The following is a 105,998-nucleotide window of genomic DNA, read 5'->3' as shown; positions in this document are numbered from 1 at the left end:
ACAAAATGAGTTACAAGGAACCCAGGAATTAGCCCATGTGTTGGGCTTTCCTCTGTTTCCTTCTGAAGTACTTTTTGTTTGTCTCAAGACAGGCTTTCTCTGTGTAATAGCCCTACTTGTCCTGGAACTAGCTCTTGTAGACCAGGCTGGCCTTGAACTCACAGAGATCTACCTGCCTCTGCCTCCGCCTCCCAAGTGCTGGGATTAAAGGTGTGTGTTACCTGACCTAAAGTACTTATTTTGATCTCATATTATAATTTGCATAGAGGGAATTATGAATTGTAAAAACCCTTGACCAGCTTGTTCTTTTTTTATAATTTACCTGTTATTAAAAGCTATTTCATTTACAATGGACACAAACCAAAACACATCCAGGTTCTGTAGTATGAGACAGTCCTCAAAGATTTGTACTCTGGTCACATTTTGTTTTACAGAAAGACCGTTGCACACATTTGTTTGGCCTAGCACTGTAGTGATAATATAACACTGACAAAACCTAAACCTATCTTTCTTCCTTTTGTCTCTTTTAGTGAAGTCAATTTAGAAAAAAATTCACAATTTCATGCTTTGTCCTTTAATTGCCCAGTATGGCCTTTCACTCTAACGGGTAAACATTTTCAATCTTAACCCTCTTGAAATTATTTTAGCGTATGCTAGAGAACGCTGTACTTTGTTTTCACTAGTGTTCAAGAAAATTATCTCCAAATACAAACCAAATTACACTAAAAATCACAAAACAGGTATACAAACTTATCAACTGACCTAACGTGTGATACTTAAGAAATGGGTGTTGGTGCTGGCAGGCCAGTGGACAAACGACAACTGTGGTCAGGAGTCCTAGTGCCTGTTTAGTAGAGCAAGTATGTATCACTGACAGTAAGACATGCCCGTGAGCATCCCTGTCTAAACTTGCAGTTTGTAAATACCTGTCCATCAGTGGAGAGAAGGCTGGTGCTGCTCGTGGAGATATGGAGATGTCCGCAGACATGTGGATATTATTTAATTCAGGATCTACCATTATGCAAGTAGTATTTAAGGGCTGCTCTCTTGAAATTGCTTAAGGTAGGCTTTTTTTTTTTGTGCGCGTGCACACGCGCCAAGCTATTTGGCGGTCAGAGAGCCAAGCCTTCACAAGCCAGCCGGTTAGCGTTGCCGTAAAAAAAGCCCACACGCATACCTCGAGTTTTAAAAACCAAGGGCTGACAGATAGATAGTTGGTTAACGGGAACAGGGACGAAAACTTTCCTTACGCTCTGTAAAAACCTGATCTCCCAGGCAAGAGTTAAGACTTGAGGAGCCAGGCAGAAAACGGCGAACCGCCCTCCGACCACCTCAGCATCCTCATTGGGCCTCGTCATGTGACGTCATATCACCGGCGTCCTGGAGGCGGGACTTCCTCCCTGGGTCCAGCCAGTTTCTGCAGCGCCGGAAGTCCCTGCTGAGGGACTTACGAGTCTTCCCGTCAGAAGCTGTGCGAGACCCCGTGTTTCCTGGTTCGGGAGGAGGGCTTGTGTTTCCGCGAGCGCCGGGTCGGTCGGGGCGGTGAGGAGCAGGAGCTGGGGCATGGACAGCCGCCTGCAGGAGATCCGGGAGCGGCAGAAGTTACGGAGGCAGCTCCTCGCTCAGCAGGTGTGCGGCCGAGTGGGGTGGGAGGGCGGCTCAGTGCGCGTGCGCGGCCGCCTGTGTTTCCCGCCTGCCCTGGTCTGTGCACGGTGCACGGTCTTCTGCCAGGGTCAAGGTCCTTTGTCCCGAGACTTTGATTCCCTCGTCTCCCCACGTTTTTAGCTCCGGCAGGCGCAGTGCCCGTCGGAGTCGTCATGGAGAAGACCAGCCAGTGGCCCCTCTTGGGCTTCGCGGCCCCGTGGGTGGTGGGGATAGACGTGGTGATTGTTGACGAGGGCCGGTGGCTCGTTAGCCTCTGCGTTTCTCTCCACCGCTTCCGCGGTGTTTCATGTCTTGCCTTTCTTCCACTTCAGCCTCACTTTTTTTTTCTAAAGAGTTATTTTTATCTCAAAGTAAGGGTCTTTGTGTGGGTACAAGTGCCCACCGAGGTGACAGAGGGTCGGATCTGCCTGGACCTGGAGTTATGGGTGACTGTGAGCCTCCTGGTGTAGGTGCTGGGACTTGAACTCAGGTCCTTTGGAAGAGCAGTGCACGCTCTTGGTCGCTGAGCTATCTCCAGCCCAACTTCACATTCTTGAGATTGTTTTTGTTTATTTTTCGAGACGGCGTTTCTCTGTAGCTTTGGAGCCTGTCCTGGAACTAGCTTTTGTAGACCAAGCTGGCGTCGAACTCACAGAGATCCGCCTGCCTCTGCCTCCCGAGTGCTGGGATTAAAGGCGTGCGCCACCACCGCCCCGCTGAGGTTGATTTTGAAGGAAGTTTGTATTTTCATGAGCTCATGTCCAGAGACTCATTGGAAGCAAACAGAGTAAAATTTAGACTCTGCCCGAAAACACAATCTCCCGGAGACCAGTGTTTGAATCCTTACTTTGTAGGTATTAGAAATAGGAGGGAAGTGTTATAGTTAACTTAGCCAAACAAGGAATGGGTTTCCAAGATTCTTGCTTCCCCCGACCACTCCTCACTAGAGAATTAGCTGAGATTTGTCTCTCCAAAATTAACTTCCAAACTTTTCGCTTTCATTGAAGCTTGTGGATGAGTGTGTAAGTGCTTGCCAATTAGTACCAGACTACACGTTCAGAGGGTGCATATTACACGTTGTTTTTCCTGCAATCTGAGGCCTTTTTCATTGCACCGTACAGACCAATATAAGTGGAGGGAAATGTGCGACGCTTTAATGAGGCAGCTTGCTAAATCCATCACTGTATTGGTTCCTCAGAGAACTCGCAGAAGAAAAGGCTTGTATTCTGAAATGTGAGTTACAAATAGAGAGAAATTAATCACAGGGCGGAAATTAGAATACATTCCAACTGTAGAAAGCAGATGTTCTGGCCTCTGCCAAAAAGAATTAGAGATTTTATGAAGGATTTCAAATTGATGAGCATTTCATATAGTGGAAGAGATTTTTCATTGGAGAAATGAGGGCAGGCATATGAAGTGGTAGATTAAGCGAATATTTTGTTGTTTAAAGTCAAAGATGCTAATTTGCAGCATTGATGTTTTTGTATGCCTTTTTTCTCTGGAGCTAAAGGGACCACTAAATGCAGACTTTCTCATATGTCCTTATCCTTAATACCAAAGAGTTCCTCATGCTATTCTATGTCCTTGGTCTGACTTGGAAAGTTTTCCTGAATTGGTTCTCTTCAGCTTAGCCTTTGTTTACAGAATTTCCCCCATGGCCATCCAAGTTGACATTGCCATTTTTAAGCTATTAGTAAATTTTATTTAAAACTTTGCCTTAATAAAACTGAATAAATTTTTGTGAAAGCATGGGATAGTTTATGAATCAGTCCTTATGAAGTGCTTTGCCTTCTTTTGGTTATTGCTATTACTGCTAAATTTTGTTTTATTCACAATTGACTAATCATCTTAACTTCAAATATGACCAAATATGTAAAATATTTTCCAGCTGACAAAGTCTTTCTTAGTTAAAATGATCTTCTAGTTCACTTAGTTTGTTTTGTGAACTTATTGGTAGTGTTATGAGAGGTGCTGCTTTTATAAAATATTTGATATGTTAAAGTTAGCAACACATTTTGCAGTATATGAATGGTGCATCATGATCTAACATTGGGTTTTTGCTTCCTAGTTGGGAGCTGAAAGTGCAGATAGCATTGGTGCTGTGTTAAATAGCAAAGATGAGCAGAGGGAAATTGCTGAAACAAGAGAAACTTGCAGGTATGTGGAGCAGCTGCTTTTTTAGTGACATGTTTATGGTGTGAAAGGATTTTTTTTTATTGTGACTTATTCATGGGGGTTATTTGGGGTGGGGAGAGTGAGACACAGTTATGGTGTGTACCCCATCTTGACCTTGAAGCACTTCTGCCTGAACATCGTGAACCAGAATCACTTCATGAGGGTTTTTTTTTTTTAATGAACAATTAATTGTGGGTATGAATGTGTTGTTAGGAAAATTGTGAAAATGGAGATTTTGGAAACAGGTTTTTGTTTGTTTGGTTGGTTTTTGAGACCGGGTTCCTCTGTGTAGCTTTGGAGCCTGTCCTAGCAATAGCTCTGTAGACCAGGCTGGCCTCAAACTCACAGAGATCTGCCTGTCTCTGCCTCCCGAATGCTAAGATTAAAAGTGTGCGCCACCACCCAATGGAAACAGTTTTTAATATCAGTTTGAAATTATGAAATATTTACTTTCTAAAAACATTAAGTTCCCATTTATAAAGTAGGTTTAAGTGAAATTTTACACTAATAATTAGCTTATATACCATAAGTAATGTTAAATTATAAATCATAATTTTTATGAAATTATAAAAATATGATTAAAAGTGGTATTTATTTGATAATTTAAAAAACATTTTATAATTTTTAAAATTTTAGTTTATCAATTGTATAATTTTTGCTTACAGAAGATAATATAAAATATACATAAGCTAGTATGAAGGATACATAATTTAAAAGTTTCTTTTCAGAATACAGTTTTTATAGTAGCTTATTTTTTCATTTGGTTGTCTTCTTATAAAAATCAACTACAAATTATTGCCCCTGACTTTTCAGCAATAGTTTATAAGCTGAATAAATGTATATTTAACGAGGAAACATTTAGCTTTGTTTTTATAACTTGTTAGGTCTATAAGCAGATCCATATGCATCTTTTGTATTTTCTTGTGTGAAAGTCGCAGTTTACTTTTCAGGGCTTCCTATGATACAGCTGCTCCAAATTCAAAACGGAAGTGTCTGGATGAAGGAGACATAGATGAAGACAAAGTGGAAGAGTATAAGGCAAGTGGGAAATAAGATGGTTTTATGCATAGTTGAGAAAGAAATCCTTCTAATAGAGTCATCTCATTTGGAATGCTTAATTTTAAGATGTGCTAAAATCCTTATGAGTAACATTTATATTTTTAGTTGAAGACTTGTATCAGTTTGCTCATTTTATGTAAAAGTATGTGACTTATATACGATTATGTATATAAAACACTATATAGTTATTGGTAAGTACTGGCAATAATACTCTTTCAGAACAGCAAAGAGATAAATCTATCATAAACTTTAGGTGATAGAAATGCAGCAGATTTTGAGGGACTGCAGTCAGTTTTGAGTGACATTCCATATTCACAGCACAAGATAGTATAATTAAAGTATTTTCACAACTCATGGGCTTATGACCATTTCCAAAAGAACCCAAGCTAAACCTTACTTCTTTTGATTTAATATAATTCTTTATTAATTTTTGAGAATTTCATGAAGGTATACAGTGTATTTTGATCACATTAACCTTTAATTATTTTGCATCCATTCCACTTCCCACTCCTCCATCCCCCTCCCAACTATATAGCCACATTTAAAACCCAGAGTCTAGTTTGTGCTGCCCATAGACAGATGGGTGTGTAGCTATTCACTGGATCATGGTTAACCTACCAGGACCCATACCCCTAAAGAAAGGAGTCTTTCCCCTAAGCAGCACTCAACTCTTAATAGCTCCTTAGCTAGGGATGGGGACTCATCAACGCCTTCCAAGATGGAATGTTGACTAACTTGATCCGAGCTGCTGCAAGGTCATGAGTACAGCAGACACTGATTCATCTAGGTCCTCCACAGCCTCTGGCTCTTAGAATCTTTCTATTCCTTTTCCCCTTTTCTACTCTATTACCTGAGCCTTGGGGGCAGAGTGTAATATAATATGGATGTCCATTTATGCTGAGTATCCCACAGAGACTTGATACTTTGACCAGTTGAGTCTGTATTAACCATTATCCATTGCATAAAGAAACCTCTCTAATGAATAGTGAGAGCTACATTAATCTGTAAGTGTAGAACTAACCTATTTAGAGGGCAGTTTGGTTTTTTTGGTTTTTCGAGACAGGGTTTCTCTGTGGTTTTGGAGCCTGTCCTGGAACTAGCTCTTGTAGACCAGGCTGGTCTCGAACTCACAGAGATCCGCCTGCCTCTGCCTCCCAAGTGCTGGGATTAAAGGCGTGCACCACCACTGCCCGGCTTAGAGGGCAGTTTGATCCTGGGGCTCTCCAGACATTAAGTTAGGGTTAGAGTTACAGTATCAGGTTTGCATTTCCTGTGGTGGAGTGTACCTTAATTTCCATCAGAAATTGGTTGGTTACACTCATAACATTGATGCCATGATGGCACCATATACATACCTTGCCAGGCCAGTTGTTACTTTATCGTGAGGTTCACAGCGGGACAAAGCTGATGGCGAGTTTTCTTTCCCAGCAGTCTACACAGCATTTTCCAGCCTTATAAAACTTAGCAGCAGGGAAGAAGCTGTGTGGTTAGTACCACTTGGTTTCTCCATGTCTTGTGACTTGAGTATGTGTACCCTTAGCGATGGCACCTACCATCAGGTTCTGGTGGGTGACCAAGAACAATGGCAGTCTATTTTGGAGGGCCTTTTTGACACCTTTGTCTCAAGAGAAGGTATCCCACAGTGGTACTGGGAATTTTATTTGGCAGCCCATAGCTTCTAGAGGGCACATTATCCTCTGTGTAGGGTAACTTGAATTAGCTCCTTTTTCTATGTGTCAGTGTATTTATAAATCTTATAAAATAGATTTCCTTATGACTTTTTCAAACAACCTTAGTGCTAGCTAATTGGCCACACACACTCACATACATATACAGTCCCCTCTCAACCCCCTACACAGCAAAACCTGTGCACCTTCACTCGTGTATACATTCCAACACACAGGCACGCATACCTACACATGATTAAAAATAATAAAAACAGGGCTAAAGAGATGGCTCAGTGGTTAAGAGCACTTGCTGCTCTTGCAGAGGACCTAGATTCAGTTCCCAACACCCACGTGGTGGTTACAACCATCTGTAACTCCAGTTCCAGAGGATATGAGGCCCTCTTCTGACCTCCGAGGACAAAACATGTGTCCATAAAATAAATCAGCAAAAAATTTTTTAAGAAAAGTAAATCTAAAGACTTTAATGCAATGCTAGGATAAATATATCTGAAGCAAATAAATCACACTGAACCTTAAAATGCAATAATTAAATATAGGGCTGAAGAGATGGCTCAGTGGTTAAGAGCATTGCCTGTTCTTCCAAAGGTCCTGAGTTCAATTCCCAGCAACCATATGGTGGCCCATAACCATCTGTAATGAGGTCTGGCCTGCAGGCATACACACAGACAGAATATTGTATATATAATAAATAAATAATAAAAAGAATTACAGTTACAATATTTATATCTACTTTATTTTTAAAAAATAATTAAATATAGACCATATATAGGCATGCCTCTGCCTCCTAAGTGCTGGTATTAAAGGAGTATGCTACCACACCCAGCTAAGTGTATATATTGTAAATGTTTTCTTAATTTTCCCTTTTCAAGGATGAACTAGAATTGCAACAGGAGGAAGAAAATTTGCCATATGAAGAAGAGATTTACAAAGATTCCAGTACCTTTCTTAAGGTAAAATAAAGAATTTTTCAGTCTTAAAGCCATTTACAGTTAAGCTCTGTCCCTGAAAAGACCTAGCTTGCCTTGGAATGTTTTTAGTTTTTGAGATCTCAGTGTTAAAATAAAGATCTTAAATTACTCATGAAGTATTCTTCTGATATATATATATATATATATATATATATATATATATATATATATATATATATATGTTTAGTTGTGATAATGGTGTATTCATACCAATAACTGTTGATAAATAATGTTTTTAGTTGTGTTTTCAAATATTAGTGTTTTTTTCATTCTGGCATAATTTGTACAGCTTCATAATAAAAACACAAAGTTAGTGTATCTGCCATTGGAGTGCATACTGTGTATTTAATTTTGACCATTTCTTTAGGGAACGCAGAGCTTAAATCCTCATAATGATTACTGCCAGCATTTTGTAGACACTGGACATAGACCTCAGAATTTCATCAGGGATGTAGGTATGTCAAATTTATTTGGACTGTTGTGCTGTAAAGTATTGCTACATGCATGTGATTTATGCATTTTGTAGATTATTTCTAACAGAAGTTTTTTTCAGACTTTACGTCCTACTTCGGATCTCAAGGCTTCAGTTCTACCTTCCTCTCCTTTAAGCAATGCTATGTCTCTAAATTTTTTATGTAATTTGTATACCTTATAACTAATCCATTGGAATGATATAATTCAGTGTTCTTAGTGCATACAGAATCTTCTTGGCAACCATCACAGCAATCTGTAATAGAACATTTGTTTCTCTAAGGAAGCTCTGTACCCATTAGCAGTGGGACTACATTCCTTCCTGTAACCTGCCACTCGGGTTTAACCACTAATCTACTTTTTTCTTTGTAAGTTTGGCTTGTTATTTTCAATATTTCATATAATTAAACTTATGCAACATGGGGCCTTTTGTGATTGGCTTTTTTGACTTAGCATAGTGTTTTCGAAGGTTAGTAGTGCTGTAGCATATACCACTACATCTTTTTATTCCCCAATAATAGTCCATGTGATCAGTAAATGTTACATATACATAGGTTTTATTTATTCACTTAGTTTGCAGTAGATTATTATAGTATTCACGTAAAAAGTATTGTGCGGCATGCACTCATTTTTCTTTGACAAACACCTAGGAGTGAAATTGATGGGTCACATAATTCTTTTAATATTTTTAAGTGTATTTTGTGTTTGACTTTTTGAGGTATTACCCCCAAAGTTTTTCAAACCTGCCATGCCACTTCACATTCTTTACATTCTTCGTTACTGTCTGGGTTTTTTATTATAGCCATTCTAGTGGGTGTTGAATGTGCCATTGTGGATTTCTGTTTTGTTTGCTTTTGTTGTTTGCTGTTTTGATTTTTGGGTTTTTTGGTAAATTTTAATTTATTTTCTGTATATGAGTGTTTTGCCTGCATTTATGCCTCTCTATCTCTTGCATGCCTGGTGCCTTTGGAGGCCAGAAGGAGGGCTTCAGGTCCCCTGAACTGGAGTTACATTTCGTTGTAGTTTTGAGCCACTGTGTGGGTGCTAGCTCCTATAATCTTTCCACTCCCTCTTGCTTGATTTTTCCCTGAGCCTCAGGTGTAAGGGTTGTGCTGTGGATATCAGTTGGAGTTGGCCACCCATCGTTCCCTGTTCTCTGCCTTTTGGATCTAGTCTCCATTTGTTGCTTTAAATAGTTTCTTTAATGTGGGGGTGAGAGTCACTCTGACCTGTGGGCATCAAGATAAGTTTACAATACAGTCAGAAAGTATACTAGCCTAGGAGATGACAGCAGTAGGTTCTCAGGCCTGTGACCTCCAGTCACAGAGTTGACCAGGGTTACTGTGCTAGACTGTTGGTCACCCCAAAATGAAAGTGCCACTGTGGTACGACAGGATATTTCACTAGGCCAGTCATTGTTGTGGTCATAGGCTTTAAAGCTAGGTAGGACTACCATTTGTCCTCTCCCTCGGCAGCTTGAATAGCACCTTCCAGTGCTACCAGAGCAATCCTCGGGGAGGAGGCTTCCAGGTCAGGCCCAGCTCGATTCCTTCAAGTCCTGTGTCCAGAGTATGTGGGGCCAGCCGGGTCTTAACTTAAAGTTTAGAGTAGGGTGCTGTTTTGTGCGTCTTTGTTTGTTTAAAATGGAATCATTGTGTAGCCTAAGACAACCTAAACATTCTGTCTCCCAAGTGAGCATCCTTTTCCTTAGCCTCTGAGTAGCAGTGATCACAAGTCTCTGCCATCAGGCCCTCATTCTGCTGTGGTTTTATTTATAGTTTCTTGGAGACTAATGGTAACCTTAGCATTCCATAGGCATATTGACCCACTTAAATATCTTTTAAGGAATTGTCAAATATTTTACTTATACATTTTTTACCTTTGCCTTATTGAATTAATAATTCTTTGTATTTTGGGGCTGGAGAGATGGCTCAGCGGTTAAGAGCATTGCCTGCTCTTCCAAAGGTCCTGAGTTCAATTCCCAGCAACCACATGGTGGCTCACAACCATCTGTAAAGAGGTCTGGCGCCCTCTTCTGGTTTCCAGGCATACACACAGACAGAATATTGTATATATAATAAATAAATAAATATTTAAAAAAATTCTTTGTATTTCTATATATACACACATGATTTATAAGTATTTTCTCTCATTCTGCTAGTTGTCTTTTTAGTTTCTTGATAGTATCCTTGTAGTATCAAATTTAAATGTGATATAATTAAATTCTGTTAGCTGTAAGTTATGATTCGTCACTCCTGAAGAATTAATTTAGATGTGATTTTTATGTATTTTTTTTCTCAGTAGGGCTTGAACTCAGGGCCTTATATATGGTAAGCAAGTTTTATTTTATCATTTTGAGACAGGATCTGTGTAGGTTACTGGACTGACTGAACTTGATATGAGGCCCTGCCAAGCCTCCAATTTGTGGTGTTTTTGTTTCAGCCTATTCAGTGGCTGAGATTATAGAACTATACCAACACTCCACACTCTGATTTTAATATTATTGTAAGTAGAATTTAGGGAGAGCATTAAAAAGTTACAATCAGCCGGGCGGTGGTGGCGCACGCCTTTAATCCCAGCACTCGGGAGGCAGAGGCAGGCGGATCTCTGTGAGTTCGAGACCAGCCTGGTCTACAGAGCTAGTTCCAGGATAGGCTCCAAAACCACAGAGAAACCCTGTCTCAAAACAAAACAAAACAAAACAAAAAGTTACAATCAATTGTATACTCATATTTGAATATAGACTCATCTCTTAAGATACTTGATTTGCCAAGATAAAGAAATATATGTATCTCACTGTTACAAATTGAGAAGAGTTTGTTGTGTTGATATATTTTGAGTCAATTGGAGATTTGAATTAAAACTAAGAACTAAAATACCTTATGTTGAGGCAGCAAAACAAACAAACAAACCCAGTGGATATTTTTTTATGGTATAGAAGATACCTAATTTTCCCAAGATCTTAATGCCAAGAAACAAGGAAGAAGGCTGATTATAAATCTTCATGCACCAAGCAAGACACCTTAACCTTAAATCTGTTCATCAAATCATCCAGGAAGACAGGTTTCAGATTGCTTCAGGTTCTACCTTCTGTTTTTAAGATAAGGGGATGATTTATTCAAACCTGACAGCAGAACAATTTTCAAACTTTTTTATTTGAAATGTGACCCAAATCACTGACTGATGGAGCTTTACAAGCATTTTCACTTTTATTCTTCATGTTAAAGACTGTTTTACTTAGGTGTATGTATTTGTGTGTGGGTATGTTCGTGTGAGTACATGTGTCCCCAAAGGCTGGAAGAGGGTGTCAGATACCCTGGACCTGGACTTAGAGGCAGTTGTGAGCCATCTGATGTGGATGCTGAGAACCAAACTTGGGTCTTCTGCTCTTACTGCTGATCCATCTCTCCTGCCCCCAAACTTTTAGTTTAAGTTAAGATGTCTATGTAATTTATTTTCTTATCAGTGTTTCTTATGTATGGAAAACAATTTATTTCAATAATGAATTGCTAGTTTTAATTTAAAGTGATGGTCAAGGAAGACTCATGACTTTTGTATTCAACAGTGGTAATTTCAGTTGAACTGAAATTTAGGTTTACTAATTTTTTCTTCCTTAGGTTTAGCTGACAGATTTGAAGAATACCCTAAACTTAGGGAACTCATCAGACTAAAGGATGAGTTAATAGCTAAATCAAATACTCCTCCTATGTAAGTAATTTATTGCTTTTTCTTTCTTACTCTGATTTACAGTATTAGTATGTTTATTCTGTAACCTAGTCTTATTTTTAGTAAAATATATTATTTTGAAACGCTAGTGCTTCTTGTTTAATTCTCTAGGTAATTTGGGAGACTTGTGAATTCTGCCTTAGAGTTTCCATCTGTAAGGTGGAAATGCCTTGCTAGGGCTGGTAACATTTGAGACTGTCTTAAAAAGCCTGACTCATGATGCTTTGCCGTATATTCTTGCTTCTGAGTTGGGAATCACTGTATTACTCTCTACTCAGTAGAGCTTGTTGGGGGCAAGTTTGGTTCTCTACCTGTTGTCGCCTGAATGACAGGAAGAGATGGCGACGACTTCACTATAGCCTGTGATTTTTTTTTTTCAATCTAAGCATTAAAAGCCCAAGCCCTTAAAAATAAAAGAAAAAAAAATCCTATATTTAAAGTATTTTGAATTGGGGTGTGAGATGGCTCCATGAGTAAAGGTGCTTGTTGTCCAGTGATGCATGCCTGATGACCTGAAGGAGAGAACCTACTGCATGAGGTTTCCCTCTGACCACGACATGAACACATGGCCTGCCCCTCCGCAGTAATAATCAATAAAACGTTATCGTCAAAAGTATATTGAACTTAAAATATTTATATACTGTGTAAAAATAACTTTATTAAAGGCTAATAGTAATTTTCATTAATGTGACAACACTATTAGTATAAACATATTAATGAACAAGTTCATAAAAGGAAATCATATAATTATGTCCATATATAGACACTCCTAAAGGAGGACTTTGAAAATTAGATGTCAGTTTTCTAACCTAATTAAATAATGATATGCTAGTGTAAATAATAATAATATATAAAAATCAAAATAGATTAGAGATCACGTGTGAGTGTAGATTTCAGTGTAAAAATCAATGAAGACCATATTCTTGATATACATGGAGAGTAATATGCTTTTGACTTTGTTGTAAATATATCCATGTCCTAAGAAAGATGTTGATTGATGATATAAAGTCTGCAATAAAACAAAAGACCTGCTGAAGCTATTTAGTAATTATCTCATGGTTATCTTGTAAATAATGTTTAGCAATAATTATCCAATAATATTGGGTAAGGAATTTCTTTCATTACCCCTGGAGATATTTCAAAAGCTTTTCCCCCTCTGTTAGGTACTTACAAGCAGACATAGAAGCCTTTGACATCAGAGAATTGACACCCAAATTTGATGTCATTCTTCTGGAGCCTCCTTTGGAAGAATACTATAGAGAGACCGGCATCACTGCGAATGAGAAGTGCTGGACGTGGGATGACGTACGGTGAAACTTGATATGACGTACTGACCTTTCAGATAAATACCTGCTATTTGATCAGAGAGTGGAGTTATGAGTACACTGCACTGTGGCTTCTTAGTCTTCTGTTTGACAGGCATTGCGGTTTTCAAGGTTTTAGTGACGTTAGTGAGATTGTCTGATTAGCACGTGAGCTGGACTAGAGTGCAGTGTGAACACAGGGAAGGCAAGAGACTTTCATTACTTACCTGTAAGAAGATTCCTGCAGATACCTGGGCACAAGGGGGCCTTGTACTTCAAACACCCAAGCTGTCTGCGGCTCAAGCATATGCCACCACACCCAACTTTGCATTCTTTTAACCTCTGTTTCTTTTATAACCTCTGTATCAAAATTCCATCATTCTATAATTGCATTTTTCTGTCAACTCTTTCTCTTGAACACATATGCAAATAAGTATATGTATCTTTTTGCACTTGTGTGGTGCTCATATATGGAATAACAAAGCAGCAGCATATCTAAGTAACATCTGTCGAGATCCCAATAAGTCTCAATAGTTATTCTTTGGATTTATGATAAGTGGGAAACTTTGTGCTCTATTATTTTGGTTCCTTCTAGATTATGAAGTTAGAAATCGATGAGATTGCAGCCCCTCGGTCGTTTATATTCCTGTGGTGCGGTTCCGGGGAAGGACTGGACCTTGGGAGAGTAGTAAGTTGCTGTTTGTTGTCTTGTCCTCGGTTCCGTTTCAGGTGGCCTCTTACGTTCATTAGGGGGAAAATAATGTTTTCTAGGCTACAAGATTCATGTTCTTTGTCTTTGGTTTCTGAACTAGTTTAAAAATACTGAGAATTAAAAATGTAAGGGCCTTTATTTTGAGATATATCACGTTATGGAATTAAAAATGTAAGGACCTTTATTTTGAGATATATCACGTTATATTTAGTCAGTGACAAGAAAAGTAACTAATTCAATGTTTGAAAGACATTAACATGTATTATGTCTTTGCTGCTTCTTCTGTCTGCACTAGCTCAGAATTGTTGTGATGCTCTGAAATTCGGCATCCCTCTAGAAAATTTTTAAAGATTTAATTTTGAAATTATTTCTAGTGTTTACGAAAGTGGGGTTACAGAAGATGTGAAGACATTTGTTGGATTAAAACCAATAAGAACAATCCTGGGAAGACGAAGACTCTAGATCCAAAGGCGGTTTTTCAGAGAACAAAGGTATTCCTTTTTTACTTGTTTTTTTCTCATTCTCTCAGACTTTTCTAAATTACTATATATTATGAAACTAATGTCAGTGGTAAGGCTCTTCTTATGCTTGTAAAGTAGAATGAACATTACAACTTAAAAGTGTCTCCTTCATGATCTTGGACCAGTGTGCTGGAAAGTGGGTTCCTGTATATTGTAAGCTGATATGATTCCAATTAAGGTGTATGCTCTGATAGAGAAGTAGTTCTTCTCTAAGCTCAGGAAGAAGAAATGACTGTAGGTAGCGTCATGTTTGTCTAATCTTACCTTTTCCTGTACAAGAACCCTGAGACTTCTGCTGCAGATGACTCTGTCTTGCTAGTGTAAGCTGTAAGCTTCTGCATATTACACTTTGGAAGCCACCGGAGGGAGCACCTGTCTTACTAAGTCTTCCTTGAACTAGATCATGTACATGACAGGATTTAGAACATCTCCAGTTGGTGAACTATGGAATTGCTGAGAGGGAGGTGTGCCTGGAAGCAGCCTGGGATTCAGTTCCATCATCCCCATGCTGCTTCTTTAATGCTCATGCTACCTTACAAGCATAAGAAGAGCCTTACCACTGACATTAGTTTCATATGTGTCCTCCTGTCTGGCTAGTTGAGCTGTGCATCCTTGTATAATAAACATGCTGTAGTAAGTGAAGCACTTTTCTTAATTCCATGAGCCACCCAGGCAAACGTTTGAACCCAGAAGGATCATTGCAACCTCTAATTTATATTTATATTTTTAATTCATATAATTGGTCAGAAGCATATGACTTTGGATTCATACCTAAAGTTGGAGTGCCATCTTTGGGTCATATGCCTTTAACCATTGGGGTCTGTACCACTGAGGTAGGTTGTGTCATAATTGAGTTGACATGGAGCTACAGTGGGGAAAGTGGAGAACTACATGGTTTGGGAAACCGCAGCAAACCTGTGCTGGAAGTGAAGTAGGACTCTGAAGTTTTTTTTTTTTGGTTTTGTTTTTTTTTTGGTTTTTTTGTTGTTTTTTTTTTTTTTTTTTTTTGGTTTTTCGAGACAGGGTTTCTCTGTGGCTTTGGAGCCTGTCCTGGAACTAGCTATGTAGACCAGGCTGGTCTCGAACTCACAGAGATCCACCTGCCTTTGCCTCCCGAGTGCTGGGATTAAAGGCGTGCGCCACCATCGCCCGGCGGACTCTGAAGTTTTGAGAGAATATAGGAATGGGGAGAAAGGTTTTTCCCATTTACTTGACAGTTGCCTGACGGCCAAGGACTAGGCTTTCCTGTCATGATTTTTATCATAAAACTATATGTAGAAATGAACTTTGTTTCAGAATTGATTGGGGACATTGAAAACACTCAATGCCATGACATATGATTGTTGGTAACTAGAGTTATTTGCACTGCTCTGTTATAGGAACATTGCCTCATGGGGATCAAAGGAACCGTGAAGCGAAGCACGGATGGGGACTTCATTCATGCTAATGTTGACATTGACTTAATTATCACAGAAGAACCTGAAATTGGCAATATAGAAAAACCTGTAGAGATTTTTCATATAATAGAGCATTTTTGTCTTGGAAGAAGACGTCTTCATCTATTTGGAAGAGATAGTACTATCAGGCCAGGTAAGACCTCAGTTTTGAAAAAGATAGTTTTATCGTTCTTTGAGATGCAGTTTTAAGATAATAGGACATAGTGTTGTGTAAAATAAAAGTCTTACATGTTGATTCCTCTTCTCTATACATCATATGTGAGCATCTTTATCTTAACAAGACTGAGAAGTCAGAGATTTCCCTTATACTCCCTGCCCCCTACACATGCATTGCCTCGCACATTGTCAGTATTCCTTCCATAACTATACAAAGTCCATAATTTATAGTAGGTGGTGGTGGTAGTGTGTATTAACCACTGTAATATTACACTGAGAACTTCTACTGCCTAAAAACAGTCTTTGGTGTTCCACTTAGTTTTTTTGAAAGCATGTATTATACACATTTTTGGGTTACAGCAATGTTTCTGTCCATGTGTATATTAAGGTCAGGATAATTGTAGTATATATCACCTCAGTTTTGTTTTGTTTTGTTTTATTGGGAACATTTGAAGTCTTCTATGCTCTTTTAGTTATCACTAATAGTTAAACTACACATTACTATGCAATGGTTATGTACGCTTTACTGTCGGTTCTGTGTGCTTTCCATCCCTCACTCTTACCTGGCCTTTTGTAACCACTGTTCTAGTCTCTGCATCTTTTAGATGCCCGTTTGTCTTTACCAATGAGTGAGAATATGTGGTATTTGTTCTTTGCCTGAATTATTCCACTTAACATAATGCTCTCCTGTTCCATTACACTCAGTCACGGAGTTTGATTCTTTTTGTATATGTGGCAGTCACTTTATCCATTCATCCATCACTTCCATAGCCTGCTTGTGTGAACGGTGCTACAGTAAACAAAAGGACTTTCTGGTTTTAGTTCCTTTAGATATGTACCCCACGAGTGGGAGCTTTGGGTCATTCTGGTGTTTAGAGAAACCTCCATACTGTGTTCCATAATAGCTCTTCTCAGGTACATTTCCATCAGTAGCATGTGGGAGATCCCCTTTCTCTGCAGCCTCTCCAGCCATAGGAATTTCTTTTCTGACTGAGGTGAAATGATACCTCATTGTGGTTTTGTTTTCTTGATTATTAATGGTAGTGTACATTTTTTCATATCCTTGGCTGTGTGTGTATCTTTCAAGAAAAGTCATTGCTCATGCAAAGATGGCATGAGGAGCAGCATTGTTGTGCTTAAATTCCTGGGACCTAAGAACTGAGGATATTTTCTTTAAGAGAAAAGCAATTTTTTTTAAGACTTAATGAGAAAGCAGGAGCCCTATTTTCAGATAAGTAGGAAAGATATATTTATGTTCTTTATTAAATCTTAACCCAACCCAAACTTGTTATATCTTAAAATATTTCTCATTAGTGGTATTCTAACAATATAGTACATGTATGGGAACAATGAGGTGATATTTCACAAAAGCTATACTCTAGGATAAGAAGGATATGCATATGACCCCTGTTACCATGTGACCATGGCTGTTGTACATTCTGTTCCAGAGGGGATGGCTGTGTGGGTACTTGAGCCATCTTTTAAGAATGTGTTGACGATTTGGACTAGCCCCTACAGGGCCAATAAAAGAGAAAGGAGATGGAAAGTCTCATCTGCCTTTCTCTTTTGTTTCAGGCTGGCTCACAGTTGGACCAACGCTTACAAACAGTAACTACAATGCAGAAACATACGCGTCCTATTTCAGTGCCCCCAATTCATACTTGACTGGATGTACAGAGGAGATCGAGAGGCTTAGACCCAAGTCGCCTCCTCCCAAATCCAAGTCTGACCGCGGTGGTGGAGCTCCCAGAGGTGGAGGAAGAGGAGGAACATCTGCTGGCCGTGGTCGAGAAAGAAATCGATCCAATTTCCGAGGAGAAAGAGGTGGCTTTAGGGGTGGTCGTGGAGGCACACACAGAGGTGGCTTTCCACCTCGGTAACTAAAGGACACTTAACAATGTCCCCTATGACTTTTGTTGTGGAGACTTCTTTAGAACTGACTCCCAGCTTGCACTTGGCTTTAGGTTCTCATGCTGTCAGAAAGATCTTAGCTACCCCACCCCACCCCAGGTCCTTGCAATGTCACAGAGACTGCAGTTGTGCTCAGGGTAGGTGAGTCACGTGCACACACCAGGACAGAGTGGAACACTCAGATACTGATGTGACTGATTCCAGCCAATACTTTGGCTTCTTGGAAATAGGTAAGCAGGGGCTTCTGCATCTCAGGATCATGACAGGAGTCAGTGCTGTGTTTCCCTTGCCATGGCTTCCACAGCAATGGGAGACTGGGAACCTGGGTAGAACACATTGGGGGCAGGTGGTGAGCCTCTTTGGGGCCTTTAATAGTTTCTTGTTGAAACACTAAAAAGATGTAGAACATTTCCCTTTTTCTTTTAAACCCTAAAACATACCTTTAAATATCATTTGAGTACTGAAGACTCAGAGACATAAAACAAATCACTTTCTTCCAGATCAGGATCTGAGGTGTGATGGAGCCCTCAGGATAGGTAAAGGAAGAGGTAGAACTTAGTAGATTTAAAAACCAAACCAAAAGCTTATCATAACAGAAATTGTGCAGCCGCAGGTGACCCATAATCATGCTTCTTAAGAAGCAAAAGGAGGCATATACCCAGATTGGAGGGCTGAGGTGTAGACTTGATCTTGAGTGGACCTTCTAAGATGATTGATGTTTCTTAACAAAGGTGAAAACAGATTTTCTGGGGGGTTGATTTAAACATTTTACAGAATAAATGCTTGGTGATGAGGAAATGACATAAATCTTTAAAGTTGCTAATCAAAAAATGTTATGTAAAAGCAATTACAAAATAACCTCAAGAATATAGCTTGGGAAATGGAACTGCTGTTGCCTTTATTAAAACAGTGGTGCGTTTGTCTCCACGGGGCTGGATGTCACTGGCAGCTGTTGCCTTTCCACACCTTAACTCATGTGTGAGTGGATTTGGATATGCCAGATGAGATAATACATTATTGTTCTTGCTAACTCCTTTTTTTATTTTGCTATAACTTTTCTAATAAAACTTTAAAACTTTGAAATTTGAGTTTGTTTTCCTTAAATACAATTACTGTTGTTACCTAATGGAAAGAGCCTGACCTAAAGTGAAACTCTTCTTTTGGATTGCATTTGAGTTCTACTTGTCAACGTTAGGCATATATGACAGCCCTATGGAACACAGTTTGAAGGACTTAGACTTTAAATGCTTAATGAATTTGACTTTCTCAACCTGCTGCTTTCTAGTACAGACAACCTTTAGATATCACAGGTGGTTAGAATGTTTGCTGTGATGGTGTTTTTAATTAAAGTAATTATAGATTATCCAAAAGCAAAATGTATGCCTGATTTGACCTGTAAGGAGAAGGTAGGGCTTAATGGTGGGTTCCTTGGCGATCTGACTAAGGAATCCCTTCCCGCCATAGATGCTCCACCAGAATCTCATGTTCTGTGTTGTGGGCATAAAAACAGTGGCAATCTGGTGTTCACTTGGCCTAGGCTCCTATCAGATGCTAACAGTTCATCTCACAAAGAGACAGTAGTTTTTTGGTTTTGTTTTTTGTAGTTTGGAACTTAGACCCACAGCTCATCTTATGTAGAAAAACTGTAGGAGTAAAGTTGGTTGAGGAAAGAAGGTAACAATTAGAATTCATCCATTTACAGTACCAGCTTTAATCCTAGTACTTGAACGGCAGGGGCAGTGGATATTTGTGAGTTCATAGTATCACAAAGTTCTCTGAAAACAGTTTTAGTTGCTTCAGTTGTTCCTCGACTGTAAAAGTTGTGACACAGCTTTATGTTTTTCTATTTAAAGTTTCCAGAGCAGTGTGCCTGGCATGACAGCACTCAGCTCCAGGTGGTGTGGCCAAAGTAGTGCTCATTTACAGCAGGAGCTGTTCTTCCAGTCTTTTATTTCAAAAGATGAGGAGTAGGAGGCCCAAAGTGCTTAGGCTTTATGCTCTACAGTGAAGTAGTTGGATAGTGCCTACAGTTACAGAGTGGAGAGTGCTGTACCCAAGCAAAGCTGCTTCCTCTTCTGTTAGGGCAGCTTATGGAGATGGTGGTCAGGAGTAAAACAGCTTGGTTGTGAAGGGTAAAGCTGACAGCCTGGAAGTGTGAAGGAGGCAGTTCACATATTCAGAGTTAGGCAAGGTCCATACTGCAGTGGCTGTATGGACTCTGTAGCTCTGGTGAACAGGGGAGCTACCTTTTGAGCCTTGTGTGGATGGAGAAACTTAAACCACATAGGCCCATTCTGCTAAAGCTACATTAGGGCCACGAATTACTCACACTTAAGGTCACCTGTGGACAGAGGTGAGATTGTTAGAGCTGTCACTAGGAGCGAGTCTAGCTATGTTTTTATACCATCTTAATTGCTGATTTACACATCCTGATTAGTTATAGCAGCTTATTTTAAAGCATGCTGGAGGCCCAGAGTAGAGAAATGTTAAGGCCCTGGGCTCAGTCTTAAGTATACCAAACACACCACCAACAAAACAAAATACATAAAATGCTGTAAGATCAGGGTTCATGTAGACATTTATCACCTTCCTGTCCTTTACATTTATTGATTAGAGTCTGAAACTTAGCTTGAGTCTCAAGTCTACACAGTCAGTCTTGAAGCTATAAGTCTAGGACTTTCTATAACATTTCTTCAGCAAACTCACTCTCTGGATGACCATGCTGCTGCTGCATGTGATCTACTCAGGTATGAACGTGGTTGGTGATATTGCACAGAGAAAAAAACTTTGGTCAAAATAATTTGGACAACTTTTCCAATAAACATTTTCTCTAGAGCTAAGCAGAATGTTCAAGTGATCACCATATGTATGTGTTACAGATCTCCCTTCCAACTGAAGGTGCTTATCAACAGCAGAAATAAGATGAGGTAGATTCTCTCCCAACTTGAGATGGGCTCCGAGTCCTCAAAGTTTCACAGTGTAGAATGCACACAGACCCAAGTATACACCGCAGAACCGAAGCAGGTTAGGAGTTTGTTGCACGTTAGAATAATTGATCTTTTAGGCACATCTTATCTAAATTTTAAACACATAGAAGATTTGTTTTAACTCGCTTTTTCCCTTCATTGTTTTCTTCCGCTCCTAAGAAATTGGAGTAGCACAGAGTCCCTAATAAATGCCGTGGTCTCGAGTTTAGATTTTTGTCTACATAAATAGATGTGCGCCACTCATGGTGCCTGTGGAGGATCTCCTGGAACTGGAGTTATGGATGTCATAACCACCCTGGGGGTGCACGAGCAGCCAGAGCTCCTAACCCCTAAGCCATCTCTCCAGTCCCCCAGGATATTTCTAATAGCCTCTTTGAAGATCTCTTCTGCCCCACCGATGCTTTTTTCTGTCGTGAGAGTATTATCTCTGAGGTCGAGGGATCAAGTAGTTTTCACTGAATTGCCATCTTTCAGAGGACTTGGACAGAGACAAATTTGCTTGCTCTTTATTTAAATTTATAAAGAATAGTGGTTTAATCAAATGTCTATTTAATGATGGCCTAAATAAAAAGGGTAGCCTGCATTGTGAATAAAGGGACAGTAGAATGCCTGAGAAGGAAAGGAGAGGATGACAGGGGCTAGCAAATGAATAAGGAACTGAGATACAGAAAGGTTTCTTATTTACCTTGATGTCATAGCTATTGGAAGCAGTAAGTCCTTGTTAGTCCTTAGTCACCCTGCTGGGCTGCAGCATGGTCCTTAAGTCCCTCTGCTGCTTCTGCACAGAGTCCACATTTGCTTTCTTCATGACAAACTCCTTTAAGTTTCTTAACCTGCTTTTCATAAACATCTCCATTATTATTTTAGTTTTGGATCTTCAGCTCTTGTTAACTCACCAAAGTCAATCTGAACATCCCACTAGTCGGCTAGCATAGGGGCATTTTACTAGGTCCGCGTATGTATCCGTTATTCTCAGTTCATGGCATCCACCAACCTAGAAATGAGCTGCTGCAAAGCTGTCTTCATATGTAAAAGAAGCCATCAAGGTTCACTGCAGGGAGCGAGCATGGAAATGGTCAGAAGACAGCAGAGATCTGGGGAGGTATGTGTACCCCTCTGTGATGCAGCAATTATCACGTATCCTGTCTTTGATGGAGTTGAGGAAGGCACACATGAACAGTGCCATTCAAAGCCATTCTCCTAGGTGTAAGAGAACTATTTATTACTGTGTGCATTGAAGGAGACGTAACATAAGGAGCCAAGAGCAGAGGCCCCCGGGTACAAGCAGCTCTGCCAGACATGTCGTAGTTAAGAACTTGTAAATGCCTTTCTCAAGAAGTGTTTCTGACAGCTGAATACAATTGAACCTTTACAAAGATAATTTGTTATCCAGACTTATTCTCAGTAAACCATCCAGTTTGCGAGTTTTTGCCATTTTAAAAAGTAAAAGATTTTACTTTTAGTGCTACCCGTATTTCTTTTTAAATTTTCAAGACATGAAAAACAGCCAGAGTACATGAAGAAATTTATTGATATTGGTTAAGATCCATTATATACAGGTAGAAACCATCAAAATTGTACAAAGAACCATTAAGAATATAGATACCGTTTATAGACAAAACTGGAAAATATTTTAAACAGACAATATATAATTATGAAAAAAGGAGAACATGAATTGTTCTACCAGACAGATTACAGGGTTTTTTAAAGTCTGCTGTGCAGATCTTAAGTTGAAAAAAAAAATCTGTTCAATGTAGTCATGGAGTTTTAAAAACATTAAGTATAAAGTAAAAATGAAGTCCTTTTCCTCTCATGGCAAAAGAGAGAGGAACCAAGACCATTTTTTTAAACCATGAATCTATACAGTTTGAAAAATAATTTATATATCTAGCACAAAGAAAGGAAATTGAGACAGTGAATGGTTCTGTAAACTATGTATTCATGAAATGCAGACTGTCAGCTTTAGAAATGAGAAGCTCGACAGCCGGAAATAGACTGTTCCCTTTATGGTACCACACTCCACGGGCTTACTACCCGAGCACCAAAGCTGAAGGTCTGTGTGCTGTCTTGGCAAGCTATCCTGAAAATGATCAAGAAATTAAAACTAGCCTACTGTCATTGGGGAAATTAGGCACCAAGTCGGAGACCGTCTCCTCAGAAATGCAAACTCGGTGGGAGAGGAGGGCACTTAGTTCAGCAGCTGACAGATCTCCTTGTGGACACAGCAGAGGAAATCCACGTAAGATGAACCTCCATAGAGTCCTTTGTCTTCCACCAGGAACTGGCGGAAACCCATCTCCCGCTGCTCTCGCTGCTTCACGATGATGAGCTAGGAAAACCCAACAACAGCCGGTTAGATACACATTCTGCACATGGTCCAGCGATTGCCTTTGATTCAATTCTACCAAACACAGTAGGGGTGTGAGGCCTGGATGATGATGTCAGGTTTTTGAAAGGTGTGCATGTGTGTGCGTGTGTGTGTGTGTGTGTGTGTGTGTGTGTGTGTGTGTGTAAATGTACAAATCAGTGCAGGTTCCCAGAGAGTCCGGATCCCCCGGAGCCAGAGTTTCAGGCGTCATTGAGTCACCCAGTATGGGTGCTGGGAACGAAATTTGGGTCTTCTAGACAAGCAGTATGTGCCCCTCTCCAGCTCCAGTACTACACAGTTTCCCCACTGGACAGCTCCAAGTCCAGGAGACCCCAGCACATAGCTGGGTACAAGCAGCTTGGACTTGGCAACAAAGTCCGACCTTCTTGGGTTGAAGACATGATTTTATTCCAAAGAGGAAATAATAAAATGGCTGAGAGTAACTATAATTACAATTTTTCAGATACAGGAAAATGCACTTTACAAATGTTCTGAATGGTGTTTCTATGAGTATATAACATTAGGCACCAAGGAAAGCTTCTTCAAAGGCTGTTGTGACAGCAGTTGTTTGGACACCACAAGGAAGACATCATGACCACTAAGTTGCTATCTAGTAAGATAACCCGCGGTCAAAGTTGTCTATTTTTATGCTTGTGCCTATTAAGTATATAGACATATTCAGAGGTGGAAATTTCCTATCAAAGAAAAGATATAACTATAGAATATGCACTGAAAAGATTTTTGATGAAATAAACACTTAAAGGCAGAGATCTCCTTTTACCTTCATTGAGTATGGCTTCTTCTGCTGGATATTATTCATTATCATTCTGAGTTGTTGAGAGTGCGGACTTCCCACCTCAGGCAGCGATGTCTGCAGGTAAGAGCACAATTTCAGTATGACTTGAGACACTTAGAATAGCAAAAGCAATAGAGACCACCAGCCTGCTAAAGCCATCCTGCTAATGCTACAGAGACCTTCGAGATCACCAGCCTGCTAAAACCATCCCACTGATGCTACAGAGACCATTTAGTGGCTCAGTTCATTTACCTGAAAATGGGGGAAACTGAACTATAAACTACTCATTTTTATTAGCACACATTTCCACCAACGAACCAATTATCTCTTTCGGAAATACAGGTCTTCACTGCAATGCAGTAACAGGAGTGTTTCATGCAGAGGGTAGTTTTGGAACATCTCTCAGAAAGGTGATTAAACCCTTTCAAGACTATGGTGGGAGAGAAGAGGATGCCTGTATCCCTTTACCTTTTGGGGGAAATACTGCTAAGCTCCAACATTAAAGTAACCAGCAAGTGCTGAATCCCCAAGGAAATGCTACCTCTTAAACTTCCACGACTCTGTTTTGTAAGAACCTGCCCCTGGCTTTGCTAGCTCATCAGGAGCATAATGCTACAGCATCAACCTCACCCATGTGTCCCAGAATGAAACAGAACAGTGGGTTTTAAAGTCCATATAGCGAACAGCCACTGGTAGACAGCAGGAGTCTGGAAGTTTTGTCAGTGGATGATGTGTGTGTCTGTCTGCATATGGCACATTTTTGCGGGTGCCCATGGAGGCCAGAAGAGGATGTCAAATCCCCTAGAGCTGGAGTTGCGGGCAGCTATAAGATACCTGATGTGAGGGCTGGGAACTGAACCCGGGTGCTCTGCTGGAACAGCAAGCATCCTTAACCCCTGAGCCATCTCTCCAGCCCTCTGTATTATCAGTTTCTGTTGAAGCCATGTTTAGTTTAACACTTCAGTAAATTATTTTACAATTTCTAATTTTTATTCATCAGAATATGATTCACATATAGAATTGTATAAACACACACTGGTTTTCTTCAATGTACCATAAAGTTGCACATAAATTTTAAGAATTTACATCTCTATTTTATCACCAAAACTGAAAAATACCTACCAAATCTGTGTTGATATGTGCAAGCGATGGTACATTAAATATTCCTTGAATCAGCTCTGGTGGGCTACTCACTCCGAGCCATAAGAACATGTTCAGACCATTAGCCAGCAGGAATACTCCGTCTTCGGAGAGTCGGGCCTCGGAGCAGCGAACGGCGGCAGGCAGCACTGTGCTCTTTAAGTCCAATGTGTGCTGTTGGGGCAAAGTCAGGAGACTTGGGAACTCGGCTCTTGCCCTCTCCTCGTTTCCTTTCTCTTCCCCGTCCTCCCTTACAGCACACAGTTAATTGAAACCTACTTGGTGGAGACAAGAACCTCTGCCTTGTGCAGCTAATGGCCTTTGGAGGAAGACAAATGACATAAAATAAATAAAAATATACATAACTGCAGATGGTGTTAAAAGCTGGGTGAAAAGCAAACAGTCAGTCAGTAGCATAAGGGGTCATTGCTGAGGGCAAGGTAGCTAGGAAGGCTTCTCTGGCAGAGGTAAATTTTGAGTAAAGCTACCTGAGGAGGTGAGGAAGAGTGAGGAGCTGGGCCTGGAGAAACCTAAGGAAGAGCATTCCAGACACAGAGGGAAGCTTATGCAAAGGTCCTGAGACAGGATCCTGGCTAGGGTGTTTGAGGATTGGCAAAGAGATGTGCGCAGCTGGCGTGAAATGAGAGTCTCCTATAGAAAGGGGCAGAGAAGGGCCAGCACTGGGCCAGAGCTGTCCTGGACTGGCCTGATGAGAGAAGAGATGGGTGATGTCTCACTCTGCCCTGACCTCGGAGCTGCAAGCAGAATGGAGAGAAAATGGTGGGAACAAGGAAGGACAGTGATGGTTATGTTTGATAGCAAATAATGAACAAAAGGGGTCACACTGTGGATACCCTGGGAGAGCTGGCCTGTTTGCTGACAGTCGGTACAGTAGAGCAAACAGTGAGGATGGCCAGGACAGCATGAAGGCAGGAGCGGGAGGGTGGTGGGAGAAGCCTTCCAATGCCTGCTACATATCTGAAGACAGGGATGTGCGGCCATTAGAGAATAAATGGCGTCTACATCACAGAACACAAGGACCACTAAAGGAGGGAATGAAGGCAAGAGAGAAGCTTCCCAGAGGCTCTAGCTTCTAGTCTCTTTGGCCCACCCATTGCTGACAATCCAAGTTTATGTGAGAATCAATCATTTGAAATAATAATTCCTTACCCTCGCATCTAACACAATTAGTGCACCACCGCTAAGCCGCCGCTGTTTGTAGCCGCTAAGCCGCCGCTGTTTGTCGCCGCTAAGACTAAGGAGACGTTGCATACAACCTACCAGCCTTTTCCATATGAGGGAAAGAGTACAGGCAGAGTGTGGGGCATTCAAGATGATACCAACACCTCAACGAGATGGAATGCATTGCCATGTGAACCATCGAGGACAAGGGCAGCTGGGCTATTGCATGGCACAGGTGTCTTCAAGTGTGTGCCCATCTCAAGTCCCTGACTGCATTTGAGAAATGCCAGTCTGGATAAGTGTGGGCACTCTTAAACAGCCACACACTAGCTGAAAACAGATCATTCACGCCTTTGCGAGACTCCCCCAGCACATGTGTATGAGGGGCAGGCAAACTGTTTACAGACTCCTAAGAGTGCCTACGTAATTGATTATTACCAGTTTGAGGCTGTCACAGACAGGAAAGTGATCTGAGCAATCCGGACTCCTCACATCCTTCCCCAAGCACACTGAGCCCATGCAACCTCCTCAAAGGGCTTCTGCTATGAGCCCAGACTGCAAGTTTTGACTGAATTTCCCTCCCAAGCGGCTCTAGGGAACACACAGTCAGCGCACGCTTACTATTGGCAGGAGCTGTGGATAGAAGAAGAGCTGAGAGTCAGCCACGCCCATGGTCATGACCAGCTGCCGTTGGTATGCCCGCTCGTCAGTGGAGAGCTCCGGTCTACTGAGCAGCACGCAGTTTTTTAACAAACAGTTCATGTACACAGGCAATACTTTCATGGAGTCGGGCAGTATAAGCTGAAAAAGAAAACATTTGCTTCATGAGCCTGTCCTAGTTTTAGCTTTCTCTTTTTATACCTGTGTGTGCGTGTGTGTGTGTGTGTGTGCGTGCGTGTGTGTGTGTGTGTATGTGTGCGTGTGTGCAGGCCTGAAGACAACTCCAGGTATCTTATCAGGAAGAAAGGCCTTCTTCCAAAGTCTCACCAGTTAGGCAGACTGGCTAACTGGTGAGCCCTGGGAACCCTGCTGTCCTACATCTGCTTCTCCAGCACTGAGATCCGTCCCTCTACTGTGTCCAGGATTTTTATGTGGGCTCTGGAGACTGAAGGTAGGGTCTTTCATACTTCTGAGGCAAGCACTTTACTGACAGGAATCTTCCCAGACCTTTAGCTAGCTGTCTTATCATAATATACATTATCAGAATCCACAATGACAAGAAATTTTCCCTCGGGACGCTGAGGATATTTAGTCTCATCTTCCACCTCATACCCCTTCATATCAGAAGTGTCTTCACATGATCTTCTAGGTAAGGGGTGTAAAGGACAAACTCACTAACTGATTTAGGAAAGCGCATCCCAGAATGTTCTAGAATGTTCTACTTGGCCATTTAATTCAGCTCAACCTCTGATCTCTCTCTTGGTTTGGTTTTTGAGACAGGGTTTCACTGTGTAGCCCTGGCTGTCCTGCAACCCTCTCTGTAGACCAGGCTGGCCTTGAACTCACGGAAATCCACCTGCCTCTGCCTCCTGAGTGCTGGGATTAAAGGTGTGCTTTCTGATCTCATTTCAAGGCACCAGAGTCAAAGAATGTATGATTTTCCGCAAGGGACACTCTTCTCAGTATAGTTTGTCCCTCTAGTGGGAAGCCCTTCCCAGTGTCTACTTCAGATACTGGATTACTTTATCAGTCAAGGAAAATGGGTGGAAGATGAAGGAACTGGAATATGGTCAAGTCACAGAGCCAGTAACCCCAGCGCCATTTCTACACAGTTTATAGCACAGTATGAGAAGATCCTCACAAACAGAAGTGCACATGTACCTTTAAAAGATCTTGAAATATCGTTGATCGCTTCAAGTTTACCAGGAATAGTAAGGTAGCCTTATATATCCATCATTTTAAGTGCCACAAAGGAGTAAGCTTGGCATTTATGACAACTCTAAAGAGGCTGGGTTACATGGGACCCGGGGAAGAAACCAGAAGGAGCAAGAATGAAAGCCGATGGGGAGAAGTTGTTAGAATGAGGGAAAGCAGGAGGAAAGATTTACTCCATATGTTTGATGTCAAAAAGAAAATATATCCCAGGTCATTGCTGTAAAATCTCCACTAAAGTTCCCTGGCTCCTCCATAATTAAATTACCTTGAAGAGAAAAGGTACTGGTTAGGGTGAGCCAAAATTCATGAAGGTCTGGTTCGACCAAGTTTGGAAAATTCTTTGCACTTTCTAATGACAGAGCAGTAATAAACAAAAACACTGGAAATTTTGCAGTTAAAGCCTTTGCCTTGCCTTTTTTATTGTTTTAAAAAAGGACTTCAGCGGCATTTTAAGTAACAGATTTACTATTTTATGTGAGTGAATGTTTTGCTCAAATGTCTGTCTGTGCAGTACATGAATACCGAGTGCCCTCGGAGGTCAGAAGAGGGTGTAGGATCCCCTCGAACTGGAGTCACAGAGGTTGTGAGCCACCATGTGGGTGCTGGGGATCAAACTCAGTCCTCCACAAGAGTAACAAGCGTTCTTAACTGCTGAGTCATCTCTCCAGCCACAGCTCTGCCTTTTGAGGAGGATTTTACTCCCGAATAATATGAGTGGCTGATTCGATTTCAGAAAGATAACTAGCCCTACTTATACAAACCTGTACATTTACTAGAACATTCTTCTGAGTACTCTCATGGCTGAGCAACTGAGTCAGAGTGGTATCTCCCTAAATTTTGTCCCCCTAAGTGGTTTCTCTTGCCTTTGGTCATTGAGCAAAAGTAGTCCACTCAGGTCAATTATACAACCAAAGTACATCTCTTGATGGTCTAGCTTGGTGTTGGGCTCTGGATTTGCAAAGTATCCTGTAGACTCAGTACTGAAGGCTTGGTCCTCCGTGCACCTGTGCTCAGAGGTGGGGTGTGGAAGGTGATGGGAGCATTAGGGCCCTCCCTTCATTGGTGGTTGCAGGGTGCAAATGAAAGTTCAAGTGGAGAAAGAAAAATCTCATTTTAAGAGCAGATATCGTTTCTATTATCGCCCTGAATAAAACAAGAATCACCATAGCTTGTCCTACAATGTTTATGCCATGAAGAGTTGCTCTAGTGTAGACACGATTCTCCTTTTGCACCAGAAGCCTTACTTTTCCCCTTAAATAGGCAACAGATTGTTTCTTCACTTAGGGTCTTTAAAGGCAATCATTTTAATATTAGTGAATAACCTTGAGGAGAAGGCGCTGGCTATGCCAGCTGCACATCCACTGATCCTTCGAAAGCTGAGACACACCAGGGTGGAAAGAGAATCTTCCAGAAATCCCAGACAAGTAGAGAAGGTGGGTACAGAGTGCTCATAATTGACCTCCATTCAAGCTGAGTTCCACATGCACGTGGTGGGCTCACATGACTCAAATAAGCATACTTCCCAAATTTGCCTGCCTCTCTTCCCCCGACCACCTCCCTCCTTCCCTCTCTCTCTCTCTCACTCTCACTCTCCCTCCCTCCCTCCCTCCCTCCCTCCCTCCCTCCCTCCCTCCCTTCTGTTTTTTTGTTTTGTTTTGTTTTTGTTTTAGGAGACAGGGCCTCATAGAACTCACATAGGCTTCAACCTTCAACACCTGATCCTGTTTCCTCCCCCTCAGAGTGCAGGGATTACAGGCCTATGCCACTACACCTGGCTTCTGCAATAGTGTTGAAACTTGAGTCTACTAACGCAAAAATATCCTGAATAACAATGATAAATAAGCAGCCATATTGACTCAACAGTTCTTGGAACAACTGCCAACACAGAAGGTAAAAGAATATTTGACTAATCACTTCAAGCAGCACAAAGGGGAACTTTCCTGAAAAGGGCAGGGTAACAAATGCTTGTCTTGTTTTCCTTCCTTACTCAGTTGTGAATCTAGATGCAGGATTTGTGGGTGTTCTCTTCCTGCCTACAGCTTCCTCCAAGGTGAGTAGCCACTTCAACAATGAATGGATTAGAAAAATGCCCTACGAGTTGCTCACTGCGTTCTTTTTAAATCAGAATCCTATAGTTATATTCTATATAGCTATGAATATAGTATATTCAGTATATAGCCATGAAAACTGACATCTAACTTCATAGACACAGGGAGAATGTGAACCAGAAGACACAAGCCTTTCTAAGTAAGGTTTACCTTAAATTTCAAATTACTTAGATGATGGACAAAGACAATTGTTTTGAAGTGATTCTATTAATAATGTGTAAGCAGAGGCAGAAGGATTGCCACTCATTCAAGGAGAGCCTGATCTACACAGAGAGTTGCAGGCCAGTCAGGTCTACATAGTGAGACCATGTCTCAATATGCAACTTTTAAATGAAAATAATTCCATCATTTATGTTATAAATTATATTTAATTTTTAAAGAGCCATTGTTACTACTGTCATCAGTTCATGGCAACATTATTTATATTCCTAGTCTACTTAAGCACGTACATTTCATAATATAACATCTAGGTCTATGTACAAAAGAGAATCCTGCAATATTATGACATTCCTCTGTTATAAACAATGTAATCGTGACTGTCACATTTTTGGTTCAGGCACTTTGTTAAGCCCAGGTTTCTCTTTTGATGTTGGCTACAAAGGCACATACTCCCATTGTCATGGTCCCCTCCCACCCCAGCTGCATCCTCAGTTTCCTTGCTTGCATGCTCTCCTTCAGAGCATCTGGCTGCAGCAGCTGTGCACACTCGCTCTGCATGTGCTGGCTGCAGCAGCTGCACACACTCTCTCTGCACATGCTGGCTGCAGCAGCTGCACACACTCTCTCTGCACATGCTGGCTGCAGCAGCTGCACACACTCGCTCTGCACATGCTGGCTGCTCAGCCCAGCAAGGAACTCACCTGGCTTGCTGCAGACGGACTGGCACAGTGCTTCCGGTAACACGCCAGCATATGGGCAGTCTGATTAACTAGAATTTCCCGGATGACCTTCAGAGGCTGGTTCAAAACTGCTTTAAAAGCTAGGAGCACAAAACCACAAACAGAAAGGACGTGAAAGCTTTAGAAACTGATCTCTTCATAATAACAAAGAACAAGTTGCTGTTATCTTGAGACAACCAAACAAGGATGGTGTTCTTGCTAATGGCCCTCTTCTGAGTACATAGGATGATCCAGGCAACGGAAGACATTGGTCTAATTACAGCGAAGGGTTACATCGACCCAGATTTATCCTGAGACTACTAGAAATAGAGTTCTATACACAGAAAAGACAGGCCAGCCTGTTGTTTGTCTGCAGGCTGAAATGCTCTCCTCCATACCTTAAGTACAGACTTTCAGAAGGGAAGCCAGAGAAAGCATCCATCCTGCTTCTCTGTGATCACGGCACAGATAACCAACATTGGTGCAAGTCACTGGTGCTAGATGGCACATTCACACACTCCTAAATTTCACCTTATACCCTTTACTAGCAAGGAAACTCAAGGCAGATCTGTGGCCCTGGAGAGTCTTGTCTCACCCACTACAGCTGGTGGGCGCTGGCCATTCTTCAACCCTTGACTTAACTGGTTCTTCTGGTTTGTTTTTATTTTTCGAGAGAGGATTTCTCTGTAGCTTTGGGACCTGTCCTGGAACTAGTTCTGTAGACCAGGCTGGCCTCGAACTCATAGAGATCCACCTGCCTCTGCCTCCCGAGTGCTGGGATTAAAGGTGCGTGCCACTCCCCCGCAGCTGACTTTACTGGTTCTTGTACCACCATAGTACAAGAAGTGTTTTCCAGCTTCTGCCTGGTCACCCAGTGAGTCTCAACTGAATCACTGAATCACTGAGCTATGATGTTAGCAAGATGTTACCTGACTTGGCAAAGAAGTTGATAAGGGCATCTGTTTCGCAGCTCTTGTAAAGGTCTGCCAGCTGGGTGCTGCAGTTTAAGGCGAGATTGTGAATCCGGAGTCTTCGCTGACCGCCAATGGTCGTGTAGAGCACAGCACACTGCAGAAGCAACATTGAGGCATGGGCATTACTGGACCAGGTCCAGACAAGCTAACCTAATCCTATTTGCATGTGTAGGATAGAGGCTAAACTGCAGCACCTGTACGCTGAAGCTCTAACCCCCAGCACCTTAGAAAATGACTTCACTTGGAGGTAGGGCCTTTATTTTTTTTTTTATTTTTGAGATTAATAGAATTACAACATTTCTCCCTTACCTTTCCTCTCTCTTTTTTTTTTTTTTTTTTTTTTTTGGTTTTTCGAGACAGGGTTTCTCTGTGGCTTTGGAGCCTGTCCTGGAACTAGCTCTGTAGACCAGGCTGGTCTCAAACTCACAGAGATCCGCCTGCCTCTGCCTCCCGAGTTCTGGGATTAAAGGCGTGCGCCACCATCGCCCGGCTACCTTTCCTCTCTTAAAATCCTCCCATATATCCCTCCACACCTTCCTTCAAATTCACTAATGGCCTCTTATCTCACTAATGGTTATTGTATGTATATGTTCTTTTTTTGGGGGGGGGGTTTCTCTGTGGTTTTGGAGCCTGTCCTGGAACTAGCTCTTGTAGACCAGGCTGGTCTCGAACTCACAGAGATCCGCCTGCCTCTGCCTCCCGAGTGCTGGGATTAAAGGTGTGTGCCACCACCGCCCGGCGGTATATGTTCTTTATTCCTAAATACAACCTGTTCAGTCCATATAATGTTACATATGTATGTTTTCAGGGCTGACCATCTGGTACCGGATGCCAACAGATATGCTCTTCCTTAGGGAAGAGCGTGGAGGTAGCACCTGTAGAGGGTGAATTAACTAAAAGGAACTCATTAGGGTGGGGTCATATGACTGCAAGAACCTTGGACACAGACACTTCACGGGGACCAGTTTGCTGATGTCCGACGCTTCACATCGGTTTGCTGGGCTAATCACTGCCATGTCGCGTGAAGCAGAATATATATATATATATATATCAATCTATGGGTGAGTCACACAAGAGTGCATTAAGGACTCCTGCGTCGAGAAGGAGAGTCGATTTCTCTATGAAGAGAGTGGCACATTTGGCGGCACCTGGATCAAGGCTCCAGCGTCCTCACTGAGTTTGTCATCATGCTTGAACTCTACAGTCACGGCCTTATCACAGTCGATGGCTGCCATTTCTACATCCGTGGTGTTGTTCATAAATATGCCTCCAAAGAAATCGGTGGCTCTGAAACCTAAAGGACCGGAAGAAAGGAGCATTTGCTTATTTGAACTTCGCCGTTCTTTGTTTTGCGGTTACTTAGAGAGAAAATAATTCTGCAGTAGGGACGTGAAGTGATGTAAATGGTAGTTACCTGTGCTGGTACGAACCCTCATGATGGCATCGAAGCCTATTTTCTTTTCAATATCATTTCGGAGGTCATTCAGAAACTGCTGGCTATCCAAATTTACCTAAAACACAAAATGTGATCAGTGGCCACCAGGTGGCAGTAAAGGACTTCAAGTAACATTACTTTAAACTGACTTTAAAATAATTTTTATATTTTGACTTAGCACACTTATATGTATGTCTTATATACATACATGAAATTGAAATTTGTGCCCTGGCAATACTGAAGCATGCATGGGCAGCCCTATATGGTGGTTCTCTGAACCTGTCCATATTGGGTTTCACGGTCTAAATTGATGAGAATGATGTACATATATAATCTTATGAAATACATAACCTTTGGGCAGTGACTCAAAGTTAAGTTCCTAAATAAATAGATAAGTTCCTTATCTATTTTTTTCATCTCCATAACATTTGGGCGGGAAGATCACTTATTAATTTTATTTTGAAAGTGGAGAAATAGCATAAGCGATTCACTCAGGGGATTAGTGTTAGACATGGGAAGCGATTCAGTGTTTAACATATGAAGTCCCTTGGACTTCATAGCTACTCTTTTAAACTGTATTTATGAAAGTTGTTGACATCCCACACCTAAGCAGTATTAATGGAACACACAAGCATGCAGTAAGGAGCTGAGGCTCACCTAGAACACTACCTAGCTGAGAGGCAGCAGTCAATGATGTGTATCTGGCCAGGTAAGAAAAGTCTTTATGAGATTCTCATCATTGCTGCTTGAGAGGCAGTGGGGAGGCACACACACAGAGACACACACACAAGATTTCCATCCCCAATCCGCAGAACAAAGAGAAGAGAAGAGGAAAGGAAACAGGCACACCACAGACAGTCCTCATAAAAGACACTGCACACACACCAGGTGCCCGACTCTGGACACTGCACACACACCAGGTGCCCGACTATGGACACTGCACACACACCAGGTGCCCGACTCTGGACACTGCACACACACCAGGTGCCCGACTATGGACACTGCACACACACCAGGTGCCCGACTATGGACACTGCACACACACCAGGTGCCCGACTATGGACACTGCACACACACCAGGTGCCCGACTATGGACACTGCACATACACCAGGTGCCCGACTATGGACACTGCACACACACCAGGTGCCCGACTATGGACATTGCACACACACCAGGTGCCCGACTCTCTTCCTGGCCATCATTTTCACCTGGCAATATTATTTAATGGAAGACACTATTAAAATTTTTACTTTAAAGCTGAGAAGGAGATGCTAATATGATTCTGTCTTCAACAATGTACACAAAAGCTGACGCGAATTAACACTAACGCTGATTATAAAATGTTCTATCTTCTGACAGTGCAGACAGCTTCTATGGGATCTTGACACCACTTCTTTTTTAAAACCGTCAACGGAATCAATAATAAACTTTGGTGTACTGACAAACAACTTAGGACTTTTATCAAACACTACACAGAACTAGCGCACTACTAAGGGAATGGAATCAACAAGGTGAAGTCCGATGCCTCTTGCCAACACGACCCTTGGTCACAGTGCACCTAAGTCACTCTAATGAAGAGAGCCCCACCCATGTGGGACCCCAGGACCATCCGCCAGGACTTCGTTAGCAAGGAATGGAAGATGGAGGTTTCTGAGCAAATGTATTCCCTCACTAGAGAATGGCCTGAAACAGTCACAGCGGGCCTCAACTGTGACCAGAGGAGTGTCTGGATTTTACCATTATTAAGGGTTTATGTTCTAGGTTACCTGCAATGACATATGTTTATCCTGAAGTCTTCAAGGAGTCTTAAGCTTTTTAAAAAATGCATTTCATTTTCAGTTTTTGGCCTCCCTAAGTCTCTTACTTAACTTCCCATACAAATACGTAACTGGGTGCTGTTTATCCACCCCTAAGCTAAGCAGCGTGAGCATTTGTCTTCTGTTAGGAGAACAGCCCTCTGTGACCAGTTGCCCTGTGGAGCAAGAACATCAGTGGCCTGGCCTGGGCACTCCTGGGGCCACACCCATTCTCTGTGCCTAAATACAGTAAGACTTCGAGGCACCAAGAGAAGCCTGTCCTAAACTGGGGCGTATGCCTTTGCCTAATTCAGGGGAGGCACATTAGTCCAATGTGGAAGAGAAGAGGTGATGAACTGAACCTGCCTCATAGTTCAACAAATTAAAACAAGCATGCAGTTACATTTTCAAACATTATCTTAGTTGTCTATTATGTAAAGTATACTTTCCCCCACAGCAAAGCCCACATTAATATTCAACTCTGGGGCGGTATGAGTGCGATGTGTGAGCTAAAATCAGTAGGAGGCCAATCAAACACACACAGTTTTATGTCATTCGAATTTACTTTTGCTATGCTAGTTGTCCACAATGCAACTTTCTTTTTTTTTTTTTTTTTTTTTTGTTTTTCGAGACAGGGTTTCTCTGTGGTTTTGGAGCCTGTCCTGGAACTAGCTCTTGTAGACCAGGCTGGTCTCGAACTCACAGAGATCCACCTGCCTCTGCCTCCCAAGTGCTGGGATCAAAGGCGTGCGCCATCACCGCCCGGCTCACAATGCAACTTTCTTAAACCATCAAACTGAAACTGGGCTGGGGAGATGGCTCAAGCCTTAAGAACACTTGAAGTGGCCGGGCAGTGGTAACAGACACCTTTAATCCTAGCACTCCTGCGGCAGAGGCAGGCGGATCTCTGGGAGTTCAAGGTCAACCTGGTCTACAGAGCTAGTACCAAGACAGGCTCCAAAACTACAGAGAAACCCTGTCTCAAAGGACCCGAAAAACAAAACAAAACAACAAAACCACTTATTGTGTGAGTCTAATGACCTGAGTTTGGTCCTGACCACATGCAAAAACACAAACAAACAATCAATAGGTATTGGTAGCTCAAAGTTATAATCTCAGAACTCCTACGGCAACACAGGAGGCAGAGTAGAACTCCCAGAAAGCTCGCTGGGCAAGCTAGCCTAGGGCAGTGCACACTACACATGCAGAAACAAGGAAGACTCTACCCCAACTGGAAGGAGAACCAACTCCTCAAAGTCCTTCCTGACCATCAGAAACTCTCAGTGACACACACATGCCCCGCCCCCCATGCACACCAGAGGGGTCGGGGGAGAAGCACAGAGACAAAGTACATCTTAAGGAAATATTCAAAATTCAGTCAGGAGGAAACACGGACACACAGATAGCTCACCAGTTACCTGAAATCCATTGTACTTGTAAAGGGTTCCTCCCGTGAGCAGGGGGACCAGCCCCAAGGAAGCCACATCCGAATACTGACTGGGGAAGAGAAAGAGAGTCACCGAGCAGCTATTGGCCACACAGTCCTTGGCCAGAGATTCATAGACAGTTGTTTGGGGCTGGAAAAGCATCTGAGGAAAAAAGATGGAAGAAATGAAAAGCTATACAGTATTTTTTTTATTAAAATTTAAGTTTCTATTAATTTTTTTAATTGGACATTTTAAATGGGGAAAAATACGGAATTTCTACCTCCAGTTAAGTGGACCACGCTAATGAAATGAAATAGTTGGTTTCTTTTAGGTTATCTGATACTCTAACACCCCAATGGGGCTGTCCCTGCTCCCATCCTCAGCCTGTAGGCCTGGATGCAACTCTGTGGATTGGATGGTGCTGAGTGACTGAGGGGTGTGTACCTCAGCCACACCCATCTTCCATCACCAGAGATTGTTCCCGGCTGCCACACCATCTCGGACTTGAATGACGGCTTCTTTTCAGCATCTGACCTTGGCTTCACGACTGGTGTCTCTTTCTTAGGAGAATGAGGTCACAGAGCAACCGCCTTCCCTCCCCACTTTCTTCCTCCTGCAAGCCCTCCCTTCCGTTTCTCTAAAATTCTCATCTGACACAGGTTACACACGGAAGATGTTTCGGTGCAGACTCGCCAGCTGTCAGCCTCTCTGGCGATACGAAACCCCCTAGCAGTTTTCAGTTCCGAATACTCATGGAGGATGGGACCCCTTTTAATAACGCTTCAACAGACGCTTCAAAGAGTAACCGCTCCCAGGTACCTTCTCTTTGTCTGTGTTAACCAGCTTTTTGTCATCTCTGTTCTTGAGTTTTCCCGGCGCTTCTGCAGTAGGCAAGGAGGAATGGAAGATGAAAAGCTTCCCAGGGCACTCTGCTGCCTAAAAGCAACACACAAAATGTCTGGTTGTTGTGGCTTTATTTTTAAGAGAATCAGAAATGTATGAAAATCCTACCTCACTGCAGTCAGGAAGGTAAGGATGAAAATGAAGAACAAACTACAGTCGAGGCGGGGGACAAAAGGGACCTCTTGCAAGTCTCTAGAAAAGAGTCCACCAGCCAATCAGAATGGAAAACAGTGTGGAGGGCCCTCCAGTAACTGCAGAACCAGCAGACTGTGGGAAGGAGCTTTCCAAGCAATACTGTTAGTAGGTTGCTTCTGCAAACCAAACTTTCACCTAATCTGGAGCCAAGTTAATGATGTGCTTGTAGACCATTTATCATGGGGCATTCGTTCTGCTTATACACTGTATACTCAGTTAACTGACCTTTGGGAAAAAAACAATGTAACTGATTTTTCTACATTTTGAACTTCCTGATATAACATGTTCTCTGTTTCTCCCTAGTGACCCATTCATGCCCTAACTTAAAACAGTGTGTGGGGGGGGGGGCGGGTAAGATGTGGTGGCTACATCTAAGATCATTCACTGGAGGCAGAGAGGCATTGAAATCAACCTAAAGGGGTTTAAAAAAAGAATACATGAGTATAGATCAATAACATGTGGTTATGGTATTGTGTGCTCTTCAGGGTCTGTAGGGCCAAAAAGCAATATGCTCGCTTAGTCTATAGAAGACTAAGACTTAAGTTCCTATTTGCTGCGCTGTTCAATGCGTAAAGAGGATGGCCTTTCCCCATCAGGTCAGAACTCGTCTAATCCAACAGGCTCACTCTCAACGAAACAATACTAAGGGTTAGTTTCTTTCTTTTTTTTATGTGACATTGTCTCGCCCGATGACAAAGATACAGTACTTCTAGATATATATATATACAAAGATATACATATATATATATATATATATATATATATATATATACACAAAGATATATATATACAAAGTCCCCTGAGTCCACACAGCACAGTAAGACCTGCAAACCCATGTTTATGATAGCACTGTTCACAGCGGTCAAGTAATGGAATCTGTCTAGGTGTTCCTCAGAAGGTGACAAAGGGCATGTAGCACCTAGACACATGGAATTTTAGTCAGCTATTAAGTGGAATAAAATTATTTGCTGGGAAATAGATGCAAATGGGGATTATTATATTAAGTTAAATAAGCCAGACTCAAAAAAAAACAACAAGTTTTCTTTCATTTTTGGCTCCTGTGTTTCATATACACCGAAAGCCATACATGTATATGACATGCTAGCAGAACAGATACCGGAGATGGGGAAGAAGGGGTGCATGCAGAAGAGACAGGATGCATTCAGCACTCTCCACAGTGAGTGAAAGTCAACAAAGCATTTGCAAACTGCCTACTTATTTTCAGTAGGCTTAATTAAAATGTTCTTCAGCATTAAAACTGCCACAAAAAGCAATACCCTGCATTTGTGTCTGAATGGTCACCACCACCACATTTTCCCTCAAATTTAAATGACCCTCCCCTTCTGTTTCCTGCTTCCCAGACCACATCTTGTCTTTTACTATATAAAGGAAAGTGAAAATCACATCATATGGAGACTTCCTGTGTTAATTGAAGCAAACTAAAAATATTTCTCAGTCACACATCAGCTCTCAGAAATATAAAGTAAAATGTTTCTCGTCTGAGCCGCCCAGTTCCTAGAGAATTCACTATCAATGTTCTCTGTGCCCTTCTGGACGTGGTCTAGTCACAGGAGTGCTGAAACTTTTACTCCAAAGATCACAGGTCCTAGTTCCCACGGGGTTAGAGTCTTAGCCATTGTGTTAGCTCTGTGACTTTAGGATAAGCACTTAGCTCCTCTCAGCTTCATGCAAACCATACATGACAGAGTAAGCACAGAACACAAGAGCTAGAAGACTTCGATGGTTCGGTTAGTCATAATAAACATACTTAATTGTCTGGTTAAAGGAATGACAAGGCCCTACTCAGAGCCCACTAAGAAACTCAGCATTGTAAAAACATGAAGCGGCTGGGGCTGGGCGGATGGCTCAGAGCACAAAGTGCTCACCATTCAAGCGTGAGGACCTGAGTACACATCCCCAGCTTCCACATACAAAACTGGCAGGCATGTTGGGTGCCTGGAATCCCAGCATTCAACTGGGAGAAACAGAGAAGACTAGCCAGAATTGGCAAGCTTCAGGTTTAGGAGAAACCTTGTCCCAAGGAATAACCATTGACACCCATGCAAGTCTAGTTTTTTGCCCAACTCTTTTTTTTTTAAGATTTACTTATTTTTATCTTCTGTGTTTGAAAGTTTTGCCTGCATGTATTTAAGCACATCGTGTGTATACAGTATCCATAGAGGCCAGGAGAAGGCACACTGGAGTTACAGGCAATTGTGGGTCCTCTGCAAAAGCAGCAAGTTAACCACAGGACCGTCTCTCTAGCACCCCTTTAGTCCAATTCTCACACAGAAGTTTATGTATCAAGTTACTTAGATAAATGACTTTGTCAGCAATCGGCATGTAATTGGTTTGTGCGTGTGTCAGAGTCTGAAGGAAACACAGCTGTTACTACATAGGAGGAAACAAGAGGCTGAGATTGGGAAATGCTGTGGACACAGCACAACGGAAAAGCATAAGGTTTTTAGTCCAGTATTTCCAGGGAACATGAACAGGACTGCCACCAACATCCCCAAACTGTCACCGTTTGCCTTTGGGACAAATTTACATGGCTTTTTTTTTTCTAATTTAGGTCTGTTCTGTTTGCTTTAAGAAGTTTCTTAATAATAGTTCTATAATATGTGAATTACCTATACACATATACATACAATTGGCATATAATATATATTAGTGGTATATAATAATTATATAATTAGTAGCATATATAATTATATATATGTATATATACATATAAAGCTTTTATTTGGTATCTGGTAGAAAGAAAAGTTCTGAAAGGCTTCACAGTAAAACATGTCCCCCTTTTCTTCCTTTTTAAATAATTTATTTAAATTAACATTTTTTATTATTTTACAAACCACGGTTTCCCTCCCACCTCTCCTCCCAGTCCCTCCCCCACACCCTACCCTAACCACTTCTCATCCACCTGGCTTCCCATCCACTCCTCCTCCATCTCTATCAGAGAGGGGCAGGCCTCCCATGGGCTTGCACAAAGCATAGCACATCAAGCAGAAGCAGAACTGAGCTCCTCCCCCTGCATCAAGGATGGGCAAGGTAATTCAGCCCCCCTCCCCCACCCTGAAAGCCAGTTGAGTGCCAGGGACAGGTCCTGATCTCAATGTTAGGAGCCTGTTTCTGCTCCCTGTCCATAGTGCTGGGATTGCAACTCTGCCCTCTGTAGACAATATCCTGAGCTACTGACCAAACCACAGTCCTGTGGTGTAGGAGGGCCTTCTGTTTATGTGTTGCTTTCATTGGTTGAATAAAGAAACTGCCTTGGCCTTTTGATAGCACTTAGATAAGTGGAGTAGACAGAACTGAATGCTGGGAAGAAGGACAGACAGGCAGACGACATGAATCTCTGGCCTGAGACAGACGTAGGTTAGAATCTTGCCAGTAAGCCACAGTCACGTGGTGATACACAGATTTAATAGAAATGGGTTAATCAAGATGTGAGGGTTAGCAAATAAGAGGATAGAGCTAATGGGCCAGGCAGTGATTTAATTAATACAATTTCCGTGTGGTTATTTCAGGGTTAAGCTAGCCAGGTGGCTGGGAGGAAAAGCAGGCCCGCTCCTCCTGTAACAGTCCTGGACTTTCCCAAGTTACCCCTGGCCTCCCTACATCCTCTTTTGCTACCAGAAGAATTGTGTCTTATGATAGAGAATTAAATCTCCCCTGCAACACTTCAGAAAACCTAGGCATAGGACAGTCTAGACTGCTTGAAAAACACAAGCACTGAATGATTTTTCTTATTGGTTGAGAATAATGAATGAATGATTGAATGAATGAATGAATGAATGAAGAAGCCTCCTCAATGCTGTTTCTCCATTGTATATTCTCAAACGTGTTAGCTTGTGTCCCAGTAGGGAAGGCTACAGGTGAGAATTTTAGAGGCTTCTTGTGTAAACTATACACATTTAAGTCTCATTTTCAGCTACCCGGGACCTGACTCTGTATTCATGAAGTTCTTCTGAACTGCTATGCTTAGATAGTAGGGTTTTTTTTTTTTTAATCATTTTAAAACATCAACACTTTTGTGCTGGCTAGTTTACATCAACTTGATACAACCTAGAGTTATCTGAAAAGAGGGAACCTCAATTGAGAGGATGCCTCCATGAGATCAGGCTACAGGCATTTTCTTAATTAGTGACTGATAGGGGAGGGCCCAGCTCATTGTGGGTGGTGTCATCCCTGGGCAGGTGGTCCTGGGTTCTATAAGGAAGCTGGCTGAGCAAGCACGAAGAGCAAGCCAGTAAGTCGTGCCTCTCCATGGCTTCAGCACCAGCTCCTGCCTCTAGGTTCCTGCCCTGTTGGAGTCCCTACCCCGACTTCCTTTGAGGATAGACAGTGATACAGACATGTAGCCCAAATAAATCCTTTCCTTGCTAAGTTGCTTTGGTCGTCTGTTGCCTCACAGCAAAGATAAGCAACACTAAGACAGTTTTTGTAAACTTCAAGGATTAATATATTAATAAAAATATAACAATAAACTTGTAAACAAAAACATAATGCAAAAGCTATAAAGACATGAATGACAGGAATCAGACTGTCATGAATGAATGGCAGGGAAGGCTTCCTGCTACACCAAGCACCACAGAAGCAACGTCAAAGTATATTATTATTATTATTATTATTATTATTATTATTATTGACAATGATTTGTCACGATTGACATCAAATTTTAGACAAAGAATAGCTTGTCACCACTCACTCCTCATGCCCCTCAGATGTAAGCACATATTTAAAACATCACTTCCAGCCTTGGTTTAAAGCAGAACGACGCTTACAGTCCTTTACGACTTATGATGTGCAAGGAGATTTACTAACGGACTTCCCACTGGAGAACATCACTGACAATACAGCAAACCTTTTCAAAATGAAAAGGAGCAGTCAGGATTTTAGTTTCTTTGTGATATGGAATATCATAATTGCCAAGGCTTTCTGTTGATCAATGAGGGCTTTCAGTTGCGGGGGGGACTCTAATCATTTGGGATATGAAATCTATTGCTAGATTTATATTAAATGGCCCATTATTCTGACAGCTGAAGACATTGACAACACCATGAGCAAATGCTCCTGTACCACACCTGAACACTCAGACATCAGAAAACCTAGACCAGAATCAGCTGCTAGGGTCAGGCTACAGAAATAGATGAACCCATTCGTGTGGGTTCAGTTCCTAAGCTCAGCCCTATACCACCACTAACTGTTCACTTGGATCGTTCTTGTTGTAATTATTAGTCATTCTATTTTAGAAGTTGGTGTGGAGTTAATTTTAATAACACAATTTTAAAACTAGCTTCAGGAATGAGCTGTCAAAATCAACAGGTTCAACTACTGTGCTAAAGAAACAGCAACTGGGGACAGGGCCTTCTAGATCACATTGCCTTCTTCAGTCCTAGCAAGATGAAATGTCATTTGAGCTCAGGCTTCCCAATGGACACAAGGACAACATCACTCCACTTAGACAGTGAGTAAGCCATGAGCATCAGCCACTTCCCTGATACCAACTATCCCCAGGCCTCACCTCTGCGTGTTTGAAAACCCCAAGGAAGAAGACAACAGAACTGGAATTTTTCTCATCGTATCCGAAAGCTGTGATTTGCCTGAACTAACTCTGAAAATAGATCACAAAAAGTTCACCTAAAAGCCAAAGAGAGGGGCTAAGTTGAAATCGTAACCAGACAGCTGTTGTAATGCTCATGGCACTGGGGTGTTTGTGGCTTGGACCATTTTCTCCTGAAAACGGGGCCCATTTAGAAACCCTAAGAACCTAGGGATTTAATGAAAACTGTATTTCTTTTTGCACACAAGGTCTTCCTTGCTAATTTCTCTGCTACAAACTTCATCTACTATCAAGTAGAGGTGGCCATTGCTCACCTTGAGTGCTTCCATTCCAGCCTGGATGACAGGAACAAAGACTGTCTCGTTTTCATTAGAGTCTGCAAACATCTCCGGAATCTGGTCCAATAAACTGAGGGAAACAAACGGGGAAAGGATTTTAGGTGCTCAGCAAATCTGTCGTAAACTTCAGAAGATAAATCACCCATATCTCAAGCCCGAACAAATATGACATTTCTTTGAAGGACAGCATATGAGGGTAATTGTTGCCCACAGGGAACAGGCGACCTGACGCAGACACTCCTTAAGGGAGGATGTTTTAGCACAGTCTGGCACCAAACCCTATTCTTTGGATGGAACATTTACTAAATTACATTCTTTGTAGATGCTTTTGATTCAATATATACCTATTTATAATACCCAGGACTCTTTAAATAACACTCTATCTTAATATGTACAGTACACACAAGAAATGCATCCCTTTCATCCCCTCTCCATCAAGGAGAAAGAATTTAAAGGCTGAGACTGAATTTTTTTTTTATTGATTTTTATTGAGCTCTAAATTTTTCTCTGCTCCCCTCCCCTTCAACCTTTTCCCATGGTCCCCATGCTCCCAATTTGCTCAGGAGATCTTGTCTTTTTCTACTTTCCATGTAGATTAGATCTATGTATGTCTCTCTTAGGGTCCTCATTGTTGTCGAGGTTCTCTGGGATTGTGGTTTGTGGGCTGGTTTTCTTTATGTTTAAAAACCACTTATGAGTGAGTACATGTGATAATTGTCTTTCTGGGTCTGGGTCACCTCACTCAAAAGACTGAATATTTTTTAACTGGTCTACACCAGAAAGGGGTAAATCTAACATAAATTGTAAGAGTTGTATACCCTATGCCTTAAGCCTCCTGCTATCGACAACGCCAAACAACATTTGTAGTTGGCTGGGAACACAACATGACTTAAACCATGCGCCTGATTTGCATTTAATTAGAAGACACCTGATATTTACTTGTGAATCACAGATTGAGATTCTTGATAGTTGACAAGGAACCCATCCAACAAAGGAACAAAGACCTCAGCAACATCGGTCACCACCATCATCTGAGGTTGAGCCAAATTACTCTTGATGTTAAAGAAGTGCAGAACTTTGTTGTAGGTGATGAACCCAACCCGAATGGCAGACGTCTCTTCATGCTCCTCCCTAGGAGAAAAAAAACAGAGCCAAACTTCAGGCACAAGCTCTCATGAACACAGTCTGACTCTTTCTCAGAGGTGAAGATGCCGTAGACTTGGGACTTGGAGAACATTCTGCCTTCTTCAGTCTTTTGCCTGTGAGACGAGGCTTCTACCTAAGTTCAACAACTGTGTCCCCTATAGAACACAAGGAAGGCATAAAGTTCTGGTTTTAATTTCTAGTGCCCTTAGAAAGCAATAGTGAATCATGGCAGGAAGGGATAGGGATTACTTCAAAAATAAGCAGGCCGACATGGGAAAGCATTCTCCAAATTCTAGGTCAAGGGTTAGATATTATGAAAACACTTCATACATATTTGCTCGTGGGTTTCTTTTTCTTTCTTTTTAATTGTTCTTTTGGCAGGGGGGCGTCTTTTCAAGATGTGGTTTCTCTGTGTAGTCCTGGCTATCCAGGAACTCACTCTGTAGATCAGGCTGGCCTTGTACTCAGAGATCTGCCTGCTCTACCTTCCAAATGCTGAGATTAAAGGCAGTCTCCACTATGCCTGGCTTAAATACAATTCATAGAAGTTAGAAATTTTAGAATTTCCATGAACAATCTGGGCTTATTACATTCATATAAATAAAATGTTCTTACAAGTAACTGAAAGACCGAAGCAACGAGATATCTGAAGCGCGAGAGGGAGGGGACGCTTGACTTACTGATAGGAAAGGACTTTCGGCTCCTGCGGGATATTTTTGCTACACATCCTACAACATCTCAATGTAGCAATTGCTAAATTTTAACAACATGCCACAGGAACATATAATAGCAGTAAACTACACTCATAAATAAGATTTCTTGTGGTGGTCGTGACAGGAAATGAAACCTATGAAACTATACTAACCAGCATCTTTTCTTTCAGGAATTCCAAACAGTTTGCTAGTGTTCCAGAAAGTATAAGATGAACTCATTCACCTCAGTCCATAGCAAAGATATTAGAATTTAGCAACACAGGCTCCTGTTGCCTGCTTGATGACTGCATTTCTGCTCGCTCGCAATGGCCTTAAAATACCCACACCACAGGCACTCTAAGTCCCACCGGCAAATTCTACACGGTGCGCAGAGTCGCAGTGACAACCACGATAGAAAGGTACATGATGTTCTCCTTGACTCTTCCATGTCAGTGACATCTCCTGCTTAGGACACTTTTCTTCTGAAGAAGGGTGTACTTTTCTCATTCCTGAATTTTCTCCATAATATAAATGATATTGAGGCTGTTTTGGTGTTGTCTGTAACCCAAGCACTTAAGAGGATAGAGACAGGAATATCAGGAGTTTAGGACCAGCCTCAGCTACATCAGAGTGTCTCAAAAACCTCAAATAATCAATGAATGAGGTGTGTGTGTGTGTGTGTGTGTATTTATATACGAACAACTTGAACATGAGGGGCTAAAAAGGAAATGAAAGTGCCCACAAGAGATATCTCAAGTTGAAATGTCAGCTTTCACTGCAGACCGCTGAGGGCAGGCTGACATGAACTGGTTTTTACCTGTTTTACTTTTTTCCTCAATATGGTTTTGTAAATTGGTAACGTTTCAAAGGTTCTCATAACCTATTGCAAGAGCAGTGCGTAAATGCTTACATTTTTGGGCATTTACAATGCTTTCAGAAGTGGGAGTCCCCATCTACTGGGTTAAAACACACATAGGTGTCTCCTGTGCTGTCTGAGGTCACATGAGCAGCTTCCAGGCTTCTATCCTGCGCCGCCCCAGGTGACACCACAAACACGGCGCTGCTTCTGGGCTTTCTCCGCTTCCCTGATATTAAAAATCTGTTCGTGGAGACCAAGCATAAATCCTTCCTCCTATGAAATCTCCTGAGGGGACTCTGCACAGTTCTGTAGAGCACATGAATGACTGTATGACTCTGTAGGGTACACGAAGGGCTGTATATAACTTCTATGTGGGGTACATGAAGATGACAGGGGTTAACAGGCCTTCCTCTTCTGCATTTCAGCTACACTCTTTCCAACAGCAGCCAGATTGTTTAATATATGAATCCGGCAGAGCAATACCACAGACACTAGTAAGCAGATAAACCACAAAATTCCTAACTCATGAATTTCCATTATTTTTAGACAGTTGTCTTCTTTTGTACTGTTCGTGTGTATTTATGTGGATACAGGTACGTGTGGAGGCCAGCAGACAGCACTGGATATCATCCTCGGGACACCAGTCACCTCCTTTGAGACAAAGTTGCTCATTGGCCAGGAGTTCGCCAATTATGGCAGATTCGCTGCCAGCCACGGGCCCTGGCATTCTTATCATCTGTGTTCTCAAAATTGAACTCAGGCCCTTGCACTTGAAATAAAACAAAGGCAAGTGCTTATTAATTGAGTCATCCTGCCAGCCCCATGTCCAATATTTAATTCATCAACGTTGGAAAGAAGCAAAAGTCAAATTAACCCAATGATGAAGGATTGGAAAGTTTTTCCTCCTTGTTCCAAACAAGTCAGAAAATCTAAGAACTTTTCAAGGCCACATGCAAATTCAGAGTCAAACAGAAAAGAAAGGTTTTCTCTTTTTGGAAAATTCAGAACATTCTAGAGCACCAAGCACATGCAGACGTAAAACATGCCACCTGCTTTAGTACAAGGAGAGCAATCAACCTGATGGGGCAGTCTTACCATAAAAAAGAAAAAAAAAAGCTACATATACGCAGAGACCAAAACAAATTTCAGACAGAAAGCAACCAGGTGTTTTTTGTTTTTTCAAACGAAGACAGTTGGCTTGACAACACAGAGTTTAGACAGATTTGATAGCGTCAGAGAGTAACCAGCTGTAACCTTCGACTTTTCTCTCTTGTCTTCTGCCAGAGTCAGACATCTGCTTCAGGGGAAGCGGGGACAGTGAGAACGACAGAATGTGTGATTTCAGATCTGAGACCAAACGCTGCACGCTGCACGCCGCTGCTCCCGGGAAGGAACAAGGGGTTTGTGGGGTGACTTGGTGAAGACAGTTTAGCCTGACTCAGTGGGAGACAAGGAGAGGAGAACCTGTTTACAGAAACCGGAGTGGTTTCTTATAAACTAACCCTTTCCTATAGACTAACCGTCAAATCCAGATTTGAACTTAAGACGGCCCATGGGCGAGTTCCGTGTGAAGCTCATGGCATCTAGCAGAAAACCAGTCCTCCTCAAGGCTCTCTGACAGGAGACAAGGCAGTCTCAGGGCATCTGGGCCTTTGCTTACCACCTGCAGCTGGCTCCATCTCGTTTTTCACCTCGGGCCAGTCTGAAGTCACCTCGGTGTTTTCCAAACATCCCCACTGTTTTCCAAACCATCCCCACAATATTATGAGTGCCGCTTAACAGATACAAACAGAACTGCTCGTGGGAGGTCCAGAGTCTACTCATCTCAGTTGCTCACACACAAAGCATCAGTTGGCCGCGGGGGAGGGGTTACAGAGGAGTGGGCGTTCAAAGGCCACAAAGCACGGTGGCTGAGGAATCCCTCCTCACCCAAATGCCCCCATCCGGAACAGATGTTGCCCTGTGTGCTCAGCAAGGAGGTGAAAGGTATGGGGTGCACAGCATGTCCTGGCCTGCACAGCACGCCAGGGCCTCTCTATCCTCTATGCATGGCCTCATGGCAGATGACAACACCCCCTATGCTTGGCACCAGCTCCAGTTCCAAACAGCTAGCTTGCACAGAGAGACAACTGGAATTCAGCATGATTTTAGTCTCAGTGGAGCACAGAGAGAAATGAAAGGACATTAACCAACTACTGACTGCCGTTTCTTTCCAACCTCTCTTTAAGGGTTTTATTTACATAAAAATGCTTTTTGTGCACCCCTCTCTGACCTCTCAAAGCAAATCTGTTTCTAATTCTTCCAAATTTAATGTAAGGTATGCGTGTACACAATTATATTTCATGGGTAAAACTGCCATCAATTTTATTTCCTTTTCTCGTCTACAGCAGGTAGTGTGCCAGCTAGCCTTTTAAAGCAGTCTGCAGCAGCGAGGTCATCAGAACAGGGTCTAGTCACCTGCTGGGCCTGCAGGTCAATGAAGAGCTGCCTCCTTTCCTTCCAAGTGCTGCTTGCTAGAATGGCAGAGAGAGGCTGGCCTCACGCTGCTAAGCCAGGGCACACAGGAGGCAGGAAGGAGTTTGCAGGCATCACAAGGGCAGAAGGGACTTTGGCTAAAAAGATTCCGTCCCTTCCTATAACTGCTCCATTTTCTGGGACCCTTTGGGCTCTGCCACTCTCAGCAACCACCAGCTTTTATGAAATAGACTTGCAAAGTTTTCCCCAAATACCACTGGGTTTCTCCCGGCAATGTGTAAAGTATTTTGAGGCGTTTCATTTATCTATCATTGTTTTTCTTTATTCAGATATCCACTCTGACATTTTGAATATTCAGAAGCACGGTGACTAGCTACAATGTTCCCATTAGCAATGATATTAATGGGCCAGTCTGCACCAGCTCATCCACACAGCATCTCACAGAAGAAGAGCAGTTCTCTTACTTGGGCAGTCTCTGCAGCACGGTCTTCAGTTCCTCACATATGAGCTTGACCAGTCCATTCTTTATGTTACTGTACGAGACATCAATCATGAAGATAAAGGCTGGTGGGTTGGGAGGCTTATTCTTCTGTAGGAAGGCAAACAGCACACAAGTAGATACAAACTAAGTATATTTCACAAGCAAACTCTAAGGCCAATCAGATGCTTCAGTCAATACTGAGGATATAACCTCTATGGATCAATAACTTTCTAGGAAACTCAGTCCCCACTATAAAAATAAATAAAAGAAGCCACTTATTCTCCAGGTCATGACAGGAACTTTCCGCTATATTAACAGAGGGAGTACTGGGCCAGCCCTTTAAGCAGCAAGCTCTCTTATAGGAGGAAATGCATTTGGGGCCCTGAAAAGGAATGTTCAAGCCGGGCGGTGGTGGCGCACGCCTTTAATCCCAGCACTCGGGAGGCAGAGGCAGGCGGATCTCTGTGAGTTCGAGACCAGCCTGGTCTACAAGAGCTAGTTCCAGGACAGGCTCCAAAGCTACAGAGAAACCCTGTCTCGAAAAAAAAAAAAAAAAAAAAAAAGAGGGCTGGAGAGATGGCTCAGTGGTTAAGAGCATTGCCTGCTCTTCCAAAGGTCATGAGTTCAATTCCCGGCAACCACATGGTGGCTTACAACGATCTGTAATGAGGTCTGCTGCCCTCTTCTGGTCTACAAACACACACAGACCTAATATTGTATACATAATAAGTAAATAAATATAAAAAAAAAGAGATGTTCAAAAGGAGTACAATCAAAAAATTAACATTTTTGGAAACTGGAACCAAGTTTCATTAACTGGGATATCATGATTCAGGTCTCTCACCACTTCCTTTGGTTTTAGACATGTGGTTTTTTTGTTTTGTTTTGGAAGCAAGGTCTTGCTGTGTAGCTCAGGCTGGCCTCGAGCACAGTTCATTCTCTTGCTTAAGCCTCTCCACTGCTGGGATTACAAGAATATCCACACCACCACACTCAGCTACAGATATGAAAGTGTCTATTAAGATTAACTGCATACCTTAAAATATACATTATAAAATACTTTCCAAACTTCATGTTTGTGGTAAAGAAAAATGGCCCTTTTCCTATGTCTTTGCAACAGTTACTGTAACATAAAGCAGCTGTTATGAAAATGGGCTCTTGCTGTTTCCCAGTCTGGCTGGTGTCCAAATAGCTCATAAGGAAGTGATCCTTCAGCTGGGATTTATAAAATGTTTAGAAAAGAAAGCCACAAGCAAATATCATCAGTGACCTCCACTAGAGAATAAAGACCCAAGACCAACATTTTTTCAGCTTATGGTAAAGTGTAAAAGTGTTCTAAAATTAAAATATATTTCAATTATTAGATGATAAGAGTTATAAATGATCTCATCGATCTGGTCTGTATCTACTGTAATAGACATAATGCTGTTCTAATAAATACCCCATTTCAAATACATATAATAACTCAGTCTGAAAAGTCACTTTTCCATATCCAAAATCAGAACAGTCAAGGAATGAGGAAATTCTGCTGGTGTCTGTGAGGATTTCTTCTCAATTCCCAAGTCCCATCTCCTCTATTCCATAATACAGATTAGACCAGATAAAAATAGCAACCATTCTCATTAATAAAGCAACACCTCTCGGTGACAGTCCCAATTGTATCTTATTTTTTACCCTTATACTCTCTCATACACTCCCCCATAAGTCATTCCTCGCTGACCTGCTTGTCTCTCTAGGAACCCTTCACTCAGTCAGACTTGTTCTCACCGTGTGTATAGTTAATCTGCCGTTCCTCCACACCACACTGCCTTTGGGTGCTTTCAGTGACAGCACCACATGACAGCTCGAGGCTAAAGCTGTACTTGACCTGTTTCCCTCAGACATAAAAAAAAAAAAAAAAAAACATGGTTCTCTGGCCACTTGGTGTGGACCCAGGGCCCCTAGCTCTTTCAAACAGACCCTCTCAGTCTTCCATTCTAACTAGCGTGTGCGCAGGTGTGCGTGTGTGTGTGTGTGTGTGTGCGTGTGTGTGTATGGCAGCAGAAGTCAGTGGAAACCACTGCCTCCCCACTTTTTATTTTCCCCAGCCCTATTAAAGTAACATAAGCTCTCAACAGCTTGTCAACCCACACTTTCTATAAAACTTCCTTTACAATGTGTACAAAAATCTAAAACCCCAAAGACACAATGCTAATCAAGTAGGAAAAGGACAGATTTGTCTCAAAATACTTCTTCAATTTACTTCTCATTCCCAATATGCATTCTCTCAGTTTAAGTGGCTGCGGTTTCCAAAACACTTCCTACACAGAATCACACACACACACACACACACACACACACACACACACCCTCAGAACCTGAGCCAGGACAGTAGTAAATATGTTTTATTTGACATAGCGTTTTAAAAATACTTGAATTCTTATGAGGTTTTTTATATATATATATCTTTATTACATATACAGTGTTCTGCTTGTATGTATACTTGCAGGCCAGAAGAGGGCACTAGATATCATTACAGACGGTTGTGAGCCACCCTGTGGTTGCTGGGAATTGAACTCAGGACCTCTGGAAGAGCAGCCAGTGCTCTTAACCTCTGAGCCATCTCTCCAGCCCCTCTTATGAGGTTTTGACGAAAATGGAGTACACTCTCCAGCAATCTTGGTGCTTAGAACGGGTCCACATCAGTCCCCCGCAGTGTCTTCAGAGACCCCAAGCAGAAGTGACTGAGCTGTCCTTGTGACCCACTCCTGGTCACTCTGCAGTTTCTCCCTCCACGGGCCGTTCTCTGCTCATGCTGTATCCTGTCATCATTACTATTATTTACTTTGGTTTGTTTTCTGGGTTTTGTTTTGTTTTTACAGGGTCCCACTAGCTCTGGCTGTCCTGGAACTCACTATGTAGACAGGATGGCTATGAACTCACAGAGCTCCATCTGCTTCTGCCTCCCAGGTGCTGGGATTCGAGGTGAGTGTGAGCCCGGCTATCTGCTCCTGGCTGAACTCGCTCACGCTACTTCCAGATACACACCTTTCTGCCTGCACTCTCCTCCAGCTTTAACCATTCACAGTGTAGCATACTGTAACATAAAGCAGCTGTTATGAAAATTGGTTCTCGTTGTTTCATACTGTGACCAGACATGCTTCTTAGGCATGGAGTAAGGGAAATAATCTTGCATTGCTGGTGGGAGTGCAAACTTGTACAGTCACTTTAGATTTCAGCATGGCAATTTCTCAGAAAATTAGGAAACAACCTACAAGATCCAGCAACACCACTATTGGGTATATACCCAAAGGATGCTCAATCATACCACAAGGACATGTGCTCAACTATGTTCACAGCAGCATTATTTGTCATAGCCAGAATCTGGAAATAACCTAAATGTCCCTGAACTGAAGAATAAATAAGGAAAATGTGGTGTATTTACACAATGGAGTACTACACAGTGAAAAAAATGATGACATCTTGAAATATGAGAGCAAATGGATGGATCTAGAAAACACCATATTGAGTGAGGTAACCCAGACCCAGAAAGACAAACATAATATGTACTTACTCATAAGTGGCTTTTAGACATAAAGCAAGAAAAACCAGCCTACAATTCACAACCCCAGAAAACCTAGACAACAAAGAGGACCCTAAGAGAGACATACATGGATCTATGCTAAATAGGAAGTAGAAAAAGACAAGATCTTCTGAGTAAATTGGGAGCATGGGGATCACAGGAGAGGGTATAAGGGTAGAGGAAGGAAGAAGGGAAGAGAGCAGAGAAAGACATACAGCTCAATAAAAACAAAAGGAAAGAACCCAACGAAGTTTATGGGAGGTAGTCAAATGAGTCTCAGAGTTACATATTAAAGTAAGGAAGCCTGCAGTCCTCTAAGCATACTGGTTAAGTTTCTGCCTTGGTAGAGAAGTCACTAACAAACCAAAAGAGCCAGAGACCTATGTGGAATTAGATTACTGTATTAAGAAGCTGAACAACATCTGGGAGAGGCGCCACAGGCCATTCACCCCAGCATTCAGGAGTTCAAGGTCATCTTCAGCCACACAGCAGGGTCAAGGACCAAACTAAGGGAGACCCTGTCTCAGAAACCAAATCAAAACAAAGACAGGATCCTCTCTCTCAAACAGACAAAAAGGAATTGTTTCCTATTTCTATACCACACTTCTAAGCTTGGTTACCCTCAGGAGATATCTCAGCAACTGAATCATGCTAACGAGTTAGGTCGGATCTGTGTCTGAGGCATTTCTACACGCCCCCGAGATGCTTTGTCTGTGAACCATGTCATGTCTTTACATATGGAAGTTTTTCAGTTAAACTCAGCATAGATGTAGAAATGCTTACGTCTTGGCAACACTCACCCTGCAGTAATCCAACGTAGCCACATATTCATAGGATCCCAGCGACAGCTCCGGCTTCTCATAGTGGTCCACTCGCCTTCCAATGTGGTCCAGATGTTGGAAATAGAATGGAGGGACTAAGGAAAGCAAACCAGGGCAGAAAATCCTTTGTTTTCACAAGCACACAACCCAAGAAATTCTCAGATTTTATTATAGCAGAAAGGAGTTAGGATCAGGAACACAAGTTGTTCTCAGTATCATTGTGAGCACATGTCTTAGCGACATGTGAAAAATGAGTTTTCTCTTTTAAAGTCACTGACTTTTTGACTCTTGTATATGTTGTAAGTCTTTATAATTTTGTCTTTTAATTATGTTTATAACAGTTTTGCCACACATAAGCCTTGATTTTTTTATAGTCAAGTCAATCTGCCTGCAATGCTATCTATAGAACTACATAACTTTATACATACTTTTCATCAGTGTTGATTGCTTTATTACTATTTCTCAGCATAATGTATTACTACATTGTAATCAGGAAATATTTTATCTATATAGAAAACCACAGACCACAATATTTGCATTCATGTAACCGGAATAAGAGCTTTGTTAAAAACCTCTCGATCATAAACAAGCTATTGATAGCAAAGGACATTTATAATTTTGGGAATCCCAGAGAAAAGTGTCGCCATTTCCAAACTAACACACCCAAGTACCTGCCTCCACTAACTCACCTCTCCTCTATAAATTGTTTTCTATTTGGATTTTTAACATAGCTGACGGAGACTAATGCTGACTATCTGGATTATCGTATCCACTATGATCTTTATTACACCTTAATTAAGAAATGTCCTTAGCCCTAGGCTTTCACACGCTGATCTGCTAGCAGCCGGCCCTCCTCATGTAGAAGATTACTGTATTAGGGAAAGACTGCACCCGAAAGATCTCAGTGGAAGTCTAATTTGATTCAAATGTCTCGGGAGGTTACTTCTAGCGAAGTTCTGGAAGTCACCCAAAGGCAGAGCAAGAGTTATGACTCACGCGCTCCACACTTGGACAAATAAGGCTCGGAGTCTCTGCTCAAAAGAGCTCCTGTTGCCTGGTGATTCTGTTAGGAGTATGTGGGAAAGCTACCAATGCTTTAAAGTATTTTGCTAAGAACAGCATCCCCCTCTGTAAAAACCACAAAAGCAGTACCTTTTGGTTTGAAACCAACACTTAGGAGTCTTTATGTTCAGCTGTGAACATGCAAATTATAACAGGATTATTTTTCTAAAGTCAGATTTTCAAAAACCCAGAAGTTTCAGAGTCTATGTCCTTATCATCTCATGACTATTTCTTTTAGGAGTGAACTCTATAAAGTTTATATTTACATATTTGACCCTGAACTTGGCGAATTCAACATCTTGAAAAGATTACAGAAGGTGAAGATGACAGTCTCTGTCAGTAAAGTCAAATAAACCAGGAGCCATGATAGGGACTGGTTACGTGTGTCACGCAGATTTCTGGGCTGTCTGCCCTACAGTATGTGGAATGGTAATTTCTCTACAGCATAATGTAAAATTCATTTACACATCTACATATAATGGGATTTTTCAAATAAATTGTACATGCTCATTAACATTTAATATTATCCTGTCACCTATTCTCAATCAAACTCGAGTCACACCATAAATTATGTTCTGCCACAGAATCTGTTTCTCTCCTGGTTTTTGTGTGTGTGTGTGTGTGTGTGTGTGTGCGTCTGTGTGTGTGTGTTCACCTCAGGTGGTATTCCTCAGGAGCCGTCCACCTTGTTACTTGAGACAGATCTTTCACTGGGACTTGGAGCTTGACCATTTGGCTAGGCTGGCCAGCCAGGGAGCCATAGGGAGTCTCCCTTTCCAACCCCACAGCACCAGGCTCTGATTGTTTCTCATGTGGGTGCTGAGGACCAAACTCAGGCCCTCGTGTTTGTGGACAAGTGCTTTATCCATTGGCTCTCTGTGTAGTGGCCTCCCTCACAGTCTAACATCAACATTAGCGGATTTACAAGAGGATGAAACGAAAATCACACCCAAAAGGCATCATCACATGCCCCTTCCTCCTGAAAATTCAACATTTATATCAGAAGGGGAAAGCCCTTGGTTATATGAGCTTTTCCGAAATACCATGAATTCAAGAGCAACCCCAGGCCATGGGGCACTGTGGAAAGAGACACAACTCCACCATTACGTGCTTCAGTTTCATGCAGAGCGATAGCACAATTTCCATGTGGGGCTCCTGCAACTACGTACGGATAACAGGGACCTAGCTCCATTAGTAACGGCTTCTGTTTAGGGACTACAAGTAGTGCCACCCAGAAAAGAAAAAAGCTGTCTTCCTTAAGCTAAGGTGTCAAATATTTGTTTTTAAGTAAAAAGCGTCTACAAAGTGCTCTTTTTTTTTTTAAATAGTTTTTTTAATGTTTATTTATTTAGTATACAATACTCTGTCTGTGTGTATGCCTTCAGGCCAGAAGAAGGCACCAGACCCCATTACAGATGGTTGTGAGCCACCATGTGGTTGCTGGGAATTGAACTCAGGACCTTTGGAAGAGGAGGCAATGCTCTTAACCTCTGAGCCATCTCTCCAGCCCTACAAAGTGCTCTTAAGGGCACCATTTACCGTCATTCACACAGCTGCAAAATCCACACTGATAGCGCCTCCCGCCCTCAATGAACTGCATGAATGGGCACATGTAGGCTTTGCACCGGTTGCACCGCACTGGTCCGCTCTCGCCGTGGTTTACCAAGTACAAGGGGGTCTAGAAGAAGGAAGAAAATGAAATGAATTGGGAGCATGGAGATTCTGGGTGCTATCAAACCCTTCACTAGGACTCACTGAGAAACCCTGAGCATTTGCCAGGACCGTGAAGATTCCTCCCAGACCATCGCTGAATTCAAGGATTATGGCACAGCCCACCACACCCAGACAAAGATTCACTTAGATGTATATATCACTTACAAACATATCTCCTTTATAAGCACATATTAACACCTGCATATCGATGTCAATGTGTGTATGCAGCGTTACCTGTTCGTGTGTGTGAAAAGAGAATAAATTAAATATAGAAATGTAAATAGTTCACTAAGCTTGTGTGAAAATGTTCCCGATGCCCATGGCATGCACCCTGCTAATCTGTGCACACTCCAAACACAGTAAGATGGCTCTTGTAAGGGTCTAGTGTGTATGGCAGCATGTTGTTCGTGTAGCTTACAAATGACTTCTTCTAACATGAAACTATTTGGCCTGGAGAGACGACTCGGGGGTTAAGAGCACTTTGCTCTAGAGGACCCAGGTTTAGTTCCTAGTGCCACCATGGTTGTTCACAACCATCCATAACTCCAGTTCCAGGGGCTCTGATGCCCTCTTTTGAGCTCCATGGGCACCAAGCACACTTAGGGTACACATACATACATGTAGACAAAGCCCTCACACATAAAATAAAGTGAATCTGTTTAATAAAGCATTTGCAAAAACGAAACTATTTGAAAAATATGCAAGAATGGCCACTTATTTAAGGCTGGAGGCTGATTATACTTTTTGTTACTTCATTAAATGACAAAACTTCATAGTAGTACCCTTAGTGTGACTGGCCATGTTTGACAGACTGGGAAAAAAAAATACTTGATTCAGATGCATCTTTCTCATCAACACAACGTAGAAAGCCAAACTAGATTGAAAGCAAAGAGGCCCAGCATCAGGACTCTCCTTGTCTCTTAATGTCCCAGCTTCTGTAATAAAACCACAAAGACCCTTCTTGCTTTCATAAACCTGTTTAAAAGAAAACACCTTCAGAAATCCCTGAGAACTGATGAGTTGCTCATGTCAATTAAAGATTTTAAAGATAAAGTTATAAGTAAAGAAGATACTTTTTATGGAGGCCTGAAGAGCAGGGGACCATCAGGTGGGGTGAGGGACCATCAAGTGGGGTGAGGGAGCATCAGGTGGGGTGAGGGAGCATCAGGTGGGGGACCATCAGGTAGGGTGGGGGACCATCAGGTGGGGTAGGGGACCATCAGGTGGGGTGGGGGAGCATCAGGTGGGGTGGGGGACCATCAGGTGGGGTGGGGGAGCATCAGGTGGGGTGAGGGATCATCAGGCCAGTGTCTCCCAGAGGTTTAGCAAACCCAGTCCCGGGGTTTGCCTTTGTCAGATGTTCAGAGTGAAAGCTGAAAGGGGTTTCAGAAATGGGCTGTGAGGTCTCAGAACAGTGAAGAGGAGGAAAGGTGGGAGGGGAGGAGGAGTTGTTGAGACAAGGATTAATGTGAGCATGCAGAGACATGTTCTTGGCACAGACGGCTGGGGAAACGGAGCTGCCATTGTTTCTATCCAGAACAACTTTATCTCTCTAAAAAGCACTTAGCACATGAAAAACTGTCTTTAATGGGAGGGTTAGAGCTGGGTAGTATGAAATGTACTTGGGTTTCTGAAGGCCAACTTCTTAGTTACTGCAAAATGTTCTCATAAAAATGACCTAGAGGACAGAAAATCTACCTTCCGGGAGACTTTAATGTGGCTATGAACTAGTGGTTAAAAGCTGAGAGGCATTTTTAAGCATCTAGGGATTTGCTTCAAACTGCACATGGATGTACACAGTAGTGTTTTTATACATATGTCTAAAAGACATAAACTGGCCCGAGTTTGCTTTTTTTTTTAGCTAGTAGCAATAAAACATGATCTAGGGGCCCGCATGAGCGGGAAGATACAGTCACCAAACAAAAGGCCCAGGACAATAACTAGAGAGTCAGGAGAGCGAGAACTGGAGGCAGAGCAAATGGCATTGGCCAGGCCACTGCTTCTGGGGCCTGTGTTTACTCTCTGAGACCAGACAACACTTTCTGAAGCTAAACAAGGAAGGATTGTGTAATTTGCCTTGACCATGGCCAAATTCTACTTTTTTCAGCCTTTTGTTTCCAAAGACTTCAAAGACTACAATCAGTTCCCTGAAGTGCTTTAGAAACAAATACGATACAATTATTTGCCAGACAAATCAGTGGAAATGGAAGGTAGTTTGCCTTTATTTTCAGGATTATAATTTGCCCAAAGGCAGACCAGGCAGGCCTAAAACGTCTGGGAACTATCACCAATCACCACGTAGGCATTCCAGTCCTGGGAGACCGCTAACTCCCAGAATCAGCATGGATGTCTAGCAATAAGAGGCAGTCCAGTCAAGACTCTCACTTGGCTATTACAAACACTTACGTTTTCCTGTGTTCTCTCCTTGGGATGATAAGAAAGGTCTTCAGACAACCAGGGTGGCGGCAGCAAAGAATCTTAAAAGCTTTTTAACTGTTTATGTTTTATTCAGGGGCGATGGGGAAAGGTTTGAAAGTGACACTATCTTGTTTAATCTCTCAGGCTGTGTTGAAAACCGTCAGGGTTTATTCTCTTCCCGTGTGTCGCACCGATCGGCTCCACAGTCATGTGCATAAGCTCAGAAAGACCTAAGCTGCCTTTTCTTCTATGCTTAACTGTAGTGAATATGCACTTGTAAGTGAAACTCCTTCTTCTCCAAGACTGGCTAAAGCTGCTCACTTTCCTTACCAAGGGCGCTCACCGTGTCTCACCTGCCCCAGCTTCTAAGCGTGCTTTCATTTTTGACCTCTGTACACTCCTGTTCACGCTGTATTTTTTCTGACTATTGTTAGTTCTGTTACCATGTTGCGTGAATTTATCAATATGTAAGCAGGTGACAGGGACACGGAAGATGGAAAAGGACAAAGATGATTTTGGAATCTCCTATTTGGGGATTATCAGGGGTGTGGTAAATAGCATACTGATACTATTTGTCATTTAAATGTTTTAATTGAAAAAAATCTATTTTTATGTGTAAGTAAAATTATCAGTCAGAGTGGCCAAAGGGGTCCTATAGACCACGCAAACATCACAGGCTCCTGCCAAGTCCATTGGTTCCTCTCCACAGTCTAATGGGTGGCCCTATATCAAACATGTCGAGATCAAACTGGTGCCCAACTACACAGTCCATAGACTGGAGTTCATAAGACCAGAGTTCAAAAAGGAGATGTGAGACCAGCCACAGACTATATCTTCAAAACAAAATCAGATATTCAAGAGGATGAATCCCATCCACACCCTCTAAGATCTTTAGGCTGTGGGGTTTGTTACGAACACTGTACTTACAAAGCACAGAACAAGGGTACGAGCTTGTGATCCGGCAGGAGGAAGACCATGGGAAAAGGAGGCTACATCTAAGGCAAGCCTTGCTTACACAGGTCATGTCTCAACAAAATAAAACTCCAGACAGTTGAGTTTTGCTGTAGATTTTCTGTCCTAGGACAGCAAGGAGTAACCTACTAAGCCAAAACCGTAAAGTTGTTTTTATAGACTATATCCAGTAGGTGGCACTGTGGGACTACAATTGAAAACAACGTTCTCCTGGGTCGTGCCCAAGATAACAATTGCAACCACTTGTATAATTTTAGAAACAGCCAAACTTAGAGCAGCTAGTACCTCATAAAATTAATAAATATAAAGTTTACTAAAATTTGCTAACTATTCTAAAACAAATTCATAAAAGACAGGCATATATCTATACACACATATACATAAACACATTTTGTAGATATTAAAGCAATTACCAAATTTATTGAGGTAGTAGGAAAAGCTGTATTTTAAATGTTGTTAATATTCTGCCAACTTCTCCTTGACTCTACATAGGAAAGCAGAAATATTGCTGGGTCTGACGGGCAGCCACCAGCACAGCGGGCCACATCAAAGTGGCCTAAAAGCAAAAGGACTCAGGAAGCCAGCGCCCACTCCCACAGCGGCTCCCACCTCCTGCTCTGTACCCTGGCAATCAAGAGACAGAGCAGGCAGAGCCCAGTGCTGAGTCATGGCCCCGGGCAGCACTGTGATGGAGAGAAGATGCAGCCACGGCCAAGAGGGAAGTGCAGCAAGGATGCTGATGCTGGTCGAGGCCCAGCAGCCACGCCTAGGATTAGGCAAACCCTGCCTAATGGCATCCAGGACACGGTGGGTGAGTGCCCGCCTGTCTCTTCTCATCTTTTGCATTTGCCTCACTTAGACAGTTCCTTACTTTAAATTTTCAATGTAAACATATTACATCATATCTCCCCGTCTCTTTCCTCCCGCCAATCCCTCCTGTCTCCTACCTCCAATCTTCCCAAATCCCCCTTCATTCCATCTCAGATTTATGGCCTCTTTTTCTTTACTATCATTTGTATATGTGTGTGTTGTGTATACATATATATGATATGTATACATACACAATACATATATATTTGCATTGATATAACTATAAACTACTGAGATCATTTAGGTTTGTTTGTATGTATAAAAAAAATCTGACCCCTTGGTATTGAATAACCAAGTAGGAGGGAGGCTTAACTCTGGGAAAAAATAATTCTCTTTCAAAAGTGAGACGGAAATAACATCACAATACTGTTGGAACAACATGGCTGCCTAAACAAGACCTGAATGATGACAACACCAATAAATAAGCTAACACGGAAGGGGAAAACTGCACAAGGCCCACCCCTAGGGACCTGCCTTCCTTTACAGCACAATCGTGCTTGGGAAGAGTGTGTAAGCAGGAGACCAAATGTTAGTCTCCATCCCAGAGAACGGGTGGCACACTCCCTGGGTCCTCCAGCTCCCGCGCAGCTCAGTGAACGACTTTGCTGCATTTCTGCACCCATGTAGCCTGGCAACCTGGATGTCAGATATTTCATCTTCCCTCTGAACTACTGGCCTGCCAGCGACGTCATGAATCCCTGCCACTAGGAGGGTGAATTTGGCACTGGCTGGCACAATCTCTAAATTTTTCCAACGGAGCTTTCTGACTGGTCACTGAATCCTGATCACAGACAGGCTTGTTCAGGGTTTTGGCCTGTGCCAGTATCTTCAGAAACATCTCAGAGTAGGTGTTTCTGGCTCAAGATCTCCAGTTGGGACATCACAGAGCACATGGTCACATGATCTGAAGCCAATAGACCTTTCTCTGGATGCTGTTTTGTAACAACTTCCACATTGGCCTTGAGTTTCTCCCATAAGAAGCCGCCACTGGAGAGCAGCGTCCTGGGTGATCCCCTGGCACATGGCGCCCTTGCCACAGCTGAGTCTGAGGATGACAGTGTGTTGTAGTTTGGATCCTGGCCTTCATAAACAAGGGGCAGCCGACCAACAAGCTAGCCTGAAGTCCCAGAGGCAGTCCCAAACTTTGGCTCTCAGTCCCTGCCCCTTGCAGTCTCTAAACACACCATGACTTGCCTGCCTGAAGAATATATTTCCTGAGTGATATTAAATATCACACCATATATCACCTATGTACAATTCAAAGATAACATTTATATTTTAAGAGTTTTTTTTAGTTAGCTCAACTTCATCTTGTATTTCCAATAAATTATCTCTTTGCAAGTTTGGATGATTTTACAGCGTTTCCTACTATGGCATTGCTAGAGAAAAGCTGTCTTCCACACTGAGCGAAAAGAAGAAACAAAGGCAAGGACATGGCAGCTCTTGGGTATAGTGGAGGAGAGACTTTATCATAAATAAAAAGGAGGGCATAGCCAGAGGGCAGAAACATCTGACAGAGTCCCGAGTGGACATGACCCTGAGCCATGTGAGGAGAGGGGGAGGGGAAGGGAAAGGGGAGAACAAGTGTCCACCAAAAGGGACAGCCTGGGCCAAGAGAGTAGATGAAAAGGTCAGGGAACAAAAAAAGGTTGGGTTGTATAGGGAAGGCAGCTGGGGGAAGGGCACTCCAGTCCAAGAACTGGAGAAGTTTAGGATAGGGAGTGGGGTGTGCCAGTCAGGAAGGCTCTGTAGCAGGAAGAGACTGAAGGATGCAGGGAGAATCTGGCAGCTGGTGTCCACTCTGATAGGTTAAAGGCATCTCAGTTAGCCCTTGGTCCTAGCACAGATGACCCAGGGAAAGAGAAGAAAGAAAATGAAGAAACACAGATGTTTCCAAAGAGATGGAGAGGTCGCACCTACATACACACACACACACGCCATGCACATGCACACTACATGCACACACGCGTGTGAGCACACAAACACACACACAGTGACAGACAATCCAACAGTGTAGAGAGACAAGATGGCAAACTGCCACAAAGAAAACAGTCACGCCAAGCCCAGTTCCAGTCACTTGGATCTCTGGCAGTGAGCGAAACAGCTATCTTATCCAAAAGGTCAGGGGCCTGGGGATAAGAGGCAGTCCTACCCATGGGGTAATCCCACAGCTCGCACGGCCTCAACTCCAGTTGTGCGTCTTGCTGGGACAATGAACTCTGTAACGAGACAGGCCAGTTGTGAAGAAGAGTTCTCCAGCTCAGAGGGCCGTGCCCAGCTGCCATTTTGAAAGACAAGCCCTTGTTTAAAACTGAGCTATCCTGGGCCCTGGGAACAGAGAAACATCACAAGTGCCAGAATTCGACAGCCACAGACAGGATGCAGTCCCGGTGGGATGTGGTAGAAAGCAGAGGGCCTGTGCTGACAGGCCAAACAGCGCAGGTATCAGGAGGCTTGTCCCCGGCTGTGAAGCTTCCGAGGCCTGGCAGCAGACCCCATCAAGCAGGAAAAACCCCGAGCCTCAGGCTGGGCGATGGTGGCGCACGCCTTTAATCCCAGCACTTGGGAGGCAGAGGCAGGCGGATCTCTGTGAGTTCGAGACCAGCCTGGTCTACAAGAGCTAGTTCCAGGGCAGGCTCCAAAGCCACAGAGAAACCCTGTCTCGAAAAACCAAAAAAAAAAAAAAAAAAAAAAAAAAAAAAAAAACCCGAGCCTCAGATCTGTAGGAAGGGCCTGTTACGTGGAGTGGGGCTTTCTGCAGCAGATCAAGAACTCCGAAGCTCCAGCAGATCCTTTCATGCCCAGACAGAGCCTCCCTCCAGCGGGGCGATAGAGGTGGGCTTTCACAGCGTGGAAACAGGTTAGCCTACAGACCTCAGGGCTATATAAGCCTGAACATGCTAAGTTACTCCTCAGACAGGCATCAATAACCAAGCCATGTGACTCCGCTCCAGAATGGCCACATCTGCTTTAAAGTAAACACGGGCAGCACAATCCTATCTAGCCCTCAAATGTCAGGTGGGCCTTTCGGTAGGAAGGTCACATTGAATTAAGTCTAGGAAAGTAGCTGCCTCTGGTAAGTCAGCGACTATACCTTCAAAAGGGAAAGTAATTATCAGAACACATCTAGAGAGATGGCTCGGTGGCTAAGAAGCTGCAACGCAGCTCTACAGAGGAGCCGAGTTCAGTTCCCAACACCCACATCAGGCAGCTTACACACCATCACCTGTAACTTCAGCTCCAGGGATCCAATCTTCTGGATTCTGCATTCACATGTGCAAATCCATACACAGATACACACATATGCACATAACTAAAATCAACAGTTTTAGAAATGACTATCAGCACAATTGAGGCAGTACCAAGTTCCCTGAATGGCAGCACTGGTATGGGGCTGCACCATGTAAGATAAGATTCCTGAAACAAAAAGTGTTCTGTTTGGACCGGGTTAGGCAGACAGCAGAGCGCTACATTTGCAAAGATCCCCGTTGTTCTTCTTGCCGGTAGAGATGTTAGAAACTTCGGAGTAAGCACTGAGCAAGGATTGTGCAGTTCCATTCCCTTCCGCTTCTCATAAGTCTTGGCCCACTGTAGCTGCGGGTTTTATCTCTACAGGAGAACTGTATCTTAGAGTTCAAATGCAGGCCACTTGCAGAAGACATGCTTAATTGCTACAGCACACAATGCTCCAGGGACACCTGGAGCTGATCTTAGACTTAAGTCCCTTTGAATCCAATCTGTTTCTTCCCTAATAGGACACGTGGTAGCCTCCTCTTCCTCAAACAGAAGTTGGAAGGACTGAAATAATTCATTCGAAACTGAACTGCAAATAATCTGTCCGAAACTGAACTGCCTTTGCATCTGTCTGAATTAAAAGTTGGAGAGTTCCCTTCATTCGTCTCATTTCTGCTCCGGTCATGAAAACATCTCCAAACAGCTTCCATCTGGAAAGACTTGATGGCATTATGTCAGTCCGACGGATCTGAGCACCCATCTGGTTTACTCCAAACTCTGATGCAAGAAGCTGCCATGCCTCTCCCCTGCTCTGATTTCTCTTCCTCCGCGGTGCTGTATAATCTGAGCCTGATCTTACCTTTGTACATTAGAACAGAATCTCCTCTTTGTCTGCTCCTCACTAGCAGGCCCTCAGTGCCCAGAACACCATCCAGCCCACAATGCACAAGCAGCAGCTTCTTACGGAATCAAAGCAATGGCTGGTCTGAAATCCCATTTTGAAACAAGACGATAAGCAATCAATTACCCTTCACGAAACTGGGCGCTGCTTAGAAAACTACCAGTCACATTACAGTGTTTCCTGTGTGGGTCACGGTATTTACGATCATCGAAACATTGTTATAATTGAAGATGTGATCATATAATTATGAAATTTAGTCTATAAAGGGGCATAGCAAATCACCATCTTTTTCACAATTACATCTATGGAAAATAATACATTGGAAACTTTCTCAAACTTTTTGAAACTGTGACGGGAGGTGTAGAAGAGAATGAAGAACGGCACAGGGCCGGGGGTAGGGTAGGGGTGGGAAGTTCTACTGAGGAGGAAAGCAAACTAAAAGATGAATAGGGCTGCAGGCAAGGTGGCTCAGCAGGTAAGGATACTTAGCATCAAGCCTGAAGCCCTCTGTCAATCACTGTAACACATATAAACAGGAGAGCAACTTCCAGTTCCCAAGTTGTTGACATCTGACCAACACACCCCTCTACACCCTGCCTAAGTGGGGGTTTTGTGGTTGTTGCCTTTCTTTCTTTCTTTCTTTCTTTCTTTCTTTCTTTCTTTCTTTCTTTCTTTCTTCCTTCCTTCCTTCCTTCCTTCCTTCCTTCCTTCCTTTCCTCCTCCTCCTCCACCTCCTCTTCCTCTTCTTCTTGTTTTCTCTCCAGCACTAACTTGAATAGCAACCAGCAGGTGTTATGGAGCTCGCTTTAAGGTGGCTTGTCTTAGAACCCCAGTTCCCACCAGAGAAGCTGGCCTCTAGTCTAGCCTCAGGACGTAGACGCAGCAGCCCAAGCCCCCAGACTGTAAACTACAAATTTACTTCCCCTGTACATTAAAGTATAGCAAGATGTTTTCCTTAATTCTTATTTCCCGTGAGGTCATTCTTCATCTAACAAAAACGAACAACTAGCTTTGCAAAAGAGAAAATTAGCCTGCCGCGTGTTGCTTCTAAGCTATAACAAACAGAACAGCAACACACTTTGCGCTGACAAATGTGAACTCAGCACGCTAGCACAGCTCTCTAAAGGGTACGGCCGCATTCTTCAGCTGCCAGACTCATTCACAGCATCACAAGAGTGACCCAAACTACCCAGGGATTAAGATTTAGTTTCAAAGTAACTTTAGACAATAAAGGTACCCTAATGTTTTAGCCATTGCTCTGATTTCTATTTTAGTATGTGCACTTTACTCTCCAAGTTTTCCCTTTGGTTAATATATTCAAGATGTTATAGTCAAGCTTTGGACCATACCATAGTACACATCTTCGCAGTTAATTCTGGATTTTGAAACATCTGCTTGAAGATAATTTTAGTTTTAAGTCTCCTTTTAAATTATGCAAGGAGCTAGAGAGGCCACGATGTTTTGTAGTAGTTTAATTATGAAGCACAGATACATGTAAAAGGAGCTCCGTATTTGCTCACGTGAATATCTAATAATACACGAAGTATATAAACACAGCTGTGCACAGCGGATGCTGCTCAACAGAGACTGGAAAAGTGACAGTGGCACCTGCCTTCTGGTTCTGTCATCTGTAAGGGTCAGGCTGCTTCTGCCCAGGAATGGAGGCCACGATCTGTTTTTTTTTTTTTTAAGGTTTATTTATTTATTATGTATTCTGTGTTCCTCCTGTATGTATGCCTGTAGGTCAGAAGAGGGCACCAGATCTCACTACAGACGGTTGTGAGCCACCATGTGGTTGCTGGGAATTGAACTCAGGACCTCTGGAAGAGCAGCCAGTGCTCTTAACCTCTGAGCCATCTCTCCAGCCCAGACTAAGGTCTTAACAGCAAGGCCCCAGAAGAGGCCTGGGATCACCTCCTGGTTCCTTGCCTGGTTTTCTGTTATTTGGTTGCCATACACTACAATTTGAGGAATGGAGTCAATTTTCACTGGTTCCCTAAATATCTTAATAATAAATTCTTCAGAGCCGGGCGGTGGTGGCGCACGCCTTTAATCCCAGCACTCGGGAGGCAGAGGCAGGTGGATCGCTGTGAGTTCGAGACCAGCCTGGTCTACAAGAGCTAGTTCCAGGACAGGCTCCAAAACCACAGAGAAACCCTGTCTTGAAAAAAACAAAAATAAATAAATAAATAAATAAATAAATAAATAAATTCTTCATATTTGTCTTAATGTCTGTCCTTTCTGGGTACTCTGTCTTGTTAATAAAAGAGAACGAGCTAAGTTAGTGCTCACGAATGTGAATGAGCTTATTCAAACTACATCAGTGAACTCTAAAATGATTTTTTGTTAACCACAGAGTTTACGGAAAGATAAATAAAGCTATACATGACATCTATAGTCATTCACAAGTACAAACCAAAATGGCCAGTATTTGATTCAAACTTATACTTCATTAGCAATATTTATCAACACACCCAATTATGAGTGGCTATGCTGAAAACACTAATTTAGAAGCCTAAAGAACCATAAGCTAACCACATTCCTGTGACTTAGTTGATCTCTGTCTATACAAGCCCAAGGAGATCCTACTTATTCAAAAAGACTCTATGTATGCCATCTACTGATGACTCTGGGTGATCTTGGCCTTCCAGGGGTATGAAGGGCTGGCTTCACGTTGTAAGTTCAGTTCATTCATAAACTCAGAGGGAAAAAAGAGCCCATTGTTATTAGTAAGAAAAGGGAATGCCCTTCTATGTACTTAACCAAATAAGATCCTGGCCAGCTCCTCTGAGCCCAGTGGAGCCTGAAGAACTCCCGTTTCCAACCAGAGCTCCAGCAGGATCAGCTCCTAGCCCTGCGACCTTAAACAACCTGGACCTGCAGAGCTTCATCGTAAAAGAAAAAGGAGACAAGGAAGGGGAGGAGGGGACGAGGGTGACATGGACTTTACAAGCTGTAACTCTCCTGAAAGGAGGATGGATGCGCACGGTCATCTTGACATAAACTAGGCTCTAGGGAGACAGAGTGTTTTTCCTTTGGTATGTTAAACAGAGTAACTGCTCTGCCAAAATATGTCACCTCACGCACGAGCGAGTGGCTGAGAAGTCAAAGTCATGATGGTCAGTTCCCTTCATTCGGCTGTGAACCCTTCCCTGGCAGGATGCACTGGTCCTACACTCATTTTTGTTTTTTGTTAACATTATTTGCCAACTCTTAGGCATCCATTCTTCCTTTTCCTTGCCAATGGCATCTTCTTCATAAATACTGAGCTAAAAGAATAGGAAGTTGCCGGGCGGTGGTGGCGCATGCCTTTAATCCCAGCACTCGGGAGGCAGAGGCAGGCGGATCTCTGTGAGTTCGAGACCAGCCTGGTCTACAGAGCTAGTTCCAGGACAGGCTCCAAAGCTACAGAGAAACCCTGTCTCGAAAACCCAAAAAAAAAAAAAAAAAAAAAAAAGAATAGGAAAGTCATAGCCGGGCGGTGGTGGCGCACGCCTTTAATCCCAGCATTTGGGGGGCAGAGGCAGGCGGATCTCTGTGAGTTTGAGGCCACCCTGGTCTACAGAGCGAGTGCCAAGACAGGCTCCAAAACTACACAAAAACCCTGTCTTGAAAAAGAAGAAGGGGGGGAGGAGGGGGGAGGAGGAGGAGGAAGAAGAAGAAGAAGAAGAAGAAGAAGAAGAAGAAGAAGAAGAAGAAGAAGAAGAAGAAGAAGAAGAAGAAGAAGTCATTCAAAGAAAGGATTAAAGGAATAACAAACAGTAGGACAACCTTCTTTATTAAATCACATCTCGCTCGGGGCTGAAGAGATGGCTTATTGGTAAAGAAAACTGGCTGATCTTCCAAAGGTCCTGAGCTCAATCCGCAGCAACCACATGGTGGCTCACAGCTATCTATAATAGGATCCTTAGCTCTCTCTGGCATGCATGCAGATAGAGCACTCAGACCTTAAAAAAAAATTCACAAGTAAATCACATCTCAGGTAAAATGCTCCATAAATATGAACTCCACAGACAAGGTTAGATTTATAGACCCCTTTTCACACTGAACAAAAGAATCTGTATGTTTGCAAATTCTCCTTATGTCCTGGCCAAGAGTAAGTAGCTGGTGTTGTCTCCATAACTCGCATAAAGTAAGAAAGGTAACTTCAGAAAAGTGTAGAGCTACGGCCAAAGCTCAAGGCTGCTAATGCAAAAAGGAAGCAGGTGACATGATTATGTTCACTTGTGACAGAAGAGTATATACAAATAGTCACAGATGGAATCAAAGCTTCTGCCACTTGGTTTATAATGGATATCACTCATTGTATGTCTACAAATGCACAAAATGTAAAGATCTCATATTTCATTGAAAAAAAAGCCAAATGAAATGATTTACAATCTTGAGTCTGTCAGTACTTGAAATCAAGAGGATTTCTACCTCAGTTTTTAAAATCCTGGGAGTGGGGGGAGGGGGCAATATTTGGGAGGAGGGCAGGGAAATGGGAAACGGGGAGCAGGTGGAAATTTTAATTAAAAAAGAATAAAAAAAAATAAAAAAAATAAAAAAAAAATCCTGCACCAAAAGTAAATGACTTAACAAAATTTTTAACATGAATAGTAATTTGATGAAAAAATCCTTTGGGGTTAACTATGTTTCAACGTAGAACTGAGTCTGTCCCACTTAGAGCCTAGTTTAAAAGCACTATGATTTGTTCGACCATGGGGACACAGCCCTGCCCTTGGAAGCAGCAGGTATCTCCAAAGCAAATGCTGGTAGGAACAGATCCTGATAATAACTTCCTGGCAACGTTTGATTTTGCAGGCCGTTGCTACCACAACAGATACTTTTGAAGGTTTTGTCAAACAACAGAGCCAACTCTTAAAAACCTGTACTATGTAAATTGTTTTGAGAGATGCCAAACCAAGATGTTACTCTGAAAGCCTTTAGAGTGTGGTAGTGATGGTCATGTAAGCACACTACAAACAAAATCCCAAGATGTAGGTAATCTGCAAATAAATACAAGTCACCTGTAACAAAGGGCAATGATTTAAAATGCTATTCATATGGAAAACTGTACTTGTATAACCTACTTGCTCGGGGATAGTATTTTATTTGAATTTATTTATTTATTTTTATTTTATGGGTCTGAATGTTTTTGCCTGCATCTATTCCTGTGAACGAGTTACATGTCTTTGCCCACAAAAGCCAGAGGAGGGTGCTGGATCTCCTGGAGCTAGAGTTATAGATGCTTGTGAGTCACCATGTGGGTGCTGGGAACCAAACCTGGGCCCTCTGGAAGAGCAGCCAGTGCTCTTATCCACGGAGCCATCTTTCCATCCCCACGAAAGATATTTTAAAGCTTATTTCCTTGAGGGTTGAGCATGGTGGCACACATTTTTAATCCTAGCACTCAGGAGGCAGGTGGATCTCTGTATGGCCAACCTGGCATACACAGTGAGACCCTATCACAAAAAAACAAATAATAAAACACAAAAACCTAAAACAGCCTTGTCCTTCACATTCATTTACCTAACTGAGTTTTGATTTCAAACATGAACCATTAGGTAAATGGTGGTAACAATTATTAGTATTTAGAAGAATGAATGGGCATAGAGATGAGAAGTTCACTGTTGAATATGCTGAATCTGGGGTTTCTGCGAGAAGCATCTGAGTGTGTGGATATGGGGCCGGAGGGAAGGAGGGAGGATATGACTTTAAAGAACTCTGGTGCCTGGCATCGGGCCCACTTAATAGTTGCTGACTTTTTCAACACACCTAGCTCTGCCTTAGCTTCCTCATCCCTAAGATGGGGATAACTACCCAGGTTGGCTGGCACAGCTTTTCAACAGTGTTTCTCTCCTGTCAGTGGCTCTCCCCATTTCGGTCCAGCTAAATGCCCACAGAGTAGACACTTTCTCCAAGGATGCCCTCAAGAGCTACTCCCTGGAGCTTTAGCATCTTGTCCACACCCCCCTTTCTGTTCCTTCTATTTCAATAAGATAAAAATCAGGCATATCAAACCAGGAGATGGTGCCGCGTGCCTTTAACTCCACCAGTCAAAAGGTAGAGGCAGGTAGATTTCTGCGAGTTCAAGGTCAGCCTGGCCTACAGAATGAGTTACAGAGCAGCCAAGGCTACACAGAGAGACACTGTCTCAGAAAAAAAAAAAAAAAACAAAACCCAAAAATGAAAAAAAAAAATCAGACAACTTCATCACAATAAGCCCGGTATACCCAAAAATGACAGGCAGGGGCCTAAATCCCACATCCATGATTTTGATCTTCAACAGAACCTTCTGCCTAGAATGTTTTCTTACTTTATGTATTGGGGGGGGGGCGGTAGCTTTTAAGATATAAACTCATCTTCCCTTGATTATGAAAGTAGACGTCTCAGAGGCAAGGCAGAGAAAGTACACCTGCAACAACCCCACCCTGGGGAGGACTCATGCTACAGAAGCTCTGCGCTTCCAATATCTCACACCGACACACACACGGTGGTAACAATGCTTCTCTTACTACACGCATGCCTCCCCACCGTTAAGGATGACACTGCCCTCTAAACAGCGGCACGGGACGAGTGCAAGACACACTCACAGACAACAGCAAAGTGGAGGCCAGTGCACAGCTGGGCCAGCATTAGTATAGTAATTTACAAGCTGATTTGTTTTTACAGGATGAATACATGTAGGCTGGTATATGCATATTTTAATTGTAAAAAAAAAATCTCAAAGAATGGGTAAGGCTGTTTGAAAAAAAGGTGGTGGGCGAGAAGCAGGGGAAGGGACCGATTATCTACTGTGAATGTTCACATTTTATTTTTCAAATGCCATCAGCTCAGCCAAGTGAAGAAGAGTACTACCTATTGTCATAAGGTGAGAATAAACATTAAGTGAAGGCCGGGCGGTGGTGGCGCACGCCTTTAATCCCAGCACTTGGGAGGCAGAGGCAGGCGGATCTCTGTGAGTTCGAGACCAGCCTGGTCTACAAGAGCTAGTTCCAGGACAGGCTCCAAAACCACAGAGAAACCCTGTCTCGAAAAACAAAAAAACAAAAAAAAAAACAAAAAAAAAAAAAACAAAAAAAACATTAAGTGAAGAAGGGGGAAAGGGGAGTGGGTCTCAGTAAAGGAGAAATTACATATACCTAGGATGTGTTAATTCTCTGAAAAAAATCATAAGATCACAAATATTGACATTTACTCATGTGAATCATTTGTACATGAATGGCATACTAGTCAGTGTACCATTTTGAAATTAAATTTTGTTTAAATCACAAAATTGGAAATAAAAAAAAATGTCATAGATTCTACCACAAAACCAATCATGGTTTCTAAGATTAAAGTGAGGACATCACAGGATCCTGGGGACGATGCGGAGGAGCTGGCATGCTAGTGCAAAGTGAGTAAAATGAGGCAACCACGTCAGAAAACGGTCTGTGAGTTTCTTATAAAACCACTTAAAATCCTTAAGAGGATTCAAAGTATTTGTGGATATTAGCTTAAGAAAATGAGCGTATGCCCATGGGAGACTTGGACAGCACGTTCACAGCTGTTATATTAATGAGTTAGGAAAAGCCTGCGCATCTATGAAACACCGTGTAAGCAAACTGGCATGCCTGTACAATGAACTACCACTCATAAATGAAAAGAAAAGCTATTGATACACGAACCTCTATGGGGAGAGAAAAGGGAAGAGAGAGAGAGAGAGAGAGAGAGAGAGAGAGAGAGAGAGAGAGAGAGAGAGAGACTGACTTTCATGGGAGATTTTTCTATCCTCTGTAATTTTAGCCATATAAGGCACTAGGAAAGTAATACAAATCTGCCATAGAAAAAAATCAGAACAGTGGGCACCAAAGAAGGGAGGCTGTGTGAAGGGTGGGAATGGCTCAGGAGCATGGGCTAACTTCTCCAGAGTCACTGTGATAGTTTAGATTTTGATAGGCATCAGAGTTACACAAGTATATAGATTAGTTCAAATGTAATCAATAGCGACTTTAAGGCATGCATTTCTTAAATATGAGACCTTGGGTTTGACTGCCAGACCACAAAAGGATGTACATACTTATCATAAATGAATTCTGTAAGTAATTCTCAGTAAGCAGATATTGGGCAATAGTTACTAATGTGTGCACGAGAGAAGTATATTGATATTCACAACCAACCTTAAGATGCTTCCAAAAAAAGAAATAAAAATGTAGCTATGTGACAAAATGACAAACATTGATAGTGTTTAGATGATGACATAAAATTACTTTAAATTTTCTGTACATTCAGCATTTAAAATTTTTGGCATTATAATATAATACAAACATTTCTCCTTTCCCTTTTCTCTCTTCAATAAAACATTGGCAATAGTTACAGCACATATTATTTAAGGTACATATGTTATACACCACAGGATCTCTTTATCAATACATGTTGGCCTATCTTATCCTTCTTTAGTATTTTGATTTTTTAAAACAGAGTTTTGATGGGGCTGGGAAGATGACTCAGTGGTTAAGAGCACTGGCTGCCCTTGCAGTTTTCCAGCAAAGGGTTCCATTCCCAGCACTTTCAGTGGCACACAACCATCTCTAACTTTTATCCTGGGCTATCCAATGTCCTCTTCTGATCTCCATGAGTACTTACACCCAGGTCAAACACTCATGAACATAAAAGAATTTTTTTAAGCTTTAAAGCCTGTATAACATTTTTGAACCTGAACTAGAAGAGACTGTAATTGCCAAATGGGCTTCCTGAGCTGACATTAAACATGGATGTGTGTTTTCCAGGGTGCGAAGACCAGTTCCAGGCCTCCCTAACCCACTCCACCCAGCTTGGGTCTTTCTCAAGAGAAGAGACCCTGCAGCATAGAAAGACCACCATATGCATGGGTACCATCTTTCTTCTTTCCCTCCCCTCCTCCACATCCTTAGAAAGGCAACAAATCTGTTTTCTCCAACAGAGGACCATCCCCCTTTCCTTAGATGCGGCTACTTAGAGTAGATCAGCCTCCCTCTAAGAATCCCTAGACCTAAGACTGAGGGTCCTTGGAGAGGGGAGTGGGGACTCAGCACACGGGCTGTGACTGTTCATGACACAGCCTCACTGAGGACTTTCTCTGCTGTAGGCCAGCTCTCCCTGTACTATGAGGAGCCATCCCTAAGGACCATTCTAAAAAAAATGGCTGCAGTGAGGGATAGAATTACGTCAATCTGGATATCTTGCTCAAATACTTCAGCAACAGAATTCTTGATCAATATGAACAGCAACCTATAATCACAGATTTTAAATATGAACAACTTTTCTAATTGTTTTTACAACTTAGCTATATCTTGGGTATTTCTTTACAAACAAATACACATAGATTGATCTACCTTGTGTTTCTAATATTTAGTTCATGAACATTTTGGCACAATAATTATTAAAGCAGATATACTAAGGTCAAGGACTTCTCCTCCCAACAAAACACCTCAATGACAGGACTCCGAAATAAACATAAGGTCTCTCCGCTAGTCACACGGTTTCTCACTACACAACATTATCCTAGACAACACTTTTTGTGTGCCCTATTACAATGGGTCGCTCACACCACTGGGATTAGTACCCAGGGCACTAACTAATGAGGCTTATGAGATTGTGGTTTACAAACGAATTGAATGACTAGCTGTTTTTATTTTTTTATTTTATTTTTTTGGTTTTTCGAGGCAGGGTTTCTCTGTAGCTTTGGTGCCTGTCCCGGAACTAGCTCTTGTAGACCAGGCTGGCCTCGAACTCAGAGATCTGCCTGCCTCTGCCTCCCAAGTGCTGGGATTAAAGGCGTGCGCCACCACCGCCCGGTGACTAGCTGTTTTTAAATTGTATCTGTTTGCTCCAGTTTCCTGGAGTATGGAATAATGTACAGTGAGAAGCTGATGAGACAAGCTTGGAGTAGGTGAATTACCGAATCACTTTAAAAAGTCCTTCTTACCTCATTTGCTGGAATGTCAGCGAAAGGCTTGATGACGGCAGCTAGTGGGATCTGGGCCTGCTTAGCCATGTCTGCTGTGCACGGGAAGCAGTATGTGGTGCAGCGAATGTACCGGGGGCTCGAATGGCCTGAATCATCCAAAGTCACACACAGACAAAACTCGGTTAGAATAAAGAGCTGGTCCAAGATACCCAAACAAGAGTACATCCAAACAATTCATTCTTATCTATAAATTCTCCGTTTCTAAAAATGTGGAGTATTGCAGAATTCTGCCGTCTACATTCCGAGGACATACATGAGATCTCTGAATTTTCTAGAGAGATATGAAAGAAGTATTTTATTACTATTACTATTTTCAATGAGCTGGGCTTTAATGCAGGCCAAATATAGACTGGAGAGGATTTAGAGTTAACGGAAGATATGAAACAAAGAGACATAAGGCATGAGAGAATGAAGCTTTAGGCCCACAGCAGTTCTTTTTACTCAGATTTCAGTTGATTTATGGTAGTGTCTGCCTGATGGGGGAGTCTTAGGAGGTTGGGTGAGCACTTGTGCAGGTAGCCATGGAGGCCAGAAGAGGGCACTAGATCTCCAGGAGCGTGATTTACAGGCTGCTGTGAGCAGCCTAACATGGGTGCTAGGGACTGAACTTTGGACCTCTGGAAGAGCAACAAAACTGCTCTTAACTGCTGAGTCATCTCTCCAGCCCAACAATTACTTTTTTGTTCCCATGTCTACCAACATATCTGCCATGGGCACATGCATATCTGGACAATCTTTTATACTACCAAAGGAGACTTTGTCAAATATAGCTGCAACTGTCTACATTTTTTCCTAAGTTTGTAAATGGAATTTGTAGATTGAAATTCTACTTGTAATAGAAATGCTACTTTTAAAGTCATCCTAATCACTTTTTAATATACATTAGACTTCTTGACCACGTACTTTTATTGTACGGCACAGAGAAGAACTAAAATAACGCCCATGGCATGAAGAACAGTTTAATCATTAGAACAATTTAAGCTTTTTTCAAAAACATATCATCATTGACAAATTGTGTCAAGCAAACTGAATATCTGCATGTAGAAGGATCTGCTTTTTCACCTAAGTTCAAATCAATTTTCAATGGATCAAAGGTCTCAACATTAGGCCCAAAACTCTGGAACTCCAGAACAAAGAATGAGTGCACTTCGGGATTTAGGCTCGAGAGGAAGAGTAAGGAGTGCACTTCGGGATTTAGGTTTAGGTAAGGACTTTCTGAACAGAATGCCAGTCACCTAGGAAACAGGACTGTGATCAACAAGTGTGTCGTCATGGAATTAAAAAGTTCTGTAGAGTGAAGGAAGATGCTGGTCAACTGAAGAGGAAGCAGCCTACAGAATGGGAAAGAGCTTTGCAGCCTACAGAATGGGAAAGAGCTTTGCCGACTACACATCTGACAGAGGATTAGTGTCTATAATATACAAGAACTTCAAAAACTACACACTGAGAAAACGAACCACTGAATTTAAAAATGGGCTAAGGAACTGAATAGAGATTTCTCACAAGAAGAAATACAGACGTCTGAGAAATATTTTGACAAGTATTCATCAACTTTAGCCAACAGGAAAAATGCAAATTAAAACTAATTTGAGGCCTTATCTTAATTCGGTCACATTGGCTAAGATCGAGAAAACAAGCAACCACAAATTCCGCCGAGGATGTGGGGAGCCCTTGGGCACTGTTGGTGGGAGTTCAAGTTGGCACAGCTGCTCTGGATATCAGTGTGACTGTTCCTTGACCCAGCTATCCCACTCCTGGGTGGATACCCAAAGACTATATTGTCCTGCAAAGATCCATGTTCATATCTGCTCTCTTCACAAGAGCTAGACAAAGACACAGCTTAAAGGGCATCAACAGATGAATGGATAATGAAAATGTGATCCCTAGACAACGCAATTTCATTCAGCCATACAAAATTAAATTATGAAATTTGCAGACAAATGAATATAACACAACTGGAAAACATACTGAGCGAGGTAACCCAGAACCATGGAAACAAACGTCACATGTTCTCACTCATATATGGGTCCTAGTGTTGAATCTTTAGGTTATTTGCTTAACTCCGGGGTACCTGTTAGAATCCAGGGAACGAGAAAGTTATCACTGGTGGGGAGAGAGTGCCCTGGTCATTCTGTTGTTGTTCAGTTTGACTTAAATTAGAAGAACCTCAATTGAGAAATGCTTCCATCAGAGTGCCTATAGGCCAGGCTATAGGGCATTTTCTTGACTAATGATTAGTGTGGGCAGGTGGTCCTGACTGGTTGTACCACACTTGCAAACTGAGCAAGCATAAGGAGAAAGCCAGCTCCCCCACAGTCTCCACTTCAGTTCCTGCCTCTAGGTGCCGACTCTGCTTTGGATTCCCTCAATGATGGAGTGAATGGAAGTGTAAGCCAAACAAACTCCTTTAATCCCAACGGCTTGTGGGGAAGGGAGAGTCAGTTTTCTTTAAGGCTGTAGCCCCTGGTAGGTCTACCACACTCCAGGAAATGACCCTACCCATGACGGCAGCACAAACTGGACTAGGTCGTTTACTATTTTTTTTTTTTTTTGTTTTCCGAGACAGGGTTTCTCTGTGGTTTTGGAGCCTGTCCTGGAACTAGCTCTTGTAGACCAGGCTGGTCTCGAACTCACAGAGATCCGCCTGCCTCTGCCTCCCAAGTGCTGGGATTAAAGGCGTGCGCCACCACCGCCCGGCCACTATTTTTTTTTTTAAGGACGGGAATATGGGAGAGGTTGCAGAGGTAGGGATGGATCTAAGGAGAGAAGGGGGCAAACATGATTAAAATACATTGTATGCATGTATGAAGTTTTCAAAGGGTTAACAGAAATTAAAGATTTATTGACTGTCACTACATTTTGGGCACGATTCTAGGTTTTAATTTCCTTTCACTGGCACTGGAGATAGAATGTAGGGCCTCACATGCTAGGCAAGCATTCGATTGATGAGTTATATACACCCCAATCTTTTTTTTTTAATTTATTTATTATGTATACAATATTCTGTCTGTGTGTATGCCTGCAGGCCAGAAGAGGGCACCAGACCTCATTATAGATGGTTGTGAGCCACCATGTGGTTGCTGGGAATTGAACTCAAGATCTTTGGAAGAGCAGGCAATGCTCTTAACCTCTGAGCCATCTCTCCAGCCCCCACCCCAATCTTTTTTAGTTTTATTTTTGACACAGTCTTATGAAATTTCCCAGGCTGGCCTTGAATTTACTGTAGGCAAGATGAGTCTTGAACTTGAAATCCTCTTGTCCCATCCTCTCTGGGGAACTAGTATTACAAGACCTTAATTCACCCAAGCTCATGATCTAAAATATTTAGAAGTATAATCTATTAGGACCAGAGAAGATAATCAAATATGATGTTTATTGACTGTCCACTTCATTTTAGGCACTGTTCTAAGCCTTCCTGTGTATTACAGAGCTATTTTTTTTAACAGATCATAAATAATAGAAACACAAAGAATGAGTCTACTATCTAGGACATTAGAATGTGATTAGCAGCTATAAAAAATGAAGCCTCTTTGGTTAAGGAGTATCAGAGAGTAAGAGGCTGATTGAAAATTTAAATACTTGCAGGATCAGCCCCAATAAAAAGGTAACATTTGAGAAAAGATTTGATGGAGACAAGGAACTCACAGATAGACTTACACAGGAAGCCTACCAGAGAACAGGAGCTGTTTAGATTGGATCTTCTTGGGGCCCAGCAACTGAGGCTGAGCTCAGAGGAAGAACAGAGTCGGATCCTGTACACTCAAAGCTCAGAAGTCCTCAAGGTTATACAAATGAAATGGAGCATCTCTGCCGGGGTTGGGTAGAGGGGTGTCGTGACCTGACTTAGTCTCCTGGCTGTGAGGTGGAGGAAAAGGGCTGCAACAGGAGGAGCAGAGCCAGGAAAGCTCAGGAGGAGGCTGCTGCCAGGGCCGCGTGAGAAAAAGTAGTGGCTCAGACCAGCCCCCTAGCAACAGAACAAGGAGTGATAGAAAGATCCTGGGCATATATGTCAATCTAATGGCATGAACGTTTGCAGGAATAATGTATGCGGTATACAGATGTGAGTCTGAGGATCAACAAGAATTTGAAATTTCCATCACTGGAAACTGAGAGGCTGCAAGGAATAAGGAAGGGACCAGTTTTTACAGGATGAGTGGACAGATATCAGAAATGGGTTAGAACATGTCCAGTTTGGAAAATGGATTAAGCAGTCAGTCACAGAGCAAGTCTGAGAATGTGGTTAGTTGGGAGTTGGAGTCCAGACTAGCTGTGTCCCTTTAGGAGCTCTGAAGAGAGACAGTACATAGAAGTAGGCTAAATCACTATAGCAATAACCAGGGCCAAAGGGAAGATGATCAAAGACTAAGTCCAGGGTCCTGCAACATAAATATATGTATGCATAAACAATATACACACACACATGAACATATATACATACACATGTATATGCATACACAACATATGCATATACATATGCAAATACACATGATATGCATATGCACGCACATATTGAATGCATGCATATGCACACACATGCATATATACATTCATGAACAGGTGCAGAAAAGAGAGAGAGAGAGCAAAAAACATTTTTAAAAGACTGAGGAAGGATTAAAAAAGGAGAACCCAGGGCCCTAGCTCTGAAATGAGGAAGGTCCATCAAGAAAAGGGCGTATGGCCACCTCTACCTGATGTTGCTGCTACATCAATGTGACTACTCGGTTCAGTAATTCAGACAGAGACCCTAACGAGGTCTCAAAGGGGTTCCAATACCTCAATACTTAAACTATTAAATGAAACTGAAGAATATACAAAAAGTTCATGCAGAACTAAGAGTCTGGATTGAAACGGTCGCACCAGTCTATCCACGAGAGTAGAAAAAATTGTCACACAGTACATCCTAACGCTTTACAAACGTGAACTCACTGTGTACATCCGATGGTTATGGAAATAATAAGAACAAAGCAAATCGTTCAAGACTGATTATGACTCAGTTTCATATCAATGTCTAACGATAATATGAGAAGGTGACTGGGTTCTGGATGACTCCACAACTCTGAGCTAAGGGGTGACGTTATGCGTCCAGGAAACAGTACACAGAGCACACAGCCATTAAAGCGCGGCATTCTGACTTCACCGAGCCACTCTTGCTTTGATGTTGGTGCTGAGGATCAAAGCTGGGCACAGCTCTACCGCTGAACTGCAGCTCTAGTCACATTCTGACTTGCCAGGAACAACAGGAAAAGGATCTGCATGGAGCTTGACAGGCAGATTAACATGAGAGCAGGCACGGGCTGCATCGGGAGGGGCGGAGCTCACATTCCCCTTATTCTGGTGTAGAGGCAGGGAACCGAGAACCAGAGTGTTAAGAGACCAGCTGAAAACAGTATCCCCAGGCTACAGCAGGTGAGCTGACTCACAGAGCTTAGCCTCTCTGTTCTCCTCACAATGCCCAGCAGGGTGCGCAAATCCAACCCAAGTAGGGGATGGAGTACCTTAAACCATAAACCAAAATTTAAAATTTTCTTATACATCACTCAAAGTTCTGCAGACTGCTACATCAGAGAATATAACTGTTGGCAATACCTTTGGGGTTCTTGAGCAACTAATAGAAAATTGGTCTATTCTCAGCTATAAGAAGGTTATGCCCCCAATAATAGTATTGATGAGTGGAGTCAGGATATCTGTTTTGAAACCAGTGAGAAATTTTAAAACCACAGTAATAATAATAATAATAATAATAATAATTAATAATAAAGTCACTGAAAAGAAGTACCTTGGTCTTGAATCACACAGTCCGTGGTGACCAGCGGAGGCACCTGGCCTCTGGTGTTGGTAGTGTAGACCTGTCCGCCTCTGGTGGCCCTGTCACTCTCGATCACTTGAATCTGACAAACAAGATGTGAAGAGTGAATTACACTAAGTTACAAGTCTTCCTGACACTCATTTAAGGGGGACAGTGGTGGTTCCTGCTCCCTCTTCTTCCTCTCCTCTCCCTTTCCAGAGAAAGAGGAAAAAGAGCGAAAAAGAGGGTTGGAGACAGAGAGAGAAGGGGAAAGGGAAACAGGAAAAAGAGGGGCATCTTTTAAAAATCCTTTCATTTCTTTGCAGACAAATCAATCCACCATACCTTCATTTCTTCTTCATTTACTTTCACAATTTTATACCGTTATCAAATTTCCAAATCCTATTCTGTAATACTCTTAGCTCAGACCCTGACCTTTCAGAGACCCTTATTTTTATTTATTATAATTTATCTTATTTATTATAACCATAGATGAGCATTTGAAAAATTCTTTAGAAGAAAAAAAAAGAATCTTGAAACCTTGTTTAACAAAAATACTTTTGTATCAAAAGAAAACTCTAAAAATCATTAAATATGGCCAGGTGGTAGTGGCACACACCTTTAATCCCAGCACTCAGGAGGAAGAGACAGTCAGATCTCTGTGAGTTCAAGATCAGCCTGGTCTACAGAGCTAGTTCCAGGACAGGCTCTAAAGCTACACGGATAAACCCTATCTCAAATATGAGCAAAGAGGTCAAGACCATGATGGGGACACCCACCGAAACAGTCTGCCTGAGCTAATGGAAGCTCTCCAACTCCAGCTGGACTGGGAAGGAACAAGCATAGGACCAAACTAGTCACTCTGAATGTGGCTGACAGTTGTATGGCTGGGGCAGACTGAGGGGCCACTGGCAGTGGCACTGGGATTTATCTCTATTGCATGTACTGGCTTTTGGGGGGATCCTATTCTCTTTGTATGTATACGTTGCTCAGCCTAGATGAAGTAGGGAGGGCCTTGGACTTTACACAAAGCAAAGTGCCATACCCTGTTTTAGGATTAGAAGGAGGTGGGGTGGGAGGGTGTGTGGAGAGAATGGGAGGAGGGGAGGGAGTGGGAATTTAGATTGGTATTAAAAAAAAGAAAAAGAAAAAAAATACAAAAAAAAACCCTGTCTCAAAAAAAAAAATCATTGAATACAGAAGAAATGGTGTACACTATCTGAGCTAAAGCCACCTATGTTCTACTCAGAATCCATCTTCTTCCTCAGTTTCCCTACAGAAAATATTTTGGGGTGGGGATATCTTTTGTTTAAAAACCATAAGGTGTGAAGGCGCCCAAATGTTGCCATCTAACATAAAAACATATTTTTCTAATAATATTTATTGTTGAAGATTACAGAGCTTTAGTTGTTTTTTTTTTTGTTGATTTGTTTTGTTTTGTTTTCATTCTAACTGTCTCGAGTTAAATTGTAAGCAAAACTGAGTGGAATGAAGTTAGGGAAACAGGAAGAAAGTCTAGGCACTATCTTCCTCTGTTTCCTCCTTTTCCACTCCAGTCCCTCACAATCTACGAGGGGGAGTGGCTAAAGAAAGCAACAAACAGAGGCTAAAACCAAAGACAAGCGCAAGAAGAAAGCGACAGGAAGTGTCTAGGCTGGAAAAAATGATACAGTTTTCCACTGTTAGTGATAATGCTGACTGTGAACCAACTCTGAAGTGTTCTCTGGGGCTCCAGTCTCACCACTGCAGATGGTGCTGGCATCACAGGCTCCAAGAATATTGGCAACGAACCTAGCCTGAATTTGAACCTGCTTCTGTCTGCCTTCTGGCTCCCTCGGAGACTGAGTACTTATAAAGATGTAGGATGTGTTCCCAACACCACTACCACAGCAAGACACAGACAAGATGCTACGCTAGGAGGGGGAGGGCACAGAAGCATCAGAGCACTGTGATTGTACTCTGCATTTAACCACAAAGCTAATCGGGTTACTCAAAAGGGAAGTCACTTCTCCACTATTAAATGCTAACATTTAGCACAATCATTCCAACCAACACGGTCTAAGGTGAACACTGTCACGATGCAGCCATGTGCTGAGTACGCTGAACCTACACAGTCACCAATCAGGAGACCATATTTCCAGAAAAATCTCATTTAAATTGTCCATTTACAACTCTCAAAGCCCAATCCCCAAAGAAACAATGTTATAATTAGTCATTATTAATTAAAAATCCACATCTTGTCAGAACAAGACACAAAAAAGAGGAAGACAACATCAAGCAGTTCTAGCCATTGCTAAAAATAGCTTTTGATTTACCCAAACGCAGACTCTTAAGAAACAGCATCAGAAATGAAACAATAAGTAAAACCACCAACAGCGACAGGCAGCAACCAGCACCCATGCACCGAGACCTAACACAGTGGCGTGTAACCATGTCAGCGCTCTCCAAGAAGACATGAATCTCTTTCCCTTCAGAAGCGTCACTGGAATCATCGCCATGAATGTGTGGAATCATAAAACATCCCCAGGAAAAGATACAAAGGAGGCCCTGCTCTAGGGAGGAATGCACAGGAGGAGACGCGAGTGAAGGTGTGTGGCCACATTAGCAGCGATGCTCGAGGCAGCGATGTCTGATTGTGGGCAGTGGAAGGAGAAGAGGAAGGATACGCTTCTGAACAATCCTCCTCTGGATGCAAGAGAGGGCGAGGAAGAGCTTTGGTAACGCTGCTTCCATCCCTTCACAATGTGGCTAAGACCACCAGTCACAGGGTTGTATTAAGTACCTCACTCGGGACTGGAGGACGGACTCTTTCCTTCAGAAAGAAAGAGTTTATTTCATTAGAAAAATATGTCGTTTTGGTCAGAGGAAAACAAACAGACTCCAGCTTCATCACTATGTCATTACCTCAAGATAAACAACATGGGGCTGACTTGCACATAGACTCTTTCAAGATTCACAACGAGCCGTGGCATCTGCTGCTTCTTCTCATTAATGCTCATCCACCCCTTCACTCAGCATACTGAGCAGCAGGCTCTGTGTAGGTGCTAGAGACAGCAGCGTACAGACTAGATCCTTGCCCCATGGAGCAGACGTTCGCATCTAGAGAATGGTGGCAAATAAATCACTATACCAACAGTGTGCCCTCTGCCGGGCAGCTGGATGCTGTGGACATGCAGAGACACGGAAGGACGGCAAAGGCATGAAAAAAAGAGCATACAAGTTGGGCTGGCACACGCCTAGGAAAGGAGCCTAAATACGGGCAGTGGAAATGTCACGGTCAAGTTGAGGCACACAAGGCATGTTTGAAGAGCTGGAATAACTAAAGCGGAGGTGCGGGACAAGAAGAGATCAGGTGAGAGTCATCTAGCATTTAAAATGTATAGAGGGGAGCTGGAGTCAGGAGTAACCAACGGAGTGTCTGAATGGAGAAGGCCCTAGGACAAGAGTTCCTAGGATGCTCTCGGCTACTATCAGTCACACATGCTTGAGGGTGTACTTTGAATAATGCTAACCAAGAGACCATGAAGGAAAGTTCATTCCAAAGAGTAAGCCTTGGGGAACTTTAACACTGGGGCAATAACAAAAACCCACACCTACAAACACACACACACAAACCTACAAACATACCACACATTTCATATACACATACATATATGCACATACCACACACATAAATGCAGACACATACACATATATACAAACACACACAAACATATACACACCCACATTTAAATACATACACACATACATATGCACGCATACAAATACCACACGTACACACATACACATATGTATATATACACACCATACATACATACACACATACATACAACCCCCCATACACACAAACACAAAGTATATACAAACACAAATTGACACCTTCATGGAAAAAAACAAATACATTTATAAAGACACAAACATTTATACACACACATACATACACATAGGCCTGCAAGACCACTAACTCACATACATATTCAGCATGAACACACACATGTACAAACATAAACACATGCACACACAAAGATATACATATATACATAAACACCTGCATACAACACATATAAACACATGCACACAGAGACGTGCACATCCACAAACACACACAGGCATACAACACCCCAACACAAAGGCCCAAACACAAGGGTGCATACCCATTTACGTGCAAATGGAAACACAGGGTTAAGAGATGAAGGTGTAAGTCAAGGGGCACTGCCAGGTGTGAAAGCACTGGTGGGGAGAGTGGGCCCTGCAGCTTTCCAGGGAACAAGCTACAAAGGCAGGAAGCACTGGGTGGAAAGAAGGCTTTCACTGTTAGTCCAAAAGTCGGCAGTGTTTGCTGATGACAGGGTCAGCAGTGAGACCCAGACAACTAAGGGAAGGTAGGAAACAGGGAGGCTCATCCCCAAGGATACTACAGGCACCTGTGATTCTAACAGGAAGAGACCTGGTCAGAAGGAAAGTTGGGGGTCGGGTATCTAAAATTACATACAGAGTTAGAATAAGCTCACTATAAACACATTTTTAACCCAAATAACCAAATAATCTTGTTTTCGTTAAAGACATTTTGTCACTGGCATAAACAACGTAAAGGAGGAAAGATTTATTCGGCCCATGGCTGCTGGGCCCCACGTATTTGCGCAGAACCTCATGGTGGAGGAACCCGCGGCACGTATGTGCTGTTCATGTGTCTGTGTTTGCACACTTCATAGCAGACAGTGAGCAGAGAGCACGGCAGAGAGGGACCGCATACTAATTCCTTTTCTGTGCTGTAATAAAACATCACGGCCAAGGCAACTGATAGAACTATGAGTTTATTTTGGCTCACGATTCCAGAAGGTTAGATTTCCAAACATCAGGAAAATCTGGGCAGACTGTGGCCAGCACGGGGTGGATAGGAAGAGGAGGCTGAGCGCTCGCTCGCTCACACCCTGAACCACAAGCATGAAGCAGAGAAAGCAAACAGGCAGTGGGAAAGGACTCGAACTCACAAAGCCCACCCCCAGTGACACACTTCCCCCAGTAAGGCCACACCTTCTCACCTCCCCAAACAGTGCCAGCAGCCATGACTAAGCAGTCAAACACAAAATCATATAGGAGACATTTCCCTTCAAACTGCCACAGGCAAGGAACAAACTGCCCCCAAAGACTGACTTCCTCCAGGCAGGTCCCATCTCCTAAAGTTTCAGAACCTTCCAAAACTGCACCTGAGTAGGAGCAAAGCCTTTGTGCAGATCTTTCCTATTTAAGCCATAAGAAAAGTTATGTCATAAATGTAATAACAAAGGCACCGAGAGCAGCTGAAGTTAGACTCTGTGCATTTGGAGGTTTGTTATAGACACTGGACACTTTATCACACATCTTCAAATTTATAGGACTACAAAAATAGCCAAAGTCTTCACACCTCGCTGTATCTGTCCCCTTTTCAATGTGACTTACAGTGCCTGATCCAGAAGGCAGAGTCCTCCCTCTGAGCCCTCAACATGTTCCGAACTTGAGCATGCCTCCTCGTATGGCCAGTGTCCCAGACCTCTACAGGTCCTGGAGAACCCAGTGCTAATAAAGCTTCTGTTTGAGAAGGACATGTGCTCAACTATGCTCATAGCAGCTTTGTTTGTCATAGCCAGAACCTGGAAACAACCTAAATGCCCCTCGACCAAAGAATGGATAAGGAAAATGTGGTACATTTACACAATGGAGTACTACACAGCAGAAAAAAATAATGAAAGCTTGAATTTTGTAGGAAAATGGATGGAGCTAGAAAACATTATTTTGAGTGAGGTAACCCAGACACAGAAAGACAATTATCACATGTACTCACTCATAGGTGGTTTTTAAACGTAAAGCAAAGAAAGCCAGCCTATAAACCATAATCCCAGAGAACTTAGACAACAATGAGGACCTTAAGAGAGACTTACATAGATCTAATCTACATGGGAAGTAGAAAGTAGGAAAACACAAGATCTGAGTAAATTGGGAGCATGGGGACCTTGGGAGAGAGTTGAAGGGGGCAGGGGAGAGGCAGGGAGGGGGACAGAAAAAATGTAAAACTCAATAAATATCAATAAAAAATGTATGTGTGTGTGTATATATATATATATATAAAAATTTCTGTGTGGGAGAGGAAGGACCACTTACAGGACTGGGGATGGAGTCGGGATCCAGCTTCCTCTGGAGCTGTGCTGGTGGTCCTGCCATCTGTGCAGGACCTGCAGGGAAGGCCCCTGGGTAAGGCATCTGTGCACCTCCCATCTGTGGTCCATAGTTGGTTGCTTGAAAAAAAAAAAAGAAGTGACAATCTCCAAGCCCAGGTGTAAGACTCACTGACGATCTTATACTGTTGAATCAAGCATGCCACCAAGTTCATCTTGCTGGATGCAGCAGGAAATTAAAAGTGAGTTCTTAACTCCCTCTTTAACTTTCTCTTCTGTCACTATCCAGAGGCTACTGTCCCTTCACAGTTGACACAGAAACAAACCTGATCTCCAACTCAGGACACCCCCAGGTAACCCACACCTTGGCTTCCCCCTGCCCACCTTACCTTGCTGTGGAGGGTAGCCAGCACCACCGAGGGTCTGGCCTGCTGGAGGTGGCGGCTGGTACTGGGCATTCAGAGGAGTAGATCCAGGAAGTCCATCCTGCCTGTGAGTTGGTGGAGGCATAGGAGAGACCCCAGGGCCATTTAGAGCGGTGGGGGGCGGTGGTGGAACCTGAGGTCCTGGCTGCAAAATTGATGGCTGTGGGGGTTGTGGAGGCCCCTGGAAGGAGGCTGCTGGCTGAGGGCCAGGGGGACCCTGGCTCTGGGAAGTCATGCCCACACCTGTGGAAGAGAGAAGACCATGCCTCAGTGCCACGTTCCTCAGCTCTGATGCCCACAAAGCACATACTTGTTTTCCATACACTTATGCATTATATATTTAGGTATATATCATGGCAACGAATTAAAATCTTCCCTCAGAAAGTAATAAACATATTACTTGGGGGCATTTTTTAACAAATAAAAATTTTATAAGAATATAAAAGCAAAAAAAAAGAATATAAAAGCAACATCTCTAGTTTGGGTAAGAAATTTCTATTTTTAAAAAAATTAGCATTTGTGTGTGTGTGAGTATGCACACGTGCTTGTACGTGCACACATGGAAGCTAGAAGGAGCTAGAATAATAGGCAGTTATGAGCAGTCATGTGGGTGCTGGTATCTGAACTTGGGTTCACTGCAAGAGCAACAAGTGCTCTTAACCCCTAGCCATCTCTCCAGCCCCAGAAAGAGGCTTCTTGACAGCACAAATTTTAACTCCAGTTTATTAACGCCACACGATCCATGAACTACTTTAAAACATCTGTATCTCCTAGTGAGCCTTCAGAATAATTTGAAAGAAAAAATTGTCTAGAGCAAGCACCACTCACATAACTTACACCTTCAATACATTATGTGAATTCTGAGTTTGACTCGAGCGTCTGAGTTCAGAAACAGGTAGAAATAACTTGGGGGAGGTTTGGGCCACTCACAGGCTCGCCATTCACCCTGGAAACCCAAGCTGTCTCCTGGTCCAGGCTTATGTGAAGGTAAGCTGCTCCCTAGGCCATCCGTTTGGAAACTAGTAAGAAGGTCAAAGTATTCCAGGAGACTATTATCAATACTAACAACTAACCAGCAATAAGGGAGAATACTGGCTATTAATGTCAACTTGACACACTAGAGTCCCCTGAAAAGAGGGACCCTCAATTGAGAAAACTGCCCCACCTGACTGGCCTGTGGTGCATTTTCTTGACTGACGATTGATATGAAAGGGGCCAGCTCACTGTGGGTGGTGCCACGCCTAGGATTCTGTAAGAAAGTAGGCTGTGCAAACCATGAGGAGCCAGCCAGGAAACAGCACTCCTCCATGGCCTCTGCCCTAGGCCCGTGTCCAGGTTCTGCCTCAAGTTCCTGCTCTGACTTCTCTGAATGATTGACTACAAGCTGTAAGGGGAAAAAAAAAAAAAAAACTTAAAATCTCTTTCCTCCCCAAGTTGCTTTTGGCCACGGTGTTTTATTGCAGCAACAGAAACCCTGAGGCATAAACTGTTATCAGGTTGTGGAGCCTGGCTGTGACAGGCCTGATCACGTGTTTTTTAGAGGATTGCCATAGCATTTGAACTATGGGTTGAGAAAGCCTTTAAGTGCTCAGAGATCAGTGGATTGTTCTGTTGGGACTTAGAAGGCAAGGACATGAGCAGAGCAGATGATGGAGCCCTGACTTGTGACATTTCGGAGGAAAAAAAAAGACTCGACCAGGGCCATTTGTGTGATATTTTCAAGTAAAAATCTGGGGTGTCAATCAGGCAGTGGTGGAGCACGTCTTTAAAAAAGAATCTGGGAGCCGGGCGGTGGTGGCGCACGCCTTTAATCCCAGCACTCGGGAGGCAGAGGCAGGCGGATCTCTGTGAGTTCGAGACCAGCCTGGTCTACAAGAGCTAGTTCCAGGACAGGCTCCAAAACCACAGAGAAACCCTGTCTCGAAAAACCAAAAAAAAAAAAAAAAAAAAAAAAAAAAAAGAATCTGGGGTGTCAGCTGGGCAGTAGTGGCACATGCCTTTAATCCCAGCACTCAGGAGGCAGAGGCAGGCGGATCGCTGTGGTTTATACAAAAATGAACCAGTCAGCATTTTAAAGTCATGCCAGAGTTAGGTCTATCTTCAAGAAGAACTAACAACGATGGGAGCATAGCTCAGTGGTGGTCTAGCCGTGTGGTCTCTGGGGTCATCTTCCACACCACAAAGAGCACCGGATGGGCCCTGCAGGAACAGTGACAGTGCACATTTACCGTAGCTGTTGATCTGCATGGAGTTGAACTGGCTGCCCAGCTGGGCGACAGAGGAAGTGGACCCAGGACCTGGGTAAGACGACGGTGGCGGTGGCAGGGGCTGGCCTGCTGCGTAAGAGGGTGCTGCATTATTGACAGGGGGGAGTCCTGGAAATCTAAGAGACAAAAGGAATGGTTAGTGTCCCAGGGTTTCAGAAGCAAATGACAAACAAAATACTTAATATATTCTACAACAACAACAAAAAGACCTTCTCCATGAAGTAGGAAAAATTGACTGATATTGTGAGTTAAATATTTACTCTTGATCTGAGCTCAGAGCAACCCACAGCACAACCCCATGTCTCCACTCACGGTTCCTATGTCGAGGGAGAGAAAAGTCTAACACGAACACAAGGCCAGCTTTGGAAATCAATGAAAGGATGAGCCCAACGCAGCCACTTCACACTCACAAAACTTGACCAATGGAACAAAACAAAACAAAAACAAGAGCGCGTGCTCTGTGGTTGTGTGTCGGTGATCATCCTGCTTATCATCCCAACCCAATTTCTAAACAGAATCCGGCCTGTCTTACATTCTGAAGTCGGCGAGGCACACCCTACAAAATGGTGTCTGGCAGTCAACGTTGCAGTAAGTTTGGAGTAAGTGTTTTTCTGTTTTTTCTCATTGAAAAATCCCATCGTACTTTACCCACGATGTAGTCTGAAACTGTGTTTGTCTGTTGTGTGCTATTGTTACTGTTTTGGTCTAAGCAATGGCTATGGCCCGAGTGGTGGCCCCACCCGAGCAGTGATACAACACAGAAAGCTAATAAATACCGGGGATTCATTGTGAATCTTTTCCTGCTAACTTTCAATTGTGACTAAAAATTAAGGCTCCCTAGATTACACAGCCTGAGCTGCTGGAGAGATGGCTCAGTGGCTAAACATATCGGTTGCTCTTGCAGAGCACCCAAGTTTGAGTCTCAGCACCCACATGGCTAAAACAGCCACCCATACACATAAAAGAAAGAAAAAAAGACATTAAAGAAAGGATGGGGATAGAGCTCGGCAGAAGAATACTTTCCTAGCGTGTTCAAGGCCAAGGATTTAGGCCTCAGCACTACAAACAAGCAAACAAAGCCTACGGCTTATTTTCACAGCGACCTCTGTTTACAGCGCAACATTTCTTAGTAGATTCTCATAAATTCAGTTGGAAATCTGGGTCTTTTCATTCTCTAACTCACTATTTTTTGGTCAAAACAGATGAATTACAATGTATTGACTAGCTGTCATTTTCCCTTATGATGGGAAACACTGACATCTTAGAGTATAAATTTTAACAGATTAATTCTGCCTTACGCAGAAAACTTCAGAAGTACTTGTAAGTATAAGACAGTTGTCCTGGGGCTAGAGAAACGGTTCAGAGGTTAAGAGCACTGGCTGTTCTTCCAGAGGTCCTGAGTTCAATTCCCAGTAACCACATGGTGGCTCACAACCATCTATAATGAGATGCCCTCTTATGGTATGCAGGCATACACACAGACAGAACACTGTATACATAATAAAAAAAATAAATCTTTAAAAAAGAAAAAAAATACAGTTATCCTACTTCAACCATGATCAAAAGAACAAACAACTAGGTATGTGTGGTAGTTTGAATGTAATTGGTCTTATAAACTTATAGAGAGTGGCACTATTAGGAGGTGTGGCCTTACTGAAGTAGGTGTGGCCTTGTTGGAGGAAGTGTGATATTGGGGATAGGCTTTGAGGCTGCAAAAGCCCATGCCAGGCCAAGTCTCCCTCGCTTCCTCTCTCCTCTCTCCCCTTGTGGATGTAGCACTCACAGCTATGGCTCTAATGGTTGCCCACATGCCACCATGCTCCTGGCCATGATGAGAATGCACTAAACTGTAAGCAAGCCCCCAAATAAATCCCTTTGTATGAGTTGCCTTGGTCATGATGTCTTTTACAATAGAACAGTGACTAAAACAGTAGGTTTCTATATGGCTTCTTCAAAGATCATTGGTGTTGTCCATCTCTCCTCAAACCCTTTCTTCTGCCTGGCCTCCCATCCACTTCCTCACTTAAATCTTCCCCATCCCATTATTCTCCTACCCAACCCATACTGTCTGTGTTTGACCGTCCCTCCTCCATTATTCTCCCCTCAATACAAACACGATGACCCTTTCTAATTTCCTGGCTTCTATAAGTGTTCAGATTTAAACACAAGTATCTACAGATCCAAAGCTGGCCTCCAAATATGAAAGAGAACACACAGCATTTGTCTCTCTAGACCTGGGTGAACAGACTCAGAAGAACTATATCCAGTTCCATCCACTGGCCTGAAAATTTCACTTTTTCTTCACAGCCAAATAAATTCCACCCTATATCTGTTCTGTATTTCCATTACTCATTCATCAATTTGTACAGATCTAGGTTATTTCCATTTCCTGACTTTTCGGACTAGAGCATCAACGCACATGGATCAGCAAATATCTCTGGAGTCGATGTAGAGTCCTTTGCGTATGTGCCCGAGAGTGGTGTAGCTGGATCACGTGGTAGAGCTAATTTATTTCTAGCCTTTCGAGGAACCATCACACTGCTTTCCACGGTGGCTATACCCGTTTTCACTCCCACCAACACTGAATAATGTTCTCCACAGCACTCCAGGATTTGCTGTAAATTATTTTCTTAACCTTAGGCAGTCTGGTTGGGGTAAAATAAAGTCTCAAGGTAGTTTACTTTGCATTTACCTGATGGCTAGATTTAGGTTTACGCTACTGGTCAGTGTGATCTCATAACCCCTCCAAAACAATACAGGCTACTGCTATAGTTGGCTGTGCTATTACTCCAGAACTTCACAGTAAGATCCTATTGCTGAAGATACAACATACTTGAGACACGGGACATGGAAAGATCCAGTTGCTACTGAACTGGAAATTGCCCCTCTTCTGGCTAGCTTTCACGGTGCTAGAAGCTGCTATGCAGACCACTAGGAGGAGGGGAGTCATCAACAGTCTTATTAAGCCTTATTGACCAATCCAGTGAACTATAGTAATGGCCAGCATGGCAAGATATACGCATGGATGCATCAATGGCATGAATGTTATGGGGGAAACCAAGCATTACTGGATTTAAGGCTTACTCTACAGGAGGACATACATACACATGCCCAGTATTGTAAATACAGCCAAGAAACCATGATCAGGGAACTCACATGCCTTAGGATGGAGCCTACAAATACTGTGTTGCTAAATGGAGCCAGTATCAAAATGCCCTCTAAATACTCATCATTATGTCCACAGGCCAGTACAGCTCTGAGACCTCATCAGAGAGGCTTCCTTTCACCATGGATAGAGATTAAGTACAACTACGCACAATAGGTCAAAGGAAATACATGACTGTGGTGTACTCAGCCACAACAGAACATTTATCTCCCACCCACTCGCTCAGAGACCACTGTGAGAGAGGAGGTCGGGAGCCTGTCAGAGCCTAACATTGTGAAGAATGGCCGGGAAACAGCGTTTTCTAGACAAGATTATTGCACGCACGCACTCCCAACGGCTGCGAATACCTGTACTCGATCAAGTCAGTAGCGATTCCATCATCAAAAAGGGTTGGAATCAGAATCACAAGGTCCTGCCCCTGAGCTGTTTTCCTCAGGGAAGTGGGCCCTGGGGAGCTGCCCATGCCCCAGCGGATGGCCCTACACACATTTACATGGTGACAGCACTCACTGGACTCAGTGAGTTAAACAACAAAAGAGCAAATGAAGTAGGGAGGGTCCGTGGGGTTCTGGGAGGAGTCTGGGAGGAAGACGGGGTGAGTATGATCAAAATACAGTGAACACATGCATGACAATCTCAAAGAGTAAATTAAAACGCCATTTTAAAAAAGCTTTTTAAAACATAAAGGAAAGATGCAAAGAGAAGGAGGAATGGAGAGAGAGAGAGAGGAGAGAGAGAGAGAGAGAGAGAGAGAGAGAGAGAGAGAGAGAGAGAGAGAGAAAGCAAGGAGGTTACACACATCTATTCTCCTCTGAGCCTCCGTCATCAGGAGAGTGTGACTCATCACAGATCACTCTGTCCCTGGCCTTTGCACTGCCCTGTGTGTACAGAAACGTGTCCCACAGAGCAGATAAGAGGCAACCTGGAAACCCAGCCTGCATATCGGACTTCCCCCTAACTTTTTCATCTTCCAAACCTACGTCTAACTTTTAGGCCAATATTCAACTTGTACCACATCAAAAGTGCTGGGGAAAGAACAGGACCTAATTGTGCTTCCTTGCAATCAGAGTCCAAGCAGATTCCGAGTCTGACTTCCTGGAGTCACCAGCCTGAGGGAGAGCAATCCAGAGATAGCAAGTGGACTTTCTATCCAGTGACATGGCATGTGAGAGCCAATGAAACGATGCTGAGAGCTGCTGACATGTACTGAGTCTGTGGACTGTGATTAGCATTGTGTGTTGCATGAAGTCATCGGCATGCAAAGTCCTCACAACCATGTATTAGATGTGTTGAGAAAGCAAAACCACACAGAGGTTAAGTGGCTTACACACCACTTGACAACAGGATACTCTGAGAGATGTGTCCCTAGGTGGTTTTTGCCCCTGTATCAACATCACAGGCTATACAAACCTGGATGGAAGTGCCTACTACACACACAGGCTAGGCTGTAGGTTACATACCGCCTGCTATTCCTAGAACTGCGATGAGCAAAAGAAGGCTCAAAGAGATCAAGAAAAAAAAATGCAACTAAAAGATGCAACTATGTAGATCGTCGAGCAGCTGCTGGTTATCAGCGCAGTGAATCACAACAGACTTCTCTGAGTAGGAGAACGCTCTAAAATAACGATCAGTACTATGGGAAACACCTGACCAGCGTAGTCACCGCATCCCTACCCAGGGTTCTGTGCTGGCGGTGAGCAGACCTGTAAACACCAGCGGCATCCCAGACACACGAGCATCACTAAGCCCCAGGACGTCTCCAGCTCCCTTAGAACCTGTAGCTCACACTGTACATGTGGAGAACATGTACAGAGCATGTGACGAGAATTTATTCTGCCAACAACCTCCGAAGGCATGCCTGGCAAACATGTCTCCACTCCTCAGGGTGCCAGCCCTGGTACTGGGCTCATGATGTCATTCCCAGACGTGACAACACATCAAAGAGATCCACCAGCTGGGCCAATACCAGTGACCAAATCTTGTTCTCAAAGCCACTGGTTCTACCTTGGCTTTCTTTTTTGAATCCTGAGATACCAGGGAGGGGGATTACCGTGATGAACTGTCCTGGATCGTCTTCCTTTCCTCTCTGAACTAAGAAGATCACTTCCTCCTGTTTCCAGTGAGGAATTAAGGCCAAGGAACAATATCAACAGCCCAGGCTACTCAGCTGCTGGGGCCAAAGCTACCTTGAGGTTCTGAGTATTTCTTTTCTATATTTATTTATTCTTAGGCATTTTAAAACTTAACACCATTTTGACAATTTCATATACTGTTTGTTTGTTTTTGGTTTTTCAAGACAGGGTTTCTCAGTAGTTTTGGAGCCTGTCTTGGAACTAGCTCTTGTAGACCAGGCTGGCCTTGAACTCACAACAATCCACCTGCCTCTGCCTCCCGAGTGCTAGGATTAAAGGCGTGTGCTACCACTGCCTGGCTAACAATTCCATATATTTTTACAATGTATTGTGGTAATATGAATTCTCCGTATGTTCTCTTATCCCTCCCCAATTCCTGCTCATGCAATTCCTATTTCAACAGCTTTCATGGCTTGTTGGGGGGGATATTGTTGTTTTTGAATCACTAAGTTTAATTACAGTCAACTGGATGAATATGGGAGAGAGGCTATTTTACAGGGCATGGGAAATTCACCAAGCGCCACCCCACTGAAAAAGATGGCATCCCCCGCATCGCCTGGTAACCAATGACCAGTTGCTCCTCAGGGAAGGGTAGGACTTCACGAGGTCGCCCCAGATCCACAATGGGATGTTTAGGACCTAATTTTGTATTAAACACATGTAGGTTTCCACAGCTCCTGTCAGTACGTTCACGGCCACGCTGATGACGTCACATACAGAAGACAGCTTCAGAGATCTGCTCCCCATCCTCCGGCTCTTAAATTGTTTCAGCCCCTCTCCGCCATGACCGCTGAACTTGGGAAGGGGTGATGTCCCATTGCGGCCTGAGCACTCGACTGGCACTTATTCTCAGTGCTCTGCTCAGTTATGAGTCTCTGCGCTATCAATTCCTGTTACAAAGGAGACTTTTCTGACTCCCCCTTTCCCAGTTTACTACAAATACAAGCACAGGCTGTATTTCTTGAGCTGCTTTTACAGCAGGCCTGCCAATTTACAGCAGCACTAGCATATGGCTATAAGCATAAATGTATATTAATATTGTATGTGAATATAAACAAAAATATATGTATATTTATATTAAAACTCTAGAAAGCACTTTAGCTATATATCCATTTAGCAAAATGACAGCAGTAGACTCTGCCCTAGAGTGACCTTGCCAGCAGCAAGCTTTAACCAGGTTCACAGTATCAAGCGGGAAGTCCTTCTGTAGACAGGATGTCACATCCAGTCAGAAAGCTTTCGGTTTCCCCCACAACAGGCACGCCACTATGCACCGGTGAGTCTGCCTTATCTGGCAGATTGGCCGTACACTGTACAGGATCCACAGCTATAGAACACTCCTTGGATTTCTGAAGCAGAGTTTGACTTTGGAGTCTAGGCTGGCCTAGAGCTATATAACCCAGGCTAGCCTTGAACTCACGACAGTCCTTCTGCCTCCGTCTTCCTGCTAGATAGAGGTATATACCACTACATCCAATGGCTCTCAGCACTGGGCACCCTCATTGCCCATCCATCGTGCTTTGGAGACTAATGGCCTGATCACAACAAGATCTTTGATGAACCCCTGCTTTGTGCTCAAACCACAGGTGCGCTCACAAATTAAATTCTTTTTTTTTTTTTTTTTTGGTCCCCTGTGTGACACTTCTCTGTGATGCCGCCATAGCTACATCTTTAGTCATGGTTACCACAACAAACAAAATCCAGGAGGGTCAGACTCAAAAGGCAAGGGCATTGGCTGCTGATTTCAGAATCTCCCATCTTCTCAGTACCAGGAATGGCATCGTTCCTCAAAGGCACAGACCTAAAAGGCCCCACCCCCCACTCCACCTGACAACTTGGGAGAAAAAACTGGGAAATGGGGCCTCTGGGCCACCCCTGGAGCAGCTCCAAGGTAAATGCCACCAGGAGCTGAACTCCGTTTGGTGGCAACAGCTTGTGAGACAAATAACACTGAGATTTCTGAGCCTTGAAGTGTGCAGCTGGCTCCACCCCAAGTGATAGTCCGTTATGGATAAGAGGCTCTCAATATCTCAGGCCTACTCCTGACTTCCTCTTTCTCAATTAATTATGAATAAACACAAGCTGTATTTTTTTGAGTTGCTTCTACAGCAAGCCTGTCCCTCGTTGACATAAACATGCTTATTCTATCGAAGCCACAGACTACACCACTCGCTTCAATCCGACTTCACCTTAAGACTTTTGGTAAGCACTTATGGGGAATGAACACAGGTGTGTGGACATCTCGGGAGAAGAGAATGATCTAAGAGAATTTCTAGGTTTTAATGGATTGTTGTTCTGTTCTGAGTCAGAATCTCACTATGTAGCCCTGGCTGGTCTGGAACTTGCTATGCAGATCAGCCTGGCCTCAAGCTCACAGAGATCTGCCTACTTGTTTCCCAAGGGCTGAGATTAAAGATATGTACCACCATGCTCAGCACGATCTAATATTTTGAAAGACATATAGACTATAGACGTCTGAATGAACTGGAGATAAACACAAAACTCTAAAAATAATTGCCAGGTGGTGGTGGTGGCACAAGTCTTTAATCTCAGCACTCTAGGAGTGCTCAGATTTCTGTGAGTTCAAGGTCAGCCGGGTCTACAGGGTGAGTTCCAGGACAGCCAGAGCTACACAGAGAAACCCTGACTCAAATAAATAAGTAAAACCTGTAAAAATAGCTGAATATAACCCCAAACTGAAATACATACAAGCAATTTATATGTATTATTAAATATGGAACATACAAAGATATTAAACTTTCAACCAAGAAACACACGAGTTTAGAAGATACTTCCAGAATACAGAGCATATTCAAATGAGGGTTGAAGTACACTTAGCTCACCTTTGGGGAGGATGGCCTGGGGCATGGGCTCCATTTGGGCCAAACTGTGGGGGTCCAGGAGGTAAAGGGCCTGGGGGCAAGAGCCCTGAAGGAGCAGGGGCTCCCAAAGGCCCCGAGGGCTGCTTCATCATGCCTGCAACAGAAGGGAACAGTTATGGGCACACTGAAGTGCAAAGAGAGATAATAGGAAGGAAGATTAACAACCCGAGTGAAGGCCAAAGGGTGGGCCACAAGGTCTTTCCAGCCTCCCTCAGCCACCCGCTCCACAGTGCCTATTATAACTTAGTAATGATAATATTAAAAGAACAAAAAGAAATATTTATTTATTTATTTTACCAAGCTGAAAGTTAACCAAAGGAAATAAACTCTACATGTGGTGGAGGTGCCCTAACAGAACTCAGGATCTCACAAAAATATATATAAGAGGGTGATAACTAAGTCAAAGAATCAGAGAGCAGCCTGGTAGAGCATCCTAAATGCATATAAGACGAGCCCCTGCCAGGGCTCTGGAGAAGCGGGCTGTCAGTCCTGCATATCCTGAGACAGCTGAGGGAGTGTTGACATCATCAGACCCAGAATGAGGGAACCACAGACAATGGCTGATGAGGCTTGCAGTGACCACTTTCCTGCAGAGGTTCCTCGGAGAATATCTTAATTAGGGTTTCTATTGCTGTGATGAAACACCATGAAGAAGTAAACTGGGAAGGAAAGCGGCTCTTTGGCTTCCACTTCCACATCATAATCCATCACTGAAGGAAGGCAGGACAGGAACTCAAACAGGGCAGGAACCTGGAGGCAGGAGCTGATGCAGAGGCCACGGAAGAGTGTTGCTTATTAGCTTGTCCAACCTGCTTTCTTATAGAACCCAGGACCACCGGCCTGGAGACGGCACCAACCACATTAGTTGGGTCCTCCCCACTTCAATCACTGATTAGAAATGCCCTATAGGCTTGCCTACACAGCTGGATCTTCTGGAGGCATTTTCTCAACTGAGGCTCCCTCCCTTCAGATAACTCTAGCTTGTAGCAAGTTGACATAAAACTTGCCAGCACAGAGAACTTGAAGGCCTTTCTCTTTTTTTCTAAAGCAGCCATGGCAGAGGAGTAGCTGGACTTTGTGGTGGAGAACCCCAAGCCGCATTTGCTTAACTAGCAGCTGTCAGACCTAGACAAGGAGCTTCCTCTGGGACCTCAATTGTCATCTTCGTAAACTGAAAGTAAAATCTACTCTACCCAGCAGAGTCCCTTAAGCTTCCGTCCTACCCTCTGGGGTGTGCCCCTGTGACCTCCAAGCTGCCTGTGTGGTCTCCATGACACCTGGTATCCACACTCAGGCTGACTCCTTTTTGTTCCCTGCCGCCAGCACCTTTACCCACACCCAGCCCCAGACGGAAGAGGAATGACCGCATGGTCTGCAGTCACCCAGCAAGGCCTCGTCAAACTGTCCCAATGTCTTTGGGTAACCCAACACACATGACTGCCGGAGCAGCAGGCTTTAGGAGAGATTATAGAGTGCAATGCCTATCAAGCCTCCTCTCTTCTAGCACCATTCCTTCTGCTGAGGATTGAACCCAAGACCCCACATGTGAGGCACGCCCCAGTAAATAACCCAAGTTATAGCCCCGTCCTTTTTTATATTTTATCATTTTAAAATTATAGTCTCGTTAAATTGCTTCCGCTGCCTTTTGCCCTTCAGTCTGGGCAGACTAGTTAGTATAGGGACCAGGTGGTGGCAATGCACACCTTTAATCCAAGCACAAGCAAGGAGAATAAGACGGGAGGAGACAGGTCTCAACTCAGTCTCAGTCTGAGGATTCATGGAGGCAGGATCACCCATTTCAGTCTGAGGCAGAGGTAAGAGCCAGTGGCTGGCTGCTTTGCTTTGCTGATCTTCAGCTTGAACGCCAATATCTGTCTCTGGGTTTTTACTGTTCCTGCTACACTGTTATATACTGGTCACATTAAGATATGCTCTCCTTCTTGCTTTTCGAAGTCAACAATGATTCAAACTCACTAAGAGCACTTATGGAGGACATAGCCATGTAAGAAACAGTGACCCAGTCATGTGACTAGAGTTACAAAACACAGAGGGGCTCCTAACCTTCCTGGAGAAATCAATGAGGAAAGGTAGCTTGAGGTGCACCTTTGGGACAGCAGCTTCTTTAAACAGCAGACAGGATATGGGATTCTAGCCAGAAGTGGAGCCTGACCCATGGTCTGAGAGAGCATGGCCTCATCAGGGACTGGCGAAGGGTTGGGTGGACACAGTGCGGGGGTAAGGTGGCAAGTATAGAAATCACCATCCAGATTGGTTGGAATCGGGCTACAAAGTCTGGTGTGTCATTTGGACTCTGTCCCCAGGGCAAAGGGAAATCAGTATCATGGTGACCTGCAGAGGCAGAGTCTTTGATGGGCCACACAGTTGACATTTTCAAAAGTGACCAGACACAGCCGGGCGATGGTGGCGCACGCCTTTAATCCCAGCACTCGGGAGGCAGAGGCAGGCGGATCTCTGTGAGTTCGAGACCAGCCTGGTCTACAGAACTAGTTCCAGGACAGGCTCCAAAGCCACAGAGAAACCTTGTTTCGAAAAACAAACAAACAAACAAACAAACAAACAAAAAAAGTGACCAGACACAAAGAGGATTGGGTTCTCTAGAGCAGGAGGGGAACTTTAAGAGGAAATGAATACCACAGCAGGGGAAAGAACTGCTCATGCCAGAAGAAAGTGTCAAAACCCACAGCCATCTCTAACATGGTGGCAGGTGTTATGGGCTGGGTTGCTGGGCAAGAGCATCAGTGCCCTCCAGGCTTGCCTTCACATCCGGTCCTCAGCTAGAAACACAGACTCTATTTCCCAGGATCCTCAGCTAGAAACACAGACTCTATTTCCCAGGATCCTCTACAGTTTCTTTCTTCTTTTTCTTTTTTAATATGCAAAGCAACACACCTCTGAGGAACTTGGGCTAGTGCTGTCACAGGGGCTGTCCTTCTGGCCTCGAAGGAAGTGATTTTTGATAGAACTGTCCTATGTGGGCTGTGCCTCTCTGTAGACCAGATAAGATCCTAAGTCTAGGGCTTGGGCCTTTCTCTGTTTGTCTCCTGATATCCCTTAACAAATTCCTTTCCACTACAAGAGATTCTGTTATCAGCAAAGGGATTCTGATCAAAACAGCATCATGGAAAAGCAGACCTTAAATCAGACCCTATTTCTAGCAAAGGAAAACAAAAATCAAAGAACATTTGTGGGAAGAAAAAAAATCTTTATCTAAAACAAAACAAAATAAAAAAATAAGGTCCTAATGGCCAGTGCTCCCAAAGCTCTGGTTACCTATATAAGAGATAGTGGTTACCTATATAAAGTTGTGTTTGTAGTAGCAGCCACTTATCACTACCCCAGGCCTAACCCCAACCCCACTACTACAACAGTAACATGTCGGGTCTCTCTGCTTCCAGTCACAGATTTTTTTCCACTCAAAGGACTCTTGGAAATGCCAGCACATTTTGACAAAAGTTTTGATAAAACTCCTTGAGGAAGAGGGAGGTACCACTGGTGTCTGGTGGACATGGACCATAGACCATAGATGCTGCTAAGTGCACAAAACATCCCTTTCTTTTTTTTTTCTTTTTTTTTTTTTTTTCGAGACAGGGTTTCTCTGTGGTTTTGGAGCCTGTCCTGGAACTAGCTCTTGTAGACCAGGCTGGTCTCGAACTCACAGAGATCCGCCTGCCTCTGCCTCCCAAGTGCTGGGATTAAAGGCGTGCGCCACCACCGCCCGGCAAAACATCCCTTTCACACACACACACACACACACACACATCGGTGCACGCACACACGCACATGAGAGAGAGAAAGAGAGATGGAAAGAGAGACAGAGAATGTGAATGAGTTCACGCCAGATGTTAAGAATGCTAAGATTTAGAAACCCTGCCCCCAACATAGTATACCCACTCCTAGTTTCTCCTCCACACCTCCTAATATCCAGGGTAGTTCCTTCTCGCTGCGTACTGGAGTGTGACCCTTTCCAGTTTAAATCACTCCAGTGGCGCCTTTGCTATGACCCCATTACTGTGCACTGTGAGGACCCCCCCTGAGTCACATGCTGAGTGTCTAGTTTACACCAGCAAGCCACCGTGCTTCCTACTGACATGTCTCACTGGCCTTTCAGGTCACTTCTCTGAGGAGATGCTTTGGCCCTGATCCCATCTCAGAGCTTGGTACTTTCCTCCTCCTGCTGCTGTGTGCTTCCCTGCCACCCTCCTCTCCCTTTCCGAGGCTCTCCCCCGAACTGTAACTGTCAAACTGCTGGCTGTACATATTGTCCTCGGGATGAATACGAAATATATGGACTGAGCCTGAGATCATTGTATTTGTTGTTTTGTGACGAGTACTTTGCTCACTCAAAAAGTCTGTTAGATTTGTTACCACATAACACAAAAGTCACAAAAACACAATCAATGGGTGCTGTGAGAGATGTAATCTGTGCAAAACACAAAGCCAGATTCGGCACTGGCTACTCTGATGGAACAGATAGGTTGTCTGTCGGAAACCAGCGAAAAGATCACATACAATATGTGTGTAAAGTATCTGTGAGTTGGTGCTGGGGAAGGGAACCCCGAGCCTCATGCACACTAGGCAAATGCTCTATCACCCAGCCCTCTCTACCTAGTACAACAGTGTGGGAAATGGTTTAACGTCCAGCATGGAGTCAGGGAATAAAGCAGGGGGAAGGATCTATAAGCGAGCTGGGGAAGCAGCTGCAGGAGGATGAGATGAACAGTTGTGAAGACAACATGGAGGACGGATGACATTTTCCTGGGAGAGCAGGGTGCTAGCCAGGCGCCTAGTGAAGATAAACCAGCACTCCAGCGACAGGTTGGTGTCTGCGGAGTAACAGATGAGGGGACAGAGCCAGTGAACTGAAAAGAAGAAACTGATAAAATAACGAAGGCCTAAGGAACTTAACTATAAGAGACACAATGGGAAGTCATACAGTCAGGTGGTACACACACAAACATGATGCAAACTCTCAAACATGTAAGACGAATTTTAAAAGAAAATCAAAAAATAAACTCCTGGGAGATTGACTAGATTGGAACAGGCAAAATAAATAAAAGCCCCTGTTTTGATTTTGGAGTTTGTGTTTGTTTCCTGGAGACAGGGTCCCATGTAGCCAAGACTGGACTTGAACTTACTGTCTAGCCAAAGCTGGTCCTGAACGCCTTACCCTCCTGGCTCAATCTCTTGAGTGCTTACCTATGGTTTTTTGAGACAGGGTTTCTCTGTGGTTTTGGAGCCTGTCCTGGAACTAGCTCTTGTAGACCAGGCTGGTCTCGAACTCACAGAGATCTGCCTGCCTCTGCCTCCCAAGTGCTGGTATTAAAGGCATGTGCCACCACCGCCCGGCTGTATTTCGGTTTTGTAATAATGAAAGTTTGGGTGCTGAGTGATGCTCAGATGTGATGTGGAATACTAGTAAAAGGTAGGCTTCAAGGAAAGAGACCAAATTGCTCTGAACGTGAGCATGCCATGCCTAAGTAAACAGGAGAAGGGTGGAAAACAGTGGTCAGGCATAGAAAGACTTCAAGGCTGAAGAAGTAGATCTAAGAGATAAGCATGTACTCCGTGTATCTTGCTGTAAGATCCTCTTAAAACGATGCTGTCATATCAACCCACAGCTTCAGTTAATGGCTAAAGCCTGCTTGCTCCCATCTCGTTAATGCCCACCAACTAGGACTATCCCATGCCTCCGAATCCAGGGAATGAATAATCACATACAAGTGAAAAGAACAATTTACCTGGTGGAGAAGTTACATGGGCCGGATCCCCATAGTGTCCATAATGAGGGGGAGAAAGGCCCATTCCAGGCTGGGACTGAGAATACGGGGGTGTCGCCACATAACCTTGTTGGCTCATCATGAAACTATCATTCCAAAGGAGAGCTACTGCAGAAGAACCCTGCAAGGGTAAAAACAAGAAGTTGACAAGAGAATTTTAGATACTTAATGCTATTAGAAATATAAACACTATCAAGAAACATTCAGGATGGCTTGAAAAACAGTAGAAGTGTCCATCCGGGAAATATCTTCATTGTATACAGCATTATGTATCATGTTATTATCCTCTGGACACAGCTTACGACATCTCTTTGGGATTCAGTAGCATCATTTCAGCGGTCCCAGGAAAATTCCCAGGCACAGATCTGAATAGTAATTGCGAACCACTCTTTCTCCGGGAAGCCTGAATTGCTTCCTACAGTCTCTCATTAGTATTCCTACAATTCTGTGTCTTGGTTTCCATGGTCACATTTTGAGACAACGTCATGCTGTTCAAGTGACTGGCCAGAATGACTACAAGCCGTCTGCAGCCAGATGTTTCATGACTTGGAGCTTTCTGGTGCCCTTCTAATTAGCCATCTTAATCTGCAGTTAAGGAAAAGGCAGAGTCCATTGACTATAAGCTGAGATAGAAGGGATACTCGCCTCTGTGACTTACAATTTGACAAGCCAGTGGCAGCTCCAACCATCACCGCCAAAGATGCTAGGTAGGATTCTGACTTACATGATGTCACACCTCAGATTCAAGCACCTATATTCAATCAACAAATGTAACAGTCCCACTGAGTCTATTCAGAACCCAAATACACACTTATGTTAGTGGTACACATTTATGTTTCCAGGTTTTGAGAAAACATACCTCCTAGAGAGGCTTTCAAAAGACATTTGTTTGCTTGTTTGTTTAACTTGTTTTACCCTCGAGGCAGCGTTTCTCTGTGTAACCTGGCTGTCTGTAGACCGCGCTAACCTCGAATTTATGGAGATCCACCTGCCTCTGCCTCCCTAGTGCTGGGATTAAAGGTGTGTGCCACCACCTCCTGGCTTTCAAAAGACATTTGCAACAAGATATGGGGTGCTCAAAATTCTGGGGGGGGAGGGTGGGAAATGGATTTTCATCTCCTATCTGCCAATGTATAGCTTTGTGACCCAGGGCAAACTGAAGAGTCTCTCTGGGCCTCAGTTTTCTGTTTTAGAAAATGAAGTGTCCAAAAGCCATATTACTTGTGACACATTGGTTCTCTAGTTTCCAGTTTCTCCACCAGGCATTTGCGTGTGTGTCCTGTCATTTCTTGTTGCTTCTTTTTTAGGTAAAGATTAGCAACGCCTTTAAGACATGGGCTCTGTCTTTATTCTGGAAATGGCTAGCCAAGCTAAAACGTGAAGGCCAAAATTCACACTTTAGCTTTATTTTCATATTAAAACTTAAGATTCTGAGTGGCCACCAAGAAAAAGTATCATGAGGTCACTGCCTTCTTAACGGAGAACAGAAAGGCAGACAAAGGTCTCCAGTCCACTGTGTTCCTGACAACACTTTCCCTCCTCCCACTGCGCCTAGAGAGACGTGGCAGACTGCTTGGCCCCAACCAGCCCAGCCCCTTTCGAAGACCGCACCGGCACACCCACGCAGCAGCTGCGGGAGGGAAGCGGGGCAGCGATGCTCACTGCAAACAACGGGAAGCAGCCCATCCCGCTTCCCTGGTCCTGGGAGGATTTCGCTTCCTCACCCTACTGTGCCACGTCAAACTTCCTCACCCAGATCACCAAGTTGCTGAATCCTGACTCAGCTGCAAGCGGGCGACATGGCAGAAAGCCACTTGGCACAGACCGGCCTCGGATCCAAACGTAGAGCGCTTGGATTCCACAAACACACCCTTCCCTGTCCACTGTCACCCGGGACAAGTTCACGTTCCGCTCTAATGATGTCCCGAAGCCGAACGCTGGAGTTGCCATATTCCCTCGGAATATTTCCTCGGGGAACCGGGGAGCCAAGTTGATGGGGAGTCGCGGTGCAGCCGCACCCCAGCTCCGCACCCCAGCTGCGCCCCGAGCCCGCCGTACCTGCGACTCCCCAGCCTCCCCATCCCCCTCCCTGCTTCTTGCGCCCCGCGTCCCCGGTACCTGCTCTGCACGCTCCGCGCCCCGCGCCGCCGCCACCGAGTCGCTCTGGACTGTGAGTGCCACGTCAGGCGCCCGGCTGCGCGCGCGCTGGACCCGCTCGCTCCCGCGGCGCGCACCGGCGGGGGCGGGGCCGCGCCTCCCGCTGCGGCCTCCCGCCTCTTTCCGGGTCTTTTCCTCTCGGCTTTTCCTTCTCCAGGCCCCGCCTCCTCCAACTTGTCAAAGATCCTCCGGTTTCGTTCCGCCCCGAGCCCGTGGGAGGGACCCGAGCGAGGAGGGCGCGCTCTGTGTTCAACAGGTGGCTCTGAATAGCCGCCCTGCGCTTCTCTTGCTGGAAGG

At 43.2% G+C, this 105,998-nt stretch overlaps 2 protein-coding genes across 2 annotated transcripts; one reads left to right on the top strand and one right to left on the bottom strand.

The window, feature by feature from the left end:
* The first annotated feature begins 1,418 nt into the window (after window positions 1-1,418).
* Mettl14 (methyltransferase 14, N6-adenosine-methyltransferase subunit) lies at window positions 1,419-18,869 on the top strand. Its single transcript, XM_057794042.1, has 11 exons — window positions 1,419-1,629; window positions 3,713-3,801; window positions 4,770-4,857; window positions 7,436-7,516; window positions 7,902-7,989; window positions 11,623-11,713; window positions 12,895-13,036; window positions 13,631-13,723; window positions 14,122-14,238; window positions 15,648-15,858; window positions 17,457-18,869. Exons 1-11 carry the CDS (start codon window positions 1,564-1,566, stop codon window positions 17,759-17,761), a joined length of 1,371 nt encoding a protein of 456 aa, XP_057650025.1. The 5' UTR covers window positions 1,419-1,563; the 3' UTR covers window positions 17,762-18,869.
* A 3,429-nt stretch (window positions 18,870-22,298) lies between these two features.
* Sec24d (SEC24 homolog D, COPII coat complex component) lies at window positions 22,299-105,717 on the bottom strand. The gene is made up of 23 exons (XM_057793339.1): window positions 105,663-105,717; window positions 103,506-103,665; window positions 97,708-97,840; window positions 89,528-89,682; window positions 87,264-87,542; window positions 86,861-86,994; window positions 80,714-80,825; window positions 74,896-75,023; window positions 56,399-56,537; window positions 53,777-53,892; window positions 49,398-49,522; window positions 44,701-44,892; window positions 43,738-43,831; window positions 37,579-37,695; window positions 36,751-36,921; window positions 33,515-33,611; window positions 33,249-33,394; window positions 32,056-32,194; window positions 31,109-31,227; window positions 26,887-27,066; window positions 25,066-25,257; window positions 23,929-24,018; window positions 22,299-23,108 (listed from the first exon to the last, which is right to left on the bottom strand). Exons 2-23 carry the CDS (start codon window positions 103,624-103,626, stop codon window positions 22,968-22,970), a joined length of 3,120 nt encoding a protein of 1,039 aa, XP_057649322.1. The 5' UTR covers window positions 103,627-103,665; window positions 105,663-105,717; the 3' UTR covers window positions 22,299-22,967.
* Between the last annotated feature and the right edge of the window lie 281 nt (window positions 105,718-105,998).

The sequence above is a fragment of the Chionomys nivalis genome, chromosome 18 (genome assembly GCF_950005125.1).
Source record: "Chionomys nivalis chromosome 18, mChiNiv1.1, whole genome shotgun sequence".
Lineage (NCBI taxonomy): Eukaryota > Metazoa > Chordata > Mammalia > Rodentia > Cricetidae > Chionomys > Chionomys nivalis.
This window is presented reverse-complemented; position numbering and strand designations above follow the sequence as displayed.

Excerpts from the sequence above, each read along its gene's own strand:
- Mettl14 (XM_057794042.1), top strand. The coding sequence starts at position 1,564 with ATGGACAGCCGCCTGCAGGAGATCCGGGAGCGGCAGAAGTTACGGAGG. Across the intron at positions 4,858-7,435 it reads ACAAAGTGGAAGAGTATAAG|GATGAACTAGAATTGCAACA; the intron begins GCAAGTGGGAAA and ends TCCCTTTTCAAG. Across the intron at positions 13,037-13,630 it reads AGTGCTGGACGTGGGATGAC|ATTATGAAGTTAGAAATCGA; the intron begins GTACGGTGAAAC and ends GGTTCCTTCTAG.
- Sec24d (XM_057793339.1), bottom strand. The coding sequence starts at position 103,626 with ATGATGAGCCAACAAGGTTATGTGGCGACACCCCCGTATTCTCAGTCC. Across the intron at positions 53,893-56,398 it reads TTGCAGCTGTGTGAATGACG|TCCCTCCATTCTATTTCCAA; the intron begins GTAAATGGTGCC and ends TGCTTTCCTTAG. Across the intron at positions 43,832-44,700 it reads TCTCAATCTGTGATTCACAA|TTTATTGGACCAGATTCCGG; the intron begins GTAAATATCAGG and ends TGTTTCCCTCAG.